This window comes from Trachemys scripta, chromosome 9 (genome assembly GCF_013100865.1).
Source record: "Trachemys scripta elegans isolate TJP31775 chromosome 9, CAS_Tse_1.0, whole genome shotgun sequence".
NCBI lineage: Eukaryota > Metazoa > Chordata > Testudines > Emydidae > Trachemys > Trachemys scripta.
Window position 1 is genome coordinate 19,254,759 of NC_048306.1, and position 144,179 is coordinate 19,398,937.

The window sequence follows — 144,179 nt, forward strand, 5'->3', positions numbered from 1 at the left end:
ACCAGGTTTAGCTCAACCGCAGCCTAGAAACAGGGCTTTTGCACTTCTATAGCCTTTGGCATCTCACACACTCAGTCACTAAAAAAGCCTCACAAACACCACTTCGAGAGAAGTGAGACGTGTAGCACATTTTACAATTAGGTAAACTGAGGCATGATGAAACTGCGTGACTCACCTAAGGACACACCATGAGTCAGTGGCAGAGTTGGGTAGAGAACTAGGAGTTCCAATTGCTTTGACCACAAACAACACAACCTACGCAATATAGTACCGTCATAGGCCTGACCTTCAAAGCAGATCTAGAGACTGGTCTGTAATGCTTCTGGCAAGAAAGTTGATCACGTCTATATATGGAATAATCTGCTGAAGCAGCTCACCTACTGCACCTCTTACAGTGCAATGGTCCCAATCAAAATATTGGCTGATCTTTATTCCAAACAGGAATGTTAAACACAACCTTTCCTATTTGTTACATGGTAACTTTCCAAGCTCACTCACCAGCAGCACATGAGCTTTGACATTAAAATTGAAAGCATTTGACCTCCTAAGAGGGAATAACTGCCACAGTGGAAAAGCTGGGCTGATTTCCTTTGAAGAATTGTGAAATTGCCATTGACAGCAGCACTATTGTATGATTTGCATGCCACTTAATCCTTATAATTTTAGCAAAGCATTTTAGCAGTACTACATGATTAGGAAAATGATGTGCTATACCACCTTGCATAGATGATTTCCCTGTGGAAACAGGAGAAATCTACGACTCTGCCACCTTTTTGTTGTTGTTGCAAGAAAAATAATATAACAATGTCATAGACCTGGAAGGCACCCTCAAAGCTGGCCCCCTGCCTTTTCCAGCAGGACCAAGTACTGATTTTGCCCCAGATCCCTATGTGGCCTGCTCAAGGATTGAACTCACAATCCTGGATTTAGCAGGCCAATGCACAAGCCACTGAGCTATTCCTCCCCCCTAAACTACAGCTTTTAGAGCAGTGGATGCCTCCTGGCAAACATTTGGTTTGGAAACACACATGGCCATAGATCACCAGTTCTGGGATTTCAGCTTCTTGTGGGTTACAGCACTAGATACGTTTGTATAAAAAGAGAAGGCTCAGATTCACCTGCAGGCCTCTGTATCATTGCTGAAGGGTGGCTTGGCCCCCAGAAGGGGGCAGTCATTGCACCACACCCCTCCCAGGGCATTAATTGTGGGGGAATTGCTGTAAACTCCAGCTGGGGCTCTGCAGAAGCTCAGAGGAGGCTTCCTTATTTGCAGTGTTGTTTGAGCCGTGATGGTCCCAGGATATTAGAGAGACACGGTGGGTGAGGGAATCCAATAAAAGGTATTACGTCACCCACCTTGTCTCTCGGCGATTCCTTGGACAGATGTTGAAGTAGCACATCTCCTGCCAGCTTGGCTCTGTCTCCTCCCAATACTCCTGGCTGTCCGGCCTAACAGAGCAGAGAGTGACTCACCCCTGCAGGCCCCAGAGACAGTCAAACACCAACTCTTGAAGCTTATCCCCCACCTGAAGTTATAATACACTCTTTCTGACATCTTCATCATCCCCTCAGCCACCAAATGATGCTCCTTAGGGGAGATTATGGCCTTGGTTGCGGAATAAACAGCAAAAGCTAATAAACATTCTTGAACGTGGGATTTTGAAAGTCAGAGCCAGATCAGACCTATCCCATAGTGCAAGGTGTTTGCATTCAGCCTGGTCTAGAGAAAGCTTTGAGCTGTGAACTCAGACCTAAGCATGGGGGTTCAGATCAGGATGAAATTCTCACTCCACTGAAGTCAATGGGAGTTTTGCGATTGACTTTAACATAGCTTGGATTTCACCCCAGGTGTTTTGGTTCAGGCCCATTATTAATCCTTTGTTTCAGGCAAACATTCAATGTCAGCTCTAGATCAAAATTTTAGCACTGTAAATTCCACTGTCTGCTCATTAAGGACATGATCATTCTCCCACTGAAGTCAATAGATACTCTATCATTGACTTAAATGGCAGCAGGCCCCGGCCCTAATTAAGAACAATTAAGAATCCCTCACTGTGTGGCCAACAGCCTAGTCCAGGGGCAGGCAAACTTTTTGGCCCGAGGGCCACATCAGGTTTCGTAAATTTCATGGAGGGCCGGTTAGGGGTGGGGGTTGTGGCCCGGCCCCCACCTCCTATCTACCTCCACCACCACCACCCCAGGACTCCTGCCCCATCCAACCCCCACATTCCCTGAAGGCACCCCCAGGACCCCTGCCCCATCCACACACGGGACCCCTGCCCCATCCACACCTGTCCCCTGACCACCCCCGGAATCCCCGCCGCCCCATCCAAACGCTCCTCTCATTCCTGACGTCCCCCCCCACCGGAACCCCTGCCCCATCCAATCACCCCTTCTCTCTGTCCCCTGACTGCCCCTGGAACCCCTGCCCCTGACTGCCCCCTGCCGCCCCATCCAACCCCCTCCTTCCTGACTGCCCCCGGAACCCCTGCCCCCATTCAACCCCCTGTTTCCCCTCTGACCACCATCCACACCCCCGTCCCCTGCCCACCACCCCAAACTCTCCTGCCCTCTATCCAACCCCCCCGCTCCCTGCCCCCTTACCGCGCTGCCTGGAGCACCGGTGGCTGGCAGCACTACAGCCATGCCGCCCGGCTGGAGCTGGACCATGCTGCCGCTGCCACCGCCACTACACAGCTCAGAGACCGGGCCTGGCTGGCTCTTCAGCTGCGCTGCCCCAGGAGCTCACAGCCCTGCCGTCCAGAGCATTGCACCGGGGGCTAGCCTCCCGGGCCAGGAGCTCAGGGGCTGGGTAGGACAGTCCTGTGGGCTGGATGTGGCCCGCGGGCCATAGTTTGCCCATCCCTGGCCTAGTCAATAAACTGCTGTTTCTACACAGACCTTTCCTGGAAGGTGCATTACATATCCTTAGAGACTGCAGATCAAGTCCCCAGGTATATTTGTATGAAAGGGTTATTTTAGCATGTTACCTGCAATGAAGACTGCATAGAATTGAGATGAAGGCCCATTTCATTAGCTATGTTGTAATAGCCTTATGTCTGCAAGTAAGGCAGTGCACCCTCAAAGGCAGAGACCCTAATTGTCTCTTGGAATGAAAAAAGGAGGAAAATCCCAAGAAAAAAAATATATAAAGGTGACACAGGATTAGTGCTGATGAAAAAAATTAAAAAGATAGGAATAGAATTAGTGCCAGTCAACATGGTTTTATGGAAATAGTTCTTGTCAAACAAACCTGCTTTCACTCTTTGATGAGATCACAGGTCTGACTGATGAAGGTAACTGCATAGAGGTAATATGCTCACACTTTCGTAAGGCATTTGACTTAGTACTGCATGACATTCTGATTAAATATTATCACTGTACAATATCAACAGAGCACACATTAAAGGGATTAAGAAATGGCTAACTGACAAATCTCTAATAGCAATTGTCAATGAGGAATCATCACGAAATGAAGGTATTTCTGCAGGGATTAGTATTAGGCCTGACACGATTCATTTTCATCAACGATCTGGAAGTAAATATAAAACCATTTCTGATCAAGTTTGTGGATAACAAAGATTGATGGAATGGTAAATGATGATGCGCACGGAGCCGTCAAACGGAATGATCTGGATCACTTGGTAACCTGGGCCCATTCACACAAGATGTTTTTCAGTATAGCCAAATGCAGAGTTATACACCTAGGAACAAGGAATGTCGCCATAATTACAGAATGGGGGACTCAATCTAGAGAACAGTGACTCTGAAAAGGATTTAGAGGACATAGTGGACAAACAACATTTGTTCCCACTGGGATGTTGTGCCAAAAAAATGGCTAATGCATCCCTTTATGTGTAAATAGGGGAGTAGTGAATAGGAAGGTGATAAGGTGATTTTACCCCCGCATATGGCATTGGCAAGATCAATACTGGAATATTGCATCCAGTTGCACCGTGCACATTTTTAAAGAGATGTTGAAAACCTGGAGAGGGTGAAGAAGAGAGTCTCAAAAATAATTCAAGATCTGGAGAGGATGCTTTAAAGAGTTTGATCTGTTTATTTTATCAAATGGAAGACAGAGAGGTGACTTGATTGCACTGTATAAGTACTTCCATGGGGAGAAAATACTCGGTACCAAATGGCTCTTTAATCTAACAGAAAAGGTCTAACAAGAACCAGTGGTTGGAAGCTGAAGCCACATAATCAGAAAGTAGGCATGCATTTTTAACAGCGAGGATGATAAACCACTAGAATAAACTACCGAGGGAAGTGATGGATTCCCCATCTCTTGATGTCTTCAGATCAAGACTGGCGGCCTTTCTGGAAGATCTGCTCTAGCCAAACACAAGTTATTGGGCTCAATACAGAGGTAACTGGGTGAAACTCTATGATCTGAGATATACAGGAGGTCAGACTAGATAATCTAACGGCCCCTTCTGGCCTTAAACTCTATGAATATGCGCAGAGACATTACAGTCGTGGAATGAAATGGTTTTGAAAAACAGATGGGAACTTTATATAGTTTCACAAGCCAGAAGTGAGAACAGACCAAGTGTACGTTTTCCAGCAGCTTTACATTCGATGTATGTTCACAGTTGGTTCGGCCAAGTTGCTGACACCATGTTAGAAAAACAGATATCTGCAATCCTTCCTAGCGTCTCAGCCCCCTCAACTGCCAGTGGCTGCTTCCAGTTGGGTTGTTAAAGCATATACAGTCATAGCTATAAACAGTTTCCATACTAATCAGGTTACAGACAGCGGGAGCCCATTCACTGCAGAACTAGAAGTCCAGCATAGAGGATTCTTTTTATTCCAATGCAATAAAAATGTTCAAACAGGGCTTGATTTCAAATACCACTAGAGTCAATGGAAGCCCCATTTCAGTTGGCTTTGGATCAGGCTCATAGTGGCCTCCATCTGTGCTCATGAACACCAGTGCAAACACCTTCACACACAGCCCATACTGGCAGTAGAATAGACACATCAACGGCATGCACACTGTTAGTGCTTGAAAGGAGCACACTGGTGTATTGCCTGCATATATTGGAGGCCAAGTTGAGGCCCATTAGAAATTTTGACCCATAAGGTTCTTGCACTGTCACTGACAAACCACCAGTGGTCATCAGTGGTCAGTCTAGATCTGAATATTCCAAGGCCAGAAGAAATGTATTCCCTGCTGACTCCGTTCCTGCTTTGGACTTTAGGCAGAGTTATAGACCAAGCCAGGGAGCTGAAATTGATATTTGTGGTAATTTTGTCAGCCTCAAGAAAAAAAAAGTTGCTTTATTTAATTCCCATTCTGAAAAAAATGTACATCACATTCCTTTGAAGGAAAGAAACAAATGGTGTTTGGATTCACTTTGACAATACACCCCCAGCAAGTACTAATTACTAATATATTAGTTAACCCCTAGGCTGGATAAATTCTATAAAACAAATAATGAAAATCCAGCTATCACTGTTAGAAAAATATTATGTAAACTGGTTCACATTTCCCTGATAGCAGTGATTAATTCTGCCCAAGTTGTCTATTGACTCCTACTCTATAATAATAAAATCTAGTACTTACATTGTACTTTTCTCTTTCAAAGCACTTTACAAACATTGACAGGCTGGCTCCTCGTCTAATGTAAGGGCTGGTCCACATTAGCCCCCCAGTTCGAACTAAGATACGTAACTTCAGCTACGTGAATAATGTAGCTGAAGTTGAAGTATCTTAGTTTGAAATACAAGGTACTTACCGCGGGTCCACACGCGGCAGGCAGGCTCCCCCGTCGACTGCACGTACTCTTCTCGTGGAGCAGGAGTACCGGTGTCGATGGCGAGCACTTCCGGGATCGATTTATCACGTCTAGACAAGACGCAATAAATCGATCCCAGAAAATCAATTGCTTACCGCCGAACCCGGAGGTAAGTATAGACGTACCCTAAGTCAGCATAGCTCCTCTCCCTTCAGTGGAGCGACATCGATTTACATTTCCAAAACACACTGGGGAATGGAAGAGGCTGGGGGGAAGCTCCTGATCAGAATTTAAAGGGGTGGGGAGCTTTCCGGTCACTGTGAACCCTGGGCAGAGATGCTCAAAATTGTGGTTGGTGTAGTCAGTGTCTCAGGGATAGGGGCATTGTGGGACTGTTGCTGGAGGACTGTTTTGCTCAGCACACATAGTGCAGCATCCAGACTGGCATTTTGCCGCTGGAAGTATCTTGGCTGAGGACTTATACCACCCATAGAGGTGGTTTTATATTGGAGACAGAAAGTCTGGGTTATGCCAGCAAGAAGCACATTTGGGCACAAAGCCTGTGGTGACAAAAGGCAACTTCTGTCGACAAAACTTGGTAGCTAGGCTAGGCCTGAGGATCTCACCCATTAACCAAGCTTCTTTCGACACTAAGGAAATTTTCTAAACTTTTCCCCCTGCATCCCCATTATAAACACTGTTTCTACTCCGCTGGTGTTAGCAACATTGGGATCCCTTGAGTCACTGGGTCCCTGTTAACCAATGATATTTTTAAACACCATGTCATGAAACCCTGCTCAGAACAAGTCTAATAGACACTGTTAAAATGCTGCTCTGTCTACACTAGGGCTCCCACTATTGCTAACACATGTTGAGTTGAACCCACGTTAACAATGGTGGGGAATTTTTAGACTATGTCTCTAGCACAGACAGGGCCAGGTTTATCTTTCCAGGTCCTATATGAGGTTGCTTAATAAGATTACTCTGCCCATTTATACAGATGGGGAAGTAGAGAAGTTAAGTAATTTGCCCATGGTCAAACAAAGAGGATCAGTATCAGAGGAAGAACTAGAACTCTGGAGTTCCTAGCTCCCAGCCTGATGCTCAGATCACTAGAGCCCAAATTCAGGAAAGCACCTGTATTCATGAGAGTACTTAAGCATGTACTTAAATTTAAGCTCATGCTTAATCCCCATTGAAATGTTTTCCTAAACCAGGGCCTAGATGAGGACTCTATATTTTGCATTATATCCCTCTGTTTTTCAGACCCTTCCCCTCACATGAATGCTGTACTTCCATCAACTTTATACTTTTTTTTTAAATGTCTAAGAACTCTCACCTCAAAGTCATTCCTTTCCAGGGGAATATAATCCAATGTATGGACTCAGACAAACCATAGAGGAGGAATCACTTCCCCATTTCTGAAATGCAGCCATCTCTGGGGTGAAATAAGCAATTGTTCAGTAGTTTGCAGAAACACAGTACCCAGAATTTTTTTGGAACGGGAAGTGAAGAAGAACACCGAATCTGCTACAAGTGGAATTTAGTGACAGAATGTCAGAAACAGTCCTGGATTTAGGGCAAATATTCCTACTGCAGTTTTACATCTCAATCAAAAGATTGAGCTTAAATACCATCATCTGGACTTAATTGCAAATGGTTCTTTAGTACATTTGGTCTTTATTTATGTGCAGGACCTTGCAGTGAAAGTAGGTTTGTAACACTGTAAAACTTGTAAGTGCTCAAATAATAGTCAACACTTCTTTACATTATTTCCTCTCCTCTCTCCCACAACCTTGAGCCAAATGATGGGGTTTATTATGGAGCTTATGATGAGTCCAGGCAGTGTTGGAGTCTTTCTTCTATACGTGATTGAAGGAGTATAGCTACTCCTAATTGGGAATGCCTTGACTTTGATGGTAAAGTACATTGCCTGCTACATGTGTTGTATTTATTTCCCCAAATACCGATAAAAAGAAAAAGAGAGACCAAAATGAAAATGTCTGAAGAAGTCAAGACAGATGACAACATTTTTAATGCATATGAAAAAGCAACGACCTTTCATTTGGTAAGGATCTTGCATTTATATCTCAAAAGTTTATGGGAGCAGAAAGATGACCTCCAACAGTGTCTAACAGTAATTTAGCAATACAGGAGGGATCCATTGAAGAGAATTTACTGTAAATGAATTTGGTGCCTCAGTGTTCAATGAGAGGTTGAGGCCAGAGACAGGAATATGTTTTCTGCAAGGAAAAAAAATCATAAGAAATACGGAGGGAGCAAATATCTCAGCAAAGAAGTGATGTAGAAATCAGAGTCACTGAAGATTAGATAAGACCCCAAGGTCATCTCTGATTTCTGGAAGAGATGGCAAAGAAACCTAAGATGTACAGGAACAGCAAAAATTTTGGACAGTACCACATAAAATATTCCTGGTTTTGCACTGCTATACTGGGGACCTGGCTTTGATTCTCAGTCCTTGACTCTAGCTCTGGACAATCACTGTTTAAGTTCATACCCTAGAGACCACAGATATAGGCAGAAGCAACTGGGGATTAAACTGAATAGGGACCAGATCCTGGGTTGGGGAGGTTCATAATGCATAAGTTCCATTGAATTCAATGAAGCTATGCTATGTAGTTTTATCCCAATGAGGATCGGCTCCTAGAAGATTACCCTCTTTGCATAGTGCTTTGAACAGGGCCGGCTCCAGGCACCAGCTTACCAAGCAGGTGCTTGGGGCGGCCACTTCGGAGAGGGGCGGCACGTCCAGCTGTTCGGCAGCAATTTGGCGGAGGGTCCCTCACTCCTGCTCAGAGCGAAGGACCTCCGCAGATTTGCCGCCGCAGATCACGATCGTGTGTTTTTTGTTTGTTTGGCTGCTTGGGGCGGCCAAAACCCTGGAGCCAGCCCTGGGTTTGAAGCAATTTTAATTATGAATTTTTACATGTATTTGTTATTTTTTAAAATGCTCATCATTTGCTCCACAAGACCCACATAAAATTGACCTTCCTAAATGCATATTAGGCTATCTAAATATGTGTCCTGATTTCAAATGTGCTGAGCAGCTACCACTGAAATCAATGGGAGCTTTGCCTGAGTAAAGACTACAGCGTCTAGCCCTGGGATATCAAGCACAAGCTTGAGGGAAATGAATCTGGGGCAGAAAAGAGGGCAGATAACTTTCAGGCTCTATTGAGAACACCGTGCTCAGGTTTTCTGTCTAATAATAAGCAGGATATTAGAGAGACAAAGGCTGAAAAAAGAAACAATCCAGAATGATTCAAGGGATTGAGAGGTATCACTTGCACAGAATGACTAAAACTAGACCTTCGGGGAAAAAAGAGACTGAGAGGTGACCTCACTGAAGTATATTAAAATCTGAAGGGAGTAGAAAAGAGAAGCTCAGATAGCATCTTTCAAATGCAATACAAGTATCCAGGGGCATGAATCAAGGAATCAAGGCAGAATTTCTTTTCAGAGAATATTTAGTAAATAGCTACTGAAGACAGCAAGAGAAAGAACCGGTGTGAAAAGTATTTTTAAAGGAGTTATACGAGTACTGTATTTAAAGGGGGTGGGGAGAATATCCGATATAGGGAGATGAAGCCTCTCTATATAGGATCTATTGGCATCTAATGGCTCCAGCTGGGAAGGAGAACAAAATTATGTCTAATCAGAAACAGTACATTCAGTTTAACATGTTGTACATCATGTATACACCTGTGTTCCAGGTGAGATGCTGGAAATTGTTGTAACAAATTGGTGGCTAACCAAAGCATAGTGTTTTTTACTTGGTCATACTGCTTATGGTGGCCATTTGGAGATTCACCCCAACATCAGACAGAGAACCCAGTGGCTCCTGCTCCAGAAGGACAGACACAAACTAAGCATGAATGTCCCTTACTAACTACTATTGCAGGGCCTAAGACACACTACTGAGCTATTATTATTTAATAGCATTCAAAAGTGTGCTAAGTGCCTCACAATCTCCCATCATGAGTGGGTGGATTTATCCCAAGACTGTCTCTCTTGGGTGGCCCCCATCAGGATCCGAACAAAGGCAGTCAGGACCAAGGTGAGAGTAGGGTCAAATCTCAGCTGGGAAGTAGCAAAGGCGGTCATGATCAGGTTCCAGGCCTGGGTTGATACCAAGGGTCAGAAAAGGGTGGTTTGAGTATTAGCCTGCTAAACTCAGGGTTGTGAGTTCAATCCTTGAGGGGTCTACTTAGGGATCTGGGGCAAAAGTCAGTACTTGGTCCTGCTAGTGAAGGCAGGGGGCTGGACTCAATGACCTTTCAGGGTCCCTTCCAGCTCTATGCAATAGGTATATCTCCATATATTATTAAGGTGTGTTTTTAATTAACTCAAGGTAAAATCCTAGTGAAGACAAAGTAGTCTGTAGTTTTCACATCAGTTAGCAAATCAAATTAAAGACTATATGGGGGTGTCTTGTCTTTAATTTGCCCTGTTAGCTCTTGTGAGAACTATGAACTGCCTTGTCTTCACTAGGACTTTACACACACACACACACACACATACAGTGAAGACAAGGCTTAGAGGGAGACACATCACACTTTACAAGTGTGTTACACAGACGAAGAAAACATCATCACCTCTGTATTGCCATGGTGAGGAGCCTATTTTAATGGTCTGCCCTCAAGAGATTAACAGAAACAGAAAGATTCTCCAGAGGGAAAATCTTGTTCCACCAACAGACCACTCTCTTACTGGTCTTTTCTCCTCCATTACTGAGGAGGTAACGCCTTGACTCCCTCTTTTCTGGCTTCATTGTCCCCCTGGTTTATGGATGATCTGAGACAAATGAAAAAAGAAGGAAGATGGTTCAAGTGCTAGTGGCAGAGGCTCGTGCTGAGGCTGATCAGTTGCAGCACAAAGATTTTTTAAACCCTTATGCAGTGGCTGTGCGGCAGAGAAAGAAAAAAAATTTCCTCTACCATCGCATACTCAAAATCTTAGACAACAGATTTGTTTTGGGTGGTAGATAGTCTTGTAAATTCAAGTGGTCTCAGCTCAGGAGCTAGTCTGAATCCCTCCAATTGTGAGGAAATTATTTTGCAGACAAAAATCAATCGGATTAGGGACGAGCTATCTGCTTCCGTGATGGCAGAGCAAGGTCTTGAGGGAACGAGGGTCTCGTCTTCTCTGCAAGAGGCTGAGCCAAGAATCCTCCCTGAGGTACCAGAGATGGTGGGACACTTGGTCCCACAATCTGTGCTTTTGATCCATATCCTTCTTGGCTGGTGAAGGCCAGTGGGGATGTACTAGGTCCCTGGCTTGTGGAGACTGTCAAGGCCTCTCAGAGAAGGTAGGCTGGCTATTGCTTTGAAAGACACATTAGTGCAGCCTTGGCTCAAGAAGTCTTTGCGTGATGCTGACAATCCAGCTAATTATTAACCAGTACCACATCTTCTCTTTTGGGGTAGATTGTGTGGAGACAAGTCTCACGATATCTAGATGCCTTTGATCTCTTTAATCTTTGTCAAGCTGCATATAGACCTGGCTTTGGTCACCTAGGAAGTCTGTGACAGAACTGGAAATTGACCCAAGATCTTCTAAATCCCAGTCCAGTGCCTTAACCACGAGACCATCCTTCTTCTCAGAGCAGGGAAAACAGATCTGACTCCTGCCACTAGATGGCAATAGCGCATGCACACACAGTACAATAAACATGCCCTGTAGGTAACTTTATGTGAAGCAGGCAGGCAAGATGGTTTTATTGCACATACGTAGCCAAAAATCACTGTTCTGCTCAAAAAAACATTTCCTATCGAAGTATGTGCTCGTCAGTTATTTTGCTGGCATTTTATTTCCAGACTCCCCTACAGAAGGTTTCTGTGTGGCAGCTGTTCCTTGGCGCTTTCACTATAAACATGATTTTAGTTTTGCTGCAAAAAAATAATAATAAAAAATGAATAGGTGCAAAATGTAATTGTTTATACAGTTAGTTAGATTTTATTGAAGACCTTCATTTTGCAAGCAGGCAAAATGCCCAATAATGCAAACACCCCAAAGGGAATCATTTTTTTTTTAATGTTCTCATTCAAAGTTCTATGTTCATCATTCAAAATAATCTGAAAATGCTTTCATTTCTCTTTTACCTTTGTCTTCCCCACACAGCTGCCCCTTGCCCCCCATATTTGCAACCGATTGAAGAAAGTGGCCCTGCCTGTCCCTTTGGGAGCTGGCAGTGTTGGCCAGGAAGCACAACACAGGACAGTGCACATGCTGCAGTGATTGTTCTAGTCTGAGATACTTAGTAATAACCATGGATCTTCTGGGGTATTATTCAGCGTACGTATTATTTTATTTACATGACACTTCCAAATAACCATACTGACAAATGGTCATTAGTATAATATTTTTACTGTCAAAACAGTGGCCACCCTGAATTTACTGTGGCCGCACAGGTAGCCATAGCAAGAATTCATTTGCAAACCACTGCACTAGGCAGTATCTGTTACTAGAGCAAAAGCAAACAGTTTCTGAGATTCACCTGCTAGGTTAGCATGAGAGAAACAACTGAGCTATGTCCTGGCCATGACCCCTCCATGACCCTCTCCAGCTTCTCTTAGCCCATTCTCTTTTCTTTTGTCTAAGGCAGGGGTGGGCAAACTTTTTGGCCTGAGGGACTTATGGTGTACTACTTACGGCAGCCAGTCCTGGTGCTCCAAGTGCCATGGTAAGGGGGTAGGGGGTTGGATAAAGGGCAGGGGGTCCTGTGGGGCAGTCAGAGGACCGGGAGCAGGGGGGGTTGGATAGGCGTGGGAGTCCCGGGGGGGCCTGTCAGGGGCGGGGGTGTGGATAGGGGTCAGGGCAGTCAGGGGACAGGGAGCAGGGGGGGTTGGGATCCTGGGGAGGTGGCTAGGGGTGGGGGGCCCCAGGCAGGGGTGATCAGGGGACAAGGAGCAGGGGGGGGTTGGAGTTTCCAAGGAGGGCAGTCAGGGGGCGGGAAGTGGGAGGGGGCGGACGGGGGCGGGGGCCAGGCTATTTGGGGAGGCACAGCCTTCCCTACCTGGGGGTGTAGTGTATTAAATTGCTCCCCGTAAGAATGTGCTACTTACGAAGCACCAGGACCGGCAGTAGTAAGTAGTACACCGTAAGTAGCACATTCCTACGGGGAGCAATTTAATACATTCCACCCAGCGGCTCACACAGCCGCACTGCTTGGCAGGAACTCGCAGCCCTGCTGCCCAGAGCGCTGGCGGCTCAGCAAGCTGAGGTTGCAGAGGAGGGGCCTCCCCAGCCGGGAGCTCAAGGGCCAGGCAGGATGGTCCCGCGGGCCGTAGTTTGCCCACTTCTGCTCTTAGCCTTCCGTCCACACAGTAGCCCACTCTCTATGGCAAAGATTCCTCCTTGCCCAACAGCTCCACTAGTCTCCCGTTCCCTAGGCCCATAGGGAAGGGACAGAATATTCCCCTTCCTCCAGCTATCCCTCCTTTGCAGTTCCAGAACAGAGAAGGAACAGAAAATTCCCCCCATTTCCCCCATCCACTGTGGGGAAGGGCAGTGAAGGTTACATGGGTGCCAGCACCACTTGGCTCCCCTTCTCCTCCAACCCTTAAACCCATGCTTTCCTGGACGTTTTTTCCCTCCCTGCAATAGATCATCACACAGCAAATCTGCACTCGTCACACAACAAGTCCCAGGTCGCCTCTGAGCAAAGACCATTTGCCTTATGCTAGGGAAATACAGCTGGATTTGAGTCTTTTGATTTTTGGTAGTTTCCAGTAAGAGAATGCAAACTCTAAAAACTTGAGTTCCTGCTGAAAATCTGAAGCCCAGCAAATTCTTGAGGTTCTGAAAAGTTCTGAGATCTACAATCTACTCACCTCAGTGCCTAATGAATTCACCCTAAGGATTAGTGCAAAAGAATGCTCATGTTTGCCAATGATAAACATGCTTCCCTTGCTCTTCTGCAAGAACTGCTATGAATTCTCTTAACAGCTTTGAAGCTGCTCTCAGATTTGTCATACGTCCTTCTCGAGTGCCCTTGGGATCTGCTGTGTATTGAATGTTTCCCTCTAATTGTCCTGATATACTGGCAACTAAAGCTGGCGCTGGAGATTTAGGTTCTGGTTCCCTTCTTGCTAAGCCCTCCTGCTGAGATGGGGACACACTCCCCAGGGTCATGTTCTTTTGCCTCTTTCCCATGGAACTCTGACCCTTCAGGACAAAAATCTACGGCTCCGGTTAGGAGGTAGTTATCTTCTTCCTGCCATCTTTGCAACTATAAAGCCATCTATCCCACTCCAGATAATAGCTACATTGTTAGCGTGTTGATGTCGCTTATGCAAAAACTAGCCAAGTTCACTTTTGATTGTGGATGGTTTCTAGTCCATTGCACTGTCAGATCCTCATGCTATAGCACAGGGTAGCATTGTTTGTTTCGCAAACTCTGCAGCTGATTTATTTTAAAGCTGTTTCCTTGAATTGGGCTTAATCATTTGTTTTCATAAAATCTAAATTTCCAATGCATTCCTAGAACACTGTATTATACATATAGCAAAGGGCCAGATTCATCCCTGGCGTGAACCCATTGACTTTAATGGGTTCACAGCAGGGAGGTGCTTAATCCAATTTCTTAAAAAGCCTAAATAAACTATTTGATCTATTGTGTTTGATCTATTCCATACTATCAGGAGTGTTTCTATATTTTACTATTCTGAGAGCATGCCTGTACCAAAAGAAGCTGGAGAATGGCCTGCAATTTGCTACTAGTAGCTCTGCTATCAAGTGAGTGCAGCTTCACATCGCACCATTACTATTTTCTTATCACATTTTCAATTAAAAATGCTTAGGCATAAAATTCTACTCACAGCTGTAGTAGGAGTCCACACATTTCAATCAGATTTCAGTTCTGCTTTGTTCTAAAGGGAGAATAATTTTCATCTCTCTACGGGAATGGATCGCTTCTGGGGTAATATTCTTCCCTGGTGTAAATCCGCCGAGAACATGAATTCATAGCTTCAAAGATTCCAAAGCCAGAAGGGACTATTGTGATCATCCAGTCTGACCTCCTGTACAACACAGGCCAGAGAACTTGCCCAATATAATTCCTAGAACAGATCTTTTAGAAAAACATCCGATCTTGACTTAAAAGTTGTCAGTCATGGAGAATCCACCACAAACTGTGGGAAATTGTTCCAATGGTTAATTATTCTCACTGTTAAAAATGTACGCCTTATTTCCAGTCTGAATTTGTCTAGCTTCAACTTCCAGCCATTGGATCATGTTATACCTTTTTCTGCTAGACTGAAGAGCCCATTATCAAATATTTATTTCTCACATGTAATCAAGTCACACCTTAACCTAGTTTTTGATAAGCTAACTAGATTCAGCTCCTTGAGTCTATCCTTTAATCATTCTCATGGCTCTTTGCTGAACCCTCTCCAATTTATCAACATCCTTCTTGAATTGTGGAGACCAGACTTGGACACAGGATTCCAGCAGCAGTTGCACCTGTGCCAAATACAAAGTTAAAATAACCTCTAATCCTTGTATCAGAGGGGTAGCCATGTTAGTCTGGATCTGTAAAAAGCAACAGAGAGTCCTGTGGCACCTTTAAGACTTAGGGTAGGTCTACACTTACCTCCAGGTCCGGCGGTAAGCAATCGATCTTCTGGGATCGATCCCGGAAGTGCTCGCCTTTGACGCCGGTACTCCAGCTCGGCGAGAGGAGTACGCGGCATCCACGGGGGAGCCTGCCTGCCGCATCTGGACCCACTGTAAGTTCGAACTAAGGTACTTCGAATTCAGCTACGTTATTAACCAGGCCTAACAGATGTATTGGAGCATAAGCTTTCGTGGGTGAATGCCCACTTCGTCGGATGCACATTAACCCATAGCACAGCACTGGGAGCTCACACATGACCCCCAAATCTTTTCACTGCTTCCACAGATCATATCCCCGTTCATGTACGCATGGCCTGCATTTTTTTGTTCCTAGATTTACAATTAGCAGTGTTGTTTGCTCACATCCTATTTACCAAGTGATCCAGATCAATCTGTATTAGTGACCTGACTTAAGTGCCTGCTGTTTCTCAGTTTAATGTGATATGTTTTACCCATGAAATCAGAGTGGTTATGATCTCATAAAGAATCTCTATGACCATAAACACGTTTTATTGATGCATTGAAATAAAATTTCTAACACAAAACACCAGGGAGCGTTAAATCAGCTACTAGAAATATTTCCAAATGCAGGGATGACATGAGTTCATGTGCATAATTGGACATATGAATTGCATATGACAGTAGAATAGAACATACAGGGCCGTCCTTACCGGGCCATCCCTAGCTATTTTGGAGCCCCACGCAGTCCCCACGAGGGGGGGGGGGGGCTGTGGGGGGCCCCCCCCCGGTTTCCACGGGGGGGGGGAGGCTGGCCCCAGGCCTCCGTGGGGGATTAGAGGGGGGCGCTGGCCAGTTCCTGCGGGAAGTGGACTGACCCGGCCCCAGCCTGCTCTGCTCCCCTGGCTCCCAGGCTTAGGGGGAGGGGGAAACCCCCCCTCAGCACTTGCTGGCAGTGCAGCTGGGAGCCAGGGGAGCAGAGCAGACTGCGGCTGGGTCACTCTACTTACCCATGAGTGCAGGCCCGACCGCTTCTGGAGTCCTCAGGGAAGTGGGGCCGGAGCAAGGGCGGGAAGAGTCAGGGCAGGGGCTGGAGCAGCACGCAGCTGCGCAGGGCACCATGAAATTTGGGGCACAAAATTGCCACAAATTTCATGGTGCCCTAGGCAGCTGCGTGCTGCATACGTGGCAGCACCAGCTCCGGCGACCAGCCCTATCCCTTGGTTGGCCCTCCCCTGCAAGGGGCAGGGCCGTCCCTGGGAGGTGTGGTGCCCCGGACAACTCCCTCCGCCCTGCCTCTTACCCTTCCCCCCTGCTCCACCCCGCCCCCATTCCACCTCTTCCCCCAGCAACCCCACACTCACCGGCAGTGGCGGGAAGCTGAGAGACACAGCCCCAGCCCGCTCTGCTTCCCTTGCCCCAGGCCCAGTCATGTCACCCGGGCTGGGGAAGGACCGCTCCCGGCTCTCACTGGCGGCGGGAAGTGGAGTGCCACGGCTGGGAGCTGGCAGAGTAGAGCAGGCTGGGCTGGGGCTGGGCTGCTCCACTTCCCGCCGCTGCTGGTGAGTGGGGGATCCCTTCCCCCAAGCCTCCTCCCCCGAGTGATATAGCTGGGGCCGGGGCGAGGGAAGCGGAGCGGGCTGCTCCCAGCCCCCTGCTAATCCCCCGGGCCACTCTGGGCCTGTGGGGCCCCCAAAAGTGGCCCCCCACAGCTCCTGCCTCCCAGGCCTTGGGGGACTGGGGCTGCGTAGGGCACCCAAATGGCTAGGGACGGCCCTGATCACATAGGCAAATTTCCTGCAATAACAGGGAATACACTTCTACAAAATGTGACACCAACTGTTAAACGTAACAATCAAACATATTGTTTGTCAAGAAACAACCTTGTTCCAGTATCCTGCTAACTAAACGTTTATGTGAAGCTTCTTTTATTTTGATTGAGTTCTTTTAAAGATTAATTAATATTTTAAAATATTATTAAAGAAAGAATGGTTGAGCTTTTATTATGCTTTATTATTTGTAAAACAGTAGCACCTAGAGACCCTGACTCAGATGATGGCCCCATTTTTCTAGGCCACGGGTGGGCAAACTTTTTGGCCTGAGGGCCACATCGGGATTCCAAAATTATATGGAGGGCTGGGTAGGGAAGGCTGTGACTCCCCAAACAGCCTGGCCCCTGACCCCTATCTGCCCCGTCCTACTTCCTGCCCGCCCCCCTCAGAACCCTGACTCATCCAACCTCCCCTGCTCCTTGTCCCCTGACTGCCCCCTCCCGGGATCCTCCGTCCCTAACTGCCCCCCTGGGACTTCTCCCCCTATCCAAACCCCCTGTTCCCTGTCCCCTGACAGCACCCTGCACCTCTGCCCCATCCAACCACCCCCTGCTCCCTGTCCCCTGACTGCCCCCTGGGACCCTCTTCCCCTTATCCACTCCCTCCCTGCTCCGCCCCCCCTTACCATGCCGCTCAGAGCACCAGGAGGACTGGCAGCCGTGCCACCCGGCCAGAGCCAGCCACGTCGCCGCGCAGTCTAGAACACCAGGGCAGGCCAGCGGCTCTCGCAGCCACACTGCCCGGCAGGAGCTCACAGCCCCACCACCCAGAGCGCTGGGGGCAAGGCGAGCTGAGGCTGTGGGAGTGGAGGGACAGCCGGGGAGGGGCCAGGGGCTAGAAACTGCCTATGGTTCTGAGAGTATAATTCTCATTCTACTATACATGTTCACTCAATCCCTCGCAAATGGCCCACAAGGATGCCAGTTGTGACGGGTTATAGCTTTAATCTGAACCCTTCTCCAGTGAGATCATCAGCTCCTTTCCCTGGTGCCCTCATACCACCAAATCACAGCATCTCCGGGCATGGACTGGTTAAAGGCTAGCGAAAAGAAACAAGTTCTCAGGAGGGAGCTGAGAAAGAAAGTAAAGTTGCTTGGAGCACTGGAGGCAAGAGACTGCTCCAAGCATAGGGACTGGCATGACCAATGAAGGCAAGTCATGATTAGGAGCAAAGGGCGAGCTTGGGCAAGAATCTGCAGAGCATGAGGTAGGAGAGGGAGATAGTGGAGATATATGCTGAAGTGTAGGCAGGGGCAGGGCTTTGCAGAGCCTCGATGAGGGGTTCAGATTTAATGTGACTCTGCTGGTGCAAATCTGCTGGCTTCAATGGGAGCTCTGAGTGCACCTCCCCAAGTCGAATGTGTTTCGTGTGCAATCTAGCCATCATGTTTCACCTCCGTGCAAGGTATATGGTCACAATTATGGAAGAAACTGATACAATAATAAGACACGTTTGTGCAAAACCTAAACCAGTTTGTTCACTAGAAGCATCCCCTGAATGCTGGCTCCTGAGAATCATCAAGGACACTTTACAATTCATTCCCTCTGTTGCTTACCTCACATTGTCAGTTATGTCTCAGAGCAGTCAAAAGCTTGGCAAAGGGGCTTGTACACACGTTTACTGAGCTGGTTGATCTCTGCCAAAATCTTATAAACAAGACGGCAACCAGCCAGCTGGCAAACTGACATTTCTCTAAAAGACCATAGCAACTTAAGCCCTGACAACCCTTCGTGTTTCCATCAAAAAGAGGGGTGAAGCCAGCAGCAAGCTGCTAACACATGGCTGGATTCTGAGCTCATTTAAGCTGATGTGAATCATTGGGAGTCTTTCTTGTATTGTGTAAGGGGACTGTTGCCCCCTTACTAACATTCAGTGGGGTGTTTTGGTTGGCTAGCTCNTGTAAGGGGACTGTTGCCCCCTTACTAACATTCAGTGGGGTGTTTTGGTTGGCTAGCTCCCAGCACTGAAAGGGGAAGGGTCGATGGCAAATCAGGAGCCTGAGACTGACAGTCCCCAGGGGCAATGGGGAGAGGCCAATGCTCCAGATCAGCCTGATTGACAGGGCGGGCAGGCTAATCAGAGAGTCAGGAGGCCAGGGTGGGTCCCGTCCTCAGTGGAAACTGGAATGGCCTGAGTCAGACAGAGTGGGGCCGAGCTAAGGAGAGGGCAGGGGCCCGAGCTAAGCTGCTGGAAGCAGAGTTGCAGCCCCAAAAGCCAGAGCACAGCCCGGAGAGAGCAGACCTGCCCTGGGACCAGAGCTGTAGCAACCAGAGCCAGAGGGGCCAGACAAGCAGCCAGGAAGCAGGTCAGAGCTGGGAGCAGAGTCACAGAAGCAGCCTGCAGAGCAGAGCTGTCCTGGGAGCAGAGCTGCAGCAACCAGAGCCAGAGAGGCCAGAGAAGCAGCCCAGGGAGCTGAAGGCAGAGCAGCAGCAGCAGCCGTGCTGAGGCAGAGTGGAGCTGGAGCTGGGGCTGGAGCAGTCCGGAGCTGGAGCTGAGGCTGGAGCAGTCCAGAGCTGGGGCTGGGGCAGTCCGGAGCTGGAGCTGAGGCTGGAGCAGTCCGGAGCTGGGGCTGGGGCAGTCCGGAGCCGTGTGCAGTCCGAGTGCGGTAAGCAGCTGGGGAGAGTGAGGGGGACCCTGGGCAGTGGGCCCAGCACAGGGAGACGCCTCAGCCAAAAGGCCTTGCAGGCCAGACTTGCAGGGGGATCATAACCCCGACTGGGCAGGGGCGACGCTGGGAAAAAGGGTCCTGCCACCTAGAGCCTGAGAGCGTGTGGCCACCGCCAGAGCAAGTGTCCAATCCACAGCGTCTCTGCAGCACAGACAGGGCCTGAGAAGCAGGCCTGGGACCTACAAGGAACAGATTGAACTGCCCTGACGTTCCAGAGACACTGGTTGTAATGTTCCCTGCCACAGAGCAGGGTGATGTGTTTTCCTCTAACCTTTCCCATTTTTCCTTATTCTTTTTTTAAAATTAATTGTTAATTAAACAACTTGTATTTGCTTTAAATTGTATAAAATGATCAGTGGGTCAGGGAGGTGCCCAGTGCAGAAAGAGTACCCCGGAGTGGGGACACCCTAGCCCCTGTCCTGGGTGACCACCGCAGGGTTGGGGGTCGAGCCCCCCAGGAATCCTGGGCCCAGCCTTGTCGGGGTTTATGAGGACTCTGCCAGACAGGAGAGTGGAAGGGAAGTCCTCAAGGGCAGGGAGGCCTCTGGGTAAAGGAAGTGGGAGCGAGGACTCGGATCCTTTCGCTAGCCCTCTTCACCGGGGTAGTGCAGAAGCCAGGAAAGTTCCCCACAATAGCGGGACCATTCCCCCGCTTACAATTGGAATGAAGTCACACTGAGGTAAACCCAATGTAAGCAAGGTCAGAATTAGATCCAGAGAGTCTTTACTGTAACACAGCTTGCCACAGAGCTGAACAGTGCAGCTGGGCTGTCAAGTTCCCATGCTCATTTTTTTCCCCCAGGACCTGCCATTAATATCTCAAAGCAGAGCTCAATCTATATTTATATGTTCAACAAAAGGAAAAGAAATGAGCACACCCATAGGCTGAAAAGAACTTTATTATGCCACGTTCAAGGTAATATTTCTGGTTCTGATTTATAAGGCCACAAGTTCTCACGTGCATGAATTGCGCATGCACAGCTCCAGGTACAAAGGCAATTCCACAAGCACAAACCACAAGTCGCAAGCACACATCTGGGGATCTGTGCATTCATGATGTGCACCTACAAATATGTTGAACATCTGGCCCTCGGTATTGAGGGTATATCTAAACTACAAAGTGTCTACATCAGTGTAGACACTTACTACAGCGACAGAAGGAGTTCTTCCATCACTGTAGTAAATCCACCTCTCCGAGAGGCAGTCGCTAGTTGAACAGAAGAATTCTTCCTTTGATCTAGTAGTGTCTACATTGGAATTACTTCAGTTTAATTGCATTGCACAGGGCATGCAATTTTTCACTGCCCTGAGCACTGGAGTTAAGCCAATCTAACCCTGTAGCATAAACTAGCCTAAGTAACTTCAGCTCTTCTCTCACCTTAGATTTTTTTTTAAAGGAATATCATTCTAAGCAGTGTTTGTTCATTTTCTGTTTTGTGTGTTCTTGTCTCTGATTTGATCATTTGCCAATAAACTCTGCCTTCTTTAAAACCGCTGAGATTGGCTTTGGAAACTGTTAAATCTGGGCTACTTGCTGTTGGGGAACTTCGGAGAGAAAGAAAGTAAACTCACAGGAGTCTGAATCAAGCGTGCAACTGTTTGGGCAGAGACGGATGTTCACATACTGCAGTGACGGATGTAAAGGATGAGAAACTAAATAGGACAGAAAAGAATCAAATAGGGATTCCCTCCCCAAAGAATGCTATGAGGAAGCAATCTTAACCCAGCAGGGAACAAAATGGTTTGAGTAGCATCAGCCTTGGCTGCATTTTGAAGAATGGGCAAATGATCTAGTGATGAATGCACAGGACTAGGAGTCAAGTGATCAGGCTTCTGTGCCAGGCTCTGCCAATGATTCAAGAGTGACTATGGACAAGTTCATCACTCTAGACAGATCCTTGGCTGGTGTAGATCAGCAGAGCTGTGTTCATATGTACTAGTTGAGGATCTGGCTTTCTGTGTCTGTTTCCCCATCTGTAAAATGGAGATGGTACTAACCTCACTGGCACATTGAGAGTCTTCCATTAATTCTTGTAAAGCATTTCAAGATCTTTATATGGAAGCCTCTTGTAGAGGGTTCACTCGCTGGCCAGTATGCCCCCTTGTGGCCAGGCATAGTATCATGGTGCTTCTGAGACTGGCTGCCCCTGTCAATGTCCTGCCCCTTCTCACTGCTCAGTCCTCCAGCCAGGTCGCTTATAGTCCTACCCCTTCCAGAGTAATAAAGAGTCCAACTAACAAATAGTCCAATGACCTTACACCAGGTCTTCAGACCCACCTTGGGCTCAATAGCTCTTGCCCCCTTGCATTGGAGGGTGATGGGGGACTTTACATCCCCTTCTTTGGAGGCAGGTAGGGGAACGCAGGCCATCCCTCTCTTCTGGATTCCAGCCCAGGGACTAAGGTCTGCCCCCTCAGATTCACTGGTGCTTCCCTCAGCCACTTCCTCCTTTGATCTGCCTGCAGAGTAGCTCAGTCCAGTATTTTGTCCTTGGAGGTTTTGGCTCCTTGTGCCCCATCCTCCCAGTCTGTAGCCAGTGCAGAGTCCTCCCCAGGCTCCCAGGCAGCAGCCCTCCCCTGCCTGAGCTACAGCCTTTTATGCCAATGGTCGCTAGTCAGATAATTAGCCACGCTTGAGGAAGTAGCTGCTCTGTCCATTGACCCCTTATTAGCTGTTGCGGGGTATGGAACACCCTCATCACACCAGTATATAAATGTAGAGTGTTCTACATCCTGGGATCATACTGCACCAAGCCTGCTTGGGCAAGGGGATGTTGTAAGAATCTCTGCTCAGTTAGTGATATAAGCAAATTCCTTGATACTTAGGCCATGTCTATACATCCAGCACTACAGCGGCATGCCTGTACCCATACAGCTGTGCCACTACAGCGTGTCTATGCCCACGGGATAGATGTCTTCTGTAGGCATAATAAAACCACCTCCACGAGCAGCGGAAGCTATGTCAGCGAGAGAAACTCTCCCACCAACATAGCGCTGTGCACATGAGCGCTTATATTGGTGTAACTTATGTCACTCGGGGGGGGGGGTGGATTATTCACACCCCTGAGCGACATAAATTATGCCAAGATAGGTTGTCGTGTAGTAAAGTTAGACAAGCCTCAAACATAACAGCGATGGGAAGAAGAATGGCCTTATCTGAAGAAAGACATTTACTTCATAAAGTCAGCCTTGCCTCATACACAACATATAGAAACCTTGGATGTCTTTGTAATACATCTTTTAAATGATAAAATATCTCCTCAAGAATAAAAGCTGTCAAGAACCTCAAGCGAAGCTGAATGACAAAGCTATTAGCAATAAAGAAGTTGTGAGAGGATGGGAAAATGTGTTATTCAAAAAATGATAACCTTCAGAAAGCTACAATACAGCATTTCTACAGTGAAAAGAAATACAGAAACAATAATTCTCCGTTCTCCAGCCTACCAATTTCTTTGAGTAAAATCCAAAGTTTCCAAAGGGATATCAATTATTCAGAGACAGCACAGCAAGCTGATCATATTTTATCTGATTGTTTAAATGTTCACTTGAGGCTTTTGATACAAGCATATGCAACCATTGGTTTATGCAATTAAAATGCGATTCCACTATTTTCACAGAGAGCTCCGAGCTGGATGGCTAGAATTCTCTAGTTAGAAGTACAGATTTGTACTGAACTAAGCATTCTCTGGACAGTTGCAGGCAATCAGTGTTAACATTATATAACCTGCAGGTCCCCACTCATGGATGAACAAGAAGGAATCAGACTGAATACATTGTTCTAACTCTGCAACTTTCTTCTCACTGTTTCTATTAAGAAGTTAAAACAATTTGAGAAGCAACCCATATTATCCCACCTGCTTTTCACATGCCCGATTCTGATCTGAGCCTGGTGAAATTCAGGAGTAACCTGGACAAAGTAAGCGGAGTTACGTTGATATTAGTAAGCTGAGAATCAGGACTCTGACATACGTTTTACCTTCATGTTTCTGAGATAACTATTAACATTACACCCTGGATGAAGTTTGAAAAGATTGCTGCAAAAGGTCTCTCTCAAGACTTACCAAAGGGTAATCATCTTGCCTCTTTTCCCAGGCTTGGAACGCCTCCATCAGTCACAAGTTCTAAAGCCACGATGTCCCCTCAGTCTCATGGAAAGTGATCAAAATCTGGGATACCTTTGCTGAGAAGAATACAGGTTTGTGGCCAAATTTGTCCTCAGTCACTTCCTTTCCATGCAAGTCTTTCTTTTCAGGCCAACTGCTTCCAAAGCCTTAGTCTCTTGACCTTGTAAAATTAGGGTCTACAACTGGGGGATTTTCTTTCTGTCTTTAATGCATTCTTCAAACTCACTGCATGGGCCTGTTCACAGTCTTCTGAAGTTTGATTAGTGTCCCACTTGAGTGCCTGTCAGAGCCTAGCAGACCCTCCAAATAATTACAAATAACAATGTCATAAAGAAAAATAATTGTTTGATTCTCCACACGATGTCTGTACACTGATTTCACTCCACTCTCTTCTGTGGAATTATTCCTGATTTATACGAGAGATGCACGAGGAGAATGAGGCCTATCAACCGAGGCTTCTCCTTCTTGGCTCTGAAGTGGATGTAAAGCATTATTCTTTGGTCCTCAAACATCTTCGTGGCTTAGCTATCTTTGTCTTCTGTCCTGCCACTCCCTGAAGACTTTCTGAGTTAAAATCTGCCCTTCGATGTACCCAGATCCTAGCAAACTCAAAAGGAGCTTCACACAATATCTGAGGGCTAAATCGCCGCTAACGTTTCTGAAAGCTACAAGAAATTTCTTTCCTAAAACCAGGTTTCCTAGGTAGAAAAGCAATGATGGAATGCTCTCGGTGAGTTCAGTCTGTGACAATCAAGTAGAAATTAGAACTTAACTGATGGCTTACATTCTTCTTCTCTCAGATGTAAATCATTTAGCTCTTCTGTTTCTTGCTTTGGTCTAGGATGGGAAGGGTGCTCTTGTGGTTAAAAGAGAGCACTGAGAGGTCTCTAAACTTTATTTCCCCCTCCCACAACCCCACCCCAGAAAAAGGTGATTAGCACATAGGCCCAAGGCATTTCATGAGAGGGCAACTCTCTGGAGGAAACCTTCAATGAGAACCTTTGGTAATTTTTTCCTCCTAGCTTCTTCAATGGGTTTTCACCAGACGGGGGCACTCTAGCTATGTGTTACTGCCTAATATAAGTGGACCTATCAATGTTAAACTTAAAAACTCTCTCTAAAACAATGCAGTATTCAGAGCCTGTCCCATGAACTTGTTTCTCAAGCAGATAGTGATAGAGAAGATGCATTTAATCCTGTGCAAGAATATTCTCCATTTCATCATTTTTTCTCTCTGAACAGGTAAGCCACAGGAAAGACCCTGAATGATAAGTCGATAGCTCAGAACTTCTTTAAAAGCTTTTGTCTCTGAAGTATTGGGGGAATTAATGTGGTGGAGAATTGCTTTTTGTTCTAACACAAATTCACATAATACTTCATTATATAGCTCCATTTCAGGAGAATGGATGATGGGTTCAAGTAGAAGCTAAGGGCTATCAGTTTGAGCAACTCCTGAATTTTAGGAATTATCTATAGTTAAAAGAACAGGAGTACTTGTGGCACCTTAGAGACTAACAAATTTATTAGAGCATAAGCTTTCGTGGACTACAGCCCACTTCTTCGGATGCATAGTTAAAATTACACAAGTGCTAAAGTCAATTGCGGTGTTGCTTCTGCATCAAAGCTTTGAACTTTAGCCACCTCTTCTACATTCCCATAAAAGACTTGTGGAAAAACACTGACTGCACAAGAAGCATGGAACCTTGCTAGACATTTCAAAAATTACTTTGAGCCATCAGCAAATCACAGCTACAATTAATGTGATAAAGAGAGTGGGTATTACTGCAAAATAGTCATCACAATAATAATAGTAGTAATAATAATATCTTGTATTTATATAGTACTGTAATGGTCTTCACTCGGGGTGGGTAGGGAAGCATGGCCTATTGGTAAGGGCCACAACCCATGACAAGCAGGGGGGTTGTTGGTAGGGGAGCTCGGGCCCTCCCTCTCCACCAGACTGCAACCCAGGACTCTTTGGACTACTAGAGATCTGGCAATTAAGGCCCTCCCTGGGCCACTTCCTATTCCTGCCCCCCCAGCCAGCTCAGTTGAAGACTTTCCCCTGCTGGAGTTGTCCAAAACAAGAAAATAAAAAGGGACTACCAATGTCCAAGGTCCATATGCATGGGGAGGGGAATGCTTCCCTCTCTGTTTCTGAGGTGGATCCTCCCTTCCCTCAGGGAGGGCCCTTTGGAGCCGTTATCTTGGAGATTTCAGCCTTCCCTCTGCTCTGTGCTGCTGGAGCTGTGGGCTACAAATCTGCTTTCTTCCAGGTCTGCCCCCAAATGACCTGTTTCCCTGTCTTTTAATTTCTCCACCAGATGGAGCATTTGCTGCTGGTGTGGCGGGGCAGGGCTGACTAGGCCCAAAATAATCTTTTAACCCCATGTTGCCCAGTGGGGGGAGGGGTTGTATACCCCGTCATAAGTATCCTTAATTCTGAGGGATTTCAAAGCACTTTAGAAACAGGAATCACATCACCCACCATTGAAATGTAGTCATCTCTAGGGTAGAAAGTTGCAGCCATTTACCAGAGAACAGCAACACTGTATGATAAAATGGGAAGAAGAATACCACAGAAAATTGATGTCAGTGCAGTTGCAGCAGGTATGAATTATGCTTCTTGTGCAATGTTTGCAATGATGGCTATATTCCCCCATATTCAGCTAGTGAATCTACTCAGTATGGTATGGTGCTGAGGCAGAAAATTCTTAAGAGAGCCCCTTGTCAAAATTCTGACAGCACATCACTGCCCTAGAGTGAAATATCTTTTCTCTAAGTGCAGTTGCAAAGAATGTGGAAGCCACTGACAGTTCTTAAATAATAACCTCCCAAACTTGATCCCATTGAAGCCAGTGGAGGTTTGAGTCAACCTACTCCCCCTACAGATCATGACAAGCAAATTAGCTTTTTTTTAAAAAGTTGCTATAACAGTATATATAACCTTGCTCTGGTTCTTCTGTTGATAGACTCAACTAGCAGGTGCTGAGACCCTAAAGAGAAGTGCAAATTGATTCCTTCTGATTCCTGGACCTTGTGGCAGTTGTAACTTGTTAACTCCACCCTGGATTTATAGTGGTATGGAATAATATAAAGTCTGAGGGTCAGGAGGTATGGTTGCAGCATGTAGAGACATACTGGAGCAAGCTTTGACCAGGTATGTCTACACATGCTGCAAACCTACCTCCGAATTGTAGCGTAGACACACTCGGAGACTGATCAGTTCTCAGGAGAGAAACTTAGGACTACCTTGGGGAGCAGACTTGGGCTACAGTTTATTGTTTATTTTGTGCTAGCTCATTAATAAAGCCAAGCCCCGGGAATTTTCCCCACTCAATGCATGTTGACTGGGTTGTGGGACAGGGTGGGTACTCGTAAGCTGCTCACACCAACATTGATTGAACCCACCAGCAACTGCACAATATCCAGTGCTAAGTCAGCTGGCTTGTGAAAAAGAACAAGTAAAGGAATTCAAACACACAATCGGGACAGTGAGTCACTCATCAAATAGGAGCCTGACCTATTTTTGCTGGCTCAAATCTTTACCTTGTATAATAGTGGGCACTAATCTGGTGGCTTCTGCTGATCTTCGGGCCATGACAAGGAGCTCCTCCAACGCACCATGCGTAGAAGTGTGTCACCTACCCCCATGTGTTATCCCGTTACCCGGAAAATAAACGGAAATCCTGAGCCTGTACAAATGTTCAGTCAAAATGTGTTCACTGCCCTACTCTAAGAGACTTGTGCTATTTACTTCAGAATATTTCCATTATCATAAAGAATTTGAGTGACTCTAACATTGTGTAGGTCTGATATTTGCTGTCTGCAGTCCAACAACGCAGCCAGTTCTCTTTTCTGCCCTACGTGAGCCAGCCCAGAAAGCAAGGCCAAAGCTGTATTGAGCAAAGACGAGATCTAGATCATTAGAGGGACGAGCAGTCAAGGGCCAAATTAACTCAAGGATTCTGTTATGGAATGTTCCTTGAGGGAAATAACACGTTTTTATAGTAGAACAAAATGGCAAAGAATGCCAAAGATCATTTTTACCAAGGACTAGAATCTGATCGTATTATACAAATGCAAATGCTGAGTAACGCCAATAGAGTTACTCCAGATTCACCCCAGTGTAAAAACCAAAATGGCTTTAAGTGAAACTGGAATTTGGCCTCAGGCTGTTGTGATTCCTGTGGCTTATTTGCCACCACATAGGAATTGTGATTAAGGAATAAGAAAGCTCCCTCAATTCAACCAGGTTTGTAACAATGATTATTCTGCAGGAGAGGCAGTGATTTGACTCAGATCAAAATGAAATCAAGCTTCAGGAGGAAATTAAAACTGTTTACAGCCATGCATGTAGAAAGATGCTCTTTGTCTCCCTCTAAGCAGGCTCTCACATGCCAGCATCCTTCCCTAATGGCAGGGCACTGAGAATTAAAAGCACAGATTAGTATAAAAACGGATTGAAATGAATCCCTGTGGAATAAATTAAATACCTCACCCTTGAAAGGTGATTATGTTCTTTTCATTTGTGAAATAGGCCCTTTCACGCTTACAAAAATAACATTGCCATCACCTTTTGCAGCTGAGCTAGGTTAGTTTTAACTATTTATAGTTGTCATTGTTCTATGTACTGACGTGACTATCATAGCATTTCGTGACAGCCATAGATCAGCGCCTATGAGCTTGTGAACTCAAAATTAGACTGAAAATTCATCAAGGCAGGGATTGCATCTTCCTTTGTGTTTGTTAGTACAGTGCCTAGCACAATGGGCCCTATTCCCCATTGGGGAATCAAGATACCACTGCAATATAAAGAATCAATCACACTATTCTGTTAGTGAGGCTCTAGAGATGGGCCCACTCCACTGGATCTGAATACTCTGATGGTTGAGGAGATTTGGAACATGAACCCAGATATGGCTGCCACTTTTCTCTATTTGTTTATGAAACTGTCTATCAGGTTCTTACACCAGGCATATCTCCATGGTATTTGACACAGAGCATCTCTGGAATGACTTGAATCAATGACCTGGGTCTGAAACTCCCCCCAAGCTTTGCATCCCAGGCTCTTTTCTGTTGAGACTAAATGTGATGGTTTAGTGTCAATCAAGCATGAGGACAGCTACACTGCTGTGTGCTGCACTGACTGGCTGCTGTCTGAAGTATAATTGGTACAGCCTGCTAAACTGACCCATTGATCTACCAGAGAAATAAATCCAGGGTCTTGACCATGTCTGAAATGATCGTTAAAGATCTCATGGCTGATGTCCTGGCTGAGATCACAGAGTTTGTTGGATTTTTAGTCCAATACAGTAATAATAAATCCTCAGATGAAAGGTGACAGTAAGCACCAGCTGTTCTTATTAATGATCATGACAACTACAGCAGATGCTTAAGCTTTAATTATTTTATATTTACTGTATAGTCTTTGGTACTCACGATAGATCAGTCTGGGAGGCGCTGTCTTTTGTATGTGGGTTCCAGCAAGAATGACCTACATTTGACCTACCTTCCTTGCCACAAGAAAATAATCACTATCAAGGCAGCTTTGTATCTGGTGTCATATCTGAGTCAAATGCATGAAAAAAGGGAGACGCCATTTTTCTCCCTGACTGTTTCAGAAAGGTGAGGGGACAGCATAGGTCTAGCATGACTTTGGGTACAGAGGGTGTGTTTTGACTTCAGCCCATATTTCTAATTGGAGAGCCAGTTCCTGTGGCTGCTTTGGGACTGATAGTTATCTTGGGTAGCAACTAGCGTGATAGACACAACACAATCATGAAGTGGAATCTAGGAGGGAGAAAGGAAAGGAGTGGGTGGAATAAGTGTGTGACCCTCAGGGTATGAGGCCCAGTCACTGGAGCTATGAAACCTCTGCACATTTAAGGCGTGCACGGGCCTCCCAAATAAACTTTATTGTTTTAATCTTGGGAAAGAGGGCAAGGGAAGCATTTAGGACCACATTTCTCCCTTCCCCAGTTAGGGTGGCCAGGTGCCTGGTTTTCAACCAGAAGGTCCAGTCAAAAAGGGGACCTGATACTGTCCGGTCAAATCTACTGACCGGACATACAAAGATGCTAGCTATGCCCTGCCCCAACCTAGCCACAAGCTGCTCTGAAGGGCCTTGACTGTGAAAGCAGTACAGTGTAGAATGATATAATCTCGTTCCTCGGTACTTTTATTTCTTTCAAGCTACAATTAAACATTTCTAATTTCTAAGCTGCTTTGGAGAATAAGGATAATTAGTAACAAGGCACATGTGTTAAGAACAGGCAATTATAACCCATTGGGTTATAATTTATGTCTTATCCTTCTGTGTGAAATAATTAATATAGTATAAGATGATTTATAGCTACGTGCTTTGAAGGCAAAGTTAGCTGTGCATATATAATGAAGCCCAGCTAAATGATTACCTGGTAAAGGGACAGGAGACTTACTAATAAGCCCGTACTTCTCTCACAGGCTAAACTGTACTTAGAACTGGAGTGAAACACTTTTTAGAAGAATTCCTGATATAAATTAATAGGCTTCTTGACACTAAATATTCCGTGCACCTGAAAGTAAAATGCAATAGAAAATTGTCATGGTAAAAATCAAAGGCTATTAAATGAATAGGCTGCAAGCATAGCTGTAAGAAGACTGGTGTGACATGTTCCCTAGGTTGGATTCTGCCTAAGAGGTGGGCAGCTGCATTCTGCTCCAGCTGTAGCTTTTGAGTGGTCTTTGTAGCCCCTGGCAGAACATACTGCAGGAATGGAATCTAGATATCAGAAAGACTTGGCTCATAGTAGCAGGGTCCAGATCAGAGAGAAAAGGTCAGAAACATCTAACCATGCGCTAATAGGAATGGTCCTTCTGGCCATCAACACCTCCTATGACTCCAACCCACTACCATCATCTTTGTCTTATCCGGATTTAACTAGTCCAGCTCACACGCCTCCATGTCACTATCTCAGCCAGACAATGGAAAAGCAAAGACATGGCACCATCTGGGTCTGACCAAAACATGCAGCAACCATCCTCACCCTGATGGCATTGCAGGCCCCGTCCCCTCATGATCTTGCCCAGCAGCCTCACAGTAGAGGGGCAAGGGGGAATGACAAAATAGAGCTGTCCACAAGAGAGTCATTGGAGCAGACAGACATTTGCCCTAACCACCCCTTCCAACCTGTTATCCTATAGAAGAGTAAGGCCCATGTAGCTGCAATGGGATTTCAGCCTCTCTAGTACTCTGGTAAGACATGGGAGATGGGCAGTGCTGTCTTCAGAGACAGCTAGAGAGAGGTACAGGCTCCATAGCAGAGAAACAGGAGGCCTGATCTGTGGTCTGTTTCAAAGTGCTTTTACTCTGGTTTCTTATAGAATGTTAGTTACCCAAGCCAGCCCCCTTCTCCTTCCTTCCCACTACACGATGGGCACCCATGGAGCTGTGACCAGTCTGGTGCAGGCCAAACAGTGCTGTAATGTTCACTCTGCACAATCACAGCCTGAGGCTGCCACTCCGCTCCCTGGACCAGGGCAGGGTACACACTCTCCAGAACACACACTTGAAGTACTTGTACGTATACAATCACACGTCAGTCACACAAATACTTATGCTCATACAGACACACACTGCAGGATCTCACCAAAAACAAACAAAACACTCGGAAAGATGAGCTCAGAGGTCCCCAGCTTGCCCAAGAGTAACTGAAAGGGCGTCTCTGCTCTCTGAAGCAAAACAAAGGCTCTGCTCTATTTTATGGATGCCATCTGTCGCCCCAAGCCAAAGCTCTGTCACGCAGACATCTGTGTGCACTGAAGCCTTTGGCACATTTTCTGCCCAGACAATGAGGAGACATGGCCTGTCTTTCTCAAAGCATAAGGGCATCTTCAAACATTTAACATAGGGCTGGTGGGAAGTCATGGAGGCTTCTCAGAGGGACAAGATCACTCAGATACTGGGTTCTTAGTGCAACAATACAATAGACTCTCTATGCCACTTGGCATACACTTGGACAGTATACACCGTTCATTATAAAGGACAAATGGGGTGTGGTCGAGTGCATAGGGAACTGGATAGGGAATCAGGACACCATGCTTCTATTCCTGGCTCTGCCATTGACCTGCTATGGGACCATGGGCAAGCCATCCTTCCACCCTTTGTGTGTCTTGTCTATTTTGGTTGTAAGCTCTCTGGGGCCAAGATCATCTCTTGCTGAGTGTGTACAGCCCCTAGCACAATGGAGCCCAGATCTCAGCTGGGGGCTCTAGGCCCAGCTGTGCTACAAATAATAAATACAAAATGCATAAACCTAATGTATTAAAGCCCCCTAAAGACTGAAACAACATGGCATTTTTGTATTTTTTGGTGCACTCATGCACTGTTGCTTTGCAGAGGGTATCAAAGAGCAAATTAGTGCTGATGTAAAATAGTAGAGTGGCGTGTTTCTTTCCCCTGCAAACGAATCATCCTGTCGCCAAGCAGAGATACTTTCTGCGTTATGTAAGCCTCTCTCAAATTGTCAGTATTTCCTGTGGCGCCCTCATTGTAATGATTGCCTGCGTCCTCACCTTCTGCAAGCGTCAAAGGAACTGCCAGCAGATTTATGTTGTAGTGAAAGCCACTCTGCTGCATTCAGTGCTCTGACTATAAAGTGAAGGGAGAGGAGACAGCATAGAAAGGATGATTAGTCAGGGTCTGGACTGCATGGGCTTCTTTTTCTGTATCCCACTCAAAGAGATCCTGACACCTCTAGGACCTTGTCTTCACTAGGGAAAAAGGTGTGTTCCTAACCTGAGTTTATAGAGGGCTTGTCTACACTTGGAAATATCCCAAAATAATTAGGGCTGTATAAACCTCCTGTGGACATTCTTATTCTGGAATAAAAGCACCTTTTGCTGATTTAGTTTAATCCACTTTGGAACTCCCCATGCGGAGTTAGTCCAGTAAAGCTATTTGAGTAAATTTCCAAGTGTACACAAGGCCTAGGTAAAGGTAGGTAAACTGAAGGTAAAGCTGTGGCAGTTTGTAGTTCCCACATGAGTTAGCATGTTGAGTTAAAGAGAGTCTAGGTTTACTATGATCTGCTAACATGTGAAGACTACAGACTGCCTTGTCTTCACTAGGACCTTTCCTTGAGTTAATTAACTTGTGTTAAGAACACACCCTTTTTCCGAATTCAGAAACAAACTCGGGGAACAGTCACTGGAATAGGATTTCTGCCACCTTTTTCATAAACTCTACCACCTGCTGGACCCAAATATAACCCCCCCCCCAACCAAATTAGCGCTGATGTGGGGAAGGAGGGGAAGCTGTCATATTTCTATCATCATGTTGCCCCAGCTCCTTTTGTGAGACTGGCATTTCCAGCAGTACTAGACTTTGGCTCACTGCTGGGATTCTGGCTGGCCAGTGCACTGGGACGTAAGGAGGTGATCAAGAAATGTACTTGCACCATCCCCGCTCTTAGCACTCCCAGTCACAAAGTGGCCCATTGTGTCTAGCTTCGAATTCCAGCCCTTACAATCGTTCAGCATTCCAGAATAAGCTCTTCATAAACTGGGCTGCTCTCTGGCCCTGTTTTTGTGGAAAGGAGGTGGAAGGCCCATGGCTAATAAATCATTATGTAATGTTGTAATATGGTCATATAATACTGTCGTTTATCTCCAGCAATGGCGCCTGATCAACTGCACCTACAGCACACTAGCTCTGCAGATATTCCCATCAAAATCAGATTCGCCTCTCTTTGTCAGTTGTCTTCATTTTGCTGCTGTTGTCGTTAAAGTGCAGCTGCTGGGGCAGTGTGCATGAATGGTAACTACCTTAATTGGATGACAGATCTTCCATGGCTGACAGCACTTGCGTTTCTGGTGGTAATTGTTAATACACTGCGTACGCTAACGTAGTATTAAATACCCTAACAGATGTAGAATGTTTGGGGAAAGGATTCAAATAAGCAGATACAAAATGCATTTGTTTATTGAGTTATGCTTTTTTCCATGCCAAAGAACAACCGTATATTTTCAGCCTGAGTGACTTTTATTTGAGAGGAAGGGAAAACAACAAAAGTAACATCTCCGTAAGAAAGAGAGAGAAAGCAAAGTGACATGCTGCATGAGCACTGCTTCCGAAAATGGCAGCTGATGCCTAGACATTTAAAAGTGCAGTCCCCAGAAAACAAAATGGAAACATTTCCCAGTTACAGCCATCAGGGACTAGACTTTCCAAAAGAGCTTAGCTCCCATTTACGTTTCCAGATAACTGTTCAGGGTCTCAAAAGGGTGAATGCTCAACTCTTTGAAAATGTGGCTCCATGAGTGATTGTTCTCATTAAGTCTCATTAAGTCATTGTTCTCATTAAGCAGAGCTTGTCTTTGGCAATTTACTGAAACATGGACCATAGTACCCAGAGCCTGCTGTCTGCAGTTCCCCAATTTGCCTGCAGTCCAGTGCCCCGCCTTCTGAGGTCGAGGCTGACCTTTGGCCTCTGCGGTCACACCCCACACTCTTTCCGAACTGCAGCCCCAGTTATCCCACAGATCATTTTTCTATAGCATTTCTCAGGGCCGGGGGCTCTTGGGAGGACGGGATAGCGGATGGCTACAGTTCCATCAATTACAGAAAAACAAAACAAGTATGTATTGCTTCATGTCTCACTTTATCCAGTACAGGAGTTCTCAACCAGGAGTACATATACTCTGGGGGTACGCAGAGGTCTTCCAAGGGGTACATCAACTCATCTAGATATTTGCCTAGTTTTACAACTGGCTAGATAAAAAGCACTAGTGACATCAGTACAAACTGAAATGTCATACAGACAATGACCTGTTTATACTGCTCTATGTACTATACACTGAAATGTAAGTACAATATTTATATTCCAAGTGATTTGTTTTATAATTATATGGTAAAAATGAGAAAGTAATCAATTGTTCAGTAACAGTGTCCTGTGACACTTTGGTATATTTATGTCTGATTTTGTAAGCCAGTAGTTTTTAAGTGAGGTGTAACTTGGGGGTGCACAAGCCAAATCAGACTCCTGAAAGGGGTACAGCAGTCTGGAAAGATTAAGAGGCACTGATCCAGTATGTACCCAGTCCCTTAAAATGCTTGCGCTCTGTGGTCCTATGCGTAATAGGTCCATGGTTTTCATAACCGAAGTCTAAAAGCTCTATCCATTTCCATTCAGGGAGATGTACAGCTCTGCACTGTCTGGACAAAACTTGGTATGAAATCAGGATTTGTTAAAGACTAATCTGGGTACCTGGCTTCCCATTCAGCAATTACCTTCCCCAGCTGAGCATGAGTCTGAAACAAATGAGATAACAAGGGAAAGGCTGAACAAATTTACTGGCTGTTCTTAACTAACAGCAACATGGGGAAATAAATAGATTCTGGGGGAAAACAGGCACAAAGCCCACAACCTGGCTATGAAAAGGTGGGCTGGGAAAGGCATTGCTGGTCAGGAAGAAAAACAAAGGGAAATATGGAGCTCAGATAACAGCACCACAAAAATGGTCATGCCCAAGTAAGTTTATTAGTTTGTGATGCAAATTAGTAATAATTTGCTTTATCTTAGTACCTTGTGCTTGTGAAACATCTTTCAGCAGAGAACCTCAAAGCACTTGACAAAGCAAATTAGTAAGCCCCCCCCCCAGCACCCCGGTGAATAGGAAAGCATTATTATCCCAATTATTCAGATGAACAGAAAGCTTAGGAGATTTGCTCAGGGTTGCACAGGAAGTCAGAGGCAGAGCCAGTTGTCATGCTCTCTGGAGTGGCTCACAACTGTGAGTGCTGACCTCAGGGCAGACTGTCGCAAAACAAGGGTAAACACCCCAAACTGGTGATATAGTCCATAATTAAATTTCACCAAGCCAGTAACTCCTGGAACCCTATACCAGTCCTACCATGGAGTCACAGGCAGTCCCCTTAGACTCTCCCATCTATCTTGCCATCCAGGCAAACTAAACTTTGCGATAAAAGGTCACAAACCTAAAATCACACCACATCAGGTTGTTCCCAGTCCCAAGAGATCAGTCACTTACCCCAGATCAATTGGTACTGTGAATCTTACACCGAAGACGAGGCTGGTAGCAAACTAACTATAGGTTTAATAGCTAAGAAAAGGAAATGAGAGTTATTGAAAGGTTAAACCGGGTAAAATATAATTACAGGTGAGTCACAGTTTGTAATTCCAAATGGTAGCAGAGATGTAGTAATTGGCCAGTTTCCCAAAAGTCTCTTGGGGCTACCAAGAATAACTCTGGGGAGCTCCGTCTTCTCATTCAGTTATTCTGCACTGTTAGAATCCAAACAGTCGGGAGATGAAGGATCTTTCTGTGAATCCATATTTATAGTCTCTTCACACAGAAAGCAAGTTGACAATGTCTCTACCCACGTGGGCTTTTCCTTTGATGATGTTGAGTGAGGACTGCACTTAGCCTTTGAACCTCCAACCATCGCATAATGGCCACTTGCTTTGAAATTAGCATTTTCTGTTTAAGACCTTAAGTCCTTCATTAGCATTTCACAAGATTTCTTTGAAGCTTGATGAGTTATTTAGTTACAGGGGTATTTACCATGTAAATGTTTGCTATTACATTATGACAGGAACAGATATGTGAAAACAATGCATGTAACATCCCATTCGTTTTATGAAGTTTAAACACTAATCACTTTGATCTATACTAATGCACAGGTGAATTGAAATGCCAGCGTCAGACCAGTAATTAAATTTCTTACTCCCGCTCCTGTGTTCTAACCTTGCTCTCAGTGGGGGTATCTGGGCTCCTGCAAAACATTACACAGTCCAACGTCTAGACTGTAAGCAAAGCTGGGGAGTACAAACCCATTCTGGGTAACATGAAGTATCTACCCTACTAACACTCTCATGCATCACAATCTCATCTGATTCCCAGGGTGCGGGCACATAAGCCAGGCCATCAATTTGCAATCAGCATTTCCAGAGCCGTAACAACATTTCAGGGACAGCAGTTATGTAATTCAGAGACAAAATTCCTATGAACAGTGCCCTTAGGTTGTGGTTAGCTGACAATATGGATACAAATATACCCATTGATCAAAGTACCTCCCATGTTTAGAAGTTCCCAATAGTCATTTAAAGAGGAATTTCATTCATCTCCGCTTTCAGTTGCCATTACTGTACACTTACGGCACTACTACAACTGGAATACCCAACAGGTTAGTGCAGCTGGGAACAGCAGACGTTCAAGGGCCAGTTGAGAAATGGTGTGTGTACATGCATGCAGTTCTCAAGGCTTTCAATGGGGCTTCTGTCTGCTGACAGCAAGACTGAGTTTGGCCTCAAATCTACAATGATCACTCCAGTAAGTTATAAAAAATACCATGCTCCTTGTGCAGTATTATCATACTAAGGATGGATATGTTATGTATGATCCCTAAGCAGAAAAAATAGCCGTATTTCAAGAAGCAATACACATGATCTGTGGCCTTGTTAATCCATAAACTATGGACGAACTGAACCGATGAGAGAAAACATTATCCTCATGCTTGTGGAGTGATAGGCGTTATGTCACACTTCCTTCTACCCTGGGCTTGCCTCATATGTCTGATCATCTAGCAGGTTGGGAGGTCAACTTCAGATGCTTTTCATGTCGACTACGAGCGACCAGCAATTCTGTTGAGCTCAGTGTATTTCATTCGTTGAGACTGCTAAGCAGTCAGATTTTTCTCAGTGTAATCGGAATTAGGCTTTATGGTGGGATTGTCAAAACCACTGAGCGCTGGCCTAGCTCTGCTTCCATTGGGCCAGTTTCTCTTTCACACCCCTCTGGGTATGTTCACACCGCTGCTGGGAGTGAGCCTCCTAGCCCAGGTAGCCAGACTCGTGCTAGTCGGGCTTGAGTTAGCATGTTGAAAATAGCTGTGTGGAGACTGTGGCTTGGGCTCTCAAGCCCACCTGACCCCCTAGGTTTGAGAGCCCAAGCTGCAGCCCAAGCCGCAACATCCACACTGCTATTTTTAGCATGCTCGCTCGAGCCCCGCTACTGTGAATCTGTCTACACAGGCTGGGAGTCTCGCTCCCATCTGCAGTGTAGACATACCCCCCTCAGCACCCTTTCCACTGCGAGGGCTGTCTAAAAGTATGTCTACACCATAAAAAAGGTGTGTGCTTACTCAGGTTAGCATACACACATTAACTAACACAGGTTCAAGTAGCAGTGACGACACAGAAACTCAGCTTTTAACTCGGGTTAGCAGCTCAAGTTCAAGGAAAGCCTGGGGTTGAAATCGAGCTGTCTTTAGTGTAAGATCCAAGTTAGAAGTTGAGCTCCCTTGTCTTCATTTATATTTAACCCATTAGCTAAGATGGGTTAGCTAACCTGAGTTATGAACCCACAAACTATTTCAGTGTAGATATACCTTAAATAGGCCTTAGTATAAACAAAACTCTGGCACATCAACTTCAGTGGTAAAACTCCCATTGCCTTCAGTGGGAGCAGATTTAAGTCAATGCTGAGCAATTTTGAAAATACCACCCTACTACTGTGGTCTTATTCTGAGCCAGTTTTATGACTGCTTCCTACCACACAACATGACTTGCCACGGCAAACTCAATATTGTCAAGGTTCACAAAGGGTTAATTTAAATACTGAAAATAGTTGGGAAGTGCTAGAGGAGAATCTGGCAAACACCCTAAGTATCCTAGTCAAAGTAGCATCAAATATTTTCAGTTCTGCTCACGTAACAGCCTGCCTGCATCAACAATTTTCTTTACAACCTTATGTCTGTTGGGAAAACACACTAGCATCACTGAGGGGAAAAACAACTGAGGAGAGTTGGCAGTTTTTCAAAGGGACACTATTAAGGGCCCAAAAGCAAGCTATTCCGCTGGGTAGGAAAGATAGAAAATGTGGCAAAAGACCACCTTGGCTTAATCACGAGATCTTGCATGATCTAAAAAGTAAAAAGGAGTCATATAAAAAATGGAAACTAGGACAGATTACAAAGGATGAATATAGGCAAACAACACAGGAATGCAGGGGCAAGATTAGAAAGGCAAAGGCACAAAATGAGCTCAAACTAGCTACAGGAATAAAGGGAAACAAGAAGACTTTTTATCAATACATTAGAAGCAAGAGGAAGACCAAAGACAGGGTAGGCCCACTGCTCAGTGATGAGGGAGAAACAGTAACAGGAAACATGGAAATGGCAGAGATGCGTAATGACTTCTTTGTTTCGGTCTTCACCGAGAAGTCTGAAGGAATGCCTAACATAGTGAATGCTAATGGGAAGGGGATAGGTTTAGAAGATAAAATAAAAAAAGAACAAATTAAAAATCACTTAGAAAAGTTAGATGCCTGCAAGTCACCAGGGCCTGATTAAATGCAACCTAGAATACTCAAGGAGCTAACAGAGGAGGTATCTGAGCCTCTAGCTATTATCTTTGGAAAATCATGGGAGACAGGAAAGATTCCAGAAGACTGGAAAAGGGCAAACATAGTGCCCATCTATAAAAAGGGAAATAAAAACAACCCAGGAAACTGCAGACCAGTTAGTTTAACTTCTGTGCCAGGGAAGATAATGGAGCAAGTAATTAAGGAAATCATCTGCAAACACTTGGAAGGTAGTAAGATGATAGGGAATAGCCAGCATGGATTTGTAAAGAACAAATCGTGTCAAACCAATCTGATAGCTTTCTTTGATAGGATAACGAGTCTTGTGGATAAGCGAGAAGCGGTGGATGTGGTATACCTAGACTTTAGTAAGGCGTTTGATACGGTCTCGCATGATATTCTTAGGCCTTGTCTACACTACGAGAGTAGTTCGATTTTACTTAAATCGAATATTTGGAATCGATATTGCAAAGTCGAACGTGTGTGTCCACACTAAGGACAGTAATTCGACTTTGTGAGTCCACACTAACGGGGAAAGCGTCGACATTGGAAGCGGTGCACTGTGGGCAGCTATCCCACAGTTCCCGCAGTCCCCGCTGCCCATTGGAATTCTGGGTCGAGCCAGCAATGCCTTCTGGGTAAAAAAATGTGTCGAGGGTGCTTTTGGGTAACTGTCGTCATCCATCCATCACTCACTCCCGCCCTCCCTCCCTCCCTGAAAGCGCCGGCGGGGAATCATTTCGCGCACTTTTCAAGTCATTGACAGCGCGGACGCCACAGCACTGTGAGCATGGAGCCCGCTGCAACCATCGCTGCAGTTGTGGCCGCTCTCAACGCCTCGCAGCTTATCATACAGGTTGCCCTGAGGCAGATGCAGAAAAGTCAGGCGAGGAGGCTACGTCAACGCGGTGATGGCCTGAAGTCTGAGAGTAGCACAGACCTCTCAGAAAGCAGGGGACCCAGCGCCGAGGACATCACGGTGGCAATGGGTCATGTTGATGCCGTGGAACGGCGATTCTGGGCCCGGGAAACAAGCACTGAGTGGTGGGACCGCATAGTGCTGCAGGTCTGGGATGAATCACAGTGGCTGCGAAACTTCCGCATGCGGAAGGGAACTTTCCTTGAACTTTGTGAGTTGCTGTCCCCTGCCCTGAAGCGCAATGACACCCGGATGCGACCAGCCCTGACTGTCCAGAAGCGAGTGGCCATAGCCCTCTGGAAGCTTGCAACGCCTGACTGCTACCGGTCAGTCGCGAGCCAGTTTGGGGTGGGCAAATCTACCGTGGGGGTTGTTGTGATGCAAGTAGCCAAGGCAATCGTTGATGTACTGCTGCCAAAGGTAGTGACCCTGGGAAACTTGGAGGCGATCATAGATGGCTTCGCAGCGATGGGATTCCCAAACTGCGGTGGGGCCATAGATGGAACTCACATCCCTATCCTGGCACCGGACCACCAGGCCAGCCAGTACATTAACAGAAAGGGCTACTTTTCCATGGTGCTGCAAGCACTGGTGGACCACAGGGGACGTTTTACCAACATCTACGTGGGATGGCCGGGCAAGGTTCATGACGCTCGTGTTTTCAGGAACTCTGGTCTGTTTAGACGGCTGCAGCAAGGTATTTACTTCCCGGACCACAAAATAACTGTTGGGGATGTGGAGATGCCTATAGTCATCCTCGGGGACCCAGCCTACCCGCTAATGCCCTGGCTCATGAAGCCCTATACAGGTGCCCTGGACACTGAAAAAGAACTCTTCAACTACCGGCTGAGCAAGTGCAGAATGGTGGTGGAGTGTGCTTTTGGACGTCTCAAGGGGAGATGGAGAAGCTTGCTGACTCGCTGTGATCTCAGCGAAACCAATATCCCCATTGTTATAGCAGCTTGCTGTGTGCTCCACAATCTCTGTGAGAGCAAGGGGGAGACCTTTATGGCGGGGTGGGAGGTTGAGGAAATTAGCCTGGCTGCTGATTACTCACAGCCAGACAGCCGGGCGATTAGAAGAGACCAGCGGGAAGCGCTGTGCATCCGGGAGGCTTTGAAAGCAAAGTTCCTGAGTGAGCAGGGTAACCTGTGACTTTCTAATTTTGTGTACAGAGAAGCCTTCACCCCACTTCCAACACACGTTTCAAAATAAAAATAGTTCAACTTTGTTAAAGCACACCGTTTTCTTTAATACTGTTTTCGCGGGAATTTTTAAAAACTGGGACGCAGACTGTGGTGCGGAGCGGGTGTAGTGTAGTCGCGCGAATGCAGCTTCTAAACTCAAGGACTGACAGGCTCCGCTGCGGTGGGATGGTTCTTTCAACGGAGCCTGTCACCCCTCCTGATAGGGACTGTGTGTATGGGGGGTCTATGTGACTTTGTGGCAGGGGGGGGACGGTTACAGATCCCCTGCTGTGTGGCTCTGTGATCCTGCCTAAGGACCGCCGCTTAAGATCTCTAACTGCCCTCCCCTGCCACAAAGTCACAGAGCAACCCACCCCCCACCACATAACATGAAAAGAACCTCCCAGACTAACCAGGGTAAGTAGTCACTGCATCACTGCACTATGTATGTGCCTTGCTGCTGTGCCTGCCCCCGACTATGTACCCTGCCAAAGGTGACTGTCCTGTCCAATTACCAACCCCCTTTCCCCCCCTCCTCCAAAAGAACATGATGGAAACAGTAGTTAACAGAAACATATTTTTTATTATCAACTACACATGGGACTGGGAAGTGAAACTTGGACGGGGGCTTGTGTCAGGCGGGAAGGAAAGTACTTGTCAAACTTTGGGGAATGAGAGCCTTCTGCTGCTCGAGCTCTCTGCAGGGGTGGAGTGAGAGTTAGCAGGGACTCTGCCGCCTCTCCTTCTGTGCACTTTGGGTGAAGGGAGTATGGGACTTGGTGGCGGGGGAGGGCGGTTAGAGATGGACTGCAGCGGGGCTCTGTCCTCCTGCCTCCGTTCCTGCAGAACATCCACAAGGCGCCGGAGCGTGTCCGTTTGCTCCCTCAGTAGTCCAAGCAGGGTTTGAGTCGCCTGCTGGTCTTCCTGACGCCACCTCTCCTCCCGATCCATGTTTGCTTGGTGCATTCGGGTCAAGTTTTCCTGCCACTGGGTCTGCTGTGCTGCCTGGGCTCGGGAGCAGGCTATAAGCTCTGAGAACATGTCCTCCCGTGTCCTCTTCTTCTTATGCCTAATCCTCCCTAGCCTCTGGGAGTGTGATGACAGGCTAGGTTGTGAGACAGTCGCAGATGGGGCTGTGGGAATGGGAAAAAGGGAGTGAATTCCTCAGAAAGCTAAATGTACTTGTGAACAAAGAACATAGTCTTTCTCTGTGAACAGGACCATGCACAGCACCTATCACATGCGCACTCAGCACAAGGTCGAATTCTCGGCCTTCGCATTCAGTGTCTGGGGTTTTGCAGAGCACTTTCGAGAACCCTGTCAGGACAACGGAATTGCTCTTGCACGCAGACATGGTAAGCCGTAGATTCGTGGCAGCTTAAAACTTTAATATTAGCAATGGCCTCATTTCACATTGAAATCAATGTCGGTCCCTGCTGCCAGCAATCCGGCAAGCAGGAAGTCTGCTCCTGTCCCACACCCTCGCGGCTGTCCCCGGGAACGATCCCTTTCGGCTGACCCTCTCCCGCCTCCACCGCGTGGCTGCAAACCAGCGGTTACAGTTCTGTAAAGGAACGGTAAAGCAGTCCCAACACTAACATTCCCCTACCTCATTCAAAGCAGGTCGTCATGAGCGACATCACCCTCATGAGGATCTCTGAGAGCGACAGACAGAGAATGCTCCGGGAAAGCCTTCAAAGACCAGGGCCGTATGCCGCCATGCTGTGCCAAGCAATGATTCCGGAGTACTTGCTAGTCTCGTGGCGCGGCAACGTGTCCTACAACGGAGGACCCAATAAGGCCGCTCTCCCCAAGAACCTAATGCAGCGGATTTCAAATTACCTGCAGGAGAGCTTCCTTGAGATGTCCCCGGAGGATTTCTGCTCCATCCCCGGACATATAGACCGCATCTTACTGTAGCTGCAGTAGCAGGGACTAAACAGTAGAGCGGCTTGGGCAGGACAATCATGCAAAACCGGACATTGCTAGATTTTTTTCAAATAGTTGCACTGCCCATGACTGAACCGTTAAGTTAATCAAAGTAATCATGAGAAACCCATTTTTTAAATTGTTAATAATCATGTTCTGTTACAAATAAATGTTTAGATGTTTACAACACTTACTGGATGATCCTTCACCAGATTCTGTGTCCGGGGTAACGGCTGGGGAGGGTTGGTAGGGGATCTCTGTAAGGGTGATGAAGAGATCCTGGCTGTCGGGGAAATCAGCGTTGTGAGCGCTGTCGACTGCCTCGTCCTCCTCATCTCCTTCCTCATCTTCCCCGTCCGCTAACATGTCCGAGGATCCGGCCGTGGACACTATCCCATCCTCAGAGTCCACAGTCAGTGGTGGGGTAGTGGTGGCGGCCGCACCGAGGATGGAATGCAGTGCCTCGTAGAAACGGGATGTCTGGGGATGGGATCCGGAGCGTCCGTTTGCCTCTTTGGTCTTCTGGTAGCCTTGCCTCAGCTCCTTGATTTTCACGCGGCACTGCGTTACATCCCGGCTGTATCCTCTCTCTGCCATGTCTTTAGAGATCTTCTCATAGATCTTTGCATTCCGTCTTTTGGATCGCAGCTCGGAAAGCACAGACTCATCGCCCCACACAGCGATGAGATCCAAGACTTCCCGATCAGTCCATGCTGGGGCCCTCTTTCTATTCTGAGATTGCACTGCCATCAGTGCTGGAGAGCTCTGCATCGTTGCCAGTGCTGCTGAGCTCGCCACGATGTCCAGACAGGAAATGAGATTCAAACTGGCCAGACAGGAAAAGGAATTCCAATTCAAATTTTCCCGGGGCTTTTCCTGTGTGGCAGTTCAGAACATCCGAGCTCTTACTGCTGTCCAGAGCGTCAACAGAGTGGTGCACTGTGGGATAGCTCCTGGAGCTATTAGCGTCGATTTCCATCCACACCTAGCCTAATTCGACATGGCCATGTCGAATTTAGCGCTACTCCCCTCGTCGGGGAGGAGTACAGAAGTCGAATTAAAGAGACCTCTATGTCGAACTAAATACCTTCGCGGTGTGGACGGGTGCAGGGTTAATTCGATGTAACGGCGCTAACTTCGACATAAACGTCTAGTGTAGACCAGGCCTTAGAGATAAACTAGGCAAATACAACTTAGATGGGGCTACTATAAGGTGGGTGCATAACTGGCTGGATAACCGTACTCAGAGAGTTGTTATTAATGGTTCCCAATCCTGCTGGAAAGGTATAACAAGTGGGGTTCCGCAGGGGTCGGTTTGGGGACCGTCTCTGTTCAATATCTTCATCAACGACTTAGATATTGGCATAGAAAGTACACTTATTAAGTTTGCAGACGATACCAAACTGGGAGGGATTGCAACTGCTTTGGAGGATAGGGTCATAATTCATAATGATCTGGACAAATTGAAGAAATAGTCTGAGGTAAACAGGATGAAGTTTAACAAAGACAAATGCAAAGTGCTCCACCTAAGAAGGAACAATCAGTTTCACACATATAGAATGGGAAGAGACTATCTAGGAAGGAGTACGGCAGAAAGGGATCTAGGGGTTATAGTGGACCACAAGCTAAATATGAGTCAACAGTGTGATGCTGTTACAAAAAAAGCAAACATGATTCTGGGATATATTAACAGGTGTGTTGTGAGCAAGACACGAGAAGTCATTCTTCCGCTCTACTCTGCACTGGTTAGGCCTCAACTGGAGTATTGTGTCCAGTTCTGGGCACCGCATTTCAAGAAAGATGTGAAGAAATTGGAGAGGGTCCAGAGAAGAGCAACAAGAATGATTAAAGGTCTTGAGAACATGACCTATGAAAGAAGGCTGAAAGAATTGGGTTTGTTTAGTTTGGAAAAGAGAAGACTGAGAGGGGACATGATAGCAGTTTTCAGGTATCTAAAAGGGTGTCATAAGGAGGAGGGAGAAAACTTGTTCCCCTTAGCCTCTAAGGATAGAACAAGAAGCAATGGGCTTAAACTGCAGCAAGGGAGGTTTAGGTTGGACAGTAGGAAAAGGTTCCTAACTGTCAGGGTGGTTAAACACTGGAATAAATTGCCTAGGGAGGTTGTGGAATCTCCATCTCTGGAGATATTTAAGAGTAGGTTAGATAAATGTCTGTCAGGGATGGTCTAGACCGTATTTGGTTCTGCCATGAGGGCAGGGGACTGGACTCGATGACCTCTCGAGGTCCCTTCCAGTCCTAGAATCTATCAATCTATGATCATTGTTCCACTAATTCACTTATGTAATATTCAAGGCAAAGTCCTTTTTTTTTTTTTTGGTTTGTTTGTTTTTCCCTTAATTTTGATTCATGTGTTGATTTAAAAGTTAAAAAAATGGGAGCTCTGATTAAAAATAGTGTTTACTAATAATAACAAGCAGACAAAGAAGGTTTGGATTTTTTTTGTCTTTTCTCCCTCACTGATGCTCTAAAGGGAGTGAGACAAGTCAGCACATCCCTAGTGGAAACACTGAAGTGGAGATAAATCTGATGTTATCCCATCATCACACTACAGCAAGAGAGCCTATGTTCTTGCAAAGCAGTACAGAGGGCTTTTCATTCCAGTAATGAGTGGTATATTCTCCACAAGACACATGGGAACAGTGGTCATATGCTGGGGTGGGAAGTTAGTAAGAGTAGTGCATTTGTGCATTTCAGGAAGGGTCAGGGAGAAGGAAATAGCTGAGGGGAAGAAATTTCCTTGGCTATCTTCACAGCCCAGCCAGAGCGAGACACTTTTCACCACCGCCAGTGTCACTAAAGTTATAGCCCCTGTCGTGAGTGAGGCAGGCAAAGCCAGGTACAGAAATTAAAAACAAGCCAGACTGCGAATAGCGAATTCTCAAAGAAAGTACCCTGTAAATTTCTCCTGTCTTGTTGCTTCAGTCTCATGATGCAGACTGTAATAGGAAATGAAAGTAGGAAAAATATCATGGCGATGTTCAAACTGCAGCTTCACAGCCCTTCTCATCACCGGTGCTATAGAGACCACCACCTTAGAAATGCCTAAGATAGACAGACACAGAGGAGCCTGAGGCAGAAGAGCCTAGAGAGCACAACAGCAAAGACGCTGGGGTTTTTTTAAATCACTATCGTCATCTATATTCAAGAGAGAACATTAAATGTACGGTGAGCCAGAGTCTCTGCTGTGCCTATTTTCTGCTCGGTGCAGCAGAGTTGGGGAGGAGGAGGTGGCTCCGTGATTCTCAAGGAGAGCTGCACTGTTCTGGGCCCCAACATAGGTTAGAAGAGCCTTGAGGCTGCTCTAAATTATGCCAACTGTCAATAGTTCCTCGGATAATATCCGTCACCTGACATAGCCGAAGTACTGCACTCTCTGATCAAACCCCAGCTCCAACATGACCCCGGGCCTGAGAAAGGGGGTGCAGATCTGGCATAGGTAGCCACTGAGCTGAGAGCTCTCCCATGCTTGGGAAAGTCTTAGCTGGCCAGAACAGGCTACTTTCCAGCTCAAAGCAGCACAAAGGGGCCAGAACACAGCCGAGAATCTGGCCCAGTGTATTTAATTAATAGCATCGCTGCATTGTTGTTAAACTAGTCTGCTCACCGTGAGCAGTAAACTCTGAGGCGAGTACAGATTCAAACCCCGAGGCTCAAGATACTAAGCATAAGGAACAAACCATTTGTAGCATTTCAGCTAATCCATTTATTTGAATGCCAAAAAGCATTTTTTACATCTGATCTCTTAGCTTGATGATCTGCAATCAGGGCTGGCTCTAGGCACCAGCCCTCCAGGCATGTGCTTGGGGCGGCACTCCCGATTCTTTTTTTTTTTTTTCCTTCAGGAGCAAAAAGCCGGGAGAAGGCCCTCAGTAGAGGTGAGCTACGGTGGTGAGGGGGTGCGGGGAGGACCGCAGGAAGTAACCCTGGGGGGAGGGGGACAGAAGAACCGCTCCCTCCCCCAGCTCACCTGCGCCTTCTCATCGGAGCGGGCCGCCACTCCGCTTCTCCCCCCTAGGAGGGGAAATGCAGCTCGCCTGGGGGAGGAGGCGGGTCCGGGGATTTGGGGAAGGGGTTGGAATGGGGCAGGGAAGGGGCGGAGTTGGGGCAGACCGGGGGCGCGGGAAAAATTTTTTGCTTGGGGCGGCAAAAAACTTTGAGCCAGCCCAGTCTGCAATGCAAGAATGGAAAGAGATCGACGTATCTCAAGACCGCGTGCTGACCGAGGAAAGAGAGTAGGAGGCAAAAATCACTGAAACCATCAGTTCAGTGCACAGCAGCAGTAAAAGAAATAATGAGAGAGGCAAGGGGAAAGAACACAAACCAAGAGGTGATACTCACACTATAGACTATATGGCAGTGCTCAGATTCCCATCTGAAACAGTGCACAGCACGGGTCATTAGTGTTACACTTGAGCATAGAGCAGCAAAAGTGATGCAGTGATCAAGGATCAAAATTAATGAAGAACCGATTGGGCAAGGGGGGAGTTTGCTCTCACCGCAAAAGAAAAGCCTCCATGGTGACCTGTGGACAGCAATGACGGTAAAGCCACTCCCCAATGTACGAACATAGACTTTGCCCTGCCTCTACAGAACCTGTATTAGCTCCCAGGCACGGAGGCTCACAAATAGGCAGCTACAAGAGGCCATGTTCTTTGTAACCGTCTCTTTTAAAACTTAGAGCAGGAAGAACAAACCCAAGAGTTTGCCACACGAAAAATCTATACAGATTAAAAAAAGAAAAGAGCAAGCAAAAAATCCACCTGTATGAACAACATACCCGATCTCTTTAAGGAGCTAGTCTGCTCTCCCAATATTCTGGGATGTCCCAGATCTGTGAAGAGGGCAGAGCCCAAAGTGTGCATCAAGAGTCCAGCCTCCATCTAAAATATACTTCTGAAAAATAAAGCAAGCCATTTTAAAGGATGAGACTTCTCACCAAATGAATGATGGGAAAGGTTTGTCACAGCAAGTCCACTTTAGTGCCTGTGCAGGATTATTCCATACAGGACATTTACTAGTGCTTTGACCAGTCTTGCTCTAAATGTCCTAAGTGATGGAGCTTCCACTCCTACCCTTGGGAGATCTTTCCACTGTCAGGAAACTTTCTTAATTTGAGCCCGTTACTCCTAGTTCTACACCCTGATTACCACCTTATATAATTCATCTTCCTTCCTAGCATTTATCCCCTTCAAAAATGTGCAGGTGGTTATTGTATTCCCCAATATCTTACTCCCACTCCCATACACACACCGGTCAGCTAATGTTTAACCAAACTATACACATTTGCTAAAGTGAGTTTAATTGTTCCTTGGTCCTCATAAATTGATTGCTGTTGCTCCTCTCTCAACTCCAGCAGGTTTGTGTGTGTGTCTTTCTAATAATTTCAGTAGCCAGCATTGAAAGGTTTATAATGGTTACTTTTCCCACTCCATCAGATATTGAAGCTTTTCAATTTCCACTGCAACATATGACTATTTTTAAAAGCTATATACAAATTTATGTTTTCTTCTGTGTAAAACTAAACTATAAAAAAATAGATTGCAGGCTCAGTTAAATACGAAGGTGCTGCTTATGCAAATTTGCAAAGAATGTACAAGGACCCCCAGGTTTTATATAGCTCATCTTACACTTGCTAGTTGTTTACATCCCTATATATTCATGAATTCTGCATCAGTTGCCAAATTTATTAACAGAACACAAGTTGAGTGGTGATATTCAACAGTCTGCAGACAGTCCTGTAGTCCACCAGAGGGCACTGCAGTAACCCCAGGAGATTCTGCCATGCAAGGCATTAGGACATCTTCCTCAAATTACATGATTCTGGCAGAAATTAAAAGAATACTCATTAGTAACCTCACATTTCTTTCCAAAAGGATGCCAGTGATGTCACTTCATGTATACACAAGATCAGATAGCTCCGGAGAGTCACATACTCAATCAGAATAGCTACATGACTTAATGATAATAAACATCTATAATGCTGGGTGTAATATACAGCAATCGACGTGGGTTTCACTCCTGTGGGTGAAAATGGTCATAAACCTTTATTTACAAGACATTGCAATAAGAATATAAATGCAAACACACAAGCTTTTTCTCCAGCATGTTCTCCTGCAGGGTTAAAGGAATACACACGTTTATAAGCCCAGAGCATGCCCTTCATTGGATTTTGCAGCATATGGTGCTGATGAAGTGCTCAGTGATCCTAAGATGACCATACTCTGGAGACAATCTTCAAATTTCTGAGACCCTGCAATAGCCATGGAGAGGAACTCAGTCAACTCAGAACTCCATATTACTACAGAACAGTCTATATATACCACTCACTGGCAGCTTTATTGTAACTCCATCTAGGGATACACATGCTAGATGGACAAACTCTATATCTTTGCTAGGTTTGGGAAGGGAGAAGCTCCTATATTTAAGATTGGATGCAAGGAACACAGCTACAGCACCTCCCTCTCCTTGCTTCAGCCTCATCCCACCTGAGACATTTTAGATAAACCCTACACATGGGGCTCAGTTTCCTGTTTCTGTACCAGTACTGCACTGCTCCAGGGTTGAGAGTTCAATCCTTCAGGGGGCCATTTAGGGAACTGGGGTAAAAATCGGTCTGGGGATTGGCCCTGCTTTGAGCAGGGGGCTGGACTAGATGACCTCCTGAGGTCCCTTCCAACCCTGATATTCTATGATTCAATGAGTCAGTTGTAAAACAACCATAATCTGGCATAACCAGCCTGCTGAGCAAAGCAAAGCAGCCTGAAATACACTACTGAATGTGGCAGTGTGGTCAAGTAGATAGAGCACTGGACAGAGACACAGAAGACCTGGGTTCTATTTTCTGCTCTGCCACTAACCTACTGTGTGGCAACTCACTTCACCTCTCTATCCCTCTGTTTCCTCATCTGTAAAATGAGGATAATGATACTGCCCTCATTGGTAAAACACTTTGAGCTCTGCTGAGGAAAAATGCTAGATAAGAGTTAGGTGGTATTATTAATGGAGATCTATCTTACATTCAGAGAATGCATGAAATGAATTCTTATTTTCCTTGGACCAAATTCATCCCCTGATTTCAAGGGAGTCACAGTGCAGAGGAAATTGGCCTCTTGTTCTTAGAGCCTGGTCCGCAAGGAGACTGTAATTGTTTCTATGATCATTGTAGCCAAGTTGTGCTCTCAGTTACACCCATGTAAATCTAAAGCAATCCCACCCGAATGGAGTTAGCCCAGATATGCAACAGTCGTTGGGAGCAGTCTTCGGTCCCTGCTGTCGACAGAAAAGTGGGAGTTCATGTGTATCAGTCAGAGAAGTTTGGACCATGTGGCCACCACTCCTCCTTCTTTTTTAGGAGAGTATCCGGGAAAGCTCATTGTTTAAGGCAGCACTCGAGCTCCACTCCATATGGATTTGCACTCTGCATGATGCTCTTCACTAACATTACGGGTTTGGGATGTTTTCCGGCGAAGCACGAGAGCCAGGTACAGATCAGCATGGCTGCAGCCGCCCCACCTCCCATGCAGTAATATGCCCAGCCAAGTCTGCAGGTTCCTGCAGAGGGAGAAAGAAGAGGTGAAATCAGGAGCCCAGTACATGCTGTCGTGCTGTGTCAGTCAAGAAACAGCCCTGTATTATCTCTGCACCTCCCCGGCCTAGGGGGGGAAAAGTCAATGGTGCAGCCTGGCACACCGGGTACATTAGGGGTGGGAAAACTTTTTGGCCCGAGGGCCACATCAGGGTTGCGAATCAGTATGGAGGGCCAGGTAGGGAAGGCTTTGCCTCCCCAAACAGCCTGGCCCCTGCCCCCTCCCACTTTCCGCCCCCTGACTGCCCCCCCTCAGAACCCTCCCCATCCAACCTCCCACTCCTTGTCCCCTGACCACCCCCTCCCGGGACCTCCGCCCCTGACCACCCCCTCCCGGGACCCCACCCCCTATCCAATGCCCCCTCTTCCCCATCCCCTGACTGCCCCCCCCCGAACTTCTGCCTCATCCAACTGCCCCCTGCTCCCTGTCCCCTGACTGCCCCCTAGGACTCTCTGCCCCATATCCAACCCCCCGGACCCGGCCCCAGCCTCGGCCCCCTTACCATGCTGCTCAGAGCAGCATGTCTGGAGCTGCACCACCCGGCCGGAGCCAGACACGCTGCCCTGCATGAGCGTGCAGCCCCGCCGTCCAGAGCGCTGTCGCGCGGCAGCATAGCTGCGGGGTAGGGGGACAGCAGGGGAGGGGCTGGGAGCTAGCTGCCTGGCCAGGAGCTCAGAGGCTGGGCAGGACAGTCCTGCGGGCCGGATGTGGCCCACAGGCCGTAGTTTGCCCACCTCTGGGGTACATGGATACTCTTTTACTAAAATCATCTTTACATCCAGAGCCCTTTGTGACCTACCCCCAGCTTCAGACACTATGGAGCTGCTGACTCCTGCCATCCTTCACTTCCCACTCCCACGCTGCCTCTCATACGTGAGCTTCCCGTAAACACCCGCAAAGCCACGGCACTGTTCCCCTCCAAATCTCGCCTTAAAACTCTCCTCAGCAAACAAACAAACAAACAACTCAGCAATGGTGTGGTCAGACCACTACCTACCATGCCAACCAATATCACCTCATCGTTTCCTTGTGCTCCCCGTCTCTCTGTTTGTATCCACTGCCTGTCTCTTGTCTTATATTAGAGGGTAAGCTTCCAGGAGCCGGTACCATCTTTCTGTAATTTGTTTGTCCATGACTGATGCCCTTAGGTGCCCCCCAATACAAATAAATAATAATACATCATCTCCTTGTTTATTGTCCTTCTTTCGTCCTTTCCATGATAAGACAAATCAGGGTTGATTTCAAGTATATAGAGCCTGATTCCCCACTGTGTTAATCCAGTCCTACACTTACCCCTAAAGTTAGTATTATTATTATTCATTTGTACTGAGTAGCATCTAGAGCCCACTGTGCTAGGAACTGTACACACCTATAACAAAGAAACAGTGCCTGCCCCAAAGAGTTTATAATGTAAGCAGAGAGCAGTAGATTTACACCAGAGTAAAGCTGGGGTAATGCCCTGGTGAATCTGGTCCCATTTTTTTCAATGCATCTTTTCTTTTTGTTTGTTTTGTTAAAACTTTACTATTTTATACTTAAATCAAATCAGTGACAGAGCCAGCACCGCTTTTCCAATGGGAACCATGGCATCTGGTTGCCTTGAGCTGGTGAGATACCGAGGGCAAAAATCACACCGTGGCATCTGGTCACTTTGAGCAGGTGAGACATGCTTCGGGCAAAAGTTACACAGCAGCCAGGAGGAAAATCCAGGTCATTAAGACAATCAGTGGAGGCCTAGGGGGAAGCGTCTCTTCTCAGATGCTCATGGCAGATCTTTATATCCTGCTTTATGTACGGAATTCCCCTTGGTTTCTGCATGAGTGGCTAGAGAGGAGTGGCCAAGTCAAGATCTGCTACATAGGTCTGAGTTGAGAATTTTGCCCTGAACGCAGAATAAGTTCTAAGAAGAGGAAATAAATTATCCAGCTGTGGTGCTCGAAATCCAAGTTCCAGTAAGCAGACAGATGGCTATAAAGACATTTGATAAAGTTTCCACACCCGGAGTCACTGCTTTTGTACAACACAAGAGCAGCCCTAACTGCAAACCCCCAGCAGAAATTCCATCCAACAGAAAATTAGAGCACCAACAACTGTGAGGCAAAGTTAAATTGCATAAAATGATGGTCAGGGAACTAATTTTCCTATTGAGGGAGTTATGGCCTAGCCATTAGAAAGCCTTCAAGACAAGCATGTATATGGCAAGATCAGCCTTGATGCAGAGGGATGGGGAATAGGTGAGTCCCTGAAGCTCTTTTTCCTATGATAGCTCACTGTAGGCCAATGTACACTAATGCAAAGGGACCTGGTGGTGGTGGTGAAGACAATTATACTCATCGGGCTGTCCCCAAAATGTAGTTTATTACCAGATATGGTATAGGCCATGATCATTTATAACGTATGTGATATTATAACATTATAACATTGCCTGTGATACTATAAACCTCCAGGTTGCTGCCTTCATTCCAAATTAGATAGTAATATTCATCTGTCCTTGAGTTCCCTTCACCAACCAATCAGTATCCATGAGTCCTGAGGTTGGATAGACAGTCAGAAAGCTGGGGAGAAGGGGGGAGACAATACATGCTCCAAGAATGGAGAGAACTGATACCATAAGGGCACTGGTGGTTGTATGCTTTACCCAGTAATACCTTGTCATAATTTCAGTAGTTACTAGGGCAGACCACTGAAAGCAACTGTAACTAACACGTGGCATATTCATTCACATTAGCACTCCACATTAGGTCTTTTGCATGCTGAGAGTAACTCATGTCCACACTGCAGTGCTGGCACCAATGTCATATTAGCAGGAAGGAATGTAGTTCATGTTGAGGGAACATCTACAGTGGGTGACAATTACACTTTAGAAGAAAGATTTTGGACATTATAGAGTCAACAAATTGCACAAATTGGCATTGGCTGTACACGCTGGCTGAAGCTAAATCCTTTGAAATGATGCTGCGTTGCTCAGTGGGCAACATTCACTCCAAGGAACCCCCTTTTCAGTCATGTGCACTGCAGTACAATAAGTAGAGCCCTGCCAAAGTCAGGGCCATGAAAAACGCGTCAAGGGAGGGAGAGGAATTATTCCAGCTTAGTACTAATGTGGACACGAGAACGAATGGATACAAACTGGCCGGGGGGAAGTTTAGGCTTGAAATTAGACGAAGGTTTCTGACCGTCAGAGGGGTGAAATATTGGAACGGCCTTCCGAGGGAAACGGTGGGGGCGACGGACCTGTCTGGTTTTAAGATTAAGTTGGATAAGTTTATGGAGGGAATGGTTTAATGATAAAACATAGTAGCCAAGGAAAACCAAGCAATGGTACATGAATAGCATAATGGCCAACAAGGGTCAGGCTAGAGACTCTTGCCTATATGCTCGGGGTATTACTGATCACCATATTTGGGGTCGGGAAGGAATTTTCCTCCAGGGCAGATTGGCTGAGCCTCTGGAGGTTTTTCGCCTTCCTCCGCAGCATGGGGCAGGGATCACTAGCAGGAGGGTCTCAGCCAATTGAAGTCACTAAAACACAGGTTTGGGGACTTCAACGGTAGAGTCCAGGGAAGGGTCTTGCGGCCTGCAGCATGCAGGGGGTCAGACCAGATGATCATAATGGTCCCTTCTGACCTTAAAGTCTATGAGTCTATGAGTCTCCCCCGCCCCGCCTTCCCCAACCAGGAAATCTGGTCTTTTGTGTGCTTTGACCCTATACTATGCAGATTTCATGGGGGAGACCAGCATTTCTCAAATTGGGGGTCCTGACCCAAAACGGAGTTGCAGAGGGGTCACAAGGTTATTTTACGGTGGGGTGGTCACGGTATTGCCACCCTTACTTCTCCGCTACCTTCAGAGCTAAGCAGCCAGAGAGCAGCAGCTGTTGGCTCTGAACTCTGAAGGCAGCGCAGAAGGAAGGGTAGCAGTACTGCAACACACACCCCCCACAATAACCTTGCAAACCCCCTCCCCCCCAACTCTTTTTTGGGGTGAGGACCCCTACAATTCCAACATGGTGAAATTTCACATTTAAATAGCTGAAATCATGAAATGTAAGATTTTTTAAACCCCATGACCACAAAATTGACCAAAATGGACCGTGAATTTGGTGGGGCCCTACCAATAAGGTTTGCCTGTGTCATGCGATCTCGTTGTTATGAAGTCCAGCCACATGGAACACTTGGACAAGCCAGGGAGAAAGGAGTCTCAGTAGTCAAACATACAATGCCCTAGTTTAAGACACAGATCTGAGCTGGATTATTCACTCCTGTCCAAAAAGCTGTTGTATGGGGTTGGGCAGATTATTTTTCCCCTCAGGAAGCCTGAGAGCGTTGGAGCAGGCACAACAGAATGTGCAAAGATCCCTTAGTAGGGAGGAGTGATCATTGAACAGATCAGGCTGAAAATGAAGGACTCCACAACACAATTCATGTCCTGCACCACATTTCAAATCCTTCAAGGTGCAGGGTAGTTCAGAGCTGGGATTTATGCAATCTCTGATTTAAGGTCATCTGCTAAGGGACACACCCTCCACCCCGCCTGCTGCCCCTCTTTATTTATTAATGGAGATATCTCCTAGAACTGGAAGGGACCTTGAAAGGTCATTGAGTCCAGCCCCCTGCCTTCACTAGCAGGATCAAGTACTGATTTTGCCCCAGATCCTCAAGTGGCCCCCTCAAGGATTGAACTCACAACCCTGGGTTTAGCAGGCCAATGCTCAAACCACTGAGCTATCCCTCCCCATCTCCTGCTTCATAAGCATCCAGTCAGTAAAGATGGCAAATGTCAGAATAAAATGTAACATCTCTCCTAAACTGTTGTCCCCTGCTTATAAACTAGGTATTATTATTCTTATTGTGCGACCAATTCAGGCCCTCTGCTGTCAGACATCCTGCACTGCCTAGCCAAAAAAAATTAAAAATCCACTACAAGGTATTATAATGCAAACACGGTGATAAAAAAAGAGGCTTTAGCCAGTGTACATCCCCATGGTTCAAGGGACAGATGTGCAGATCTTCATGGGATTCTATGGATAATTTGTACTGATGAAGGAAAGTGCTGGCTTCTCTGCTGGAAAACAGCAAGCATTCAATAGATGTCATCCTTCTAGGCTTGATTGTGTTATTGGCAAAAGCAGATCTATAAATACCTTGCACATTTTCTACTGTCCTTAGAGCTAGCCTCTGAACAAGGCAAGTAACGTGTAGTTTGATGTTCTCTGCACGGTTGTGCCAACGGTCAGCTTTGTTGATTTAATCCAGCAAACTGTGCTGCTATTTGAATATTCTTTGTGTAACTCAGGACTACAACTAGCCCTGTTATTCTGTTGGACTGGGGTTTATTTCATTTATCTGCATTGTTTACACAGTTTGTTCAAGTCCTGCAGGAAGGACTGCTCCCCACAATGACTGAAGTATCTATCCTTGCATAAACACACTACAGCGAGCTCAAGATTAGTTGTTTCAACGTCCCTTTCTGAATCTGATCTATGGGTCCAGCCATCCCTTTTTGCATAAAGACGTGCACGGTGGGGAAAAAGATGCACCAAAACAATGCAGCTCCATAGAGTATGGATCTGAGTATCCAGCCAAAGCTAGGCTAAGCAAAGCTTAACTGTGCAAGTGGTCTGGGCTCATAAGAGGGTGAGCAAAGTCCTGCTGAATGTGCTTCTGTTCTGACTGCTGTCTGATGATCCAGACAAGCTGAGCAAGGACAGCAAGGTTGCGCAGCACAGAGGAGAGCTGCTGATGTGACTAGCCATGCAGGTTTCCCCAGTCGGGGCTACAACAGGTGATGAAAAAGCTCAGTGACACTCCCTTGATTAGCTCTGGACAAACATTGTCCACAAATATTCTTTTGCATTTTGAAATGAATTCCCCTTTGGCCGAGTCCTTGCTTATCAGGGATGCTCAAGCAAGTGACTTTTTTGGCCACGATGTTTATGGAGATGGTGAATTTTAAATGTTTCAAATTCATAATCACAAGTATTCACACTGGCAACTTGTTTCAAAGAGCTACATTCATCCAATCAGGGATCAAAATCACGCCATGGGTCCTACCAATCAAAACAGCTTGCATGTGCCTATGAACAGATCACAGAGGACTAACACATCACATAAATTATGGGTTATGAGTTATTTGCCCACCTCTAGTCAAGCTCCAACCATTAGATGAGGACACAAGACTGAATGCCCCAACCTCAGTCAGTCCTGATGTCACATGGACATTGGCACTGAGGTGGCACTCACATGTGATATGCAATTGTGCACATACATGTAAAGGCAGCAGATTCCTACTCCCCCACCCTTGCCCCCAAAGAACATACACTTTAAGGAGCATACACATCTGACCAAGTCTTTATCTCACTGACGTGCTCCTGCTCCATTGATGTGCGCAAGAGTGTGCCTGGGAACAGAACCACTTAGTGACCTCACAGCCCTGTGCCTCCACTCGAGACAGGCAAGCGTAACCCTCATCCCACCCAGAGATTGGCCTCTGTGTTGTGAACAGTGGGGGACGTGAGTGTAAAAAACCTGCTGGAAGCAGCTTTAACCTATATACCATGGGCACCATTGTAACACTGATGGCATGCAGGAGGCATGTGGGATAAAAGATTTTCCACCTCTTTCTGCCACACCTCCACAGCATGTGACCCTCACATGTAAGCCCTTCTCCGGCTGTACACCCACTCATAGCTCATGACAGGAACATAGGGGATCGTACCTGGTGTACCTCACCTGTTTACTCTAGGCCCTGTTTCCTTGATGCACCTTGCACAGGTCAATTCCCCCCTGAAGTGTTTTATCCTACAAGAGTGGGGGGGGGGGGGGAGGGAAAGGAGTTGTAAGAGAAAGAGAAAAGGTTCCCACAACAAATAAGCTTTTAAGCTAAGTCGGGAAGGGGTAAAAAGCTCATCTTGTTCCTCTTTGGTAGGTATCATTGCTAATAGGCTCTCACTGAGTCACTCCATTCGAGTGTTGAGATTTGCTGTGACAGGATCACTCATAAAAGTTATTAAATCATCACTCCGAGATGGGCTTGACATTTCAATCAGAGACTTTGCTTTTATTCAAAGTTGCAAACCTCATTGGTTTGGAACGTGGCTGTATTTCCTTAGATTCAGCAGTTCATTAGATTGCATTGTTAACATTAAGCGAACTAAGCCACTGACTGGCATTTTAATCTCTTGCTCATCTCTGGTTTTTATAAAAGCCCTTATCCCATGGTATCTAAGCACCAGACAGACTCAAGGAGTGAAAGCACAAATCACAGAAGTGTTTTCTTCTATCCCTTCCACCCTGCTCTGCCCAGTAATTAGTATATTTGTGTTCCCACGGGATTGAATTGGGATTAAAAGAAAGCCCCGGTAAAACCATCAAACTCTGCCCTCAGACCAAGCCCCAACCACCTGAAATGCCCCTGGTACTTGACAGTCGATATCTGAGTGTATCCAGCTGCAACCTCCCTTCCAACTATGCTAGAAACCATCTTGTGCAAAACACTTTGCTGGCATCTGACAGCTAGAGTGAGCATGTGCAAAGAGCCCATATATGTCTTCGGATGGGGACCAACGGACACCCAAGACTTAAAAATAAATTAAAATACTATCGTAACAAAAAAATAAATAAAATGCTGTTCCAAAAACAAGCCTGAGACCCTGGATTGTTAATAAGATTCATTAGTCATTCAGATACCACAGTGATGGGTATGGTATAGGGATAGATGGATGTCTAGGTTTAAAACTAGAGGGGTTGGGAATCTTCCATCAACCTTTTTATAATGGAGTTTCCGGGAAAATTTCTGTTTTGCCAAAAAACATCCCATTAGGAAAATCATAATGAAATATTTGTTTCTGATCAGGGGCACCCAAAAACTGAAACATTTTGGAAGGTTGAACTGAATTGAAACGCTTCATTTCCAGTCAGTTTAACATGAATGTGTCCATCTGAGGTGTTGCCGGGCCTCACGAAAGTTATAGTTCCGCTGTCTCATGCCCCAGACTGCATTACATCTCCCATAAGAAATTCTGAGAATTCTTATTTTTGACCAGCTGTACCTAACACATCACAATTAAAATATTTTAAAGGCAATTTTAAAAGTTTATTTACAAGTTGGGACCTGAATTCAGTCACTCTGGGTTCTGTGCGTTTCCCACAGCATGTGATAAAATCATAAGCGCCTAAGACCTGATCCAATGCCGATTAAAGTGAATGGGCCACTTTCCATTGACCTCAATGAGCTTTGGATTAGGGCCCTAAACAGGTCACCTACGTAATTTCCTAAATGGATTTAGATGCTGTATTAGTGACATCAGCAGGCCTGCAGAGGAAGTACAAAACACAAGTCTTGGCAGGTAGATAAAGTAGGAATGCATTTTGAAATATTTTGTATTACGATGTATTTAGTTGCAATGCTAGGTCTACACACACACACACACACATTCTGTTAAGGACTTAAGATTTTAGATCATTTTACATTTTTTTAAAAAAGCCTTAAATGCTAATATTTTAAAGGTGAGAGGTAGGCCAGAGACAGTGGGCAGAGGAAGTATGGCCTCAGGGTAAAGCACTGGACTGGGCCTGAGAAGAGTTGGATTCAGTTCTCATCCTGGCTATAGTCTCCTTGCAGGACCATGCATCTAGCTGCAGTTGGAATGTTTTTGGATTTCAGTTATCTAATCAGCGAGTGGATGGGCACCCCAAAAATATGGCTCTGGAGGTGGTGAACAACGCAATCTCTTTAAAACTCTAACACAACCCTAGCTTTGGCACAGCTGTTGCTGTACCATAATGTTTTCCTAATATTGGGGACTCCTGGGAAAATTCCGTGCCACTGCACATGTGCAAAATTCATGTCTGGTGCAGAATTTTTTCTTTCTGCGCAGAAAATACATTCTGCCAGAGAAATGCCTTTCACCCACCCGAGGCTGCTGTGGCGCTAGAACAGATGGCAGCAGCTGACCAGCAGTAACAGCTGGCAACTAGCGCGTTCATCACAGCACCCTGCCCACAGAACCAGGTTAGGAGGCACAGGATATGGTGGGGGGGGGGAAGACAGAGGGGGGACACGCAGGGCTGCTGAGGGGTCATAGACTGGTGTTCACAAGTGCTAGTGGACAGATTGGGGTGGGAGTTCAAGAGCTAGTGGGGTGACAGCGTTGAGCCTGGGGCTGAATGGGAGGGGGCTTTAGGACCACATTCCCCATAGGAATGGGCTACTTATGGTGTACTACTTATAGCTGCTAGTCCTGGTGCTCTGAGCAGCATGGTAAGGGGGCGGGGAGCAGGGGGCGGTTGGATGGGGCAGAGGTTCTGGTGGGAGGGGCGGTCAGGGAGCACGGGGGTTGGATAGGCGTGGGAGTCCTGGGAGACCTGTCAGGGGCAGGGGTGTTGATAGGGGTCAGGGCAGTGAGGGGACAGGAAGCAGGGAGGGTTGGATGGGGGTGGGGTCCCGGAGGGGCAGGAGTCCTGGGAGGGGGCAGTGAGGGGACAAGGAGCAGGGGGGGTTGGATAGGGGGTGAAGTCCCAGGGGGTGGTTAGGAATGGAGGATCCTGGGAGGGGGCAGTCAGGGGACAAGGAGTAGGGGGCGTTGGATGGGTCAGAGGTTCCAAGGAGGACAGTCAAGGAGCGAGAAGTGGGAGGGGGCGGATAGGGGGTGGGGGCCAGGCTATTTGGGGAGGCACAGCCTTCCCTACCCTGGGTGTAGTGTATTAAATTGCTCCCCATAGGAATGTGCTACTTACGGTGTACTACTTACCGCTGAAAGAAGAACAGGAGTACTTGTGGCACCTTAGAGACTAACAAATTTATTAGAGCATAAGCTTTCGTGGACTACAGCCCACTTCTTCGGATGCATATAGAATGGAACATATATTGAGGAGATATATATACACACATACAGAGAGCATAAACAGGTGGGAGTTGTGGTGCTTCGTAAGTAGCACATTCCTACGGGGAGCAATTTAATACACTCCACCTGGCAGCTCACGCAGCCGCACTGCTTGGCAGGAACTCGCAGCCCTGCCGCCCAGAGTGCTGGCGGCACAGTGAGCTGAGGCTGCAGGGGAGGAGCCAAGGGCTAGCCTCCCTGGCCAGGAGCTCAAGGGCTGGGCAGGATAGTCCCGTGGTGCGGATGTGGCCCATGGGTCGTAGTTTGCCCACCTCTGCTTTAAATAGTTTGGGTGTCCTCTAATGGGCTTCTCAGTCTTCTATTGCAGAAGTCACCAGAGCCTAACAGAGTAGTAATTTACATGCGATGCGAGGCATTTTATGTGCACTATCAGGATTGTCTGCACTGGGAACTGGCTGTGTAGTCAGGGCAGAGCGCTGGGAGAGCGCTACAGCGCTCTTAAAAAAAAAAAAAAAAAAAAAAAAACCACACACCTCCATGAGGGGCGTCGCTCCCAGCGCTGGAAGCATGGTTCCCAGTGCTGGTGCACTGTCTACACTAGTGTTTTACAGCGCTGAAACTTGCTGCGCTTGGGGGGGTGTTTTTTCACACCCCTGAGCAAGAAAGTTGCAGCTCTGTAAAGTGCCAGTGTAGACAAGCCCCATGTTGGGGCTAATTAATCTATTACCTTCGATGGAGTTACAAGCGGGAGGAGAAGCCTTGTTTGTTAGAACTGCACTCCATCTGCTGGGAAAAGCTTCCTTCTTACCAGACCTACGTCAATGTGAGCCTGTTCCCAAGCCAGACCTTATTCTAAAGCATTTCCATAATGCTGTGCAGCTGGGTTTGGCATTCAGGTGATTCAGCTCGTCTCAAGGCAGCTCCCTTCGGTGCTGGGAGTTCTGATTTCATGACACGACACACAAATACATTCTGCATTAGCAGTAGCAGCGGGGTTCAAAGGAGGCTGAAGGTCCCATCTGTTCAGAAAAGTGACTGTTGAATAAGTGCTTCAGAGTCTGCTGAAGTTTAAACATATTTTTCTATGCAGCCAAGCTAAATGATGGTAGGGTTAAGGAAGCTCTCTGCCAACAGCACTCAACATTCGAATTATATAAATTCCGATTAATCCCATAGTGTAGACATACCCAAGTACTAGTAATTCTAAAATGAAAAGTCAACGTCCTTGAGAGGAATGACTGCCAGAAAGCACGCAGAATGGCAATCAATGGGTGAGGGCAGGGGGACCGTCGTATTTTGCCAGGAATCTGGATACTACAGTGATAGGTACATTCCAAGCACTTGGCTAGTCAGAGACAAACAGGAAAATCTCCTCCCCTCTCCCCAGAGAATGGAGTGTAAGTCAGTGGGAGAGCTGGATAAAAAGATGAAAGGGGAATTTTTAGAAAGGTTTGAAGTTTTCAAAAGGAACTAAACAGTTGGTGATTCAGCTCAATATTCACTTTCCCCACCCTCCTTCCTTTTTTTTTTCCCCCCCCATTTCCATTTTGCTGTTGGAAAAGGGGAGAGGCAGGACAAAGAGAAAACCCCAAACATTGTTTGTTTTTGAACAAAAGGCCATTTTTCAAGTAAATCATTGGTGTTTTTTATATTTGAAAAAATGGTGACCAGCTCTCGTCAGGAGCATTCACGGGAGTTTGAACCCACTGAGTAGGGTCTGAAAGCTGTGCACAGGATCTCACAAAGGGCCACTGCCGTTTCATGCTAGTCTTTGGTGCATGCAGACTGATATCCTGTCTTCAGCAATCATAATACGTAACGCTTCAGAGGAAGATGAAAGATGCATCAAGCCAATGGTGTATATAGAAGATGGTACTTCTTTGGGATTCAATCTACACTCAGTCGTCTGACACCCTGAAGCATGAAACATGATCCCTTTATTATCATATCTTGTAGTCTACAAATGCTGTTAAAGGACATTACCCATCTCATTACTGAAATCTACAGCACTGCCTTAATGTAAATGATCCTACCTGTCTCACTTCCACTCCAGAAGGGTTTGTTTTGCTGGGTGGACAAAATCATTCCATTAATTAAATGCTCTGTAATTGTATAATGTGCTTTGAGGCTCATGGAAGGTGCTATATAACCAGTAAGAACAACACAGGTAGAATAGCTAGAATTACATTAGACTAACTAACTAGTAGGACTACTTGAAAAATTTCCATCAAAACTGTTTGACAGAAAATTGAGTGAAACTTTTCATGTAAAGTGCCTGCTTTCTACAGAAAATTACAACTTTTCATGGAAAAAATAAACATCCAAAAACCAAAAAAATTCTTCCAAAAACTGAAAATGTTGATTTGGAAATGTTGTTGCAGAGCCTTCTGGGTTACCAGGCTGGACTACACCACCCATGATGCACCAGGGTGGCTCAGCAAGAGCATGGTACCATGGTGCATCATGGTAGATGTAGTCTGGCCAAGGAGGCCAGCTTATAGAGAAGAATGGGGGCATGAGAAATCCAAACTACAACTCTCATGCACCATAGGAGCATTTCCAAATTTTAAAAATGTCAGTTTCCATCTGAATTTATTTGGTTTTCAATTTTTTGCTAAAATGTCAAAAATGGATGTGAAGAAAAAAAAAACTCATTTTCTAATCAGCTCTACTAACCAGCAGACACACTGCAAGAAAACAAGGCACAATCAATATCAATTTATTAGATTTGGCACTTTGATTAGACATACAGAAGAACCTCAAAGATGCGAACACCAGAGTTATGGACTGACCGGTCAACTGGGTACCATGTGAAACTGGAAGTATCCAATCAGGCAGCAGCAGAAACAAAATTAAAAAAAAAAAAAAGAATAAGTAAATATTGTACCGAGCCTATATTGCATCTTAAGGGTAGGCAGATCTGGGCTGCCTGTCCCCACCCTCATGTGCGGGGCACACACTTACAGCTAGGAGTTGAAGAGGCTGCGATTCGCAGACAGGCGCAGCACTGGGGTCTGCGCTGCTTTCCTGCAAGCCATGGGTGCTGTTTTCATCTCACTTCCCCTGGCTGGCGGGGGTAGGGGTGCTGTTTTCACCACCCCCACCACCAGCCAGGTGAGGGACAAGCTTGCCCTGCCTGGGAAAGAAGCTGCCTACCTGCCTCTGGAACCTGGCCCGGAGTGTGAACTGCTGGAGCTGTGTTTTGTTCAGAGTTAAGAACATTTTGGAGTTACGGACAACCTTCATTCCCGAGGTGTCCATAACTCGGAGGTTCTATGTAGTTGTCAGCAAGGCTCGTGTGTGAAAGAGACAATCCACCAGGCAGAAGAAAACCCTGATGGTTCTGGCTTCTCCTATTCCTCATTTCCTAGAAACAAAAAAAATTACTCTGCAGCCTTTGCTCCTGTCAAAAGCCCTTTGAATATCCACAGCCTTGTTGGATAGATGAGAAGTGATGGTCAGTAACACTCAGAGGCAGATTAGAACTAAGTGGAACCCAGAATCAATACCTTCTGACTTGCTCACCACATGAGATCAACACCTCCATCCAAAATACAATGCTGATCGAGGCAGCTCCTTCCCCATCTCCTGCCTGCTTGTAGTGAAGAGGAGGGTCTCTTTAGTGCAAGGGTGGGCAAACTTCTTGGCTTGAGGGCCACATCAGGATTGCGAAATGATATGGAGGGCTGGGTAGAGAAGGCTGTGCCTCCCCAAACAGCCTGTCCCCAGCCCCCTATCCACCCCCTCCCACTTCCTGCCCCCTGACTGCCCCCCCTCAGATCCCCCAACCCATCCAACCCCCTCCCTTGTCCCCTGACCACCCCCTCCTGGGACCCCCCCCACCACTCCCTGTCCCCTGACTGCCCCCAACCCCTATCCACACCACCACCCCCTGACAGACACCCCCCCCCGGGGGCCCCCCCCTCTCCCCCCCCCCCCTCCCCCCCCCCCCTGACTCCCCCCCCCCGAACCTCCACCCCATCAAACCACCCCCTGCTCCCTGTCCCCTGACCGCCCCCTGGATCTCCCCGCCCCTAACCACCCCCCAGGACCCCATCCCCTATCCAACTGCCCCCTGCTCCCTGACTGCCCCTAGGACCTCTTGCCCCTTATCCAACCCCCCCAGCTCCCCACCCCCTTACCATGCCGCTCAGAGCGGCAGGACTGGCTTATTGGCAAGCCTGGTAGGTGGGCGGGCGGAAGCCACGCAGCCCAGCAGGAGCAGCAGGCCAGAGCGCTCCCTATGTGGCAGCGTGGCTGCGGGGGAGGGGGGACATCAGGGTGGGGCCAGGGGCTAGCCTCCCCAGCCGGGAGCTCGCCTCCCTGGCTGGGAGCTCCGGGGTTGGGCAGGATGGTCCCGCGAGCCAAATGTGGCCCGCGGGCCGTAGTTTGCCTACCTCTGCTCTAGTGCCTTCCTACTAAGGCAGGCAAATCACCTCTGGATCTTTTCACAAGTAAAGTGCTTCATGCTCAACCCTCTGGGACTGATCACAAGCAGAGACTGGTCTGCTCAGCAGCAAGGCAGATCAAGTCACGGTGGGAGGTCTCACACAGCGTTGGAGCCCAGTGCTTCATGTTGCCAAATTTGAAAGCCACAGACCCTGTTGCTCCAAGAATTTGACTTTTAGGAGTCGATGAAGTGGGCTGTAGCCCACAAAAGCTTATGCTCAAATAAATGTGTTAGTCTCTAGGGTGCCACAAGTACTCCTGTTCTTTTGGCGGATACAGACTAACACGGCTGCTACTCTGAAACTTTTAGGAATAAGTCCTTTAGTTGTTTAACCTATCTTTGTTTGAAATTACACATGCTTCACTGTACCACACTTCAGTTTTACTTTCCCATCTAGCCGAGCAAACAGCTCTCGAAGTACTAATAAAATATCCATGTACTGCCACTAGAACAATGGGGGAACAGCTTGTGTGTGCACAGGACATTCCATATTCCATCAGGGAACAATTGATCTCAGCCAGAATAAACAGACCTGTTTCCTTTGAAGGAACTCTGAATGTACCAACAGACCCTCCATCTATTTATTCTCTTAATACACATGTGCCAGCAGAAGGTAGATGGTATAAATTGTAAAGTGGCAACTACTGGAGCTACCAAGCCACAACGAAACAGACTGAAGATCCAGGGAGCATATTCATCAAGGGGGCGTTTTTTCAGGATTTTACTAGGCTTTCAAGCTTGATATTGGCTGAGAAAAGCAGCCTGGTAGCCTCTTAAGAAGCTAGGGTGTAGGAAAAAGCAATGGGAACCTGGAACTCTCATCAGACCCTGTCTGCACTAAGAAAATTCATAATTACTTTGCTCTCCTAGTAGCAGCAATGGCTAGGGTTACCATACGTCCGGATTTTCCCGGACATGTCCGGCTTTTGGGGCTCCAAATCCCCGTCCGGGGGGAAATCCCAAAAAGCTGGACATGTCCGGGAAAATCGGGACATGCGGGGCCAGGCCGGGGGCTTGGGGGCCGGCGGTTGGCCGGGCCGGCGGCTCGGGGGCCGGCAGTGCTGGGCGGGGCCAACCCAGGCTGGAGATGCCGGGGGGCCAGACTGGGCCACGCCTCCTCTCCCCACACCCCCCTTACCTGCTTCAGGCTTCCCGCGAATCAAATATTCGCGGGAAGCAGGGGAGGGGGTGGAGTTGGGGCGGGGCCCCGTGGAGTGTCCTCCTTTTGGAGGCTCAAAATATGGTAACCCTAGCAATGGCAGATACTAGTAGTATCGAGTATGTAGTTTTACCACCCTTCATCTAACCATTACCAGAACTGGTTTTCACACAGCAGTCTTCTTTCATCTACATTCACTCCAGAGCCATTTGTCCTTTCTTTGACAATAAAAACCCAAAGTAGAAACCAGCTGCAAGGAAAGAGCGCGAAGAAAGCAGGATGCAAGATTAAGAGACAGGAAGGTCTGGAGCAGCTGATTAAATTATCTGGCTATACTGACATCTAGAGTTTATTTAGGGTACAATCAGGTGTACAGTAACATGCTCCTTGTTCCTTCGGAGATGGGGAAGTGTGGGTTAGTAAAGCACTGAGAACCCACAGCAATGGGGGATGCATACATGAGAGCTGCCCCATATACCAGTGGTTCTCAACCAGGAGTCCGGGGCCCACATGAAGGTTTCAGGGGGCTCTCCAAACAGGGCCAGCATTAGACTCACTGGTGCCCAGGACACAAAGATGAAGTCCCACTGCATGGGGCTGAAGCCCAGGTCCCTGAACCCCACCATATGGGGCTGAAGCCTGAGCAATGTAGCTTTGTGGGGGCCCCTGTGGCATGGGGCCCCAGGCAATTGCCAACCCCTAATGCCAGCCCTGGCTTATATATGTAGAAAACCAGTTATTGTGGCATAGGTGGGCCATGGAGTTTTTAATAGCATGTTGGGGGGGCTCCGAAAGAAAAAGGTTGAGAACCTCCGCCCTATATCACAGTCTTGCAGATATGAAGTATACGACAGCCCCTCACTCGGGGCTACAGCTTTCATCTGGATTTCTCTATGAATGTACTTTTTGTTAACGTTGGGAAAGGAGCCTGGAGACAGCCTTGAAGACGAACATGGTCCAAGAGACACAGCACGAGGGCGAGCAATGCAAGCATTCCACATTGCAAGATCATCCTCAGATCTAAACCTCTGTGCATCATTCTGCGTCCCCCTGGACAAAGCTTATTCCTAAGAGCTGTTTACTCCTTTTACTTTCTAATAATACACTTGATTTTTTTCCCCAGTGTCATCATCCAGCCTATGAAGAGATTGCAAATGAACGATGCCACTTGTCTGTCCGAGGTTATAGACAGGGAGACAATTCCTGGGGCTACCTTAGTCCAGTGGCTAGAACTAGCAGATTCATCCCTATACTGATGCAGGCACAGAGGGGAGGCAGACTGCACCTCCACTATTCAGATGCAGCAGGGACTGGTGCAGTCCCCCATGCAGGCCAGGGCAGCCCTTAGGCCTGCCAGAACTTGTACCCCTCACAATGGGCAGTGTGGGCCACTGCAGGGGTGCAGAATCAATAAGGTGCAGCTCCACCCTGGCCACAACTCTTACTTCTATTTGCCTCCTTCCCTGCCAGCCCACCGCTGCTCCATCCCCATGCCTCTCTCCTCCCAGCACAGAATGCCCCTGCGTGATGCTGCATGATTGAATATGACCATTTATGTTGATATTACCACTGTTATACAATTGCAACAACTCCTGTACAAAGTATATACCATGTAAGGTATCAATGGAAACATTATGATTTGCTACCTATGATAGGGTAAGGGCCCTGCCAAAAAGACTAGGCCCTCCCTGGCAGGGGCTTCCCCCACTGCTGTGGCCCCGCCACTGGCGTCCCTCCCCGCTGCTCCCTTCGCCAGCTCTGCGGGTGCCCCTCCCCCGACCCTCAGGGCATACGCCCAGGTGGTGGCGGCCCCCCTGCCTGCCGCTACATCATCTCTCCCGGCCACCGCCTCTGTTCCCATCTCTAGCGGTCAGGGCCCCTTCCCCACCTTGACCAGGAAAAAAAAAATAATAATAATCCTGATTATAGGCATGTATCATCTTTGTATCTGAAGTTATGAATATTGGCTCCATTTCTATCTCAAATGTGTTTGTACATGAGTGACATCTCTCAGATTTACATCAGGCGACACAACTGTGTGTTGTTGGCCAATTAAGGTCACTCAGCTCTAACAATGAAGAAATGCCAGGCCCAGCTAGCTCCTCCCAAGGATGCCTCAGACAACCAGGGGCCAATGGCCACCCCAGTGAGTCAGCAAAGCATGTAAGGACATGTGACAAGTACATGTGACCTGAGACTCCATCTTCTCCCAGACCCTGGACTCTATCTTGAGTGAGTATCAGTCCATGCACATGTGGGCTATGTTTAGAACAGTAAATTTTCATGTATTGTGACAAAGTTCCTCCTCTATCTTGGTGGGTCCCACGCTTATTGGCAGATTTTCTTGCCACAGAGATTCACCATGTGGGTTGGGGAACAGCCCAGAGACCTTCCCCTCTGGAAGAACCCACAGGCCAGGTCAATTGGGAGGTTTGGGGGGAACCCAGGCCCACCTTCTACTCCAGGTTCCAGCCCAGGGCCTTGTGGACTGCAGCTGTCTATAGTCCCTCCTGCATGAGGGCTACAACTCCCTGGGCTACTTCCCCATGGCCTCCTCCAAACACCTTCTTTAGTCTCACCACAGGACCTTCCTCCTGGTGTCTGATCACACTTGTGCTCCTCAGTCCTCCAGCAGCACACACTCTCAGCTCCTTGCACCTCTTGCTCCCAGCTCCTCACACACGCACCACAAACTGAAGTGAGCTCCTTTTTAAAACCCAGGTGCCCTGATTAGCCTGCCTTAATTGATTCTAGCAGCTTCTTCTTAATTGACTCCTGGTGTCCTAATTAGCCTGCCTGCCTGAACTGGTTCTAGCAGGTTCCTGATTACTCTAGTGCAGCTCCTGCTCTGGTCACTCAGGGAACAGAAAACTACTCATCCAGTGACCAGTATATTTGCCCTCTACCAGACTCCTGTACCCCACTGGTCTGGGTCTGTCACAGTATATAGAGGATATAAAAAGGCACCTGAGACATCTCCATTGTGTCTTCATTTCTCTGGACTGGATTTCTAACAAGGAAGCTTTGAACAAGGACTGATGACTCCTAATCTATTTGGGTGATTCCAGAGAGACTTTTGCAAACCAGCAGTTTATTCCACCACTGCTACAAACCTGATACAAGGACTTTGCAGTCACTTGCACGTGTATGATCTATTAGCCATTTATAACTCTCTTCTTCTATTATTAAATCTTTAGTTAGTTTACTAAGGATTGGCAGACAGAGTGATATTTGGGTAAGAGCTGAGATTCATACTGACCTGAGGATATGTGTCTGATCCTTTGGGATTAGAAAGAACCTCACCTATGGTGAAATGGGTTTTCAATAACCCCTCACTATATTAGACCTGGTAGTCTGGATGGGAGCCAAGGGGTGGAATGCCTACAGGGAGCGGTGTTTGGCTTCTGGTTAGCCAGTGTGGTGCTGCAAAAGCTCTTTTGTTACCGGCTTGCTGAATCTAATTATAGAATAAACCACCAGTTTGGGGGATTGTCTGCGCTGTTCTGTGCAATCTGCCTCGAGTGTGGCATTCTCAGTGAGGCCCACTCCAGGTACCCGGTCACACCCTGCACCCATAACTGCTATAGAGCGTGCTCCCTGTCTTCGCACAGGGGCTCCCTGCACCATGGTGTTCCCAGGGGGACCTTATGAGAACATAAGAACGGCCATACTGAGTCAGTCAAAGGTCCATCTAGCCCAGTATCCTGTCTTCTGACAGTGGCCGATGCCAGATGCCCCAGAGGGAATGAACAGAACAGGTCATCAAGTGATCCATCCCTTGTTGCCCATTCCCAGCTTCTGGCAAACAGAGGCTAGGGACCAGGGGCAGCAGGTTTGTAGAAATGTTGGCGGTGCCCAGAACACCCAAAGCCCGCCCTCCCCTGCCTCCTGCCTAAGGGTGAAGGCTCTGGGAGGGAGTTTGGGTGCAGAAGGGGTGAGAGGTTGGGATGGAGTTTGGGCGCTGGGTACAGGCTCCGGGCTGGGGCAGGGGGTGGGGGTGCAGGAGGGGGTGATGGGTGCAGGCTCTGAGATGGAGTTTGGGGGCAGGAGGGGGTGTGTGGGAAAGGGGTGAGGGTGCAGGCTCTGGGAGGGAGTTTGGGTGCAAGCTCTGGGGTGGGGGTTCAGGCTCTGGGAGGGAGTTTGGGGACAGGAGAGGGTGTGTTGGAAGGGGGTGAGGGTGCAGGCTCTGGGAGGGAGTTTGGGTGCAGGCTCTGGGATGGGGGTGCAGGCTCTGGGAGGGAGTTTGGGGACAGGAGAGGGTGTGTTGGGTGGGGGTGCAGGCTCTAGAAGGGAGTGGTGAGGTGCGGTGCTTACCTGGAGCTCCTAGGCAGGACGGGCTGGGAGGCCTCCATGTGCTGTTACCCCCAGGCACTGCCCCCACAGCTTCCAATTGGCCGCAGGGACTCTTGGGGCGGGACACAGACCCACCCCGCCCAGGGGCCACAGGGCAGGGCCAGCAGCCACATGGAGCAAGCTGGCAGGACGCTGCTCAGCTCCTCTGCACTGCCAGTGGTGAGTGGTAGCCCCAGGCCATTTTAAATTGTGCGGGCGGGAGCGCCCGGGGGCGGAAGGTGGGGCCGAGGGAGAGACACGGCCTCAAACAGTGCTGGAGCCGGGCCCTGGGCCAGGAATATTCCTCGTGCCCAGGCACCATGGGCCCATAGAACTCACCGCCCATGCTGAGGACACCTGGCTAACAGCCATTGATGGACCTATCCTCCATTAACTTACTAGTTCTTTTTTGAACCCTGTTATAGTCTTGGTCTTCACAACATCCTCTGGGAAGGAGTTCCACAGGTTGATTGTACATTGTGTGAAGAAGTACTTCCTTTTGTTAGTTTTAAACCTGCTGCCTATTAATTTCATTTGGTGACCCCTAGATCTTGTGTTATGAGAAGGAGTAAATAACACTTCCTTATTTACTTTCTCCACACCAGTCATGATTTTATAGCCCTCCATCATATCCCTCCGGAGCTGGAGCACCCACGGAGAAAAATTAGTGGGTGAAGGTCTGCACCCACCAGCAGCCAAGCTCCCCTCACTCCCCGCCCCACTTCCTCCTCCACCCCCTCCCCTGAGCGAGCCGCATCCCCGCTCCTCCACATACCTCCCAGTGCTTCCCGTCTGGCCATCGGAAGGTTGGGGGGAGGAGGCGGGGCTGGGGTGGGGATTTGGGGAAGGGGTTGGAATAGGGGCAGGGAGGAGGCGGAGTTGGGGCAGGGACTTTGGGGATGGGGTTGGAATGGGGGCGGGGAAGGGGTGGGAAGAGGCAGGGCCTCATGGAAGGGTTGGAGTGGGTGTGGGGCTGGGGACAGAGGGGGGGGTCAAGGACCCAGGGGAGAGAGGAGAAGTCAGCGCCTCTGATCATATCCCCCCTTAGTCGTCTCATTTCCAAGCTGAAAAGTCCCAGTCTCATTAACCTCTCCTCATATGGAAGCTGTTCCATCCCCTAATAATTTTTGTTGCCCTTTTCTGAACCTTTTCCAATTCCAATATATCTTTTTTGAGATGCAGCGACCACATCTACATGCAGTATTCAAGATGGGGGCGTACCATGGATTTATATAGAGGCAGTATGATATTTTCTGTCTTATTATCTATCCCTTTCCTAGGCCTTGGCTACACTTACCAGCTAGTTCGACGGCTGGAAATCGAAGTTCTGGGTTCGACTTATCGCGTCTAGTCTGGACGCGATAAGTCGAACCCGGAAGTGCTTGCCGTCGACTGCGGTACTCCAGCTCGGCGAGAGGAGTACCGCGGAGTCGACGGGGGAGCCTGCCTGCCGCGTGTGGACCAAGGTAAGTTCGAACTAAGGTACTTCGACTTCAGCTACGTTATTCACGTAGCTGAAGTTGCGTACCTTAGTTCGAATTGGGGGGGGTAGTGTAGACCAAGCCCTAATGATTCCCAACATTCTGTTCCCTTTGCACCAGCCAACGGGCATCACAGGGCCATCGTGCAGTTATGAAATGGCTGGGCCCAGAAACTCTGCTGGAGCTGGGTAAACTCAGAATAAAAAGTATTGCAAGTGTTCTTACAACTCAAGCCAGCCAATCCATCCCACTGGTATTTGTCCTCTCTGTACAGACAGTTTAAAGGTTAAAACCAACATTAGAAATAAATACACTTCTATAACCAGCTGTCCTTTCTGGACAGCTGCCTGAAATACAAATTCAGGATGTAACTGGGTTACCAGTTGCTGACTTGAAAAGCCTTATAATAGCACAGGAAACGATGGGAGGAGAGGTTGATTGTGCCTTTCTTGATTTTTCACAGGGTGTGCCAGACCCCCAAATGCAATTCGGAGTACAGTAGCTACATGAATCTATGGTCAGAAGCCCAAAGGAAGAGACGTGTCTTGACAATTCAGCATGTTTGGGCCTCTGAGAATTCTCTTGCCCAGGATATATGTATCCAATTAGGCAGAGATTTAAAAGGAAAACCAATCAACCAAATCACTACTTCTTGTGCTTGCTGTGTATCTTCATGTGCAATATGACAAGGATAATAGTGCTGAGACAACCTTAACTTATGATTTTCCTGAGTAATTCTCAACCTTGATGATACATTCATGTCACTTTTGAGAAGAGATCATGTGTATCAGGCCCAATTTCCTGTTCATGGGTCTTGCGTCTTGTCCTTAAAGCAAGGCTATGCTCAGAAAATAGACTGTGCAAAAAAGGGACCTTATTACTCAATAGATGTGCACGGCTCTCCATGTGTAGATGGAGTCAGAGCTGCTTACAATAAAGACCAGGGCTAGGATTTTCAAAAGCTCTAAGGGAGCCAGTCCATGAGAGTTGGGTGTCTTTCAATGGGAGCCAGGTGTCTAACTCTCTGTTTGAAAATCCCAGAGTAAAATAATTTAAACAACTTTCTACTTCAGTGAGCAACTGGGAAAAGTCACTGGTTTTATTTTTGAACTGAATATTGTGAATTGTGAATCAATTTGGAACCTCAAAATGCCTTTTTTTTTTTTTAGATCACTTTTCCGAGCGTCGCTTCACTTTAAGGTGAGAGCATCTCCATTGAGAAGCTCAGATATCATGGTAAGAGGTGCGGTACAAGGGCCTAACCAGAACAGAATGTGTATCTGACATTAACGAGAAATCAGCAGTACCTCAGAGCAGCAGACAGCAAGTTAAATGCTATTTTATGGCTTAATTTGATTAAGAAAAAATAAAGCGGTGGGCTAGAATATATAGGAGAGATGCTTTGATCATCTGTAATTGGCCTCAGCCCATTCATCATAAGCTTCATGCCCCTGTGATCCATGTACACTGCTGCCCTGATCTCTTGCTATCTCCGAGGAGTCAGCAGTAAAGAGCTCTGCCAGAAAGAAGCTCTTCTCCTCCTTCCTCAATCCTCCCTGTGTGTTTGATGTAGACAGCACATTGTACTCAAGGGAGCTGAGACAGTTTACAGAAGAACTCCACTGTCAGGAATAGTTTTCCATCGTGCTGCTCCTCCTGAGAGGGTTTTTTTTGCATAATGTTATCCCTTCAGGGTGCATTCTCTGTCCCCTTCAAACCCACAGTAGAAAGTGATCCCCTGATAGAAAGGATTATATTTAGCATGTCTAGATCATATCACCCCACAAGGCCCTGATTCAGCAAAGCCCTTGAGTGCATGCGTAATGTTAAGCCTGTGCTTGAGTCCTGTTGAAGTCAATGGGATTTAAGCATGTGCTTAAAGATATGGATGCTTTGTAAAATCAAAGAAAGGTTGCCCTTCTGCCTTAGAAAGGAATGAGATGTCTCTGGGGTACTGGGTAACTCAGGGGGATGATAATGCAGTATAGAGTCTTTAACTGGGTTGCCAATTCAAATCTGACTCAAATCAATAATTGTCAGAGTTGAGCCAACACCCAAACCCTGAGTCCAAGCCCAATAGGCTTTTGGGGGGGATGGGTTCAGTTTTGAATCCTTAGATCCAAACCATCTCTCTATGATTTTGATTCCTGATCAGGTGCCAAAACTGGGACCCACTTTGAAGTCCAGGTTCAGATGCAGCCCACAAGGGCTGTAAACCTCACGAGATCAGCTGATCTCACAAACTTCGACCATTGGGGAGCTGAAATCTCATGAGAGCTACTCAAAAGGTTTTAACCCCTTATACCCAAACCCCAGTTCAGCTCCAAACCCAAACACCAGTCCTAAGCCCAAACCTAAAACAGATTCAAACACAGCCACTTCTAAAAATGAGCAAAAGGTAATACCATTGCAGAGCTGCTTATTGGCCTATGTGAAATGAATTTGTGGTCTTAGTCCAGTACCTAGCGGACAAATGTCCATATTCCAGAAAGGGCCTCCACAGTTGACGCTAATTGCTCTCATTGTCAACAATCCCAATGAACAGGCCCAGGAGCGAAGAGGGTTGCCAATTTTGGTTGGACATATTCCTGGAGGTTTCATCACATGACATAATCTTTAATTAAAGATTATTCTTTAATTCCTGGAGACTCCAGGACAATCCTGGAGGTTTGACAACCCTAGGAGAGAAAGCCATGGAAACTGACCTCCTCTTGTCACAATCCAATGGACCCCTCCCCTTAGGCTCTCCAAAGACTCTCCCTGGCTCAAGCTGCTAATGAGGCCCAAGCCACAGTGTGGCGCAAGGCTGGAGGAGAAGTGCCTTAAAAACAGTGCATCGTCCAAATAAATACAGTAGGGCCACAGCAAAATACCTGGTGGGTGGCCCCGAACCTCCCCTGGACCCCATGGAAACAAACCCCGTTCCTCCTGTGGTGGCCTAAAAGCCCTTTAACAAGTAATAGCAATACTAAACGCTATATTGTTGCTGTAACCTCCTAAACCAAGCAAACAATATCCATAACAAAAGCCAAAAAGGACTGTAACAAAACAGCTAATAATTTTAAAAAATTATCCTTTGTGCCTCAGTTTCCCCAATAAATGAATTTGCAATGTCCTTTTTCCCTCCCTTTTGCTTTGTTAACAGGGCAAGGCAGTAATAGCAAAAGCCCAGGGACATCCCGAACAGGATTGGTGGAACTGCTCTTGCTGCTTCAGGCCTGCAAAATTCATTGGTAAAATACAATGTATGTATGGTGGCACATACACCTCTACCCCAATATAACTCAGTCCTCGGGAGCCAAAAAAATCTTACTGCGTTATAGGTGAAACCACGTTATATCGGCTAGGGAAGGCTGTGCCTCCCCAAACAGCCTGGCCCTGCCCCCATCTGACCCCCACCTACTTCCCGCCCCCTGACTGACCCCTCAGAACCCCCAACCCATCCAACCTCTCGGCCCTGGCCTGGCACCCTTACCATACCGCTCAGAGCAGCGTGTCGGAGCCGTCCCTAGAGGGGTGCGGGGCCCAGGACAAATCAGCCTCCCTGCTAGCCTACTCACTGTCCGCCCAGGTGGCATTGTATCAGGGTAGAGTTGTTTCTATAAATATCCTCGGGTGTCCTCCTTTGTTAAGTTTACCACTGTCCAAAATTGGCCCTGGTAAAACAAAAATCAATTATCCACTGGTGGGGGGGGGCAGGAAATCGTGGCACGTCATCCTAAAAATGTAACACCATGTATTACTTGGGTATCTTCCCCGGGGTGGCCCCCTGCCAAGAACCCCAGGTCCCCTGGCCCTGCGTATCCCTCCCCAATTAAATCCGAAACCCTAACATGCTTTCAGGTCTCCACCTTCCTCCCCAATTGTACAAGGGGGGGCACCCTCCAACTTCCCCTCCTTACACAAATGTTGTCCCCCACCGAAAAAAGCAAAGCTCCTTGTGGAATGGGGCTAATTTGGCAGTCAATATTTAAACTATTCAGTAAAGTGCCATTAAAAAACAAGCAGTTAGAACAATTTAAAAAGGCCATAAAACTGGTCACAAGTGCAAATCTCACCCACCCAACAGTGGCCACTGCCACCTTCAAACATACTGCCAAATTGGTCCTCCACATGCAAAATACCTTGCAAAAACTAATTAAACCAAAATTAAGGCCAAAACCCAGCTAGCATAAAATTCTGTGTATTCCCAGCTCCAACAATATTTAACCCAACAAATCTGTAGCATCCAAAAAAATGTGTTCCATAAAGCCCAAATCATCCCCCATAAAATCCATTGCCACTCAAAAATTCACCCCCCAAAAATGGCCTTTTCGCCATTTCTAAAGGCTCACTAATTAAAAGTGCACAGGCATAGCTTGCCCCTTCATGGCCTTTGGTCCCATAAAAGAAGTGGGGGCCTCTACTATAAAAATCCAGCCCGGCCTTTAAAAAGGCTGCCTCTAAAACTGGGTGGTCCATCATAATGTATAAAAGGTGGTGGCTCCCCCCAAAAAATATGGCTAAGCAATATGTGCTGACTGCATCCCCGGACTATCAGCACATATGAATGGCAAAGGGCAACACCTGGCAATCTGGCCTATGGAGCCCCCTCAAATAATGTGTAAAAAAAAAAAGGCAATGCCAGGCCACTTTTATAAGGTGGATCAACACATCTGTTGGGAAGGGGAGGCATCAAAATATGCTCCCACTGTAGCACATCTGTTTACCAATACCTCAGCGTGTGTTTAAAAAGCCACCAACCCCAGGGTGCCTCTCAATTTACTGTTAAAATCACAAACACAACATTTTTCAGTGCATTGGCCCACCGTTCTGCAACAAACTGTTAACATTTCTAACTACGTTGTGTGTAATTTTTCATAAATAACACCCAATGTGTTTTTCCCGTTGGCGCACCTCCAAAAGCAACTTTCTGTATCCCAAACAAATGCCTCCTCCTTCACAATGTTAAAACACACATTTAACCTAAAAAAAAAATGCCTTTGCCACAGCCATCCAAATAAGTCATGTATGTCAACAAAAAAATATGTTATGCTATGTTACTAATAAAGCTAAAAGTCATTATTGGTAGTGTATACAATTGGTGCTGTCCTAACAATCTGGTGCATGCTGTATTGCTGTTTAGGTAAAAAACCAACAGTAACCCTTGCCACCGTATCGGAGGGGGAGGGTAAAAACCTAAGTGGTGACCCCTCCCAACAAAATGTTGATTTGGGTTCAACGGGGGGAATGTCACAATCCAATGGACCCCTCCCCTTAGGGAGTCCCCTGGGAAGGGAAATCAGCACTGTATATTGCTAATGCTGTTGCAAGCATCGCAAAGCATTTTGGGAAGGGTCAAAGGTATGTGAGTGAAAAGTGAAAGTTTCCTTACAAAGTCCGACAGGCTGGGGGGGGGGCAGGGAAACAGAAGAACGGGTTAACTCAACACTGTAGCTAGCAAGCTCAGTCCAAAAATAAAAAGCTAACTCCCGTCCAAGGCCAGTTGCTACCTGCCAAAACAAAAGGGGAAAAGTCCAACCCCCCAACCAGCTATTAAAAAAAAAAATGCAAAGTTGCAAAAACAACAAAAAAAAACAATAAAAGCAACAACAAAAGCCAACAACAAAAAAACAGTCTCCAAAGCCAAAATGTTTTAAAAAACAAAAAAGGCCACAGCAAGCCTGTTTAAACTGGTACAAAGAGCACCAGGCACAAAGGGCCCTAAATAACAACACCCCCCAAAAAACCCAAAACTTAAAACCCTCCCAAAAGCTAAAGCAATTTGAAAATTACAGTGAATTTGCCCTGAGCCCAGGGCAAAAACTCCCGTCCACCCCTCCCGCTCTTCTTCGTACGTTACACCCAGGCCTGGCCAGTTTTGGGTAGCGCGTGTGTATGTATAAAAGTGGGTTAGGGCTTGGAGCTCTAATGCTTTCTTTCTTCCCCTGAGTGACGTGGGAGCATTCCCAGCACTCTCTGCTGTATTGTATTATTTTATTAAGACATTTTTAAAACTTAAACCCTTGGTGAGCTTCGCCATCTCCACCCTAAAAAAATCCTGTGGCCCAGCCTAATCAACTGTGGCCCAGGCAAATTGGTAACAAAAATCTGTCACACTCTGTTCCCAGCAGAGATGGTCCCTCCAGGTCAGTCTAAGCTTGTGAGCTCTGGGAACATTGGCAAAGAAGTTTGCACAGTTGCTGCCTGTGCTGCACCTGTCCTGTGGATAAACAGAGGGCTTCATTCTCTCTCAGATCACAAGCATTTTGCTTAACAAAATACTAAAAAAAAAAAAAAGAAAAGAAAAGAAACAAGGGAATATAAAGTATTTTGGGGTTCGCTACTTAATGTTTGTATATTGTACATGACTTCGAAGATACAGGGATACAGAGAAGCACCCCTTGCACTAGGGTGGGGAGGTGGCAGGAATCATGTCTGCCTATCTCTCTGTACAGCATCTAGCACAATAAGGCACCAATCCAGATAACAAGTGCCCCAGATCAACTTTTCTGACACACTATGTATTGTTTTACCCGACAGTCACAATCAGCTGCACCAGTTATCAAAGAAAGATCATTAGCAATAGGGCCCGGAGGTAGCTCTCTAGTCAACTTTAAACAAAAGAAAATGAAAATCCCACAAATTGTAGAAGGCAGAAGTGTGATATGACCCATGATTCTGACAGCAGCCAAAATAGCTGGACCTACCAGGCCAGCATAGGTCCTGGCTGAGATGAATAACATTGTTGTCATTGATTCAGGACTCATATAAGGTGATTAACTAGAGAGAATATGTATAAAAACCCATTAGGTGTTCTCCTTTCCAGGGCTGCCTTACCTAACCGAAATTGATTGGAGGCATTCCCACACGTCTGCTGTATTTCTGGGCTGTTCCATCCTAAGGGATACAAAGCACAGCCTGAGCTTATCAACAGCCCTATAAAAAAGAGAGAGAGAGAGAAATGTAAAGACGTCCCACAGAAGTTTTAAAAAACCAAATAAAACTCCACCACTCTGGGGTCGTCGCGACAGGATCCCTAGAAACACAGACTTTTAGGCTGCACGTTTTATTTCATTCATCATCAAATAGATGTTTCTGAAAACCTCACTGAAGATTAACAGGGGAGTGGGAATTGACACAATTTAATAAAAAGCCTCAGTAGAAACAAATGCGGTTTGAAAGCCAAGCTAGTGTTCTGAGAAATCAAGATCTCCGACTGCTCAGAGAGAGGACGCTGAGACTGTGTCTACACTGCAATTAGACACCCTTGGCTGGCCCCTCACAGCTGACTCACACTCGCAGGGCTTGGGCTGCGAGGCTGTAAAATTGCACTGCAGACGTTCAGGCTCTGGCTGGAGCCTGGCAGAGTCCCAGAGCTGAGGCCCCAGCCTGAGCCCAAACATCTCCAGTGCAATTTTACAGCCTGGAGCCCCCTCAGCTGGCACAGGCCAGCTGTGGGTGTTTAATTGCAGTGTGGACATACCCCCATGTTGCTATGTGACTGAAAGATGCTGCTGCTATTCTGTCTCCTCGTTCGGCGCCGTTAAGTGTAGAAGGGCCTACGGGGGCAGCTGCCATGTATTGTTACGTTTCAGACACACAATGTTAGAGAGGGAACCACTGAGTTCTCGCTCTGGTGGTGACTTTGGGCCATTGAGTTACTCCTGATTTGACTGAAAGCAGAACGGGTCTCTGGATAGTTGTTGTTCCTTGCTTCATCTAAAACAAAAGTCAGCTGCGCAGAGAAACACATAATGTGCCATAACAGGCATTAAGGACCCTACAGGAATGTGTACAGAGTTGAAGCAAACTCAAGTTAAAAATTCAAAGAAATATTCACCAAAAAATGTTTGTAATATGCGCCCAGCTGTGGCCAAGAATCAGAAGAAGGGGAGTACATGTGTGGTGCTTACAGTGGTCTGAAAACTTTTGGGGGCTGGGAGGGGCTTTCATAATCTGGGAGCAACAGCTTTGGTAAAACGGTGCTTAAAGTACAAGCCTTAGTGACCCAGCTTGATTACTTTATTTATTTGTTTGTTTGATTGTTGTGCTGGGTCTGTGACCTTCTCCTCCAACACAAACACACACACACTGTAAGCCCAGCATGTGTGATATGTAATGAGCCATCAAGGGGCTCATTGGCAGCATTGCAGAAAATTGTGCCTGCCCCCAAAAAAGATTGCAACGATTTGCTCTGGAACGACAAGGTTGGGATTGATCAGAAAACCTGTCCAACTGAGCAGTTCTCTGGTTTGGGTTTCCAACTCCTGGGCTTTAGGTTGTTTGTTTGTTTGGTGATGTAGCAATGCAGAAAAGCTCAGTTCTGGTCCAGTAACTGGTTCTGCCTTGTGTAATCTGTGCTGTCATTATCTTCCCGGGATCAACTCAGCAGTCACTGACCGCTGTAAATGGCTTGCCAGGGTATGTGTTTCCAGTAGATAATCATAAAATGTAACAATCCAGCAGAGAATGATAAATACACTGTGCTCCTTCAAGTGGGTGTTGGGTCTCCTGCTGGGTCCATCATCATTCTCAGCTGTTTAATGATGCAAAGTTGCTTTGAATTCTCTCTCTCTCTCTTCTGGGACAAATGCTTTGAAGAGCTGCCTATTGCCTGTTAGTAAAGGATGCTAGTGAGTAACATACAAACACACACACAACCCCCAACCCCCTCAGTATCAAAGCTACAATTTTCTAACCAAGTTTACAAACAATGGGCTCCATCCTGTCAGGTGCTGAACTCTCTTAAATCAATGGGATTTAAGGGGCTCTGTACAAGGGAGGTGAATAATTCGGATGTGTGTAGTTTATACAATGAATGTTGCCTCTTCGTCTATTCGGATTATCCAGAAAAGGAACACGATTTTCTAAAATTTCATAATTATTCAGCCAATGATTTTTGAATTTTTGAAGCAAACAGCTTCTGTGAGCATTTAGTAATTGACCTTTGAAATACAAGTTGTTTTGATTGGACACATAGGTCATCTGGTAGGTTTCTGGTCCTTGACTGGATGAATGTTATTCTTAGGGCTGGTCCTCGTCTGGTGTAAACGGGTGTAGCTTTACAGAAACCAGTTGCGCTATGCCAACATGTGCTATGACACCAGCTGAAGAGCTGCTCCTTCCACAATGCAGATTACAAATCTGAGATTCACTAGCTGCTACTATCCTCCAATATTTGCTTAAAAATAGGGCTGTCAAGCGATTAAAAAAATGAATCATGATTAATCGCACCATTAAACAATAGAATACCATTTATTTAAATATTTGTGGGTGTTTTCTACATTTTCAAATATATTGATTTCAGTTACAACACAGAATACAAAGTGCACAGTGCTCACTTTATTTTTTATTACAAGTGTTTGCACTGTAAAAAGACAAAAGAAATAGTAGTATTCAATTCACCTAATACAAGTACTGTCATGCAATTTCTTTATCATGAAAGTTGAACTTACAAATGTAGAATTATGTACAAAAATATTGCATTCAAAAATAAAACAAATGTAAAATTTTAGAGCTTGCAAGTCCACTCCGTCCTACTTCTTGTTCAGCCAATCACTCAGACAAACAAGGTTGTTTACATTTGCAGGAGATAATGCTGCCCACTTCTTGTTTACAATGTCACCTGCAAGTGAGAACAGGCATTCTCATGACACTGTTGTAGCCGGCGTCGCAAGATATTTAAGTGCCAGATGCGCATGTTGCAACAACCATTCCAGGGGACATGCGTCCATGTTGGTGATGGGTTCTGCTCGAAAACCATCCAAAGCAGCGTGGACCGACGCATGTTCATTTTCATCATCTGAGTCAGATGCCACCAGCAGAAGGTTGATTTTCTTTTTTGGTGGTTCGGGTTCTGTAGTTTCTGCATCGGAGTGTTGCTCTTTTAAGACTTCTGAAAGCATGCTCCACACCTCGTCCCTCTCAGAATTTGGAAGTCACTTCAGATTCTTAAACCTTGGGTCCTGTACACTAGCTAGCTTTACAAATCTCCCATTGGTACCTTCTTTGCGTTTTGTCAAGTCTGCTTTACAAATCTCCCATTGGTACCTTCTTTGCGTTTTGTCAAGTCTGCAGTGAAAGTGTTCTTAAAACGAACAACAACATGTACTGGATCATCATCCAAGACCGATGTTATATGAAATATATGGCAGAATGCAGGTAAAACAGAGCAGGGGACATACAGTTCTCCCCCAAGCAGTTCAGTCACAAATTTAATTAACTCTTTTTTTTTTTAACAAGCATCATCAGCATGGACGCATGTCCTCTGGAATGGTGGCCAAAGCATGAAGGAGCATACGAATGTTTAGCATATCTGGCACGTAAATACCTTGCAATGCTGGCTACAAAAGTGCCAGACAAATGCCTGTTCTCACTTTCTGGTGACGTCAATAAGAAGAGGGCAGCATTATCGTCCATAAATGTAAACAAACTTGTTTGTCTTAGCGATTGGCTGAATAAGAAGTAGGACTGAATGGACTTGTAGCCTCTGAAGTTTTACATTGTTTTGTTTTTGAGTCCAGTTATGTAACAAAAAAATAAATCTACATTTGTAAGTTGCACTTTCAGGACAAAGAGATTGCACTAGAGTACTTGTATGAGGTGAATTGAAAAATACTATTTCTTCTGTTTATCATTTTTATCATACAGTGCAAATATTTGTAATCAAAACATACACTTAGATTTCAATTTCAATACAGAATACAAGATAGATATGAAAATGTAGAAAAACATCCAAAATATTTAATAAATTTCAATTGGTAGTCTCTTGTTTAACAGTGCGATTAAAACTGCGATTAATCACAATTCATTTTTTTCATCGCAATTAAATCTTTTTTAGTTAATCGCATGAGTTAACTGCGATTCATCGACAGCCCTACTTAAAAAATATCCCTGTCTGATGACATTCCTGCCAGTAAACTCATTCACCAGAATATTCACAGAACCCAAATACAAAAGGGGCACCTGCCCAGCTGAATCACATTTATTTACAATTTAAATCAGTTAATGGAACATTTTTTCCCCCTCATTTGATACTATCAGAGCCTAAAAATTAGAGCCTGAAAAAAAACCCCTCTGGTGGAGTGTATCTGGATGTAAGTCATACCGGGAGAATAACAGTATGAACACAGCTTGACACCAATGCCGTCTGGGCTGAGAAGCCAATGCATCCTATAGTGGCAGTCAGCCATATCCCCCGAGAGCTTCTCCAAATAATATAATAGACATGTGCAGCCGCACCCCCATGCACAATCCTTTTAGAGAAGTAAAAGGCACTGAGCCAAAAATGTATTTTGTGGACTCGTAACTGACAACTAATCCCATTATACTCCATCAAAGGGCTAACGGAAGCCCTTAAGGGCGTATTCTTAAAAATGAAATAGTAAGTAAATTATGCTGCAGTACATTTGCACTTTTCTGCCTTTCCTATATTACATTTTATTAGAAGGGGGGCACTGATCAGTTTTCCCTGGTGATGTCTCTTTCTGATGTCACTGCTTGAAAACTAGGGTGATATACCCGATAGACATTTACGCGGGGCAGGGATGATGTCAAACCCATGTGTTTAGCACTGGCTGCATGTGCAATAATTAGCCACGCTATCTGACTGTGAAGCTGGATAGTATGGAAAATATTATTTCCTTTGCTGTAAACACTTCCATGAAATAGTGCATCAGCATTTCAGTGCTAGCTACAAAGGCCTATGAAGGGTTGCAGAATTTGAGTCAGCAGGAGGGCTGCTGGAACCAAGGATAAGGTGTATGGAGGAGGCAGGCCACCAGGCATATCTTGCACTGCGAATGGGAGGAAGCTAGACCTCCAGGACAAAGTACGAGGAGGCCTCACATTGGCAAAAGTGCAAGGATCATATGGGCATGATGCTAGGGTCATGCATTTAATATGCACGCTCAACCTTAGCTAGAGATGATGTTTGTATTAATTGAAACGTGCCATGTCTTGCACCATCCAGGTGTGATCCTTGCACTTTTGACAGGTAGGGGGAGAAGGGATGCCTGCACCGTGGGCATGTTTCAGAGTGCAGCATTGAGCACTGACCTTTGAGAACACCAGCATTGTCCAGGTGCCCGGCCATAGGAATGCTTAAAGGGGGGAACATCAGATCTATTTACTGCTACTATACAAATATTATACACACAAATTGCCAGCATTTATGTGGGAAGCAAATACAAACAAAAAATGTATCATATTTCTAATGTATTTTATGTGTTCCCCTTACAAGGCTGGAAGCCTAAAAAATACCAGTGTCCAAAGGGTTAAAGAGCAAAACTCACCATAATGCTCTGTGGCCTTTTCAGATGGAGAATGTTACGCATCAGTGAATGGAGGGACAAACGGCCTGTTTCTATCACCAGCAAAAGGAGCACAGAACTAATGTGTGGAAGTGACATATCTAGTCTCCTGGGGATATTACAGCCAGGCCATCACTGCAGAAGATTAACCTCGGCAAACCGCTGTTACTCCCATAGGACATACTTGCAGGGACCCTGCTCTCTGTCTCTGTGGTTAGTAAACAAACTGCTGAGTACAGCTGGGCTCAAAGCGAAAGGAAAATGTATCTGAGGTCTGGGTCTTAATGGACCTATTTTCTCTGCACTTTTTGCCATGCTGAGATTGCTCTGACTGGAAACTAATTGCACTTCTCCCCGAGATATATTTCAGTTAATGCACCTACTGCCGAGAACCTTCTATGCCTGTCATAAAATCCATAGAGTTTTGCAGGCACATGTGAATCAGCATTGTGAGACGCTGTACAAGTTGAGAATCAGTGGACATCGGGAAGCTCCTGGGGGAAGAGACTGCTTTTTATTCTATGTTTGTGCAGTGCCTGGCACAATAGGGTTCAATCCCTGGTTGGGGCCTTTAAGCACTGTCATTATACAAATACTATCATTTAAATTACAAATCTAGTCTCTCCTGCAGCCTTCTAAAAAACCTGTAAAATTGCTAGGCGGAGAAATGTTTTCTTTTAAAATAACGTTACTAGCTCCTTTATCTATAATGTACATTAACTCTGTAATGCAGCTGGTAAGAATAGTACTTAGAGCAGCCTTATTGGTTTACTTGTGCTGCTGTATGAAATGATTTAAACCTGAGTCTACACTTGTGTATCACTTGTGCATTGATCTATGACACTGCTATTAGCTATTGGCTAACTAAGCAATACTAATTCTTCCCAAGGAAGGAAAGAGACAAGTTGATTCATCCAATTACAGCATTCTATAACCTGCTACCTGCATGGCAGGATTGTCAGGAGACAGTAGCCACACGCCAGGTTGGTTCATCATTGTTCAGGAACATGCGTTGCTCTTGGGCACATTTTTATTTAATGTTGATTGATTTTAATTTTTATTAGGGGAATTCACCCTCCTTTTATCTACTTGGTGCTTAATAGCCCATGACCTGTACCCAGTTAAGCTCTACTAAGAAGCATTTGACTGGAGTTAAAAATATATATTTAAGCAATAACTATATGAAGGATTCTTCGTATAGTTATTGCTTAAATATATATTTAAATTCAGGGCTTAAATTCAGCCGGAGCTGTCCAGAGCAGAGCTCTGGTAAATATTTTCAAACCTTGACACCAGCCTGATGCTGTTGTGGTTCTAAACCAGGGATCTGCAGTCCTCTGGGGGGGCCATGGACCAGTTTCAGGGGGTCCATGGGGCCCCATGGCTGAAGCCTGGAGCCCTGAGCCCCAGCATGCCCCATGGAGAATGGAGGTGGGGAGGCGTGGTTGGCTCCAGGAAATACTCTGAGAATTTAAGCCCTGATCACACATGATGAAACATTGTGAGGTGGTGACCTTTTAGAATAAACTTTGACCTGCAGTTTTCATACAGTTGTCCTTTATTTTTTGGAAATGTAGGCTAACACCTAAAATACTGAGCAACAATTATTTTTTGAGGTATGCTTCAATGGGATAAGTAGAAATGGAAATTCAGGTAAACAAATGTTCAGCAGCCTTAATAAGACAAGCCCAAACCAGATCCCCACATACAGAAGTATTCTGAGGCAGTTCATATCCAGACCTGAACTTCATGGATGTGGCCAATCTTAAATGTAAAAATAAAACGGTTTTCAATCTCTCACAGGGCTGGGTAGTAATGCGAACTACCTTGAGAACTAGCTAGATGGCGGTAGAACATACTCAAATGTTGCTAGATTAGTATGACGGCTAAATCCTTGTAGTCAGAAGTTCCTATTCCTTGGTCCTGAAGAAAACACTTAACAGGCTTGCCAACAGAAGTTAAGTAGAACAATGCAACATAATCTGAAAACTAGTTCTTCAACAGGAATAGTCACCCAGGGAGTGATTTCTGCTAATGTACATGCAACCCAAAGAAAACTGCCAGCATATAGAATATCTTACATCATTCTTGTTTCTCACAGTGTAGTATAGGACATGAAACTATATGGAACCAACATCAAAAGATTGCATTTAAATTGAATAATTAGGCAAATACAACTGTAGTGGGGAATTGCAGACTCTGCCCAGAATGTAGCTTGGCAGCAAAGTCCCCTACTCTACACATGGAGGGCACACTCCATGAGTGGCTCTACCCTGGTCTACATGGAAGGTGGAGGTGGTTGAACTGCTCCCCAGGGAACTGAGACTGAGGAGTGGTTTGGCGTGGCGAAGATCAAGGAGCTGTCCAAGGGATGCACAATCAGCCATACAGGAGATCCGTGGAAAGGTCAAAAGCTGAGTCAGCCCTGCTGGGATTCTAGTCCTGATGGCAGGTACTCTAGGTATTCGAAACCTGATGCTTAGACCTCTTTCCCATCCGCTACCTCTGTTCTTCTAAACCCGTGAAGCCTGCAACTCTGTCTCCACTCTCCAATCATCAAAGAATAATGTTCCTGATTTGCTGGTCTGGCCATGCTGCACTTGATGCTGGATCAGAGAGGGGCTCCCCTGATCCTGGGGCCAGCCCACCCTCCAATATAAATTACTTACACTCCCCAGAGCTAGTCTAGCAGCCAGGAACCACTGGAGTATATGCTCTGTACCACCTGTGGATTCTCCTTGTACAGGGATGAATCTTCTGGGTTCATGGCTGATAGAGAGATGCAAAGCAGCCCCAGCAGAGCTAAGAATCTGGACTATTTATTTTCCTTAACTGAAAATTATTACATCCATCACAAGCGGAGGTAACATCCATTGGTTTCAAGATTTAGTGGTGCATCTTAATGAATTTGGCCTTCATTGCTGTAGGATTCAAGCCCTTCACTAACATTAGTAGGTTCTCCCCCACAATAACGTAAGGAAATATTATTGTCCCTATTTTATAGATGGGGAGTGCAGGGAGATTAAGTGTCTGACCCAAGGTCACACAAAGAGTCTGTAGCAGAGTCAAGAACTGAAGCGAGATCTAATGACTACAGTCCTGGGCCTTAACGACAAGCCCTTTCTGCCTCTCCTTTGTACCACTGTGCAGAACACTGCTATCCTGCTGTTACAGTCTGATGTCCCAGGGCAAGTTGCCTGATTCTGCAAAGAGCTGTTGAAAGCAATTTATCCTCTGTTGCTGAGGGTGACTTGCCTGGATGGGAGGAGATCCTGGAGAAAAATGCATCTATTACAGAGCTCCGAGGGCGGAGGGACTCGGACAGCAGTCAATTAAAACGTTTGGATTCTGGCACCATCCCTGTAATATCTCCCCTACGGTTCTTGCCAATAAGGCTGGATGTGCATTTTTAAACAATGCCTCTTTGTTTTGTTCAGTTGGAAGCGGTCTCAAACAAACACAACCAGCTGCCTAGACAAGCCCATTGCATGCCAAGCTAAAGCGTAAAAGGAGGAAATTACGACCGTTCCAATATTTATCATATTTTTAAAAATAATCCAAATGTAGCACTCTTTCCCAGCAATAGTTCTTCATCCTTCGTGGTGCTGGTTTCAGAGGCTTGTGCAGCTGAAAGCCTCGTGGCAATGAGTGATGTAAATGATGCACAGCATGCACATATGAGGACATCTTAATACAAAGGGATGGCCTTAGAGAAAATAATAGTGAGCTGATTTTCAGAGGTGCTAAGCAGCCACAATTCCCACTGACTTTAGCTGAAGTGGTAGGTCCTCGGCATTTTTGAAAACCAGTCTCCTCAGTTCCCTACAGTCTGACAGCCAGATTCTGCTATCAGTGACGTTCTTTGGAATTGATACTGACAGAACGGAGATCAGAACCTGGGGGGGGGATGATAGCCTAGTGTAATCATCGATTTCACATTTGAATATAACACCCACAAATGAGATTTATTTTTAACTCCTGGAGGGTTCCTTTGTTTAAACTTCCCCCTTAGTCCCAGCTCAGCTTTGTGGACAGGAACTCCTGTTTGCATTGCTTAGATGGCTGCTTCCAATCCATCACATCATGGTTTTATATGTATAACCCTCCATGCTCATAGGGTGACCAGATAGCAAATGTGAAAAATCGGGATGGGGTTGGGGGGTAATAGGAGCCTATATAAGAAAAAGACCCAAAATCGGGACTGTCCCTATAAAATCGGGACATCTGGTCACCCTCCATGCTCATAGCCCTCCTTTGTGAGAAGGAAGCAGTTGCACACTGGTTTGCTGTGCTGCTTTGCTGTGTGCTCTGTGGTTTTCAAGCTATTGTGTAAATAAACTAGCAGTATCACACTGGGGAGGGAAAACAAAGACGTTCCAGTTTATTACAAAAATGCAGACAACACACTAAGGCCTTGGCTACAGTGGAGATTTTGACTACTGGTGCAGCGGTGCAAACCCCTAGTGTAGACATGCAAAGCCACAGGCCATAAGCCATGTTTTGCACCGATGCTTGAAACTGGGATACGTTGCCCCAGTGCAAAACTACATTTCAAGGATGGGTTAGCGGCACTGGGGCAAATCACTGCTGGTAATTGTACACTAAGGGACCTCCCACCTGGAGCAATGCTGCTGCAGCTGATGGAAACTTTGCCTTTTATTTTCCATCAGTCATCTACGGTAATTGACTAGCAGGCGCAAGGAGAGTATGGAACCCCCTGGGAAGGAGAGAGAAGAGAAGGTGGAGGCAGGGTCGGCTCTGGCTTTTTTGCCGTCCCAGGCAAAAAAGCCGCCGCCCGCCCGCCCCCCACGCCCCCCCCTGCAGGTTATGCTAGGTAGAAAGCCACATTAGGAGAATCTCTCCATAGCTATATCGTGACTGCAAGTTTGGACTGAACAAAGCATGGGGAAGAGAGGACAGAGATAGAGGCGGGATTCTTTTGGTATCCCACAGTTCTGGAGACAATGAGCCTGATTCACCAAGGTGTCACTCCAGCTTCACACTAGACTGATTTCAAAGGAGCGAAGCGGGTGTCAAACTGGGGTAACACACTGGTCCACATGTATGTAGGAAGGACATTATGGATAGGAATGTGTTCTGGCTAGGGCACTGGACAAGGACTCGGGTGACCTGAGTTCTGTTGCCAGCCCTGACACTGAACTGTTGTCTGCCACTGGGCAAGTCCCCGCCCCACTCTGTGCCTCAGTTTCCCTTTTCTTGTCTTCTCCCTTTGGATAGTAAGTACTGCAGGGCAGGTTTGTCTCTAGCTGTGTGTGTATGGTGCCCAGGACAATGGGGCCCCAGTCTTGACACATTCCTGCAATACAGATAATAACAGAATTGTGGAGACAGACGAGGGCAGGACCGATAAAATGCCACAAGGGTTATGCTAGGTAGAAAGCCACATTAGGAGAATCTCTCCATAGCTATATCGTGACTGCAAGAAGAGGTGCATTTATTGCAGAGACAATGAACCTCAGACAGCTGCCACAACGTAACAGCCTTGTAGCGTCAAGGCATAGATGGTTCTCACCTGAATGTAGCTAGTCAAAGTCGACACTATATGCCCTGCCTTGGGTGGACCTCAATTAGCTGAGGTGAAAACTACAGTGTCCCGTGTCCAGCAGGAGGGAGCTATCGCCCTGCTTCCAGAGGCCACTATCATCCCACAGGTAAAATTATCCTTTTTTTCTAAAAAAAAGCGCCTACAAATATTATCCTCTCTGTCTCGCAAATTACGGTGGGTCCCTGCCAACTTCCCTCCCTCACTCAGCAAGACAGCACCTCTTGCTTGCAGTGAAGACATAGCCACGGGATTGTCTACACAGCAAGCCACTTCTACAGTGAGAGGGACCTGGCCTTTCTGAACTCTCTTAGGGCTTGTCTGCATGGCAAGTTGCCAAATGGCACGTCCCATGGTGAATCTACAATGCCTGAGCCGGCAGCGCAGTAATGTCCCATGCAGACACGGCTACAGCACAGCGAAAGTGCCGAAGCGCGGCTCGGTGTGCTACCACTGGAAGTACTCCAAGCCGCACTCTGGGACTTTCACTGCGCTGTAGCAAAGTCCACACAAGACGCTACCGTGCAGCAAGCTGAGGCACAGTGGAGTCACATCCTGGCTTGCCGTGCAGTAACTTGCTGTGCAGACAAGCTCCAAGAGGGTTCAGAAAGGCCAGGTCCTCCTCATTCTGGAAGAGGCATAACTGAAGTAATCAGGGGTGTTAAAGACGATAGTGGAAATAAAGTACTGCAGTTACTGTCATCAGGGGACGTGTATTAAACAGAAAGAACCAGCAGCTAAAGTAGGCAGAATGTTCTCCCACAGAGATTCCTGGCTTTGGGGGAATGTTACAGCTCTGGGCCTGGTAACAAACCAGAAGAACATTTAATGTACTGAGAGTGTCTCTCGTAACAGACGTGGTATTTATGTAGAGCCTAGAGGAAATTAAAGACTATACATAAAACAGAAGGGTCAAGTATTGGAATAAAAATCATATTCATGCTACCGAGATTTACTTCAGATGTTTAGTACAGATGTCTCCAGCTCAGTGGATCTTTGCTGTCCTGAGCAGTGCTCTGAAGATCACTGTACAGTATTAGCATATGCTAATCAGCAACCTGAAGCCACTCACGTATGTAGCATAATGCAAACGATTTCCATTACCTCCTACAAACTGGGCTGCCCCCATGAAGCGTCCCATCATCCGAGAGATGAGCTCTTCCACACAGCAACCCAGAATGGCTGCTAACGCCACCAGGAGCAGCAAGGCACAGCCAATTCCCGTCACCACGGTGCAGATCTGCCAGGATAAGCTGGGGATAGCCCCAAAACTGGCATACCTCCCACATTCTTCCACCATCACCAGGTGCCTCTCCTCCGTCCGAGTTGGGTACGTGCACCGTCGGAAGGTGCCAAATGAAACCGGCTTCCCCATCTGGGAACCAACAAGCCAACAGGGCATAAAGTAACTGGCCGAGCTGGCAACTGCTGTGAGAAAGGATAGGAAAGCCCAGAGGGCCCCAACCAGCGTCAAACTGCTGCCCATCTTCTTAGATCTCTGGTTAGAAGTGAAATTGAAGGTAGCTGCCTCAGGGCATGCAAAGTGTCTCCTTGTCAGTGGTCTTCACAAACCTCAGAGAGGGACAAAAGAGAGGGCAATAGAAGGGACTCAGCCCAGAGAGAAAACAGGAACAGTGCGTCAGGTCTGCCTCTCTGCTTTCAGAGGCCTCCAGCTTCCTCCAGGCAAAATTATCCTTTTTTTCAAAAAACGTCCTACAAATATTCTTATCCTCTATATATTGCAAATAACTATGGGTCCCTGACAACTTCCTCCCTCATCCAACAAGCCAGCAGCATCCCTATTATTTCACTCCATTGTGTTCTTAGTCCTTTTCCTGAGTTCTGGGCCTGGCCAGGCCTACTGACTGATACACTTGGGCCCAGAGACAAACCAATGTTTCCAACAAGAGACTATTATCTGCTCAGGCTGCTGAAAGTTCAGATTCTGTTGTACCGTTGTTAGTCGACCTCTAAGCCGGCTCTGACAGTGCAAGCAGGTCGTTCGGATGCAGTTGCTATGTTCAGCTGCAATCTCTGAAACAGAAAAGCCACCCAATAAGATTACTGGTTGAGCGATTTCATACTTTACATTGTAGGTTTCAAAAATTCTTCACTCCAAAAAAGTGTTTAGGAATTAATGTTACTTAAAGGTCCTCCTATATATGCAAACCATGGGCTCAGTCTCGTACTCCCATAGTTAAAAGTTAAACACATTAAAAGTTAAATGAAATTAAATGAAAAATGAAAAGCAAATTGCAAGTTATTGCAAATGAAAGAAATTAGCAACGAATAATCATTTGCTTTTTGTTGCAGTTTGTTCCTCAATGCCTGTGGCCTCTCTCAGACACAAGAATGTTTCTCATGTGAGTCAGTTTCATAATATTGACCGTGTTCCTTTAACCAAACTGAAACTTTATATAGCAACGTGTAATTCCCCCACTGAGCATTCCTAGGTGAACAGCGGCAGTGAGCACTCCAATCACACAGAAGAGATTGCACTGTATCTGTATAGACAGATAGTTTTGTGCCTTCTAGGTGACAATTGCTTTCTTTACTTGATGGCCTCAAAGCAATCCCAAGAGGAATTATACTTAGCTGTCTTATGTGGTTACCGTTACCATAGTATCTGAGCACCTCAAAAACTTCAATATATCTACCATCACAGCAGGCCGGAGAGGCAGGGTAGTGCTATTATCCCCATTTTACAGATAAGAAACTGAGACACAGGGAGCCTACAGATACATCTATGCAGCCTGCAGCAGCGAGCAACCCAGCCTGGGTCGAGAGACTTGGGCTTGTGGGGCTTGTGCTAGCACTCTGAAAATAGCTGCAAAGACCGCTCTTTGAATACACCCAGCTTAGGCTGGAGCTTAAGGATGCAAACCCAAGTCTCTCAGCCCTGGCTGGGAGGCTCGCTGCCACAGGCTGTGTAGATATACCCTAAGTGACTTGTCCAAGGCCATCCAGGAAGTCTGTGGCAGAGCAGGCAATTGAAGCTGAGTCTCTCAAGTCCCCAGCCAGCACTGGACCATTCTTCCTATCACAACAATGGATAACAATCCCAGTTCCACACCAGCACTAACGTGCCTCTCTCCCTCTCAAACTCCTTTCCCTGGAACTTTATTACTGTGTGGGAACCGGGGGGTATTTTTTTAATTAAGGAGAAAGAGAGCCCCTTTGAGGACATTCATGAAAAGATAGCCACGCTGGAACGCGGTGCTTTAATAACAGAATTTCAAACAGATGTTAAAGGCATTTGATTTAGGAAACTTTGAGAGGTTGTTGGGTTTTTTAATTAAAATACAGTATAGCGGGAGCAGCAGGAGCTGTCATTTCCGTTCCTGCTCTTCCCTGCCAATATGCTCTGGTTGTAAATGTTTCGTCAGTTACATCTAGGGAGGGAAGGGAGAAAGTCAATGTTGCGGTCTAGTGGCTAGTGCTTTTTTCTTATTATTTTAATTTTAGTAAAAATATTCAAATGGAGACCTAGCATAAATTATTTTTTTTTTTAAAAGCAAACCAGGACCTATGTCATTTCTCCGGGATCCATCCCCTCTACACACACCAGATATACGACAGGTCATTAGGCACCCAGTATAACTTTGGAATGATCTCGCTTTTGCTTCTTCAATGAACTGAGTGGGCTTGTGTGGCTCTTTTGGGCTCTGGTTGCTGCATCTATAGGCACTCGTTCCCTCCCCCTTCTCTCGTCCCCATAGCAGTGGAGAATTTCCTCTTCCCCACTGAGAAGCAAACTACATTTGTACTATAGCTGCATGAGCCCTAAGCAACTTCAGACTAAAATCTGTTGGTTTGTGCTTCATTTTGGAACCAAATTTACCTCCCTACCACACACTCTTGGTGCTATTACCAGTCCCGTGGCAGGGGAGCCTGAATAGCTCAGTAGGATATGCAGTCTTTGGGTAAAATACTGGCCCCATTGAAGTCAATAGCAAAACTTTAATAGAAAAAAGATTTCGCCATTTTAATCTACTTCACTGGTCCAGATCCAACCCAGCTCAGAAGTGACTGGAAGTGTTACCATCTGGTGACTGTTCTGTCTCCTCTGGTAAATGAGTTCACGGTCTCCATTTAGTTCCTAGTGTGCAGATGTCTACATCACAGGACAACCATCACAATTACCCTGGCTGGCAATCTGAGTCGGGAGGCCAAGGAGTGAATGGGCATGGAAAAGGGAGTAGCCTCTTGCCTTTAGAGGTGACCTTGGCAGTTCAGGGTAGAGTACTGAGGGGGAGGTTTGCTGTGCTGCTACTCATGCTGTTCCTGTTCTGTTGACCGAGGACTTCAGTCTCCATGGTACTAAATTCATACGAAACAATTTTTGAAAGGAAATAAAATGACCCCATAATGGTTTTTGCTGGAATCGGGGTGTTAGCCACCGTGACCTGGCCCAAGTGAAGTACAGAATATTACATTATATCCCTGCCTAAATTCCCTCCTCTAGCACCTATTAGATACTGCTAGAGATGGGCCTGAACTGGAACCCCAGATGCAAACGCCAGCAGGGGTGGGAGACATTCAGATCCAAATCCAAACCTGATGCATCAAACCAGTGCAGCCCAAACCACCACATCAAGTCTAGACACAGCTGGACACTGGAAAAATTCCAGTTTGGTTGTAAGCTCTGTAATTTAGACCCATCTCAATATGAACTGTTCTTCTTTTCCTGTGCTAAAACTTGGGAGATGTAATGTTGTTGTATGCTGATAAACAGCTGCTGGGCTCCATTCCAGGGATGACTGCATTTCTGAGTGAGATATGGTGGAGGAAGTGCTTTTTGTGTCTACTCCATGGGACATGTCCCTTTGAACATACGTGCCCAAAAGTTAGGGCCAGATTTTCCAAAGTGCCTAAGGGAATTGGCCGGATTTCCAGAAGCCCTACGCATTCCTCCAACATGCTGAACCCCTTTGAAAATCTGCCCCCTTCTTCTTGGTTCCTAACTGGGAGCTGAGCACTTTTAAAAATCTGGTCCTTCCAGTGCAAAGTAATAAGACTCCAAGCCCCTGAGCAATATTGTTCTGCCTTCACCTTCCCTCAGATATACAGCGCTGTGGGGCATCCGCCAAGAGAACATCATACAGGAACATGAATAAATAAAATACAAATGAGTAACCTAAAGCCCAGATCTCTTCCCTTCATGCTTCATGCTCCCATGGCCCCCCATCTGCCTTTCCTTCTACACCCTTCCTGTAACACAACGAAGGAGAGCGATGCCAGCCAGCTCCTCCTAGCAGCTCCTGTGCCATGCTCTGCGAGGCATGAGTCACAGCCCCACAGAGCAAGGAGGCAGGCAGCAATGCACAAAGACTAGCCAGGTAATTTCCACTCAGCAGCAGTAGAAGGCAGTTTCCCAAGTGATGAAGGCAGAGGCAGTGGAGCAGGTGCCGTGGACTATTGCTGGAAGGACCCTTTGTAGTTTACTGAATCCCTGCTCAAGCAGGAAACAGCAGAGCTCTAGAGTGAAAGGTCCCCACATGACCGATGTGGTAGCCAGGCCTATGGTCAGCCTCCATAATGATTCTGTGGTTGCAGAAGTCTCTGCCATCATTACCCATTCCACAGCCTGTAGCCAGGTGGACTTCATGGTCACAAGCAGGCATAGACCCCTACCACGAGATCTACGAGATAATCTTTACTGGCTGTTCCACTATTAAGACCTTCATCCTCTGTGTGCATTCGCTCCAGGCAGAGCAGAAACATATTCGTATACAGTACTTGAGACAGACAGAAGTATACACACACCAGTCATCATATTGCAACTGCCTCATAACTGTGATGTAACGTGACACATAAATCATCGAATTATAGAGCCAGAGCCTTTCTCGTTATCAATTTCCTTTGAGCTGCTCTGATGGCCTAATGGGGCAGGAAAGCCACCAGCTTCCCCCAGCTGGTGATTCCCACCACATGGGGGAGTTCTCAGCTGATACAAAGCCGGTGTACCTAGCTGCTGTGCCAAACGTCCTATAGTCACCAGTGAAGGGGGCATGTCAGGGGTAGGAAAGCGTGGGAGGGAACACAGGGAAAGCATGGGAGAGCACTACTACCTGCCAGCAATCCACAGGTGGTCCTAGTTAGCTTGCCTACTTTACAGCAGCTTCTACAGTATGCCAGAGCCTGGATTATTGTAGGACTGAATAATACCATCTAACTCATAGATAATATATTTCATCCATAGATTTCTCAGCACTTTTCAAAAGGAGGTCAATATTATTAGCCCCATTTTACAGAAGAGGAAACCAACGCACATCCAGGGAAGTGACTTGCTTAAGGTCACCCACCAGCAGAGCTAGGACTGGCTCTCCTGAGTCTGGACTAGTGCTCTACCCACAAGGCCATACTACCTCCCCAGTTAGCTCACCCACTTCTACCCCAAGCAGTATTTTGAGCCCTAGTCAAGGAGCTGTTCCAGAGACTCCATGAAGTCCAGTACGGACAGCACTATTGCTATTCATTTTACATGGAAGGTGCTCAGATACTATGGTGATGGGCAGCCATATAAAACCATAAGATAGACAGACAGACAGATTGATCTATGGCTTTGACTCTCCCCTCCTCTGCACCTACCAAATACAGCGCAGAGTCAGCCCATGCTCTAGAAATGAAAAAGACCTATTAGCTCATATAGTGCTAGTGCGGGGCTTTTCCATTCTGAACATTTCATGGCATTTTGTCCAACCTTGGAGTAGTTTTAAATGCAAAAAGAAAAGTTGTTAGTAAACCATGTTTTATAGAAGTCCCTTTGCAAACTTCTAGAGTAAGGGAAACTATTGGAAGACATTTAAAATGTAATTATTTTATAACTGTACTTAGTCTTTCTAATCTCTGCTCTTTGATTTGACATATTATGTTGCCATCAGCTGTCATTTCCTTCACTCCCTTACAGACAAAAAAAAAAAAGAAAAATCACATAAGCCAATACAGAATGTCTGGTTGTTAAGGGAATACAAGCAATTTTAAAGCAATAAATGTGAAATCGGTGTAAACTTCATTTCACTGAAAAGTAACTTTCATATTTTCAATAAACATTGTGCATGATTAAGCCGATTATCTGAACCAAGCTCCAGTGGATACATTTATTTAACTCCTGTAGTGTTATCGCATTAGGAAGTTCTCTCTTTCAGATATTCAGTCTGTTGTCATTTTACCTTTAAGTCTTTGATGTGTGTTAATGGGAAAGTGAAATCCTGATTCTAATCCCAGGTAAGAATTCTACAAACAATAGCAAAACAGATGGGATTAGGAAAAAAACAAACACCCTATGACATTGCTCTTGTTAATAAAATAAAATAAAAAAATAAAATTTAACAACAAGGAATAAATGAATAGACTGGGGTTAAGATACTGCTAAAGCCCTGAGCTTGTAAGAAACTTCCTTAAAGGCAATTTTAAATGCATTTAGCTCAGACTGCAAATTAATCTCCTTACCAATAAATCAGTCTCTCTCCTGTCAGGTTGTGATCTGAGAAACTTCTGCTGCTCTCCGACATTCTGCCAGTCACACTGGCACTGTAATGAAAGCTCCTCTCCTCTCGGAGTGCGCAGCCACTCACCTTTGGGAAGGAGGGGAGGAGTTCTCAAGACTCACTACCTAGAAGGAATTAACTCTGAGCATGCTGAATGGTTCCAACCTGGGCTGCTTGATGACGCTGGGTAGAACAGGCTACAGTCCTCCAGACAGCAATATCACCAGGTACTATTCAAGAACACCATGAGCAGTCACTATTATGTTAAAGGACTAATGCCAGACATAAAAGTTAGGGCACGGGGAGGGGTTATGAGGGGAAGAATTGGAGCCCATGTTAAAAATATCGGCTCCATTTGTTTAAATCCAGAATAGGTTTTGATTGTATATAGCAGCTTTCATACTCAACTTGAGGTGCTTTACACTGATGAGTTAGAGACCAGCTGTCCAGGGACTATAAACCAACACAGCAGCCAGTATGTGCTCAGCCATAGCTCACTTTGTAAATTAAGGACCAGATTCAACCCGGTGTAAGTCGGCCACATTGGAGGAGGATATGGCTCTATCACAGGGAGGACACTGGCAGCTGGTTATTTCTGGCAGCAGGCAGTGCTCCACCCCTGCTTCCAACCCACCCATCACAGTGATGGAAAACTGATATGCTGCCCTGGCAACGAGCGATGAGGAATCACACCCAAAGGTGGAGGAGTTGAAGCCATGTACCCCCAAGGCTGGGAGGATCGCAGCCACCACTCCCAGGAATAAACGTAGGGTAGTGGTGGTTAGTGACTCTCTTCTGAGGGGGACAGAGGCACCCGTCTGTCGCCCTGACGTGGCATCCCAGGAGGTATGCTGCCTGCCAGGGGCCCGTATCCAAGACATTACAGAGGGATTGTTGAGGATCATCCGGCCCTCTGACTACAACCCCATGCTACTCACCCATGTGGGCACTAATGATACTGTGAGGTATGACCCTCAGCAGATCAGAAGTGACTACAGGGCTCTAGGAGTAAGGGTGAAGGAGTTGGGAGCACAGGTGGTGTTCTCTTTGATCCTTCCGGTCAAGGGTAGGGGCCCAGGCAGAGACAGACGCATCCTGGAGGTGAATGCCTGGCTGCGAGGATGGTGTCGCCAGGAGGGCTTCAGCTTCCTTGACTATGGGATGCTGTTCCAGGAAGGAGGACTGCTAAGCAGAGAAGGGGTCCACCTATTGAGGAAGGGGAAGAGCATATTTGGATACACTGGCTAACCTAGTGAGGAGGGCTTTAAACTAGGTTTGAAGGAGGCAGGTGACCAAAAGCCTACAGGTAAGTCCAAAACATGGAGACGGTTCAGAATTTGGGGGGAGCATGGGCTGTTATAGCAGGGATAAAGGAAGGGCAAGACAGAACTGGGGGCGAGGGGGGAGAATCAAATCAGTATCTTAGATGTCTATATACTAATGCAAGAAGTATGGGGAATAAGAAGGAAGTACTCAAAATGCTAGTAAATAAACACAACTATGACATAGTTGGCATTACATATACCTGGTGGGATAATACACATGACTGGAATATTGGCCTAGAAGGGTACAGCTTGCTCAGGAAGGACAGGCAGGGAAAAAAGGGAGGAGGTGTTGCCTTATATATTAAAAATGTATACACTTGGACTGCGGCTGAGATGAAAATAGGAGTCAGACTTGTTGAAAGTCTCTGGGTAAGCATAAAAGGGGTAAAAAAACATGGGCGATGTCATCGTAGGGGTCTACTACAGACCACCTAACCAGGAAGAAGAGGTGGATGAGGCTTTTTTAAAACAACTAACAAAATCATCCAAAACACAGAACTTGGTGGTAATGGGGGACTTCAACTACTCGGACATCTGTTGGGAAAATAACACAGCAGGGGCACGATTGTCCAATAAGTTCTTGGAATATATTGGAGACAATTTTTTATTTCAGAAGGTGGAGAAAGCTACTAGGGGAGAGGCTGTTCTAGATTTGATTTTGACAAATAGGGAGGAACTGGTTGAGATTTTGAAAGTGGAAGGTAGCTTGGGTGAAAGTGATCATGAAATGATAGCATTCATGCTTCTAAGGAATGATAGGAGGGACAACAGCAAAATAAAGACAATGGATTTCAAGAAGGCAGACTTTAGCAAACTCAGGAAGTTGGTAGGTAAGATCCCATGGAAAGCAAGTCTAAGGGGAAAAACAACTAAAGACAGTTGGCAGTTTTTCAAAGAGACATTATTAAAGGCACAAGAGCAAAGGAAAGATAGGAAGTATGGCAAGAGACCACCCTGGCTTAACCAGGAGATCTTCAATGATCTAAAAAATCAAAAAAAGAGTCCTAGAAAAAGTGGAAACTAGGTCAAATTACAAAAAAAGATGAATATAAACAAATAACACAAGTATGTAGGGACAAGGCACAAAATGAGATCAAACTAGCTAGAGACATAAAGGGTAACAAGAAAACATTCTATGAATACATAAGAGGCAAGAAGACCAAGGACAGGGTAGGTCTGTTCCTCAATGAGGGGAGAAAAACAATAACAGAAAATGTGGAAATGGCAGAGGTGCTCAATGACTTCTTTGTTTCAGTTTTCACCAAGAAGGTTGGTGATGATTGGACATCTAACACAGTGAATGCCTGTGAAAATGAGGTAGGATCAGAAGATGCTAAAATAGGGAAAGAACAAGTTAAAAATTACTTAGACAAAGTAGATGTCTTCAAGTCACCAGGGCCTGATGAAATGCATCCTAGAGTACTCAAGGAGCTGACTGAGGAGATATCTGAGCCATTAGTGATTATCTTTGAAAAGTCATGGAAGATGGGAAAGATTCCAGAAGACTGGAAAAGGGCAAATATAGTGCCCATCTATAAAAATGAAAATAAGGACAACCCAAGGAATTACAGACCAGTCAGCATAACTTCTGTACCCAGAAAAATAAAGGAACAAATAATTAAGCAAACAATTTGCAAACATCTAGAAGATAATAAGGTGATAAGTAAAAAAGTCAGCATGGATTTGTCAAGAACAAATTGTGTCAAACCAACCTGATAGCTTTCTTGGACAAGGTAATAAGCCTCATGGATGGGGGGGAAGTGGTAGATGTGGTATATCTTGACTTTAGTAAAGCTTTTGATACTGTCTCGCATGACAGTCTCATAAACAAACTAGGGAGATGCAACCTAGATGGAGCTACTATAAGGTGGGTGCAAAACTGGTTGGAAAACCGTTCCCAGAGAGTAGTTATCAGTGGTTCACAGTCATGCTGGCAGGACATAACAAGCGGGGTCCTACGGGGATCAGTTCTGGGTCCAGTTCTGTTCAATGTCTTCATCAATGATTTAGATAATGGCATAGAGAGTACCCTTATAAAGTTTGCGGACGATACCAATCTGGGAGGGGTTGAAAGTGCTTTGGAGGATAGGATTAAAATTCAAAATGATCTGGACAAACTGCAGAAATGGTCTGAAGTAAATGGGATAAAATTCAATAAGGACAAATGCAAAGTAGTACTCCATTTAGGAAGGAACAATCAGTTGCACACATACAAAATGGGAAATGACGGCCAAGGGAGGAGTACTGCGGAAAGGGATCTGGGGGGTAATAGTGGACCACAAGCTAAATATGAGTCAACAGTATAATGCTGTTGCAAAAAAAGCAAACATCATTCTGGGATGTATTAGCGGGAGTGTTGTAAGCAAGACACAAGAAGTAATTCTTCTGCTCTACTCTGCGCTGATTAGACCTCAGCTGGAGCATTGTGTCCAGTTCTGGGTGCCACATTTCAGGAAGTATGTAGGCAAATTGGAGAGAATCCAGAGAAGAGCGACAAAATTGATTAAAGGTCTAGAAAACATGACTTATGAGGGAAGATTGAAAAAACTGGTTTGTTTAGTCTGGAAAAGAGAAGACTGAGGGGGACATGATAACAGCTTTCAAATATATAAAAGGTTGTTACAAGGAGGAAGGAGAAAAACTGTTTTTCTTAACCTCTGAGGATAGGAAAAGAAGCAATGGGCTTAAACTGCAGCAAGGGAGGTTTAGGTTGGACATTAAGAAAAATTTCCTAACTGTCAGCGTGATTAAGCACTGGAATCAATTGCCTAGGGAGGTTGTGGAATCTCCATCATTGGAGATTTTTAAGAGCAGGTTAGACAAACACCTGTCAGGGATGGTCTAGATCAGGGGTCAGCAACCTTTCAGAATTGGTGTGCCGAGTCTTCATTTATTCACTCTCATTTAAGGTTTCGCGTGCCAGTAATACATTTTAACGTTTTTAGGTCTCTTTCTATAAGTCTATAATATATAACTAAACTATTGTTGTATGTAAAGTAAATAAGGTTTTTAAAATGTTTAAGACGCTTCATTTAAAATTAAATTAAAATGCAGAGACCCCCGGACCGGTGGCCAGAACCCGGGCAGTGTGAGTGCCACTGAAAATCAGCTCGCGTGCTGCCTTTGGCACATGTGCCATAGGTTGCCTACTCCTGGTCTAGATAATACTTAGTCCTGCCAAGATTGCAAGGGACTGAACTAGATGACCTCTCAAGGTCCCATCCAGTCCTCTGATTCTATGATTGTTTTCACCTCGGCTTGATTTTACACCAGAAATTTCAGAAATTTGCCCTCCCTTGTAGCCACATCTGGGGTTCACTCTCTCTCTCTCACACACACACACACACACACACACATACATACATCCTCTTTTCTTTATAGGAAAGGTGGGGGGAAAGAACAGCTTGACAGCCCTGGAGAGTGCAGGCCTCCGTTTATCCCCAAAACCGGCCCAGCACAGGCAGCTGCAAGATGAACTTCCCCCACACTGCCCAGCTGCCAAGGTGCCTCAGCCCTGACCTTGGAGGATCACTTTCAGGGAGGCTTTCTTTCTTTTGTGCCCTCTCTGCTGAGACTGCCAATGAGGGTGACAGGTGTGGAGGGAAACTGGCAGGGAAACTGGCAGTGCGGATGCTTAGAGACAAACTCATTGTGGAGGGATATCTGGGGAGTCTGAGGCAAAACATGGCCCTTGTCCTCTACCAAGGGATATTTTTTTTATATCAGCAACTCAGCTCAAACGGGCCACTAAACACTTTCACTGACCTTGGTCAGATTTGAGCTAGTGACCTAACGGTGACAGAACTCTGCGCCATCATTACTAATCTGGGGTCTTAATTTCTTCCTGGAGAGCCTCTAGAACTGTGCATAAAGTGTCTCATATCTCAGAGGCAGGACACTCGCTCTAATGCTACAGCATGCTCTCGCTAACCTCCCCTCACAGCTCTGCAGTGCTTGATAAGCACAGGATAAAGTGGGGCGTGAAGACATCCACTCTGCAAATCAGAATGCAACCAACTAAACCACTGCAATGTTCACTTTAAATAGAGCTTTGCAAACATCATAGCAACTCAGCCAGGATTTTCTGATCAGAAGAATCATAATGATGATTCCAAGATGGTGTGAGAAAACAGCCTCATTCCCTCATTGCCCAGAACCTTTGCTGCATTTTTGCATTTTCCCTTTTTACCTGCCCGCTGTCCTGAAGCGTAGAAATATTAAACCAGGCAGAAATTTCATTTGATTCCTAATATAACTGTCAAAATTCCCTTCCCTCCCATTTTCTGTAATTTATACCATATAATCCATGTGTGTAATGGAGAGCAGAATCTGGACCCGTTTCGTATTATTCAAACTCTGGAAAGCACTTTGGGATACACTAGTAGGGAGTATCAGAGGGGTAGCCGTGTTAGTCTGAATCTGTAAAAAGCAACAGAGGGTCCTGTGGCACCTATGAGACTAACAGAAGTACTGGGAGCATAAGCTTTCGTGGGTAAGAACCTCACTTCTTCAGATGCAAGAGAGTAGGAGGACACTAGTAGGGAGGACACTGTTCAAAGGAGCATTGCATCACACTATGCAGATGTGACCTTCATCAGAGGTTATTTTGACTTTCCCTGCATTCCTTTTTCCATTCCCTGACTTGCAAGCCAGACACAGGAATCATGCTTCACTGATTAGCGCTTAACTAAGATATGGAAATGGAAAAGCTAGGTTAAAAACAGGGGGGGAAGCTCAGTTTGTGAGAGCCAAGAAATGTCATCATACAAAGGTTTTCACCAGAAGGGCTGCTATTTGTTGGACAAGGACCTCTACACCTTGTAAAGCAAAATAGAGTTGATTTCCTTTTCAACCTGTTGCAAATCCCATCTCTTCTTCTCATCCTCTACCCACCCAATGAGCCATAAAATAAAGAGATTCCAATTCATGGTCTTTCATTGCTAGACCTGCCTGGACTGAACTTCTAAGAGCTATCAGGGCATGTTCTATAAAAGTTGTCATGGACACTAGGTTGGAACCAGGGCCAGCTCCAGGCACCAGCTTAACAAACAGGTGCTTGTGGCGGCCAAGGGAGAGGGGCAGCACCAACGGCAATTCGGGGGCGACAGGTCCCTCACTCCCTCTAGGAGCGAAGGACCTGCCGCCGAACTGCCGCCGCCGATCGCGGCTTTTTTTTTTTTCTCCACCAATTGCCGCCACTGGTCATGATTGCAATCGCATTTTTTTGTTTGTTTGTTTGTTTTGCTTGGGGCGGCAGAAATGCTGGAGCCAGCCCTGGTTGGAACTACTTAAGAGGCCACATCAGAAAAACGGCCATTACAGTGGGCCCCTTTGCTGAGGGCTTTACCAATGACGCCAAGGCCTAAAAGGACCAAAGAAGGCCCTAGGACTCTGTGAAATCCTGGGAGAGCTGGACTTTTGCAGAGCGCAGTATGAAGTTTCAAAGGAAACTTTGTGAGTGGTATTTTTGTTGAACTACAAATAACTCTTCACAGGGCCCCATGTAACCCAGGAGGGAAGTCTGCCCCACACCACTGCCACCACCAGAATCCAAACAGCAGCTGGCTTGCCACACTCATGTGGGTGGTGGAGAGCAATTTCTGCAGAGAGTTTCTTCCTCTTGATGCTTGTACAGTCCCACCAGCTGAGGAAGAAGGGCTCACTACAAGAGCTTAGATGGCATCCCAGAGCATCTGGAGACCCCTAAATCTGTGGGAGCCAGGCAGAGCTCTGCAATGAGGGCGAAATCAGTCCCTACTTGCTTTTAACACGCTGCAAAGTCTTATGCAGTCTTACGCTGCAGACTGATTGAAAGCAGCAGCCTTGGTGGTTTCTGGAGAGACAGCAGGAGTGGGAACAATGCAGGGTCAGTCAGTCTGTCTGTCTAGGTGGGGATTTAACATGGGAAAGAAAATCAGCCTTCTGGAAGTGTAAAGCCAAGGTCTCAGGCCTGCCACTACCGCAGGGGGTAGATGTTTTGTGCTGTTAAATCTCTGAGAAAGCCTTACTGTCGGGGTTGGTGTAAGCTCAATGGCAGGCGCTGCAGGAGGTCTCAAGCTAAGTTAAAAAAGATCAACATGAAATCACGTAACATTTATAAAGAAAAGAGAAGACAGCGATCACAGCAGAGAGCGAGGGGCTTTTGCCGGGAGCACTAACCATAACTGTGAGATGCAGCGAGTCCAGAGTACACATGGCATTTTAACCCCAACATGGGTGTTGTATAGGAGGGATGGGATCAGCCACTAAAGTCCTGCAGTGTAACACAGCATATTCACTAGCTTTTCCCTGCAGCTTTCAAACTAACCAATTAACACTGCTGCTTATAACATGTCCTGCTTCTGACAATCCCAGGGCCCCTGGGGCTAGAGGAGGGGCGGGCAGGTGGAGAAGGCAGAGTTTCAAAGCAGGTAGCTGGATTAGAACCGAGGCTTTGGGTAATTAGCCAGAAAAACTATTGGTCTGGGCTTGAAGCAGCACAAATGCCCGTGGCACCACTAGGGCTTTTAACTAGTGGAGGAGAGAAAGGGTGCTGGCTATTCAGGGAAGAGGCAAGAAACCTACACTCCATTGTCCCATAAGCCTCTCTTTTCTCTATGTAATTACGTCTGTCTGTCTGCTTCCCCCACTGCATCTGCTCCCCTCAACCTGCACATATTATTATATGGAGATATACCTATCTCATAGAACTAGAAGGGATCTTGAAAGGTCATCGAGTTCAGTCCCCTGCCTTCACAGCAGGACCAAGTACCGTCCCTAACAGATTTTTGCCCCAGATCCCTAAATGCCTCCCTCAAGGATTGAACTCACAACCCTAGGTTTAGCAGGCCAATGCTCAAACCACTTGATATGGGGCCTTCACATGCTCCCTTTGTACCTGCACCTTGAACAGTATATTTACCTTGTTTGGTACCTTTGCTCCAGCTACACCTCCCCCTTATAATACTGTACCCTGCACCTGTTCTCCCACGGGCACCTTACCACTCTGAGCCGCCACCACATCAGTGCTGTCCAGAACAGGCACATCTGAATCTGGTCACAAAGACACCGGGTTTATCAGTGGGGAGAGAACCCAAGAACTTCAGCAATAAAACCATAGCCTCTGCCACTTGAGAAGATGAAGAAGAATCCTATAGGTGGTGAGTAAGTTGCAGGCAATTATATTCAGTGGGGCCAGCCACTAGATGGAGACATGATCACTTAAGCTAAGGCTTTACATTGCAATCCACAGCAATAGGGTAGAGGTTTGGGGTGCCATTCCTCCTTAACTCTAACAAAAACAAGCACCAAAACCCCTTTCACTCATGCCAGGTTGTAGAGACAGGCCAACAATTACCCTCTGGGTCTTCCACTGCTAACTCGCCAAAGTCCCCAGCAAACCACCTTCCTCCAAACAGACTAATGGCATAAATGTCTGAAACAGCCCCCTAGGTAGCTTTGCAGCTGTTATGCAAATTCAGCCTGTTCCTCTGCTGTGACTAATGGAGCCTAGATCAAAAGAACATTTAAGGACAGAGGTCTCAACAACGGAAAAGAGTTCACTTTCAAAGAGACAATGAGAGGGGGAGTGCTGGAGCCTTGAACGTGGCTATTGCTGACTTCACTTCAAAAGAGGTTTGTTTTCGGTGAGCATGGAAAAAGCCGGAGATGTTTGTTTAACCAGGATAAAAATGTCCTTTCAGCAGTTTCTGAACATAAAATGGAATTCAAAGGAACTGGTTTATTGAACCATGCTGGTGTTTGGTCTGAACATTTTTCCCCTAAAAAAAGGGAAAAGAATCCTGTTTCTTTACATGTTCTGTCTAGTGTTTGGGCGAATTGAGCGCTAGTGAAGGGTACCAGAATGACAGCTCCAGAGACTGAAATTCTGGTTCTCTACAGTACTCACATAGTACAAGATCGCTTCCCCTACCAACGTGCCTCTTCTGGTCAGGAGGGCCCAAATATAGGGGAGAGGAGAGCACTCAGCCTCCATTTCCCACTTGTTATTAGAAAGAAACTTATTTACTACTGTAGTGCCTAGGACCAATCAAGACTGGGCCCTATTGTCAGGCGGCTCTCAGTTGAGACTGGCAAGTTAGTGGATGGTGGTTTCGTTTTTTGTGATGTGGAATGACTAAGAATAGCCACAATATCACCTGCAGCTCATGTACACACACACACACCCCAAATCGCCATGACAACAACTTTGGATCAATACTGACCCAAAGTGGATATGAATTGGCAACTGAGAATAATCTCAGAATAATAGCAGGTGACCCTTCTTCTACACTAGACATATGCAGTTTGCATGTGACTGAGCCCTTTATACCTCTCTTGCTGATTCAGGCTGGTGGGTTTCCAGCAAATAACAGAGGTGCTGCTATGTAAAGGCTCTTCTAATTTCATATATGTAGAGCAACAGCAGGAGCTGTTAAGCTAATAACATAACAGATTTATACAGCCCTTTCATCCAGAAGCATTCCCAAGCACTTTGGGGGTTCACAGAACTAGACAGTTAGGGATCACTTTACTCATCAGGGAAATGCAACTGCTTCTGGGGTGGAGTGCATTGGCTATTTAACAGTGCACTGTAACACTGTGTAATGGTTTAAGAGAAGAAATCAAGGACAACAATGTATCTACTTGAACATGTAGGGAGAATTCATGCATGCAGAATCTAACTACCAAGTTATAGTCTGCCCAGTACTCTTAGATATAACGCCTCTCGGACTTGTCTTTATTTATATTCTGAGCATTTTTCTCCTGGGAAAAGTACTATTGAGTCCTCTTTGATATTCTGCCAAAGCGCAAAGTAGCATTTTTCAGAAGAGGCTATCAAAGTACTTTACAAATAATTAGTGAAGCCTCACAACAAGTGGCAAACACAGACACATAGGGTATGTCTACACAGGGATAAAAAACCCACAGCTGGCCCAGGTCAGCTGACTCGGGCTTGCAGGGCTCAGGCTCCAGGGTTGAAAATCATTGTGTAGATGTTTGGGCTCGGGCAAGATCCTGAGCTCTGGGACTCTGCGAGGGTGGAAGGTCCCATAGCTCAGGTTCCAACCCAAACCTGAATGTCTACACAGCAATTTTTAGCCCCTCAGCCCAAGCCCCACAAGCTTGAGTCAGCTGCCCTGGGCCACGGGGCTTTTATCCCTGTATAGACAATAGGATAAAGGTTAAGTGACTTGCCCAGGATGAGACAACGGGTCGGTGCCAGAGGCCTTATACCCAGTCAAAAGCATAAACCTTTTCCTTCTCTTACTAGTGTTTCTATGTTTTTAGCATATTGTTAACCAACGTGGCAAGTTCCATAGGGTACACAGCATTCACTGAGACACTAGAGCAAAAACTAAATAGCAAGGAAAGGCCCAGGTCTGTATCCGAGGAATGATTGCCCCATTTCTTGCTGCTGCACCTCCAACCCAGATAACTGCTTCCAAAATCAGATTAGGAGCAGGGCAATTGCAACAAAAGGAATCTGGTATCACAGTAACACACACGTCTTGCAGAGAGAGTTCTCAGAGCTCTTAGCAAAAGACAGCAGCAGTGGGGAGTCAATACCCACAATACACAGAACACCCTGGCCCCATAAATATCTGGCCCTTCGGATCTGTTTTGTAAAACAGGCAGGAGAGCAGTCGAGCCGGTTACCTGATCTAGCAATTAAAGATTAAATTATCTGCATGAATCAAACTGACCTGGAGACAAACCAGCCTGCTTTCATCAGAGCCATACCTCAACCAGGAGCCTGGGGAATCTTATCAGTCCCCTGCATTGATTATGGACTAGTAGGTGCACAGGTGTGTCAGGACCAGGAAAGCTCCTGGGGGTCACCCAGCCTGGAACTCCTGTATTTTTCAGAACTAATCCACGCATTATTCCCAATCAGGTCTCATGCGACCTGTTCTTGGGGGGCTCCTCGGTCATTCCTCGATACTATAAAGACAAAGACAAGACGGGCTAATAAGCAAGGGCATCAGGAAGAGAGACAAGTTCAGGTGCAAATTCAGAGACGACCTTCCCCACTCTTCAGGGCCATTCACAAAATACCCAGTCCCTGACCTAGTCTGTGCAACCATGTCTCCATCTAGCATCAAACCACAATACCCTGCGCCTTTCTCACAACTAAAGGAGCTCTCCTTTAGTTCAAGTAGCAGGAGTCTGTGACATTTAGAGTGTAAGTGATCTGGGGCCGTGACTGGGTTTTGTTCTGTTTTTGTAAAATGCCTAGCACTGTGGGGCTCCAATCCTGATTGTGATGTATGTTGGAGAAAAATGACCATTCTATGGTCCTGATGCACATCTTCTCTCCTGGGGGTATGGTGCTCCAGGGCCTACGCTGAGACTGTAATGTCCCACAACTCCAGTAACCAACACCTTGTAGATCACTAAGAGCACAACATTTTGAGTATTTCCTGGGTTCTCCTCCAGCAGAAGGTTATACATTTCTGATAGGGTTTAATGTACCTTGACACCAGGCCTATTAGCCTTTGGTTGGTGAGAATGCTTCACATGGGCTGTGAGTAGCATTTAAAGAGGTTATATCTATGCGCTATAAATAATAGAGAAGGAAATTAGGTAGGGCTAGTGGATAAATCTACAGTCACACCTTTGGAGCCACAACTTGATCCAATCATGGTTATAAACTGAGCAAGCCTCTGTAGTGGCCTCACTGCCTATGACCATGGGTGTATATCACAAGCGAAATGCGCCCTTGTAAGAATTCTCACCATAGTGCTTTTGGAATCATTGCAGAACATCTCAAGGCTCCTCAGTCAGGATATACCAAAAGGTAAAGCTAGCAGGAGCTGCCAGGAGGGCTCACTTTTACACAGAGTTAGTCATCAGCATATCGGACATGTGTGTTCATGTAAGTACAGAAGGAGGGGCTGTCTATATCCTGGATTTCGCTCTGTCATCCTTACAAATAATTTCTTGAAGTTGGCACATATTCCATCATTCAAAGGCTAACATCTGAGAGATAAGGTAGGTGAGGCAATATCTTTTATAGGATCTACTTATGCTCGTGAAAGAGACAAGCTTCTGAGCTCCAGAGAACTCTTCTTCACCAACAGAGGTTGGACCAGTAAAAGATATTACCTCACCCACCTTGTTTCTCTATTATCCTGGGATCAACACAGCTACAGCAAACAACATCTGAGAGACTAATGGGATCTTTCCAAGTCACCCTAGGGAGTGAGATTATAGCAACTCACCAGCATCATGTTCTGCTGTAATATAATGAGACTTCATCATAATATTACATCTCAGGTAGCTGCAAAATGAGGGGAATAGATCTGAAACCAATGGGGTTGGCAAAGAGCTGTCTAAGGCTCCTTAGTACAAGATATTCATTTTTAGTAACTTCACTGAAAGTGCCAACAACATAGGTATTTGGCACCAATGATAACATCTTCACCTCTGAGCCAGAGCCCCACACCAATATACCCAATGCAGAGGTTGTAGTGTATGATGGGGGAAAGCACTGCCTATTTGGGGTCCCTTTCTTCAGCAACATGGTAGGTGCAGACTGGTTGTGCTAGTAAATTTTAATGATGATTTTGCAAGGCTAGTTATGACTTATTATCCCCATTTTACAGATAGGAAAACAGAGGCACAGAGATTGAATGGGTCAAAGTCACACAATAAGTCATCAAAAGAGGCAGCACCAGAACCCAGAACCCTGGCACGCCTCCTGTGTTCTAACCATACTACATAGAATTGAGGTGGGTGAATAACTTGTAAGTAATACTATATGTCTTTCATTTTACCTCTCTTTGCCTGGGAGCAGATCACAATTTTATCACATTCAAAATTAATCACCAAATTCTGGGAATGATTCTTGGTCTGTAGCTAGTTCATTGCAAGTACTTGGCTGTCAAAATCTGAGTTCTTTTAATTGAACACATACATCATCACACAGTGGGTGAAATCCTGGCTCTATTGAAGTCAATGGCAAAACTCCCATTGGCTTCAGCAGAGCCAAGATTTCACCCAGTATGTTGTTATTCCCTAATTGGATTAACACAATGTTTAGAATCGAGTTTTGGGAGTAAATACTCATGATCACAAATGCACCTTCCACAAACTCTCCCTAATATTGACTGAAATTTGCTATTTCCCTAAATGTTCCTCCCGCTAAATGCATTTGTTAGGAGGGTCATGGAGAGTGAACACAACCGGGGCACAGACAGAACCCAGATGCATTTATTTAAATATCTGATCTAATATTTGTAATGGTTGTTACCAAGGAGACCAAACATACTGGACACAACATGGGCTGTTGGTAAGAAGAGCGGCTCTCTTTTCACTTGTCTTTACAGTGTTAGCTGAGCAGTATCTTCTAACAAAAAATACATATACCTCTACCCCGATATAACGCTGTCCTCGGGAGCCAAAAAAATCTTACCGCATTATAGGTGAAACCGCATTATATCGAACTTGCTTTGATCCGCCTGAGTGCGCAGCCCCTCCTCCTCCCGGAGCGATTTTACTGTGTAAATCCAAATTCATGTTATATCGGGTCGCGTTATATCGGGGTTGAGCTGTATATCGGGATTTTTGCCTAAGGAATGTAGCATCCAGTTTCCCACTGGTACATCATCTTGGTGGCATGCAGAAAGCAGTTACAGTGCAATAACAAAGCAGCAAATAGGAAAGTGATTAATACCTACAGATTCTAGTTTTTTCACAGCCGCCCATCCCCCAGGCTAAAATAGGATTGTGATGCTAAGCCCCCCCTGGATTCACACCCTACACACTATTGTAATAATCTTTGCACAAAATATGCCTTGTGAGGTATCATCTGAAAATGAATAACTCACTGATCATAATATTCTTGTGCGATCTATGTACATGGTGGATATTAAGGGTTATGGATATATGCTAGAATTAGGTCTTAGGTATGTTAGGTTGCCAGGGGGTTGGTAGACAGGTCTGCACTAGACAAAGGGCTTGTCTACACTTAAAATGTTACAGCAGCAAAGCTGCTCTGCTGTAGTGCTTCAGCGTAAGACTCTGCCTATGCGAACGGGATGGGTTCTTCCATCAGCATAGGCAACCCACCTCCCTAAGGGCTTGGCTACACTTGCGAGTTAGAGCGCATTAAAGCAGCCCTGTGTGCACTAGCTCACTCCCCGTCCACACTGGCAAGGCACGTAGAGCGCACTGACTCCGCGGCTAGAGCGCTCCTGGTACTCCACCTCGGCGAGAGGAATAATGTTTGCTGCACCCCTGCTGGAGCGCCCCAGCGTCAGTGTGAACGTGGTGTTGCATTACTGAGCTCTGATTGGCCTCCGGAAACGTCCCATAATCCCCTTAAGTCAAGTGGCCACTCTTGTCATTGTTTTGAATAGCTGTAGGAATGCGGAAGTGCCCTTTGAAAGCTCCGTTTCTGACAGCTGGCTGCTTATCTGCTCTGAGACAAATCAACCATTACTGTGGAATGCTGTGTGTGAGAGAGAGAGGCGGGGGAAGAAAGGGGGTCTGCCACTGTCTGTACTTACAAGACAGCATGCTGACATGCTCTCAGCCCCCCACAAACCCACTCTCTCTCCCCCCACATACACACAACACACTCCCTGTCACATTCCACCCCACTCCACCCCACCCCCATTCGAAAAGCACATTGCAGTCACTTGCATGCTGGGATAGCTGCCCATAATGCACCGTTCCCAATGCCGCTGCAAGTGCCGCAAATGTGGCCATGCCAGTGTGCTTGAAGCTGTCAGTGTGGACAGACTGCAGCGCTTTCCCTACTGGGCTCTCTGAAGGCTGGTTTAACTCAAAGCGCTCTACATCTGCAAGTGTAGCCATGCCCTGAGAGGCAGTAGCAAACTGTCTGCCTGGAGATTTAGGTTGGCTTAACAATACTGCTCAGGGGTGTGGATTTTTCACACCCCTGACTGACATAGTTAAACCAGCCTAATTTTCTAGTGTAGACCAGGCCAAAGGAACATGTTTTTCCTACCTGGGAGTTACTTTGAAAGACAGTGAAAATGTATTTACATATCATGCGAACGGACCTATCCAGCTAAAAAAGGTTGGAGGCAAACCTCACACTAACAAGTGGGGGGAGGAGACAGCATGGCATCTACACCCAGCAGGAGAGAGAAGTTTGGTGCAGGTTTTACTTTTCAAAAAATAATTTTCAAGTAAATGTTCACTGGTCTATAAAGACAGGGGGCTGAATATCAAGTGATAAGCAATTGAATCAATTGATTGCATACAATATTACCGTATTATAAGAGAATATGGAACAAGGTCTTTTCGGGAAGCTAATGACACACTGGTGATTACTATAATTGTGAAACGCATGTATTAACACTATATAAGGAATTATGGATGCTCATTGATATTAGGCCATACAGACTGCTCAGACAGGCAGGAAGATCACAGCTGTCTACCTGTCTCCTGCGTAAATTAAGCATTGTGAGACCAGAAACAACGGAAGCTCCACTTACATAGAAATCAGCAGGGGGATGGGAAGCCACAGCAAGGGAAAAGCACCATGAGGTCATCCTGCTTCTTGAAACAAGTTCACTGAGCTTTGGAAGATACAAGCAAGGACAGAAGCACTCTTTGGCATCCATCACTACACAGACACAAGGGAACAGAGCACTAGCAAGCTGAGAAAGATGGGTCCTTCAACCAAAATGGGGTTGAATCTCTGGAACTGAATATAGGTGAGAAACCTGCTTAGGCAAAGATTTTTCAAGACAATGAGGGAAGCCAGCAACTTGTACTTTTGTTGAAGGTCCTGCCTGAGGGAAAGTCAGCCATGGTTGGGAAGAAAAATGACTGGTGAGAGAAACTGTCTTGAACAAAGCCTGTCTCTTGTTAGATTAAGTTTTAGGCTTTTCAATGAGTGTTTTCACTTTTATTTGCTTGTAGCCCTTTCTAATTTTATTCCTTTTACTTCGCATCACTTAACCTATGTCCTATTGTTAATCCATTTATTTTTACTATAAACCACCTTCATGCTGTGTTTAAAGGGAAGAGTGTATTTACCTCCATTAAGTTAATAAGCTGTGATGTGGTTTTGTCTCTTTACAGAAGCAACAAATCTTATATTATTTCTCTGAGCCTGCCAGAAGAGGGCTGGACGCTTCAGGGCACGTAGTTTGGGGGAAATTCAAGACAAGGAGTGTATTGAGGTCACCTCGACGATTGTCACCAAGGCTGGGGTCAGAGCTGCTGAACCAGGGTTTCCTTGCTCACATACACTCAGGGTGTGACCTGTGTGCTGGTAGGCTGGCTGTGAGTAGCCCAGGTTGGGAGCTGCAGCAGCAAAGCATTGTGGGAGATGCAGGGTTATAGGACAAGTGGTGAGACAACCTCTCACTGATCTGGGCTGCATACCCAAATCCCAACCAGGCCGTCACAATGGGACTGTATTTTATTAAAGAAAACTGGTAACATTTGCCACATATTGTTCTATCTCATTCTATATAGAACCTTGTGCTTGAAGCACTTTGCTCTTCCATGGAAATGGCCATATTACTAAATTAATAATCTGGTAACTGAATTCTTCCATCTAGCTGCCAGACTGGAAGAATACAGGACAGCACGTTGGTTAGTCTTACTCCCTCTCCCTATGTTCACTGCTCAAGTATTACCGTGATTAATATATACCCCCAAGAAAGATGCACTTCCCACTTTTTTCACCCCATCTGCTTCCTAAAGCAGACAGCGTCCCAAAGATGCAATCCACATTCCAGAAGGGCTCCTCACATCACTATTACTAGTCCATCAGGAGAGAGGATAAAGTCCAGATGACTTCAGGATTAAAGCTCCTTGGACTTCAGGATTAAAGCTCCCCGGGGTTGATAAGTGCTTTATTGACTGTCTGTGAAGCTAATGGCTAAAAAGTAACCAACAATGAACCGCAGGAATGCAAGTGCACTAAGGAATAAGCCACATTTTGAATCACTTAATAAGGCTTCTTCGTTTTTAATGAGTTGTAAAGACAGGGGGATATGAGGCTGCTCTGTTTTCCTTGACAAAGGCCTGCTGCTGGGCACTGCATTAAAAATGCTCTCTCATTCCTCCAGGAGAACATCGCCATGGCTCTATATTAGGGTGACCAGATGTCTCTATATTATCGGGACCATCCCAATATTAGAGGCTTTGTCTTATATATACAACTATACCCCTTCACCCCCCACACACACACTAAAAAAGTGTCCCCCATTTTTCACAATTGCTATCTGGTCACCCAGCTCTATACTAGGGACCATACTGAGTCAAGCTTCACCACCAGCCATTTGTCTCTATAGACTGGCCTGAGCTTGATACAAAGAGACATCTCTCCTGAACCTTTCTGCCTGGTTCTAAACATTGCACTGAAAGGGACACTCGAGTTCAGGTTTAATTTGAAAAGAGACTCATTAGGCCTTTGCCAGTGAGCCAGACATCAAAAAGCACCTTTCCAATTACACCCAGCCCCTGCAGAAGTATACAGAGTTGGTGTTAGGTATACAGAGGGAGGAGGAGAGAGGCACTGGGGCATAGATCCTGGATACATATGCTGCAGGGAGTGCCTGCTCATTAAAGGCCTGCAGGGGGGCATACATATCCGAATTATTCTCACTCTTCAGATGTCTTTTCCAGACACACCTCACCTCTTCACTTTAGCAGCTATTCCTAAATCAGTCAAAATCACAGATTAAAGAGAAAGCTCTATAGTTAGACTCTATGGGCTTCCTTGATGGTGAAGAAAGTGGAGTTGCAGCACTGGAAAGCAGATGGCTTAAGTCACTGAGAGATCCCAAAGCAGAAATATCTCTGACGGAGAGATAGACAAGCAAGCTAGGGGCTCCAGAGATAGTGGATTGTGAAAGACTCAGCAACTTGGAGAACCCTGAGAAAAATACGGGCTTGGACCAGTGTATATTTACCAGCATTTTATCAATACACCCTCTACCTTCTTAGGTTCAAGTTTTAATTGGCATTTTGAATGGGAACTGGATTTTTAAAAAATCACCTCCTTTCCTAGTTCCACAGAGGCACAAACCAAATTTATGCAGGTTCCCTCAGGCCACCCTTTGGGAAAGAGATGACTGCCCATTGAACTGCAGATATCTACATGCTAATGTCCCCTAGAGGATGTTCTGGGGGCAGAAGGCCCCCTTGGTCAGCAAGCAATAGGACCCTATCCCTTATGAGTCCGTTTCAGTCAAATGAAAAGCCATTTCTGTAAAGCTCAACCAGGGAACTCAGGACATGTTGGGGGATATGAAATATCTAGGGAACTTTTAATCTGTAAATTATCGGTTTAATGTCCATCCTCTGTGAGTAATACATTAAAGCTGTTACCATATGATGGCAGTATGGTGACCTACGTGAAAAGAATCTCACAGTCCAGTCCTGAACAGCCATGAGCATGGGTTATATAATTGGCCTTATCAGCAGTGGGACTGGTGATTAAATGAGCATGTAGGCTGGACTAATGAGGGTTCAGGGGCACTGGCAGCTGGTGGCGTGTTTGTATATAGGCTTACACTGCCCCCTACCCAGGCTGAATCTGTCCTGTAACTAAACAGAGGCCTTCGGAGCTCTCCATCTGGTATCTTTCCCTAACGCTAAATTCACTGGAAGAACTGTTGAAAAAGGAAAAGCTCAAACCAATTGCGGCACAATCAGCCAAACTGCTGATCCCAGCACCCCAGGCAGCCCATCAAAGGCTCTGGATAAACTGGCACCTTTCATCAGGAGCAAGATGCAAGTACAGGAGGAGTCTCCAGCGAAGTGGCAGAGAGCTGGAAACAAATTTGAATGGGAAGAACAAAGCAGTTTACTGTTACTGCTGAGCGTACCCTGCCCACTTTGAATTCGCTGCCCGAGTCCCCAGCCAGGCCTGCTTATCTGCCGCCTGATTTATCTAAGGTGACTAATGCCTGCTACTACTTTCTTCCATTAAAGCAGAACCACATCTTCCAGGAACCTGAAATATTCAGGTCTACTGGAGCTGGCTCCCTGCCATGCGGTTCTTTCAGAGAAACAAGGCTAATAATAGGTGATTGGAAGAGTGTTAAAAACCACAGAGCATCAGGAAAGCATGCGATACCCAGCAGGTTAATTGTCCTAATCTGGGCATTAAAGCAGCTGATTCTTTGTCTGAATGATCTCAGCAAGAGCCTGTTCTTCCAGGCGGTGCTTCTGCCACTGATCCAGTGCTAGCTAAAGCAGGGTTATAAAGGCCCCCTTGCTTTATCAAATACAACCTGGCTACAACAGTCCCCCTGCCAACATTGTACCACCGGAGCACAGCACATGTTGTAAGGACTATGTTGTGTTTAATCCTGCAGGAGTGCAAGAAGCCCTCTTCCCGCTTGCCCCCTGAAAAGTTACCACGTGCTGTCATGCTCCTGGCCCTCCCAGAGATCCTGAAGGCAGTAACAAGTGTCCTGAGCCCTGCTCCTCATCCATAAAGTGGGCACAGGTGATTTAACCTCCATTTTAGCGCCCCCTGCTCACACCCACTCGTTTTTGGGATGCACGACCATAACAGACGTCAATGGGAGCTGCAGGTGCTCAGCACTTCTGAAAATCAGGCTCTAGATATTTCAAAGTGGGCACCCAAAATCAGTGCCCGTTGTGGAAAACGGGACTGTCAGTGCCTGCCATTGGAGCCTGGCATTGCCCAGCAGCTCGGCTTGGTTCCATGTCTCCCCTCAATGCTTGCCAAAATCGGTACTGGGGAGATCAGGGAGCACTTAAGGTACCTACTCTCAGACTTCGATTTTCCTCCCATCTAATGGATCCCTCGAGGCCAACAAGCCGGTTCCACTCTCGTGCCCATGAGTACCTATAAGGGGAACCTCTGACCCACAACACATCCAGGTCACATACTGCTGTGTGCTGGGCTGAAAGCATTGTTTCTTCTCTTCTCTGAGTGGTGGAACAGTCTCTGCAGGAGATTTCACCACTGCTTTAGCTCGCCTTATTTTCCATCATTCCCATAGAAAGCCAGTTACTTGTCGATACTTTACACTTTCTGCCAGCGTGGCTATACAAATCCAGACCCTGCTCAGGTTATACCCAGACAAGAGCACAGTCCTATGCTTCCATGATGCCATTGTTCAGCTAATACTTTTGTAACTCCCATTTCCTTTTAAACAAGAGTTCCATGTGTGATTAGCTCCAAGCTCCCTCTTGTGGTCTCCTATAGGCAGTGTTACAAAAACCTCCCTCACAGGTATACTGCACATAACAGACAAATCTTCCAGACTAAATACAATCCAGGGGCCAGATTCTGTGCTCATCTCTCTCTCACCTCTAACTTTAGGCTTCCCCAGTGCTCCATGGGTGAAGAGGTTTCAGGAACATTTTTTATTGCTGGACAAAGAAAAAATTAAATCCAGCAGGGGGAAAATATGCTGGATATTCTTTCAGGATGTTTTCAAGTGCTCAGGAATCACATGGGAACAATCCTGGAAAGCCAATAAAGAGAAAAAAAGTAAATTGACACAACACATACACCTAGGAAATTCAGACACTCAGTATTCAACATATAGAGAATGTCCCCATTCAAATTCAGCATGCTTTCAGCCACACTATCATGCCAGAGAGCACACTGAGCGCAGACAGGCCTGAGTCATAAAGTCTGGATCAAGATTCCACTCTGAATCTGTATTGTGTCGGCGTTCCACGTTCAAACGTTGGGCTCCGGCTTGCACATTCTAGGGGTGAGTTTGAGTCACGCTATTTGGATTCACAGCTGCTGTTGGGTCTGCGCTTTCCCAAAGGTGTGGAGAGTCCCGATCTGATGTTCTATGTCCGGCCCATTTTAATACCAAGTTAACTATTTTCTTTCTTTCATTTTTGCAGTTAGAATATAGGCGGCACCTACTTGTGTCCAAACCCAGCACCTGACATTGAGAATACGCTGTGCAAGCTGCTTCTTTGGGGTTTTTTTCCTGAAGGGGGGGAGATTAATATACGTTTTCCTGAGCTTCCCACCATCAAAAAGTTGCTAAAAGCTGATGGAAGGACATTTATTATGTTGGAGAAGGAGGACTCCCAAAATAAGGGTTGTGCTAAGCATATGGGGCCTATTTCACCACTGCCCTGCACCTTGTGCACTCATTTACAGGCCTGCAAAGCATCAGAAAGGCTGTGTTTTATACCAACCATACACTTGGCACAGTATAAATGACAACACAAAGCACCCGGTGATGGCCAATGAGTCCGTGGGGTGGATTCCTCCCGCCCACGGTGATGTCAATCAGGAGGATTCCACTAAGTCAGTCCAGTGCTGGTGTAAGTAAGAGGATTGTTTCAACAGGCTTTCCCAGCAATTTATAGAGTTAAAAAAATAAGCAGCAGATCTGTGTGCAATGCTGCACAGCCCCCAACTGAAAGGATGCACGCAAGCTGATTTTACTAGGCTGAGCCACTAAAGCAGGTGATCGGTGAAATCCACCTGAATGCAAAGCCATAGGCACCACTCAAGCCTCACATTAAAGAACCTCTCCATTGGGATGAGTATTCCATCAGCTGGCTGGTTAGAAGCTCACAGGGTGCGTCTTCCAAGAAGGAGGGTGAGGTGAGGGGTATGGAAACAGGAAGGGGCGATTGCTCTCGCTTGGAAATGACAGGGTGTGACGAGGGAGAACCGGGGCCTCTTCCTGTTGCATCATCTCTGTGTTTTTATGTGGTTTTCCAAAAGGCCAAGTCAAGGTCACACCCATTACTTGTGGTATTTCCATAGGAACCCCCCCGTAGGTCGTTTGAGTTCTCTCTGTGTAGGACCAGTCAAGTGCTCGCTTTAAGGGGCTTGTTCAGATGAGTCTGAGAAATTGAATGTTTGTTATTTTGCAGCCTTTGTCCTCAGAGTACAAAAATAACAATCACACTTGCCAATCCACACAGTCTCTGTCCGTCTGTTCCTTCTCTTTTTCTTCTAAAGGAGTTGAACTGAGCACAAGATTATGGAGAAGAAATCAGCCCAATAATTTGCATTTATAGAGTCTCCTTCATCCCAACGGATCCCATGACAACTACAAACTGTATACATACAGCACCAGAGAAACACAGCCACTTCTGGGTTGAAGAGAGGCAACCAGCTGGGATGTAGGATGCTGCATTATAGTATTGAGGGCTGAAGCAAACCCACATCACTGGAGGAGGGGCAAGAGAAGGGTACCTTTTAGCTCAGAGGCGGGCAAACTTTTTGGCCTGAGGGCCACATTGGGTTTCCAAAATTGTATGGAGGGCCGGTTAGGGAGGCTGTGCCTCCCCAAACAGCCAGGTGTGGCCCAGCCCCCGCCCCCATCCGACCCCCCGCTGCTTCTTGCCCCCTGATGGCCACCCCGAGACCCCTGCCCCATCCACCACCCCCTGCTCCCTGTCCCCTGACCACCCCGGACCCCCCCCCCTCCGCCCCGACTGCCGGGCAGGAGGGTCCCGCGAGCCGGATGTGGCCCGTGGGCTGTAGTTTGCCCACCTCTGTTTTAGCTGTTAAATTCCAAATTGTGACCTACTGCGCAGATGTGCCCCAAGATTGAAATGTCTGTTGAAAAGAAAACCAGTCCCCGTCCTGGCCAGCAGGAAGGAAAATGTGAAAATAGACAAGAAAAATGTAAATAAAATAAACATTTAAATTAAATAAAAACAGTTTATGTAGGACCTACAGTATTTTGGCCAACAGTTGGCAGAGGGAGCAAAAGTTAATAACTCCACTTCTCAGGGCTATGACAACATTGATGGTGAAAAAACTGGGCCATAAGCAGAAACGTCTTGTCTATTTCAGAGACAAGGTGGGTGAGCTGAGGTAATTCGTTTTATTAGACCAACTTCTGTTGGTGAGAGAGACAAGCTTTTGAGCTACACAGAGCTTTTATTTGGGTCTAGGAAAGGTACCTTTCACCAACAGAAGTTGGTCCAATAAAACATGCTACCTCACCCACCTGGTCTCTACTATCCGGGGACCAGCACAGGTTATTACAGAACACCCGCCAAGATAGCAGCATCCCCCTCAATGTTACTTGAGTCCATGGTGGAAATATACCGGAAGCTTAACTGGAGAAGCACATGGGGTTCAAAATCTAAAATAAATTTCCCAACACAGAAACCTGTTCTGCCTATATAAGGGCATGCATGAGCAGCACATTCAGTGTCTCTCCTACTGGTTTCCCCAGAGAGCTACCAACCAGTGAGAGGTTTAACCTCCATGTGTCACAAGGCCCATGGAGCTGAGCTCCTGCAGCCTCAGCCAACTACATCGAGGCTTCTTGCTGAGAGGAAGTCTTCAAAAATCAATGGGCCCAGCTGCTGAAGCCCCATGTACCTGGTATCAATAGCAGCTAAACACAATGGTTCCAGGGTTCAAATAATAGATAACGGTGCTGTATGAACATTAAATAATAACTATTAAGGATAGAACAGACACCTAAACCACACCCAAACTCACCCTCCTCAGTGCTTTAAAGGAAGCTTTCAAGATGAAAAGCAAGGACTGTCATTTTCCGCATGTTTGTACAGCTCCTAGCACAGTGAGGACTTAACCTGGTGAGCTCTTTAGCCACTAGTGCAATATAAATAATTAATAAAAGTAATTTTAAAAAATGCTCTCTTTTAAAATGTCCTTACTTGGATCATAAATAAAATTGTAGAAAACTGAAAAGTTGTTTTGTTTTGTTTGTACTTTGAATCAATTCTGCTAGGTTTTTCTTATTATTTATGAAACTCACATTTTAGGAAAACTGACCAGTCAAATTCCATTGTCAAAGCTTTCTGGTTCTCATGCACTAGTTGTGCAGTTCTTTTGTGATCGGATGTCCAGTGACACAGGGAAATGCTTCAATCCTAAACCTTTCTTCTATTCAGTTACTTATCAATTACTCCTATTTACCATTACTCCCCCCCCCCCCCCCCCCTTCCCACTGCCTTTGTTTCTCTTGTCTGTTTCAATTGTAAGTTCTTTGGAACAGCAAACATTTCTGGCTGTACGGCATCTACCTCAGTGAGGTCCCAGTCTGGGCTGGGGCCTCTAAGCATTACTATAACACAACAAAATAATAAGTAATAACTAAATACTAGGTTTTGTAAAAAACCCTTTTTGCAAGACTTAAATGTGAAATCTAGTACCCTGTCTGCAACAGTGCCAGCTCAAGATGTTGCTCCCCTGCCTCTAGCATCCAGCAGCGCAACATTTTCTCCCTGAGCCTCTCTAATGAGCAGCCCTGAAGCATGAGGACTGAAACGTAATGATTTGAGCCTAATTAGTTTAACTGCAGATGTTGCTAATGACTGTGCACATAAATGTTAAAAACTTTTCCACAATGCAGAATGCTAGTATCAGAAGCATGAGCATTAAAACACCAGCACTATGAGATTAACTATTTACTGGCCTGCACAGTAACACTGGCTGTACTTGGTGGCTTCCTTTTTTCCCCCTAGAGGGTTATCAGCCTGTTGTGAATCTTCCTGGAAATGCCTGTTGCAAAAGACACTTTCATTTAGCTATTGACGTGCTTCCTCTATGTCAAAAACACCCTGTCAGATAAATAGCCCCCATTCCGGCATTAGATCAGTCCCAGGTAGCACTGATATTTACACGTCTGACATCATTAATATCTTTGGCTTGTTTACGTGGATGCAGCTAATCTATATAACAACAACATGTTCCTGTCACTGTCATCCTCCTCCATCTCCTGCCGTCCCCTCACTCTTTGTTAAAGAGACTTTTCAGAGTCCTGGGATAAATTGGACCCTAATCCTTCAATCTGATCAGCAACCTTGTCCTGCTGCAGAGCCCCACTGAAGACATAAGGTCCAGCCAATGGATAGAGCCAGTCAGAAAATGAGATTTTGATCAAAAGGAAAAAAAAATCATAGAAAATTTCAACTGTGCAACAAACAATAAAAATCGAAACCAGAAAATTTGGACTCGGAAATGTCACTGTGACGCATCATGAGAAATGGAGTGCAACTGGGGAGCCCAGCCCAGCCCAGCCCTAGAGGAGAATGGGGGCAGGAGGCACCTGAACTAAGACTCCCATGAGGAACTGCTGCGGCACATCCAAATTGAAATTTTCTGGTTTTAGCCAAAAGTTTTTGCCTTTCAGGTACTCAGTTTTCCAACTAAAAGTCAACATTTTCACCAAAAAAACCAACTTATTTAGTCGAAAACTCAATTTTCCATTAAAAAACAGTTTTGCCTGGACATTTTTGACCAGCCCCATCACTGCACTGCTCTGTAAGGGGCCTGTGCTCGTCGATCTGACTGCAGGATTGGGGCCTTAGAGAGTAACCTCCTCGGAGCCTGAGAGCATTGCTACAGAGCCGAATATAATGGGGCTCTGCTAATGACTGGGGCCTCTGGCACAATACAAATAGGGTGACCAGATGTCCCGATTTTTATAGGGACAGTCCCGATATTTGGGGCTTTGTCTTATGTAGGCCCCTATTATCCCCCTGTCCCGATTTTTCACACTTGCTGTCTGGTCACCCTAATCATAAATAAATAATGGTCATCCCCATCCTCCGGGTTTGCAGGTGGCATATGTGGAATCTATAGGTCCCTCACAGCAGCCACAGCTCGAGCAGCGCTTTCAGGTTTGTTCCCGGGCTCATGTTTGCATGCTCTTTTTGCCCAGTTCCTAGCTGTAAACATCCTGTGATTTTCACTTGATTGTTTGCACAGCTGAGAGAGTCCAGAAGGAGCAAACACGTTCCCCTCCTCCCTCTCCCACAGCTCCCTGTGGCCAACCAGCAGCTGCAGCAGGACTTTGCCAAGACTGGAGACTTCTCTCCTGTACAATACTAGGGGCCCTTGGATCGCAAGCACTCTCCAGCATTTGCAGTGCTTTCTCCTACCTGCTGGGCCTGGCTGCACCAGTCTCAGCCTTAGCATAAAATGCCTTGAGATCCTGGGATGACAGGCACTCTAGAAGGCCAATGAATTAATATCACTGCAGCAGCTTAATAGGCGAGCACATGGCAACATGACAGGGAAGCACTGTCTGCCCAGGGGTGCCCAAGATTGCAGATCAGTACATTACATTTGCTGCTGCGTCCAGACCCCGCTCCATTCACTGCCCTCCTCCTGGCATATAAAGAGGAACCCTATCCTCCAACAGCCTCACTGTCTCCACAGTCATTGCAGGATCCAGTTCGTTACTAGTCTCTTTGATCTCATCTTGCTCATGGACACAGATTCTCCTCTCCCATCAGTTAGTACCATCCTCCTCTCTGCCATTCATATGATCTGGCCAGAACTGAGTCTGCATGGAGACTATTTTAAAAACACCATAACATAGGCTCAAACGAAATGTATGCCCCCAAATTTAAAAAAAAAAGGTAAGAGGACCAAAAAAATGTCACCATGGTTAAACACTGGCGTAAAAGAGGCGGTTAGAGGCAAAAAAGCCTCCTTTAACAATGGGAAACCTGAAACCTGCTCACAGCCCCACAGGGAACTCTGGACCCCTGGTTGAGAACCACTGGTCTATACAATTATGAATGGTGTGGAGAAAGTGAATAAAGAAGTGTTATTTACCCCTTCACATAACACAAGAAGTAGAGGTCATCCAGTTGAATAAATAAGAAGCAGGTTTAAAACAAACAATAGCAAGTACTTCTTCACACAACACACCGTCAATCTGTGGAACTCATTGCCAGGGGATGTTGTGAAGGCCAAAAATATAACTGGGTTCAAACAAGAATTAGATAAATTCATGAAAGATAAATCCTTCAATAGCTGTTAGTGTAGATAATCCAGGGCCCAACCCCATGCTCTGGATGTCCCTAAACTTCCAACTTCCAGAAGCGGGACTGGACAACAGGGGATGGATCATTCAAAATTGCCCTGTTCTGTTCATTCCTTCTGAAGCATCTGGCACTGGCCACTTCAGAAGACAGGATACAGGGCTAGATGGACCATTGGTCTGACCAGGATGGCCATTCTTATGTTCATTGGTGAGAGAACCTTCTCCTTTGCATCTCTTCTTGCTAGCTACAACTCCCTTCCCTCTGTGATGGGTTGGATCACAGAAACCCCCTTGGGGCTGCCAACTGATGTGCCAAGACTACTTCTAAGTCTGTTTTCCCTGGCAGCTTGGGACTTCAGTGCCCTGCCTGGTTTGAGCCAGACACGCTAGCCGGCTGCAAACCCAGACCCAGCTCTGAACCACGTCCCCTAACAGCTGCAGGCTTAACTGAAAGCAACTTAAGAAGTGTTCCTGTCTCTAACACTCAGATGCCCAACTCCCAATGGGATCCAAACCCCAAATAAATCCATTTTACCCTGTATAAACTTATACAGGATAAACTCATAAATTGTTCGCCCTCTATAACACTGATAGAGAGGTATGCACAGCTGTTTGCGCCCCCCCCCCCCCAGGTATTAATACATACTCTGGGTTAACTAATAAGTAAAAAGTGATTTTATTAAATACAAAAAATAGGGTTTAAGTGGTTCCAAGTGATAACAGACAGAACAAAGTGAATTACCAAACAAAATAAAATAAAACACACAAGTCTATGCCTAATACAGTAAGAAAGTGATTTCAGATGAAACCTTACCTTCAGAGATGTTCCAGTAAGCTTATTTTACAGACTAGCCTCCTTCTAGTCTGGGTCCAGCAATCACTCACATCCCCTTTGTTCCAGTTTCTTTCAGGTATCCTTTGGGGGTAGAGAGGCTCTCTCTTGAGCCAGCTGAAGACAAAATGGAGGGATCTCCCAGGGGTTTAAATCAGGGGTCTCTAACACGCGGCCGGCAGGGCTATTTCCTGCGGCCCACCAAGCGGCCCGTGTGCCCCCCCCGGCCTACCTCCAGGCCAGGGGTGGGCAAACTACACCCACAGGACTGCCCTCCTCAAGCCCCGCGCTGCTCCCTGAAGCATCTGGCATCATGTCCCTGCGGCCGGGGGGGAGGGGGGGGAGAGGAGAGCAGAGGGCTCCATGTGTTGCCCTGGTTTCCAGGCACTACCCCTCCCCCCCCCCGCAGCTCCCATTGGCCAGGAATGGGGAACCGCGGCCAATGGGAGCTTTGGGGGAGGTACCTGGAGGAGCGGCAAGCAGCACGTGGACCCCTGCATCCCCCTCCCCCAGGGACCGCAGGGACATGGTTCCAGCTGCTTCATGGAATGGCGCGGGGATGGCGGCAAGGACAGGAGGCAGCCTACCCCATCCCCAGTGTGCGCCGCTGCCACCCCGGAGCCGCTTTAGGTAAGCGGCTCTGGGCCAAAGCCCTCCTGCACCCTGCTCCCCAACTCCCTGCCCTGAGCCCCCTGCCTGCTCCCCAATCCCCTGCCCTGAGCCCCCTGCCGCATCCCGCATCCCTCCTGCATCCCAACCCCCTGCCCTGAGCCCCCTGCTGCATCCCACACCCCTTCTACACCCCAACCCCCTGCCCTGAGCCCCCTGCCTGCACCCCAACCCCATGCCCTGAGCCCCCTGCTGCATCCCACACTCCTTCGGCACCCCAACCCCCTGCCCTGAGCCCCCTGCTGCATCCCACACCCCTTCTGCTCCCCAACCCCTTGCCCTGAGCCCCCTGCCTGAACCCCAACCCTCTACCACACCCCGCACTCCCTCCTGCATCCCACACCCCAACTCCCTGCCCTGAGCCCCTTGCTGCACCCCGACCCCCTGCCACACCTCTCACCCCTCCTGCACCCCACACCCCAACTCCCTGCCCTGAGCCCCCTGCCACACCCTGCACCTCAACTCCCTGCCCTGAGCCCCCGCCACACCCCTCCTGCACCCTCTGGGGGAAGGGAAGGGGCGGAGTTGGGGTGGGGACTTCGGGGAAGGGGTTGGAATGGGGGCAGGGTTGGGGGCAGCAAGGGGTGGGGGTGTCAGTGATGCGGCCCTAGGGCCAATGAACTAGTCCTCATATGGCCCTCCTGGTCATTTGAGTTTGAGACCCCTGGTTTAAATAGACTCTCTTGTGGGTGGACACCCCTCTCTCCCCCGTGTAGCATCCCAGCTACAAGATGCAGTTTTGGAGTCACATGTCCAAGTCACATGTCTATGCATGACTCAGAATTTACAGGTAGCAGCCATGGTTCACATGCTACCTTGAATGTCCTCAAGTAGACTTCTTATGTGGATTGAAGTCTTCCAAGCTCCATTGTCTGTTAAGTGTTTCTTGATTGGACACTTAACTTGCAAATTCCTTTCTAAAGAAGCTACCCGAATGCCTTAACTAAGGTTACTTAAAATCAAACAAGTACACAGCCAATATTCATAACTTTGAATACAAAAATGATACATGCATACAAATAGGATGAATCTATTCAGTAGAACATAACCTTTACAGAAATATGTTACTTGGCATATGCAGCATAAAACATTCCAGGTATGTCATACATATATGCATAAGCATATTTCCATAAAGCATTATGGGGTGCAACATCACATCCTCCTCGTTCAAATCTGAGCTGTAAACATCTCTTTTCTCCCTTAGTTTCTCTCTCCCTCTGCTACTATTGGTTATTTAGTGCTGCAAAGTGCAGCATTAATCTCTATATAGGCTTTTAGGATATGCTTTGTATGAAATGCAATGTTATCGTAGAGTGGTAACCAGTGCACGCTTTTTGTGGGTTTGTTTTTCAAAGACCAGGTTTGCATGCATCCTCCTTCATTTTGTTTTGCTTTCAGCTCAGCAAGGCAGCACTTATCTACAGGAGACTTGGAACACATTACTGTCCTTTGCATGATAAGGTCATGTGCTTGGCACTGTGCCTTCAACCCCAGAAAGTGAAATAAAGTAAAGCCTCAGGCTTTAGAGAGCCATATCCTTCTATTCTCCTGGAGGACAGGAGACACTCTATGGCCAAACTGAAGAATTTTAACTTCTTAATCCTACCAATTCTCATTCTGCAAGTAACAGCCGCATCTGCAGCTGTGATCTCATCAATTCTCACAAGTCCAGCAGAGTCAGGCTTGCTTGGTGCTTAGATGAATGGTTACCAAGGAACTCCTAAGTACCGTGGGAAATGATGCTAGTGATTCAGTAGGTGATACTCTTTCCTGTCAGAACTGGACGAATGCTCTAACATGATACTGAGATGCTGGCTTTTGGTGTAGACATAGACTAAAGTCTTGACCATTAGTGATCATTGAAAATCCCATGCTATTTTTACTAGTGAAGCATTGTTATCCTGGCCCAATCCCAATCAGGGTAATAACATTCCACCTCCCTAAAATTGTCCTCTGCAGTTTCAGTTAGAGATGTCTTCTTTTTCCTGTCCTAGACTCTGTGTAGTGCTGCAGGGTGCTATTAGACAACTGCTGTGTTCCACCCTACAGCCATCTTTCATTTCAGTGAGGGGGTCAAGGATTCTGTATTTGTCGAAGTACTTGGGGATGCTTCAAATGAAAAGCACTATTGAAATGGAAGACATAATATTGCTGTTCCAGGAAGAAGGACTGCTAAGCAGAGATGGGGTCCACCTGTCAAGGAAAGGGAAGAGCATATTTGGATACTGACTGGCTAACCTAGTGAGGAGGGCTTTAAACTAGGTTTGATGGGGGCAGGTGACAAAAGCCCACAGGTAAGTCCAAAACATGAAGACCTGGGAGAAGGGTCAGAATCTGGGGGGGAGCATCGGCCATTATAATAGGGATAAGGGAGAGACAAGAGAGAACATAGAGGGGAAATCAAATCAGTATCTTAGATGTCTGTATACTAATGTGAGAAATATGGGGAATAAGCAAGAAGAATTTTAAATGCTAGTTAATAAACACAACTATGACATAGTTGGGATAATACACATGACTGGTATAAGGGTACAGCTTGCTCAGGAAGGACAGGCAGGGAAAAAGGGAGGAGCTGTTGCTATATATTAAAAAATTATACACTTGGACCAAGGTTAAGATGGAAATAGGAGATAAATTTGTTGAAAGTCTCTGGGTAAGGAAAAAAGGGGTAAAAACAGGGGTATAGTCATAGTAGGGGTCCACTACAGACCACCAACCCAGGAAGAAGAGATGGATGAGGCTTTTTTTAAATAACTAACAAAATCATCCAAAGCACAGGACTTGGTGGTGATGGGGGACTTCAACTACCCAGACGTGTTGGGAAAATAATACAGCAGGGCACAGTTTATCCAACAAGTTCTTGGAATGTATTGGAGACAATTTTTTTCTTTCAGAAGGTGGAGAAAGCTACTAGGGGAGAGGCTGTTCTAGATTTGATGTTGACAAATAGGGATGAACTGGCTGAGGATTTGAAAGTGGAAGGCAGCTTGGGTGAAAGTGATCATGAAAAATAATAGAGTTCACGATTCTAAGGAATGGTAGGAGGGAAAACAGCACAATAAAGATAATGGATTTCAAGAAGGCAGACGTTAGCAAACTCAGGGAGTTGGTAGGCAAGATCCCATGGGAAGCAAGTCTAAGGGGAAAAACAACTGAAGACAGTTGGCAGTTTTTCAAAGAGACATTGTTAAGGGGACAAGACAAGAGCAAGCTATACCACTGCATAGGAAAGATAGGAAGTATGGCAAGAGACCACCCTGGCTTAACCAGAAGATCTTCAATGATCTGAAACTCAAAAAGATTGGAAACTTGATCAAATTACAAAGAATGAATATAAACAAATAGCACAAGTATTTCGGGACAAAATTAGAAAGGCCAAGACACAAAACGAGATTAAACTAGCTAAAGACATAAAGGGTAACAAGGAAACATTCTATAAATATATTAGAAGCAAGAGAAAGCTCAAGACAGGGTAGGCCCATTACTCAATGGGGGACGGGGGGGACAGTAAGAGAAAATGTGGATATGGTAGAAGTGTTAAATGACGTTTTTGTTTCAGTTTTCTCCAAAAAGGTTAGTAGCGATTGGATGTCATAGTGAATGCCAATGAAAATTAGGTAGGATGAGAAGTTAAAATAGGGAAAGAACAAGTTAAAAATTGTTTAAACAAGTTAAATGTCTTCAAGTCACCAGGGCCTGATGAAATACATCCTAGAATACTCAAGGAGGTAACTGAGGCGATATCTGAGCCATTAGCAATTATTTTTGAAAAGTCATGGAAAACAGGAGAGATTCCAGAGGACTGGAAAAGGCCAAAAATAGTGCCAATCTATAAAAAGGGAAATAAAGACAACCCCAGGGAATTACAGACCTGAAAAAATAAAGGAACAAATAATTAAGCAATCAATTTGCAAACACGTAGAAGATAATAAGATAAGTAACAGTCAGCATGGATTTGACAAGAATAAATTGTGTCCCTTCCAGTCCTATGATTCTACGGTTCTATATTCAGTCCTTCCCATAGGCCAGGAAGCTAAAGATGGCCAAGTTGCTCTTTGTAGGTGGTTTAGTGCACACTTATGGATGTAAAGATGGACAAAGATCAGAGACAATGGCAAAGGGGACAAAGGAGTTATGTGAAACCAGGAGAAGCAGCTCTGGCATGAAATAAAAATAATAAGAAAAGGTTAAAATGCAGATCTGCCCTGAAAAGTGACTCTAAAAATGGCATAATGGGGCCTCAGTTATTTCACATCACATCTCCTCTGAAGATCAAACGAGGTTCTATTCCACTCAGGCATTTTATTCTGCAGCTCAGTTACCGCCTTCAGTTACCTCTGTACAACCCCATTGCCTTCGGATTCTGCCCTCAGCTAACCCAGGCAACTCTCCTGCCTTCACCTATTACAATGATTGTCCTCAAAGAGAGTGCACAGTTGTAAACAAAGGCACTCTCTGACCCGGGTGATTGGAACCTAGTTACCAAGGCTGCTGACGATGCACAACCCAGAACTGAAGCTGACTGTTTCCAATGGCTGTATTTGCTCAGCAGGACTGACAGGAATAAAGAGACGTGTTGAACTTCGTTTTGTCACTGCAGTAAAGAGATGCAACTCTGGGCAGACAAAGAGATCAGGACCGTGGAATAAGAAGGTGCTGTTTTTATATAACCTCCTTTCAGACTAGAATCACACTTTTAAACTCTCATGCTTCATAAAAATCAGGGAAGAATCTGAAATGCACATGTACAAAATGAACTAGGAACCTGATCTTCCCAAGAGAGATTCTACAGCCTCTCTGCTCCCACATATGGGTCTTCTGTGCAGCTGGAGGAAGTTTAGAGGTTGGTGGCAAATGCACAAACCACTGGAGTCAAAGCTGATTCCTAAATATGAGGCATGTTTGCCAGGGGAATCTTAAATCCTTGTGGGGTTTGATTCTCTCTGCAGTTAGAGGCTTGAGAGTTTTACAAGGGTAACTTAAGCTCTCTGTGAAGCTATGAGGACAAGAAAACCCATCATAAAAAAATTTCTCCCTGGCTCCCAGGATATAGATAAATATCTCCCGCAGCCCCCACCCCAAAAAAAAAAAAAAAAAAGAGGGAGGACTCCAATTAAGCTCTGTAAATTGATCAAGCACATTGTTTGAAGTTTGTTTACTTTAAATGCAGTTGGATAAATATGGTGACCTAACAAACACACACACACACACACACACACACTGAAAAAGTGCCAATGAAATGTTTAAAGTTAACTGAGAACAGAACTTTCCTGGAATCCATCCTTGACCTCCCAAAACATATGGTTTCATTTTTCCCCCTTAAAAAAAAAAAAAAAAGGCAGATCATGTGTTTCCAATAGATTCCTTTGATATATTCCCAGACAATCAAAAACAAGACGGCTGCCAAGAGGTAGGTCTAGTGAGTTTACTGTGAAAGAATTTATCATTTTACACAGAATCAATGAGCCATTTACAGCACTGTGTGTTGCTATGTCAGGGCTGTAGCCCGAGCAAGGTCACCTGTCACAAGCTGCCTGTGAATCTATTAGTTGCCGCTCCACCACCAAGGACAGCCGCTTGTAGCTGACAGTGATACGGGTTCGGGGTCACCTCCGTACAGATTGCAGACAAAGGAACAACCAGATACCAGTGGCTAGGGATGCTCACCCCATGCTTAGATTCATAGATTCTAGGACTGGAAGGGACCTCGAGAGGTCATCGAGTCCAGTCCCCTGCCCGTATGGCAGGACCAAATACTGTCTAGACCATCCCTGATAGACATTTATCTAACCTACTCTTAAATATCTCCAGAGATGGAGCTTCCACAACCTCCCTAGGCAATTTATTCCAGTGTTTAATCACCCTGACAGTTAGGAACTTTTTCCTAATGTCCAACCTAAACCTCCCTTGCTGCAGTTTAAGCCCATTGCTTCTTGTTCCTTAGAGGCTAAGGTGAACAAGTTTTCTCCCTCTTCCTTATGACACCCTTTTAGATAACTGAAAACTGCTATCATGTCCCCTCTCAGTCTTCTCTTTTCCAAACTAAACAAACCCAATTCTTTCAGCCTTCCTTCATAGGTCATGTTCTCAAGACCTTTAATCATTCTTGTTGCTCTTCTCTGGACCCTCTCCAATTTCTCCACATCTTTCTTGAAATGCGGTGCCCAGAACTGGACACAATACTCCAGCTGAGGCCTAACCAGTGCAGAGTAGAGCGGAAGAACGACTTCTCGTGTCTTGCTCACAACACACCTGTTAATACATCCCAGAATCACATTTGCTTTTTTTGTAACAGCATCACACTGTTGACTCATATTTAGCTTGTGATCCACTATAACCCCTAGATCCCTTTTTGCCGTACTCCTTCCTAGACAGTCTCTTCCCATTCTGTATGTGTGAAACTGATTTTTGTCTTCCTAAGTGGAGCACTTTGCATTTGTCTTTGTTAAACTTCATCCTGTTTACCTCAGACCATTTTTCCAATTTGTCCAGATCATTTTGAATTATGACCCTGTCCTCCAAAGCAGTTGCAATCCCTCCCAGTTTGGTATCATCCACAAACTTAATAAGCATACTTTCTATGCCAATATCTAAGTCGTTAATGAAGATATTGAACAGAGCCGGTCCCAAAACAGACCCCTGAGGAACCCCACTTGTTATACCTTTCCAGCAGGATTGGGAACCATTAATAACAACTCTCTGAGTACGGTTATCCAGCCAGTTATGCACCCACCTTATAGTAGCCCCATCTAAGTTGTATTTGCCTAGTTTATCTATAAGAATATCATGCGAGACCGTATCAAACGCCTTACTAAAGTCTAGGTATACCACATCCACCGCTTCTCGCTTATCCACAAGACTCGTTATCCTATCAAAGAAAGCTATCAGATTGGTTTGACACGATTTGTTCTTTACAAATCCATGCTGGCTATTCCCTATCATCTTACTACCTTCCAAGTGTTTGCAGATGATTTCCTTAATTACTTGCTCCATTATCTTCCCTGGCACAGAAGTTAAACTAACTGGTCTGTAGTTTCCTGGGTTGTTTTTATTTCCCTTTTTATAGATGGGCACTATATTTGCCCTTTTCCAGTCTTCTGGAATCTCTCCCGTCTCCCAAGATTTTCCAAAGATAATAGCTAGAGGCTCAGATACCTCCTCTATTAGCTCCTTGAGTATTCTAGGATGCATTTCATCAGGCCCTGGTGACTTGCAGGCATCTAACTTTTCTAAGTGATTTTTAACTTGTTCTTTTTTTTTTATTTTATCTGCTAAACCTACCCCCTTCCCATTAGCATTCACTATGTTAGGCATTCCTTCAGACTTCTCGGTGAAGACAGAAACAAAGAAGTCATTAAGCATCTCTGCCATTTCCAAGTTTCCTGTTACTGTTTCTCCCTCTTCACTGAGCAGTGGGCCTACCCTGTCTTTGGTCTTCCTCTTGCTTCTAATGTGTTGATAAAAAATCTTCTTGTTTCCCTTTATTCCTGTAGCTAGTTTGAGCTCATTTTGTGCCTTTGCCTTTCTAATCTTGTCCCTGCATTCCTGTGTTGTTTGCCTATATTCATCCTTGGTAATCTGTCCTAGTTTCCATTTTTCATATGACTCCTTTTTATTTTTTAGATCATGCAAGATCTCATGGTTAAGCCAAGGTGGTCTTTTGCCACATTTTCTATCTTTCCTAACCAGCGGAATAGCTTGCTTTTGGGCCCTTAATAGTGTCCCTTTGAAAAACTGCCAACTCTCCTCAGTTGTTTTTCCCCTCAGTCCTGATTCCCATGGGACCTTACCTATCAGCTCTCTGAGCTTACCAAAATCCGCCTTCCTGAAATCCACTGTCTCTATTTTGCTGTTCTCCCTTCTACCCTTCCTTAGAATTGCAAACTCTATGATTTCATGATCACTTTCACCCAAGCTGCCTTCTACTTTCAAATTCTCAACGAGTTCCTCCCTATTTGTTAAAATCAAGTCTAGAACAGCTTCCCCCCTAGTAGCTTTTTCAACCTTCTGAAATAAAAAGTTGTCTGCAGTGCAGTCCAAGAACTTGTTGGAGAGTCTGTGCCTCGCTGTGTTATTTTCCCAACATATATTTGGATAGTTGAAGTCCCCCCACCAAATCTTGGCCTTTGGATGATTTTGTTAGTTGTTTAAAAAAAAGTCTCATCCACCTCTTCCACCCGGTTGGGTGGCCTGTAGTAGACTCCTACCATGACATCACCCTTGTTTTTTACCCCTTTTTGCCTAACCCAGAGACTCTCAACACTTCCGTCTCCTATGTCCATCTCCACCTCAGTCCAAGTGTGTACATTTTTAATATATAAGGCAACACCTCCTCCCTTTTACCCCTGTCTATCCTTCCTGAGCAAGCTGCACCCATCCACACCAACATTCCAATCATGTGTATTATCCCACCAAGTTTCAGTGATGCCAACAATGTCATAGTTGTATTTATTTATTAGCACTTCCAGTTCTTCCTGCTTATTACCCATACTTCTCGCATTTGTATATAGGCATCTAAGATATTGGTTTGATCTTGCTTCCCAGTTTTGTCCTGACCCTCCTTTCTCTCTGCCAATATAGCCCACACTCCCTCTCGTTTCCGACCCATCTCCCAGGTCTCCAGGTGCTATATATGTTGGGCTAACTTCAGTTTTCAGCTACGCTGGTGTGAATCCCAAGTAACTTCACTGAAGTCAATGCACTGAGAACAGAATCTGGCCTGCTGTTTCTTCATCATTTTGGCCCCCGGGATATGCAGCGCCTCCATCCCACCTCACAGAAGCCCCTGGCAGGGCAAGCAGTGCCTCTCCCCAAGATACTTCTGCTAGTCATCTGTCAGAATAAACTGTCAGAGACTGAACTTCTAATCCACTGCTGAATCTGGGCTCAGCAAGATCTGAATCCGGTCAGCTCTTGCTTAACTCATGGACACCAATGGGAGTTTGATATTAAAAGCAAATGCAAATAGATGAGACTATCCAGATTTTGTCAAGGATACTATACTCCCACACAGCTGCCAATTGGATCAGGTGTGTACTACCTGCAACTCTTGGGAGAAAGTACGTGTGTAGGGGAAACCATGCTATAGCATTTATAACAGAATTAGTACTAGCTAGTGCATAGTCTATAAGGGCCCCAGCTGGTCTGCATCCAGGAATCCTCTGTACATCTGAACTCCAGGGGACTTCTGCACATGGATCCCCTGGAGGAATGGACTTCATGAGCAGCATTTGGGAAGATATTCAGAGGGAGAGAGAAATTAATAGCCTATAAAGAAAATGGCTTTTTGTATATCCATAGGATTTGACTCTGACTGGGCTCACCATTTGCTTTACAGTTTCTCTCTGCAAGGCATTGTCGAGTTCATTCAAATACTCGGCATTTCTCTCTTGTGGCACCGTTTAGCCAAGGATCTCGAAACGTTTTCCTAATGCTAATTAAGCCATGCAACACTCCTGAGAGGTAGGGATGAAAATATGTTTGGGACACAATCAATCTAGAGTGACTGGCAGCAAACTGTAGGTCAGGATCTAAATAAATCTAACACCAAATGAACGTCTCTTTCAGAGCATTCTATTATACCAAAGAGCTTTGAAAGAAACAGACTGATTTGGGGAAGGTCTCTGTTTATCTGAATGCTTGCTTCAGTCTAAACTATTCCTCACAATGCCCCCTCTTCCCAACTGTTGCAATTTTGTTTGCGGTAAAGGCTATCATGATAATATCCATATGTCAGTCACATAAACTTCATGGCAGTTAGTGAGGACAGAACATTAGACCTTGCCACTTGAGCTGACAGAGGATCTCTGTTCGCTGCCACGGAATTTTGGTTTTGTGTCTTTCGTGTCTTCCACACCCCAAGCAGGCAAGAGGGTCACCACACTAATTATGCAAGCCTGACACTGAAGGACAGTGATCCTTTTCCTAACAGTAATTAATTGAGGGACACATGCCTATGACACACGCCTCCTTCTGTGAAACACGCAGCAAACCTGTGAAGCCTCTATTTTGCAAAGGGGGAGTTTCTATCTTTATGGCCCTAGACAATGTGTATGGAGATGGTTTCCTGTTACTGAAATGTTATATTAAAGTGTAACCCTTTTCTTTCTTGAGTTGTCTAAGAAAAAGCTAGCGACATTTCAGGGTGGATGGAAGATATGTGGTCTATCTAAGACCCCTTCTCCATCGAGTCTTTGTCCCTTGCCCCCACCAAATGAGATTATCTTCTTAGTCAAATCTTGGTCTTGGAGCAAAACCAGGATGGGTTCAGATCTGCATGAGGGTTGAATGGATGGCTTTCCTTTTAAAGACAATACCTCTGTTATGTACCAGCTCATTTTCCTCCTTTAAAATGTTCATTTCAGTCTCAGGCTGTTAATAGACATCTGACCCTCGGTTCATCTTGCCAAGTATTTGCTTTTATTTCTGCCTTCTGATAACATTTTAAAATTCCTGACGAGATAAACAAGAGGATTAACTAAGTGATAAAAAAATGAAAACCTGTGATAAGGCATGAGAGGAGCAGCAACTCGAGCTAGGGAATGTAAATGTTTGTAAAATTTGTTCTCAACTAGAGAGAGTTACAAGAAAGACTCAGCCCTCTATTCTCTGCACTGCTATTTACAGAAAACAGTTCGCTGGTCTGCTACCAAGGTGCTCCCAAGTCATGATAGCAAAGAGACAGGCATCAAGGGTAGCTCAAGCAATTCCCTCAAAGCCATTTGACCTCCTGCCCCCACCCACAGCGAGGCTGGAAAGCCCAACATTCAGTGTGCGCCCTTCTCTTTACAACTCCCCACATAAAGCCCTGGTGGGAGTGAGGGTTGGAGATTGTTACAAGAATAGTGGGTGCAGGTTTCCTATTAAACAAATAGCGGAAGAAACCTACCTTCGTTCCCCTGTTTCACTGACATTTTACCGTTTATTCTCTGCATCCTACATGACTTTTTTCAGCAGCTGCAACTTCTGTTCTATGATGAGCTCCTCTTCTTCTTCCTCTCTCCTGTCCCTTTAAGGTTTTGTGTGTATATAACTACCACCATTGAACTGGGTGAAAACCACTTGACTTCTTCATGCTGGATGTCTGATAACACTGAGTATTTGAGAATAAATAGAACAAACTGGAATAGCCTCTTCAGTGAACTTAAGCCTGATCTACCCTTAAAAAGTCTTGCTGGCATAGTTATGGTGGTTGGGTGTGATTTTTTGCCAATGTAGCTATGTTGTCAAAAGCTCGAGTGTAGATGCAATTATACCAGCAAAAAGTGCTTTGGTTAGTGTAGCTTATTTCACCCAGGGAAAGCTATACTGGCAAAAGGACTTGTATCCCAGTATAAGCTGTGTCTATACTGGGAGGGTTTGATGATCTACCTGGAAACCTTTCAAGTGTAGGTGAGGCCTTACTGTCATTAGGATGCTAACCCAGAATTTTTGGCTTCTTGGGTAACTCCAAAATCTAATCTAATCTAAATATATTAAATTAAATTATTGGAGATATCCTATCTCCTAGAGCTGGAAGGGACCTTGAAAGGTCATCAAGTCTAGCCCCCTGCCTTCACTAGCAGGACCAAGTACTGATTTTGCCCCAGATCCCTAAGTAGCCCCCTTAAGGGCTGAACTCACAACCCTGGGTTTAGCAGGCCAATGCTCAAACCACTGAGCTATCCCTCCCCCCTATGTGTGTCTGTGTTCTCCTTCCTTCTTCAAGCAGGTCCTCTCCTTTCACATAGTCTGTGTAGTTATACTAGAGACCAGTATAGTTTGAAATATTTTAAACTGCACCAGTAAGAGGCTCTCATGGTTTTTAGCCAGATACTAGAGCAGCGTGGTCCACTGGAAAGCACCCTGTCTGGCCTTGGCCAAGTCACTTAACCTCTCTGTGCCCATATAAGGTGAACTATATTTGCTCTTAAGTCTTTCTCCATATATACTTTATATGGGCTTCTTTATTAACACAGACAAGCAAAAACTCTAGTCCTTTGGTGCCTAGCAGGGTAGATGTCTCAATTTTCCCAACAATTCATTAACAGGTGTTTGTTTTGGGTAGGCAAACTTTTTCCCAAGATATTACCCATCCACGCACACAGTTATAGATAATGCCACAAGTCATCTCTGCTCAACCCTCGTTTTGGTTGAAGGTGCAAAGTGTTTCTTAGCTAACTCAAAGTCTGACATCTTTATAATTCCTTTCTGCATCCACTCGTCCAAAATTATTAGCTACCCAGTTATCTTTACTGAGGGTTTTCCCTATATATGTCCCCGAACTTTTTCCTATAGTGCAATTTGGTTTTACAATGTACTCCACACAACATTTTCCACATAGAGATGATAATAGGATTAGAGTGTAAAGCTTTATGTAATTTAAATAAACACCCTACTAAGGTGTATGTCACTGGTAATATACTGTTTTTACAGTACATTTCCCCAGGGCATTAATGTTCTAGCTTTTAATTATAAAGAATAGATCTGTGCCATATTCAAAGTCTTTTGCTGTACATTTGTTGTTTCAAGCCTCATTTGTTTAGTCATTATGTAATCTGGTTCGTTTTAGTCTGAAATTTTTGTTTTGTTTCTTTTGCAGAATATCCATTTGTAGCATTTGAGAACTAGTAATTAACCGGTGATGCTCCTACAATCTTTATAACATTACCCCTGCACCATAAGTTTAACATCTAGTGAGGTTCATACCTCTGCAATTCATCAGATAATTTGTTTTTATAGAGGTATTTTAGTCTCGAGTTGTCTTTGGCATTATTTTTGTTTTCATACTTTGTTTATTCCGATTCCAAAATATTTCATTTCTTTTCAGATCCAGCAAAACGTCATTCTTTAATGTCTGAAACCAGCCAGCCAACAAGTAGCGGTAGGACCTGGTACCTTAGTCCTTTTCACCTTATACCCTCATATACTGCTAAACTCTGCTACTATTGCTAATGTTTTTGGTATCAAACAGCAGGATCTTGGATTAGGAACAAACTGTTATCCACATTGCATAGTTATATTCCTGCATCCTAGGGCTTTTAAAAATCTCCTTATTGCTACTGATAGTGATTCTAAAACTAAAGAAAACAGAATCAGAGCTAAAGGGCAAGCTTGCATAGTACCTTCCACAAAGGGCAGGTTTTCAGATGTGAATTTCCTGGACGGACGTTAAATTAGCCCCTCTGCAGAGACGCAAGAGCAAGGTTTTTGCATTATTTTAATAATGCAATAAGTTGAGGTCCCACTTAGGACCTCAAAATTAAGGTTGAAGTAGGATAAAAGTGACACGCAGGCCTTGTGCAAACTCTCTGCCCAGACTTGAATTTCACCCAGAGGCTTGATTCATGTGTTATCTTATTTATTTGGTAACACTTTAGTTCTGTACACCGTCATCAGTGGCAAACATCAACAGTTCCCTACGATGAAAGCAAGAGCAACACCAAGAGATTATTTAACATGGTCTTTTGCCATGACATTGCTGGGAAGAGGGAAGCGAGGAAAAGAGTTGGGGAGGGCGCGGGCGGAATGAAAATACAGAATTTTTCATCTTCAGGATGTTGATTTAAATCCCAGGGAGGTAGGCAGTGACTAAGGGCATGTTTACACTTACAACGCTGCAGTTGTACCGGTTGTACCGCTGCAGCGCGTGTGGTGAAGACACTCTATGCCGACATTGAATAAAAATCCACCCCCGTGAGAAGCAGAAGCTATGGCGGTGGGAGAGCTTCTATGCACACTAGCTCTTATGCCAGCGTAATTTGTGTCACTTGGTGGGTGGACTATTCACACCCCTGAATGACATGGGTTTTGCCAACATAAGTGGTAGTGTAGACATAGCCTAAGGGTGAAGTTAGTCCATTTCCTAGTGTCCACCACACAATGTGCACTGAACTACAGCTCAATTGAGAGTCTCACCGTGATCCAATTCTTGGCTGCTCTTGTGGCACAAAGGACCCCAACAATGACCAGATTCCCTAGCAGGAGCTTCCCAGCAACAGAAGGGCTCCCCACACTGACAGAAGGTGCTATAATACCCCTATGCCCCTCACAGTCCGTTATAGGGATGTGCCAGAAGTATAGGGATGTGCAGAATGCCCTGTCCTATCTGGGCTGCAAACCAGCCCACCAGCTTAGGTTGGAGCAGCTCCTAGAGCTATTAACTATATCACCGGCCATGCCAGCCCCTACTCCATAAATCCACTTTTGCCCCTTGCTTCTCCTGGGCTATAACTCCTGATTTCACGTCAAGAGGTGATTCCACCAGATCATGGGTAGGTAGGCTGGGACATGTTAGCATGCACTACCACTCTCTGACTTGTGAGAGTAAATAGAGATCTTCAGACCCCAGCAGAATCAGACTGGCCGCTTTGACCAGAATTAAATTCACACAGGAAAAAAATTAAAGAAAAAAAGTTATGTTAAGCTAACCTTACAAACTGAAACCTTGTTGTAGGTTGAATTAACACCTCATTGAGATTAATAGGTGTGAGCTCATCCGTCAGTTAAAAGAACTGTAATGATAAACCCCTAAGACAAAAAAAGAGCATGTGAACCCACCCCAGAGCTTTTACTGGTATTGTTTGGGGTAGAGGGTGTATGTGGGAAGGAGGGAACAGACAAAAAACTTGGAAAGATATACACAGCGAGAAAGAGAGTATGCACACACCTACCTGCCTGCCTGACCCTGGAAGAAACCTGGGAAGAGGTTTTGGGTCTGGAATGCAGGCTGAAAAAAGTGCTCTTGGGGTATGTCTACACTACGGGATTAATCCGAATTTATATAATTCGAATTTGGGAAACAGATTGTATAAAGTAGAATATATGCGGCCACACTAAGCACATTAATTCGGCGGTGTGCGTCCATGTTCCGGGGCTAGCGTCGATTTCTGGAGCGTTGCACTGTGGGTAGCTATCCCATAGCTATCCCATAGTTCCCGAAGTCTCCCCCACCCATTGGAATTCTGGGTTGAGATCCCAGTGCCCAATGGGACAAAAAACATTGTTGCAGGTGGTTCTGGGTACAGCCTCACCCCTCCCTCCCTCCCTGCATGAAAGCAACGGACGGCAGACAACCATTTCGCGCCTTTTTTCCTGGGTGAACACTGCAGACTCCATACCACAGCAAGCATGGAGCCCGCTCAGCTCAAGACAGCAGTCATGAACATTGTAAACACCTCGCGCATTCTCATGGAGTTTATGCTGAGCCAGGACCAGAAAAACGAGGCGAGGAGGCAGCGGCGGCGGCAGCGCAGTGACAAGTGTGATGAGGACATGGACACGGACACGGACACAGAATTCTGTCAAACCGCGGGCCCTGGTGCTTTAGAGATCATGTTGTTAATGGGGCAGGTTCTATCCATGGAACGCTGATTCTGGGCAAGGGAAACAAGCACAGACTGGTGGGACCGCATAGTGTTGCAGGTGTGGGATGATTCCCAGTGGCTGCAGAATTTTCGCATGCATAAGGGCACTTTCATGGAACTTTGTGACTTGCTGTCCCCTGCCCTGAAACGCCAGAATACCAAGATGAGAGCAGCCCTCACAGTTGAGAAGCGAGTGGCGATAGCCCTGTGGAAGCTTGCAACGCCAGACAGCTACCGGTCAGTCGGGAATCAATTTGGAGTGGGCAAATCTACTGTGGGGGCTGCTGTGATGCAAGTAGCCAAAGCAATCACTCAGGCGGTGCTACGAAAGGTAGTGACTCTGGGAAATGTGCAGGTCATAGTGGATGGCGCTGCTGCAATGGGATTCCCTAACTGTGGTGGGGCGATAGATGGAACCCATATCCCTATCTTGGCACCGGAGCACCAGGGTACCCAGTACATAAACCGCAAGGGGTACTTTTCAATGGTGCTGCAAGCACTTGTGGATCACAAGGGACGTTTCACCAACATCAACGTGGGCTGGCCGGGAAGGGTTCATGGAACACTACTCTGTTTAAAGGGCTGCAGCAAGGGACTTACTTTCCGGACCAGAAAATAACCGTTGGGGATGTTGAAATGCCAATAGTTATTCTTGGGGACCCAGCCTACCCCTTAATGCCATGGCTCATGAAGCCATACACAGGCAGCCTGGACAGGAGTCAGGAGCTGTTCAACTACAGGCTGAGCAAGTGCAGAATGGTGGTAGAATGTGCATTTGGCCATTTAAAAGGTCGCTGGCGATCGTTACTGACTCGCTCAGACCTCAGCCAAACCAATCTCCCCATTGTTATTTCTGCTTGCTGTGTGCTCCACGATCTCTGTGAAAGTAAGGGGGAGACCTTTATGGCGGGGTGGGAGGCTGAGGCAAATCACCTGGCTGCTGATTACGCGCAGCCAGACACCAGGGCGATTAGAAGAGCACACCAGGAAGCGCTGTGCATCAGAGAAGCTTTGAAAACCAGTTTCATGACTGGCCAGGCTACAGTGTGAAATATCTGTTTGTTTCTCCTTCATGAAAACCCACCCCCTTTATTGACTCATTCTCTGTAAGGAACCCACCCTCCCCCTTCCCCCAGCTTGCTTTCAAACCAAATAAAGTCACTATCATTTAAAAATCATTTATTCTTTATTAATAGATTATAAAAAGAAGGAGGGAACCCGGGTGGGGTTTGGGAGGAGGATCGGCGGGAAAGAAAAGGCCACTAAAAAAAGGTTAAAAAAATGACAGGCTTTTGCTTGGGCTGTCCACTGGGGTGGAATGGGAAGGTGTACGGAGCCTCGTCCCCCCCCCCCCCACGTTCTTACACGTCTGGGTGAGGAGGCTATGGAACATGGTGAGGGGCGAGGGGGGTTATACAGGGCTGAAGCAGCACTCTTATCCTGCTGCCGTTCCTGAAGCTCCACCAGATGCCGGAGCATGTCTGTTTGCTCACGCAGCAGCCCCAGCATTGCATCCTGCCTCTTCTGATCTTCCTGCCGCCACCTCTCATCTCGAGCGTCTCTCCTCTCCTCACGTTGGTCCCTCCTGTCCTCATGTTGGTCCCGCATGTCCTCACGTTGGTCCCTCCTGTCCTCACATTCACTGGCTTCTTTCCTATACTTTGAAACAGTGTCCTTCCACTCATTCAAATGAGCTCTGTCACTGAGGGTGGATTCCATGATTTCTGCAAACATCTCGTCTCACGTCTTCTTTTTCCAACGCCTTATCTGTGATAGCCTTCGGGACGGAGGAGGGATGCTTGAAGAATTTGCAGCTGCTGGAGGGAGGGAAAAAGGGAGAGAATTTTTTAAAAAGATACATTTTGCAGAACAATGCTTATACTCTTTCACGGTGACCAACACTATTCACATTACATAGCACATATGATTTCTGTGCAAGGTCGCATTTTGCCTCTTAATATTGAGTGCCTGTGGCTTTGCTGCTAGAGATCACAGACGCAGGTCTGGGCAACAGAATTCGGCTTGCATGCGGCCATGGTAAGCCATTGTCTTTCGGCTTCTGCGCCCTCCTTTCCCACATACCAAGCAAAGCCTGTTGAGTGCTGCGGTTTTCCTGTTAACATTCAGCAGCAGAAAACAAACTAACCCCGCCCCCCATCCAATTCTCTGGATGATCGCTTTATCCCTCCCCTCACCGCGTGGCTGGTATCAGGAAAGATCCCTGCTAGCCAAACGCGAAAAGCTCTGGGCCAATCCCCTCCCCCGCCCCCCCACGCTTGGCTAACTGCAGGGAAGGATTTCTTTTCAGCCACAGGCTGACAGCCCAGTAGGAACTGCCACCTCTGTCCCCTTAATTAAATTCCCGTATTTCAACCAGGTTACCATGAGCGATACCACTCTCCTGAGAATTACACAGCAAGATAAAGAATGGATGTTGCTTGAATGCCAGCAAACACTGGGACCATACGCTGCCAGGCTTTATCATGCAATGATACCAGATTACTTGCTGCAAGCATGGCAAGGTCAAGTGTCCTACCATGGAGGACGGAATAAAGCTGCACTGCCCAGAAACCTTGTGGCAAGGCTATTGGAGTACCTCAAGGAGAGCTTCATGGAGATGTCCCTGGAGGATTTCCGCTCCATCCCCAGACACGTTAACAGACTTTTCCAGTAGCTGTACTGGCTGCGAATGCATCCCAAGTCCTCAGGGCAAAGTAATCATT

At 46.0% G+C, this 144,179-nt stretch overlaps 1 protein-coding gene across 1 annotated transcript; it reads right to left on the reverse strand.

Annotated features, from left to right (window-relative positions):
* Positions 1-49,115: 49,115 nt before the first annotated feature.
* Positions 49,116-97,631, reverse strand: LHFPL1 (LHFPL tetraspan subfamily member 1). The gene is made up of 4 exons (XM_034780505.1): positions 97,546-97,631; positions 91,198-92,127; positions 79,057-79,155; positions 49,116-50,936 (listed from the first exon to the last, which is right to left on the reverse strand). Exons 2-4 carry the CDS (start codon positions 91,577-91,579, stop codon positions 50,755-50,757), a joined length of 663 nt encoding a protein of 220 aa, XP_034636396.1. The 5' UTR covers positions 91,580-92,127; positions 97,546-97,631; the 3' UTR covers positions 49,116-50,754.
* Between the last annotated feature and the right edge of the window lie 46,548 nt (positions 97,632-144,179).

Excerpts from the sequence above, each read along its gene's own strand:
- LHFPL1 (XM_034780505.1), bottom strand. The coding sequence starts at position 91,579 with ATGGGCAGCAGTTTGACGCTGGTTGGGGCCCTCTGGGCTTTCCTATCC. Across the intron at positions 79,156-91,197 it reads GGCAGCCCAGTTTGTAGGAG|GGCTGTTGATAAGCTCAGGC; the intron begins GTAATGGAAATC and ends TCTTTTTTATAG. Across the intron at positions 50,937-79,056 it reads CTCCAATCAATTTCGGTTAG|GAACCTGCAGACTTGGCTGG; the intron begins GTAAGGCAGCCC and ends CTCCCTCTGCAG.